Source organism: Heteronotia binoei, chromosome 2 (genome assembly GCF_032191835.1).
Source record: "Heteronotia binoei isolate CCM8104 ecotype False Entrance Well chromosome 2, APGP_CSIRO_Hbin_v1, whole genome shotgun sequence".
Taxonomy (NCBI): Eukaryota; Metazoa; Chordata; class Lepidosauria; order Squamata; family Gekkonidae; genus Heteronotia; species Heteronotia binoei.
In genome coordinates this window covers 48,056,781-48,200,959 of record NC_083224.1, presented here as the reverse complement: position 1 = coordinate 48,200,959, position 144,179 = coordinate 48,056,781, and the positions used below count along the sequence as shown (strand labels likewise).

Here is a 144,179-nt window from a genome sequence, read left to right as displayed (position 1 = left end):
CATTTTATCTTTTTCCCTGGAGATCTGTGTGGTGTGTGGGGGCTGTACCTTTTTTCTGGTGTGAGCCTTGGTAGTTTGGGGGCTGTTTTTGTTTTTCCCCCCTTGGGAGCCATGTTTTGTGAGGTTTGAGGCTCTTGCAGCCTCATAAGGTGGCAGCCATTTTTTGATAAGTTCCCTCCTAGTTGTAAGCAGCCATTTTGGGTCTCCTTCCTCCCTCAGGGGAAGGCGGCCATTTTAAGTAGGCCCTCTGGGGTGGCCATTTTGTGGGTCTGTCTTATTAGGATTAGGGGCCCGTTAAGTGGTGTAGTTATTTTTGGGGCAGGATGGCAGGTAAAAAAGGGGCAGGTAAGTCAAAAGGCAAGCAGCCTGCACCAAAGACCCCTAAGGCCCCTGCCAAGAGGCCTCCACCCCCCTCTCATTGTCTGACGAGGAAGGCGACAAGGTGGTTAATGCAAATATTGTTCAGAAGCTTAGAGCACTGGAGGAAGCATCTGGTTTGCCTCCTGTTGAAGGGGTTGTGGGAGAAAGGGCAACCAAAAGGGCTATCCAGGCTAACATACTGACCAGATTGTCTTTGCTTGAGGGCATGTCTGGAGCGCTCTTTCCTGGTCTTGGTGGTTCGGATGGTGAAGCGGGCCCGTTGCCAGGAGCAGCTGGATCTTTGGTGCCTGCAGGATTTACTGGTTAGGCTGGTGAGTTTCCACAGGCCTTTACAGGGTCTGCTTGGCCTTGGGGGCCATGGGGGCAGGCTTCGAGCGATGTTCTCTGCAGCTGAGAACGAAATGTCTGGAAGAAAAACTTTCTCCAGTAGAACACGGCACTTGAGCCCGAAAGATTCTATAAACCCCAATAAAATTAGGAAGGCTTTTGAGGGTGGGTTAGGCCACTTTTTGCCCCATCCGGATATCTCTACTGAGTTTCCTCACCTTTATTGGGGGGATGGGGTACATCTCTCAGAAAAGGGTAATATGCTTTTCTTGAGAGATTTATAGCAAGGGTTGCGGGTGGCTTTGGGCCTCCCGGTGGGTGCTAAAACCTAAGTAGAGCCTTGGCCTTAGTGGTGGAAGGTTTTACTGGGTTTGGTGACTTTGCAGCTAGGGGAGGACCATGAAGCAACCCCCCCTCTTGGGGAGTTTTTGGGGTCTGGCATAGGCAACCTTGGGTTGGGTGACCCGGGTTGGGGAAAATGCAGACCGTCCAGGAGGCTCGACTAAAGGGTGCCTTCCTTAGAGACGTGCGTCTGGTGGTTGGGCCTTCTGGTGTGGGCCTCCCTGCTAGGCTGGCCTGGCAGGAGCTGTGTCTCACAGCTCCGGCTGGGGGCTGGGTCTCTCACCCATTAATGGCAGGGGAGCGGTCTGCTGAGACCCCTAGCTTTGACCAGGCTGCGCTTTTGGGTGCCCTTGCTGTTGGGATTATTATGATGAATAAAGTAGCCCATAATTATACCAAAAACTTTGTGTCCAACTCTTCATTCCGATCTAGGGAGGCAATGGATTGCATGCAGCATGCAGCATAGCTGCTAGGCTGCAATAGCAACGTTTCCTTCCCTAGTGAGGGAAGAGAGGATTTCTTTCGGCCTGTTTGGGCGCGAAATGGAGGGGGCGGGGCTTGGCGCTGTTAACAGCCAAGCCTTCGCTCCTCTCGGCAGTCCTTTTGTTTTGTCGGCCCTCCTGCCCGCCCTGTTTGTTATGTAAGCATTTGCTGGTCATCTCTATTGAGGGGCCGGATAGGAATTTTTGACTCTCCAGCTGATTGGCTTTTGCTGGGGTGTGTTTTACGCCTACCCTACATAGCAAAGCAGTGGATTGTGGAATTGGCTATCGGGAGGCGCGTTTTAGGTACTGGTCACTTGAGTTTGGCAGGTTTTACTGGGTTTGGGTACTTTGCGACTAGGGGAGGACCACGAAGCAACCCCCCTTTTGGGGAGTTTTTGGGTTCTTGCATAGGCAACCTTGGGTTGGGTGACCCGGGTTAGGGAAAATGCAGACTGTTCAGGAGGCTCAACTAAAGGGTACCTTCTTTCAAGACGTGCGTCTGGTGGTTGGGCCCTCTGGTGTGGACCTCCCTGCTGAGCTGGCTTGGAGGGAGCAGTGTCTCACAGCTCCGGGGGGGGGGGGGGGCTGGGCCTCTCGCCCGTTAATGGCAGGGGAACGGTCTGCTGAGACCCCTAGCCCTGACCAGGCTGCACTTTTGGGTGCCCTTGCCATTGGGATTATTATGATGACTAAAGTGCCCCATAATTATACCAAAAACTTTGTGTCCGACTCTTCATTCCAATCTAGGGGGGCAAATCAGTGTTGTGGCTTGGTTATCTAGTCTCAACTTTGAATATGACTTATGTTTTTGAAAACTGAAGACACCTGAGCATCTTCCATAGAGTGACTAATGAGCCTTACTGGACTGTGGGAACTTATGGGTTTTTTTCCCTATGATTTCATAGAATCACAAAATCACAAAGTTGGAAGGGACCTCCAAGGTCATGTAGTTCAGGGGTGGTCAATGGTAGCTCTCCAGATGTTTTTTGCCTACAACTCCCATCAGCCCCAGCCAGCATGGCCAATGGTTGTGGCTGACGGAAGTTGTAGGCAAAAACATCTAGAGAGCTATCGTTGGCCACCCCTGATCTAGTCCAACCCCCTGCACAATGCAGGAAACTCACAGGAAACTCACAAATACCTCCCCTTAAATTCAAAGGATCTTCATTGCTGTCAAATGGCCATCTAGCCTCTGTTTAAAAACCTCCAAGGAAGGAGAGCCCACCACCTCCCGAGGAAGCCTGTTCCACTGAGGAACCGCTCTAACGGTCAGGAAGTTCTTCCTAATGTTGAGCCGGAAACTCTTTTGATTTAATTTCAACCCACTGGTTCTGGTCCTACCTTCTGGGGCCACAAAAAACAATTCCACACCATCCTCTATATGACAACCCTTCAAGTACTTGAAGATGGTGATCATATCATCTCTCAGCCACTTCCTCTCTAGGCTAAACATGTCCAGCTCCTTCAACCTTTCTTCATAGGACTTGTTCTCCAGACCCCTCACCATCTTCGTTGCCTTACTCTGGACCCATTCCAGCTTTTCTATATCCTTCTTAAAATGTGGTGCCCAAAATTTGACAATTTCTGTTCTGATATTGTTGGTATATGAATAGCTTTGGAATTTGTATTTATCTGTTGTGTAAAGAATACAAAATTAACTTTCATAGAATAATTTGAGTCCTTTCTAAGTATTTTTTTTAATGCAGATGTTTTTTTTGTTACATTCTTACTGTGCATCTCACTGTTTTCTGTATTATGCGTTCTCTCCAGATGGGGGCTGAAGTTATCTTAGAATTACCCCTAATCTCTAGACTACAGAGATCAGTTCTCTTGGGGGAAATGGCAACTTTGGAGTGTGGACTCTGTGGAATTGCACCTCTGATAAGCTACGTCCCCTTAAAAACTCTGCCCTCCACAAGCTCCGCCTCCAAATCTCCAAGAATTTTCCAAGCTAGAGTTGGCAACTCTATTTCTTTCTCTGCTTACCAACATTCCACCCAGCTCAAGGTTCTGACCTTTAGGCTAAGAGCCAAAGAACAAGAGCCCTTCAGCTTGTGACTCTAGGTACCCCCTGGCTGTGAATACCCACATAACCAACAGAAAAACAAACTCACCAAGATGTTATTCAGCTGCTGCTCACTAACAGAATCTTTCCCACTTTGTCTCCTGCCAGAATTGAGTAAGACTGAGTGAAAAAGCTAGACAGATCCCATCCATAAAACAAACCAATAGCAATGATAAATCTGCTAGAACAGCTGCATTAAAATACATCTACATTAAAATAACACTGAAGTCGCCAATAATTAAACATTAGAATCAGCATTAAAACCAGTAAATAGGATAGGGTTGCCAGATACGACTCAAAATATATCTGGAGACTTTGGGGGTGAAGCCACGAGACTTTGGGGTCAGAGCCAGGAGCAAGGGTGTGGCAAGCGTGACTGAACTCTGAAGGGAGTTCTGGCCATCACATTTGGAAATAATGAAGGATAGGGGTACCTTCTTTTGGGGCTCATAGAATTAGACCCTCTGGTCCTCTGGGGGGAGGGTGTTTTGAAGAGAGGCACTGGGTGCTATGTTGAAAATTTGGTACCTCTACATAAAAAAAACAGCCCCCACAGAGCTCCAGATACCCTCAGATAGATTCTCCATTATACCCTATGGGAATTGGTCTTCATAGGAAACAATGGAATGCCCAGCAGACATTTCCCTCTCCGCCCCGCTTTCTGATAACCCTGAAGCAGGGGGAGGGCCTTCAAACTGGGGGATCCGCTGTCCCCAACTGGGGATTGGCATGGGATGGGTGGGATGAAAATTGGTTGACCCAACCTGAAACAAAAATCAAAATCAGATAAAACTAGAATTCAGAAGGGAGAAAGGAAAATGGTCAACAAAAAGCCTGACAGAAAATAAATATTTTGAATTTGTGCTGGAGACTTAAGAGATACTACACCAATTTAATAGTTTCAAGGTGGAAGGTTAAGAGCTGCAGTGCCACCAACAGAAAAGGCCCTGTCCCTAATCCACTTTACCTTAGAAAGTGGGGTCATATATATCTAAGGTTAATGACCTACAGTTGAATCCTGGAGTTCTTCCAGTATTACAATTGATATACAGACTACACTGATCTCTACTCTGCAGAAAATGGTAGGGTAGACTTTATGCCATAACACCCCTACTGAGCCCTCACCCTGGACAGGTAAAGTATTATCCACCAATTATATTTCTGCTAATGCAAGCATCCCTATCTTTTTCCTACGTACTTTTCCTAGTTTTTCCTAGTTTTGAACTGTGTGCTGAGGATGTGATTTTCACCTTGTATGTGTGAGTTTCTCTAAATAAAATTAATTTACTTTAGATACAACATCTCATTTTTGACTCTGGGGCTCCTGGGAAATACTGATTCTGGTATACACAGTTTATTGACCCCACACTATTTTTGCCATCTTGCCCACCTAACTTAAATTCCCCAAAAATTCATTTAAAAGGCAATTCGACTAGCAGTTCAATCCAAAACACACTGAGCAGCCCAATCTTGGACGCACCTCATTACCCATTTATACACATTCTGAGGCCCTGTTCTTGTCTTTTATGCAGAGCCTCAAAAGCACTAAGACTCCCCTGCACGGGTTATCTCAACTTGTAGGCAGGCTCAAATGAAAATAGGAAGCCATTTAAATACTTGAACCAAGGCTGTTTAGATGTTTAAAGGTTTAACAACCAGGCTAAGCAGGGTTAGCCATGGCTAGTACTTGGATGGAAGACCACCAGTGTTCCCTCTAAGCTAAGTTAGTTTGAGCTAGCTCAGTTTTTTAGTCTCCAGCTCACACTTTTTTGTCAACTCAGGAAAAATGGACACAGAGCAAACTAAATTATGCAACAGCTCACAACTTTAATGTCAGTAAGCTCATGAAGTAGAATTTTTGCTCACAAGACTCCACAGCTTAGAGGGAACATTGAAGACCACCCAGGAAGACCAGGGTTGCTATGCACAGGCAGACAGTAGCTAGCTCTGCTTATCTTTTGCCTTGAAAAACCAAAAGTTGGTTGTGACTTGAGGGCATATTATTATTATTATTATTATTATTATTATTATTATTATTATTATTATTATTATTATTATTATTATTATTTCTAGTAGTAGTAGTAGTAGTAACATCATCAATAACAACAACCAGCAATTATTTTTGTTCAAAAACTGATTAAGCCAGTTTAGTACTTTTAATACTAGAGAGATCTGTCCCCTAAGGGAGTCAGCATCTTGCAGCTAAATTCTGCACCAATTAAAACTTCCAAATAATTTTTAAAGATAGCCTTATATGGGACATATCAGAATCCCCAGTGCTCTTCATTTGTAAGACTAGCATGTATTGATTAAACAAGAGTAGCCGCTGGTCTAGTAGATAGAGAAGTTCTCTTAGTGCTGTTTAAAGAGCTCACAAGGTATCAAACAGATGTTCAAACAAACCAACAGCTTGTCTGATAGGTTCCTAATTTGTTTTTCCATTTAAAAGGATAATGAAATAAAGCTGTTTCAAGCCAGCTTTGGAAAATATAACTATATTTTTGGGAACATTGGGACATGACGCAATCTGGAAACCTGAAGAACCACAAAAGAAAGCAAAGGAAAGAGTTTAGACAAAATTACTTTGTAAAGAAAAGTTAGTGATCAAAGCAAACCGCCCCCCCCACACACACACACACACAAATTTGTTATTTAGCATAAACTTGTGGAAGAGCTTAATTCAGGGGAAGGGTTGTTTGTGAGTTGGAGGAGGTGGTTGGGAGAGATTGATAGCATGTTAAATTGCAGTAGCTGATAGGATAATTAAGTAATAAAACTCTCCAAGTAGTAATTATAGGACATGTCAAATGGAATTATAAGGCATGAGGCCAAAGGCCAAGTGATTAACCATCAATGAATTACAGCAGTTCCCTAGAAATGCTCTGCTTGGAGTGTATTATAGCTACAATGAAATAGAATTTTATAAATAACAAGATGAAACAGGTCCCTGCATGTACATCTCCAGTAAGGTGCATAATTGGAACAAGAGGATAAATGCAGAGGTGATGTAATACTATTTTTATACTGGCATTTTATAAGGTCACTCATTGCTGTAGTCCTGATTAGCTGTGCTATGTTCGCTGCCTTTTTCTTAAAATTAAGGTAATAAACGACACCATCTGAAATTCTGGAGCATCTTTTTGTTTTTATAACTTTCCCATCAGATTATAACCAATATTTATATTCTAAATCCTTTTTTGAATAGTGCTGCTGGTTTTTTCCCCTTTACTTTTTTCATCTCATATGCACAGAACATTTCCGCAAATTTTATTTCTCTTAGTTTTGGCTTTAGCTTAGAAAAGTTTATTTAAGAACATAAGAAGGGCCCTGCTGGATCAGACCAGTGACCCACTTAGGCCAGCATCCTGTCTCACACAGTGGCCAATTAGTTTCTCTGGACAGCCAACAATAGGGCATAGATGGCCAAGGCCTTCCCCTGATGTTGCTTCCTGGCACTGGGATTCAGAGGATGATTGCCTCTGAACATGGAGGTTCCCCTCCATCACTATGGCTAGTAGTCACTAATAGACCTATCCACTGTGAATCTAATTCCCTTTTAAAGCTGTTATTCCTGCAGCCATCACTACATCTTCTGGCAATGAATTCCACATTTCAATAACTCTCTGTGTAAAGAGTTGTTTCCTTTTGTCCGTTCTGAATCTACTACCCATCAGTTCACTGGATGCCCTCAAGTTCTAGTATATTGAGAGAGGGAGATAAATTGGGTTTTTTTCCAACTCTCTCTACCGAATGCATAATTTTATAAACCTCTATCATGTACCCTTTTAATTGCCTCTTTTTCTAAACTAAAAGTCCCAGACTCTTCAGCCTTTCTTCATAGGGAAGCTGCTCCAACCCCCTAATCATCTTGATTGCCCTCTTCTGTACTTTTTCCAGCTCTGCAATGTTCTTTTTGAGATACAGTGAGCACAACTTTACACAGTATCCCAAATGTGACTGCAAAGCAGATTTATACAGGATCTGTACAATACTGGCCATTTTATATGCAATATCTTTCTGAGTAATCCGTAATATAGAGTTTGCTCTTTTCACTGCTGTAGCACACTGAAAGTATCAAGCAGCAGGACAGTGAGTTTCTGATGAGCGAATACAACCTCATGTCAGTACCTCTGGATGTAGTTCTCCATTGATTGCCCCTAGAAATGCAATTCTCAATTTGGCCTCACCAGAGCTCTTGAATATTAGAAGGATATGTATCACTCTAATCTGAGAAGCACAAAGGGAATCTCAGTGCACCTGAACATCTCTACTTCAAAAGGAAGAAGGGTAATTCACAATTTGCTTTGGAACAGACACATCTACTTGCATTCACTCCCCACCCCCCATCCTTCTAAAATAATGTCAGTATCTCTGTTAACTGATTCTTGTACTGCATGAACAAGCAGGATTTGTCAAATATTTAGAAGTTACATATAAGCCCATCCATCTTTCAGGTTGATATTTTTATTCCCTTTGCTATGTTTTGCTGGAATGTGTCTCCCTGAGTGGCAACAATGTAACTCAGGATGTTATTCTGGTTGGGCTGTATAGTACCTTAGCAGGCTATAATGCTGTATAGCCCACCCTACAAAGCAGCCATTTTCTCTGGGAGATCAGTTGTAATTCTGGGAGATCCCCAGGACCCACCTGGAGGTTGGCAGGCCTACGTCAGGAACTAAAGGGTGTTTTTATATTTGTAGAAACCACAATACCTATGACCCATCTTGGCCACTTGACTGCATCATACAAAATTGTATCATAATACTGTCTTACACAAAGTATTTAACTAAGTGTTCTTTAGAGGATCCTGATATTTCTTGGAAACTTACTAAGGGTTGCTCAATGAGAATATTCTTTCTGTAGGCTAGGCATTCTAGAGCAGGGGTCCCCAACCCCCAGGCCCGGGACTAGTACTGAGCCTATTTTCAATGGGCTGTGCAGCCTCGCTGGGGCCCCCCCATGGCACCTTCTACCCCCCATTTCCTCCTCCCTCCTTCGCCTCCCGTGCAGCCTCCCTGCCTCCTCCCCCTCCTCCCAATTAGCTGATTGGCTGGGAATACCACTGCAGCAGCGTCGCTTGCCACTGCTGCTGGCCGCCAGCCGTCCTTCCTTTCCCTTCCTGACCCTTCGCCTCCCACCCCCCTGCACCTGGGCTCTGCAGCCGCAGCGTGCCTGCCTTCTCCTCCATCACCTCCTCCTCTTTCCTTCCCGTCACCTCCCCCCCTGGGCCCTGCCAGCTGCAGCGTCCCCCCATCCTACCGGCTCTGGGGCCGCAGTCGGCGAGCTGGCCCTGGAGCCGGTCCTTGGGGCCAAAAAGGTTGGGGAACACTGTTCTAGAGCCTCTGCACCTTGTGTCTTGTTTGTTCAGTGAATTATTTACTCTTTGATCCAGCCTTTCTGTTAAGAATTTTGTGCACAAAGCATCCACTACAGGCAGATTGGATTTCACTCTAGTTCCCAAGCCCCTGCTTATTTTTGGCTCACTCCAGTTCCTTGATCCAAACAGTCCCATTACTCTATTTCTTTCTTTTATCTTTGGGGTGCGGTCACATGCACCTTTAGATCCATCTTTCCCGTGTTTCCCATTTGCATTTTATGAGCACATCCAGACAACCACATCTGTCCCTCGAACGTAACTCATCAACATCCGGACTTGCCCCAGTTTGATGTCGGGGTTATTTGACATTGGAGAAAATCCGACCCTTTTCCCCAGAAGTGGCACACATTCGGATTATTCCTGTTTGGACAGCTCATGTGTGATACTGCTTCTTGGGATGTTTGGTGCCTGCCAAAAAGCCCCATCAGACATGCGCAGGACCAGATCATCAGGAATCTGAGGTAAGGCCTCTGCTTCTCCAATCAACACAGGATCCACAGGAGCATTATCCCACTCTTCAGAAGAACAGAAAAAAAATCATTTTTCAATGTGGAGGATTTCCGGATATCATCATCACTGCCCGTTTCCAGAAAAGTAGTTCCTGGCAGTCCCCTAGTTGGAATAGGCAATGTTAATTCCTGGAACCCCTCCCCTCCACCCCCACAAAGCAACATTTGATTCCCCACCTCCCAATGTTTGGGCTCGTGTTCAGGGAAAACACCATGGCAGGAATCACAGTATGATTGCTCAGCAACAGAATGAGGGTGAGATGACTTTGGATCTGCTTGATCGGTTGTGCACATGCTCCAAGAAAAGAGCATGATAGCATTCAATATGTCTGATCATTCAACAACAGGATAATATCAGGACAAGTCACATTCTTGGATGCTCATCTGATTGGCCCCGCATCAAATCAATATTCAGCAGTTCAAATTTGAGCACTGCACGCCCACTTTTAATGGGACGTGTGACTGCACCCTTGGACTGCCTTTTGGAGCTAATCATTGCTTGCTTCTCTGATTTATGTCTTGTCTTATGCCTTAATCAAAGTGGCTCAGTCATCTCACTGTAAAGGATAAAGTCTGTAAAGGCACAGATTCACTTTAACTACACCTGAAAGTCCCTGACCCCTCCAGTGGATATCACCAATTCGACATCCTATGGGTTTCCATTTATGTATTTATTATTCATTTTTAGTCTTAGTGTAGCATATGTCCAAAGCAGAAAGGGTGAAGTTTTGTCTGTTGAAGTTTCCAGGTTCAGTCCATAACATTCCCAGTTAAAGCATTTCTCGGTAACAAGTGCTAAGAAAGATCCAGTGCTGCATTAGACTCTGTAGAACTGCTACTAGTCAGAGCAGACACACTAAGCAAGATGGGTTGATGATCTGAATTGGTATAAAGTACCATCGTATAATCATGGAATCTGCTCAAGAACAGAATCTAAAATATTGTGAGTTAAGCCTCTAATATTGCAAATTAAGCCACTAAGCTAGCCATCATATCTCAAATTCCATTCGAAAATTCAGCCCCCAGCTTTATTAAGCCTTCCTGGGAAACACAACTTGAAGTGGTCATAGACTCCCTCCATTTACCACAGCAGCTCTAATATATTGTACAGGAAGCATTGATAAAATGGGAGCCGGTCTTCAGAGTCACAAAGAGAAGAAGGCAGACATTTATATGAGGCTCAAGTAAGTCTGTCAATGCCCAGTTGGGGACAGAGGATCCCCTGGTTTGGAGGTCCTCCTTCCACTTCAGGGTTTTCAGAAAACTGGGGTGGAGGGGTGGAGAGGGAAATGTCTGCTGAGCACTCCATTATACCCTATAGAGACCGATTCCCATAGGGTATAATGGAGAATGGATCCATGGGTATCTGGGGCTATGGGGGGCTGTTTTTTGAGGTAGATGCACCAAATTTTCAGCATTCCATCTGCTGCCTGTCCTCAAAATACTTGCCATGTTTCAAAAAGATTTGTCAAGGGGGTCCAATTTTAAGAGCTCCAAAAGAAGGTGCCCCTATCCTTCATTATTTCCAAATGGAAGGAACACTTTTAAAAGGCATGTGGTCCCTTTAAATGTGATGACTAGAACTCCCTTACTCCTGGCTTCACCACCCCCCCCCCCTCTACTCCAAATCTCCAGATATTTCTTGAGTCAGATCTGGCAACCCTAGACTCGAGCAATGTAGGTCTTTAGAGACCTAAATACTTCACATGCTGTGGAAGTCAACAAGAAGCCAGTACAGACCCCTGTTTCATATTACCTTGCCTGCTTGGGATCCACTACAGTGAAGCTTCTCAAGTACTGTGGGAAACCCTGGGACCTATGGGCTGAACATACATTGAAATTCCTCCCCATGCCAGCATTCTCCCTGAAAACTGGCACAATACAGAAAAATGTCCCCAGATTCTATAAGCCAAATGATTAGGAGAGAGCTGTGGATCAGTGGTGCAGCATCCGCTTTGTATGCAGAAAATCTTGGGTTGTATCCCTGGTATCTTCAGTTAAAGGATCAGGTAGCAGATGTGAAAGACCTTGACCTTATACCCTGGAGAACCAATGCCAGTCTGACCTTGATGGGCCAGTGGGTGGCTTCATGTGTTCACCATTCTGCATGATGTATACCCATGAGGATTATTTGGAATCTGAAGATGATCTTCATTAGTAATTAAACTTCAAAGTTGCTATACCCTTGGTCACTTATGCCACCTCTTTATCTAAGAGGAGGCCCAGATCCAGCATAGGGAACAAAATAGAACCTTGTGGACATCCATCAGTCAGAGGCCAAGGGACTGAAAAGCAGTTACCCAGCTCTACCTTTAGAAGCCTACCTTCCAGGTAGGATTGAAACAACTGCAAAATGGTGTCTTCCAGTCCCAACCCTGAGAGACAGCCCAGAAGGATACCATGGTGTCAAAAGTCAGAAGAGGTACAAGAGCTCAATGGAGTTGCATTCCTTCTGTCTATCTCCCAGTGCAGGTCATCTACCAAGGCAACCAAGGCTTTTTAAGCCCCAAAGGCCAGACTGGAAAGGACCTAAACAGTCCAGCAATCCTTGAAGTAGTCTGACCACCATTTGGTTAATAACCTTGTTCAAGAATAGTACATTTGAGACTAGATAGTAGCTATTCAAATATCCTGAGTCCAGATTAGATTTCTTTAGGAGTGGATGCGCCATAGCCAGCTGCAAGGCTGGAAGAAATTCTCTCTCTCTCTCTTTCTCTCTCTCTTTACTGCCTCTTAGACTCAGTCAACCACCATCACCCTGGCAAATTTAAGCAACCAAGAGAGAGAGACAATAGTAATAGGAGCATATGGTAGGTTTTTAAATATAAATCCTGTTTACATGCTCAAATCACATAAACTGAAAATTATCCCATACAGCTGTGCAAGCCAGTACCCCATCATCATTTAGTCCTAACACTGCTATCCAGAGTTAAAATCAGTATAGATATGAGAGATTTTTATTTATTTATTTATTTTATCTGCAAAGTATCAAGCATATTGGTGAGAGCCGGGCATCAAGCACCTTCTCCTACAGGCCAGATCCCAATAGGCCTCTCACCACCCATAACACCTCTGTTGGCCTATTCTGCATGGTCACAAGGGTGGCATAGAATTATTATTTCTTCACCACCATCATCACTATAGAGCAAGCAAAATGAACTTCAGCAGGGCTTTTTTGTAGAAAAAGCCTAGCAGGAACTCATTTGCATATTAGTCCACACCCCTGTGAAAGCAAAACTCACTCTGATTGGCTAAGTTGCTTCCATGGATACAAATATATTGAGTGGAAGGAGGCTGGTTGAGGGGGGGAAATCTCTTCAGTGCAGTTCAGCTGGAGATCGACTGATGAAATGAGCTGAAAGCAGCCTGTCAGCTCACTTCCTTGAGACAGAACTGGTTTGGTAGTTTCTGTCTGAGAGAGAGTTCATTTGTAAGAAGAGACAAATCAAAGGCTCTTTCTGAGGGAAAACTCTCTGAGTTGTGGTACACTGTGTCACTATAGCAGAGGAAAACTGGAAGGCTCTGCTGAGGAGTCCTGTCAGTGCTAAAGGACAGACATCTGGTTCTACCAAAGAACACAACACACACTGGGAGAGAGGCTAAAGTTCTTGTGGCTGTGTAGAAATCTCAGAAGTCAGACAGGGATGCTAGCTGTGTGGGACTTAACACAAGGAATTGAGGTGCTTGTTTGATAGCATTCAAGGGTTAGTTTCTAGGTAATACTTAACATAGAGTGTACCTGTGTGCTAGTGGAGAGTATCTGTGTGGGGATATTTCTGTCACACATTCAGACAGTCCTCTGAGTGAATGACAAAGAGTGTGTGGATTTTATACCCAAAAAGCCTGAAACTATTTTATATATCTTTCTCTGATTTAGAGTGTTTTCCAGTACTAAGGAACACTGTTTGTTTGTTTATTTTATTACTTCAGCCTGCCAACATCTCTAGTATTCAGAGATCATTTGTTTATTTGAACTTCCACCTGCCAATTGATTTTATACCAGCCAATAGTTATTATTTTCCTCTCTTCCTTGCCTTCTATATTCAATAAACATATTTGGTTTTAAATTTTAAAATGCTTTGGTGCTTCATTATTTCTGACAAGATTTTATTATGTGTGCCTGAGGTACTGGGTAAAGGTGACAAGAGGTCCCTTTCCCCACACTGACTGTTCCTCACAACCCACTTATGCCAAGTGAGTTGGAGCTATGTTCCTGTGTGTTCCTGCTAAAAAAAAAAAAAGCCCTAAACTTCAGTCTGTGTCTTGCCAGATTTATCATACGTCTCCTTCCATTGTTGTTCCAGCTGCCTTCCTTGTGCACAACCCCTCAATAAACCAAGAATATGCCTGAGCTCTAAGACTTGAGCAAATTAGGAGCAATACAGAAATCATACAGAATTTATACATTAAAAGTATGTCATTTACACATACATACAGAGGTATGTAGATAGTATTGATGAATATGTACATTTAAAGAGGGGAAACAGTATGAGAAAATGGTGTCAAAGGGTGACTAAATCAAAGGGTGACTAACACAAAGTGAGATCAAAGGGTGACTAACACAAGCAATTTTTTTTCTGCAAAACCAGAATTGAGATTTTCAGGTCAATGAGAAAATCAGAATCTTCTCTAACTGTGAAGATGGGTGGATGTTTTGAATGTTGAGTATTCAGGACTAAATTAAGAACTACAGCTAAGTGCTCTAGAAAAAAAATCTTGCAAGAAGCCCATGGTTTTAGGAAATCACTTTCATTTCCCAAAGTTTCCTAATACCTGGGGCGAAAACCTTCATACTCTTTTATTGATCCTGTGTTTCAAACAGCCCTTGTTTTTCAGCATTTTAGTGGTCTCTTAAAACTAAAACAAACCAAGCAGTATCATCAACTTTGCTTCTTGGTGCTACACTTGTTATGGTGAAGAAGCATGGACACCAATATAACTAGCTCCCTAAGGGGCTTTGTTTATTGGAAATCCTTATAGGATGTAGCTTTGTCATGCCAGTTCTGCAACCATTAAAGGACAGACATTTCTCTAGGGAAAAACAGGTATTGCTCTGAGTTACAACATCATCCTTAAATCCTTTTGCCATGTAATAGAATAAAAGCCATTTGGTTGCTTTGGAGAAAACCTTGATACTCGCCAACTGGTGTAAATCTTGAGTATACTGTTATACCCACAGATGGGATCCAAGCCCCTAATTTCCAGCACAAGCATTAAAATGACAGTTTTGGTATGCTGCATTTCTAAAATATCTCAACAATAGCATAACTCTTCTGTACTGTCAATGCAGAAGAAGCGAATTCACAGTAGACCTAATGGCATATTCTATCTTTATTTAATTAATTAGTTTTCTTGCATTGAGATAAAAATTGTTGCTATTCAGTTAATGGCAATAAAGTAGCCATTAGGGTAGAAAATACAACTAAACCTCTTTTAAATAGGATAGAGCAGTTATTATCTGGATCCATGGATATATGTCAGATATTTTGTCATACAGAATTTCCCCCTTCAACTTTACTTTGGAAAGGTGAGATTCTCTCTCACACCCTCCAAATCTTCCACATGCTGCTAAAATGGAGAGAAGAACCATGTGACCAGCACAGGCGATAGGAAGAAATTTGACATTCATAGAAACAGTGAAGAAAACAAGCAACCATGCCATAACTTCTTTGGGAAACAACAGCTATCTTTCTTTTCCTCACCACTTCTGTTTCTTTCAGCTTCATCTCAATATTATTTTTGTGACAAATCTCCATCCTGTTCCGTTTTCAGTATGGTGAGACTCTCAGTGTAGTCTTCCCTTTGAGCTTTGTTAAATGAGGCAGAGAAACTGGCTAATAACATGTTGTGGACAGCTAGGGGTGGCAAGATCAACATTTCAAAAAATAAGGGACATCTGGAACTGTGCCTTCTGAAATAGGAAGCATCTGTTATGTTCCATGGAACTGATTTGAAATAAGGAACATCCGTTATGTTCTCCAAGAATCTGAAATTGGGGACATCCATTATATTCTATATATTTCTGCTGTCCTAGAAATAACAGATAACTCCATGGACTGGTGCGATAGGAATAAGTAAACTCTAGCTCTATATAAACATAGATGAGAAACTGCTACTCATACCCAGAATTTGTCACTAACATCAATTGATTGAAAAGGCAACAACATGTTTCAAATCCATAAACAACCATGTTAGTATGGGTAATAATAACAATACTAACAACAGTAATAATATTAAAATGGGACTCACTGGGACTAAAATAGATGTGTGCATTGCTAATAGACATTTATGTAATCCAGTTTAACAGGACACCAGGACTGAAACCAGTCAGGGTTTCAAAATTTCCTGAAAATGTTGTGAAAAATATAGGGTATCTCCTGCCTCCCTGTTGAGAGATTCCTCCCACACACTTCCCATGAATAAGAAACCCCTTTTCTACTCACATAAAATGTGCTCTACAGAATGTTCCACAGAAGGGCTTCCCTCCTTCTTGCTCTTGCTCATGTGATATCTGAACAACAGCCTCTGAACTACATTTTTGAGCAGAACTGTAGAGGAGCTGCTCCAAGGTAACAGGTGGAGGATGTAGGTATGTGGCCATATCCTTTTATCGACCCACTGAGAAAGAGCTGACAATTTTGGGGGTGGAGCCTGTGGAGGAGTGGGGTTTGGGAGGGGAAGGATCTCAGCAGGGTATAATGCCATAGAATCCACCCTCCAAAATGGCTATTTTTCTCCAAGGAAATGATCTCTGTAGTCTGAAGATCAATTGTAGTTCCATGAAATCTCCAGGCCCCACCTGAAGGTAGGAATTACTGTAGATTGATATATGTGTTCATATTTATGAGTGTTAAGTGATTTTTCTAGACATTATTAATAATAAGCAATGTGTAATCAGTACTTCTCGTGAGTAACAGTGATTTAATGTTGGTAATTTTTCGCTTGTAACACCGTTTTTTCCCAGTCTTCTACTTTCCGTGTTCCTTTCCCTTTTTTGCCCCACCTGAAGGTAGGCAAACCTATCTCTTACACAGTCTGACAAACTACAGTGCTCTGGCCTAAACACTTTTTTTTCTTTTAAGTTTAGCTTCAAATTCTAATCCTGCCTTGTCTAGTAACGCTCTGTCTCTGAAATCCCACGATGTCCTAAACCTCCCTTTTTTTTAGTTTACTTAAACCCTACGTCAGTGAACACAGCAGATTAAATAAAGTGGTTTCCAATCCAAACCTTGAGAGCTGTTAATTAGCTTCTGTAAAATACTTTTGAGAACTTCAGTCAGGCCATTGTAAGTGCAAATTAATTATTCAGAAAGTACAAAAGGACTGAGTGTTTTACCTGTTGGCATCAGTTCAGAATCTTCTAGACAGTTTCAGCCTCAGTTTTTATTAGGGTTCTACTTGATTTTTTAAAAAAAGCAAAATCATCCATTTTACTCAGCAGTTAGAGAGTATTCAGTTTCTTTTTCTACAGGTTGTCTATCTGCAACATTTTATTGCTAGATAGAGCCATTCACCCCTCCCAGCAATAACCACATAGTGATGGCTGATGACAGAATATTATGCAGGTATCATTTGTGTCTACTGAACAGGGAAGATGGATGGTGTACACCTAGTAGGGTTAACCAACAGGCCTGGACAAGTCAGTCCCATTAACAGAGGACATATTTGGACAGTTGGAAGGTTTCATAGTACTCAGGTAAATAACATCACCTGGTAAATAACATCCCATTAAACCTCTGTTAAAGGGGAAGGGCATTTTTCTCCAGTCCAGTTGACAAACTTATGCATAAAAACACAGAAGTAAATTAGGCTAAATTCAACAGCATTTACTGCATTGTGAGCATACATGTGTTAACACAGATTCAAAAGATCAGCTATTTTCCTGATGATTTTAGAGCTGCCAGCTTAATATCAGTCTAATCCACAACAAATACTAAGTGATGATATTTTACCCACATGCCATGAAAAGTTTCAAGTGCCCATTTCCAAAAATTAAGCCTTTAATAAAGGGATGACGTTTTTGTCCCAACTAGTTGACAACTCTACTGGTGATGACTACTGGTCATAAATGCACATGCTAAAAAAAGATAATCATGTGAGATATGGTGTAAAACCATAAACCTGACCCTCACGGACAAACTAGATATGACATGAAGAGATCCATTAATAGAATTTTGCATTGTGTTTCAGGGAAGTAGCAGCCACAATTCGGCCCACACCCAGCCGTGCCGCAACAGCAGCCGTTGGTGGGGGGGTTGCCTCTCTGTCAGAGGAGAAGGCGCGTTCGTTCCGGCATCTGGGGCTTGTCAGAGGGCAGAGCGCCGGGACTATAAGAGTCCCGGCCCCATCCTAAGCACGCAGTTGCTTCTGGCTCTCGGCCCACCCACCCGCCCTTCAGCAGTACAGGTTTAACCAGGGGCCAGGTAGGAATTTTTATTAGGGGCCAGGTAGGAATTTTTTCACGCTCACCTGATTGGCTTGTGGTGAGGTGTTTTTTGCCTACCTTGTACTGCTTGTTAGAGAGGGACAGTTGGTAGTAGTTGGTTAAGTGTTGGAAGAATGAGCAAGGGGTTACGGAAGCCCAGGGGAGCACCCAGGGCACCACACCAGTTGAGTGCAAGCGATGGGCAGGAGTGGCAGATGGGCTCCACGGCTCAATGTTGCAGAATGCCGATTGTGTGATCCCTCCCCACAAGACTGGCTCTTCCTGGGTGATTATGCCAGTGTAGGGTAGGATGATCTGGCCTGGCCGGCCTGCCATGAGCCAAATCTGTGGCTCTTGTCAGGGGCAGGGTGGCTCACTCATACATGGACAAGGAAGGGTCAGGGGATGACCCCGGGGCTTGTCCGGTTTCTGGTAACCCTTGCCGTGCTAGTTACAGTTTGGTTATGTTCAATAAAAAGGCCCATTTTACCAAAGTTATGTTGTCAGTCTCTTCATTCCAACCTTGGGGGGCAAAGGCCAAGATTTGGATCTGGGCTTCAGTGTTCAAGCAAGAAATGGAACTTCTCCTCATGTCATATCACCATTCATAAATGGCCATGTACTTTCCTGGGCTGTCTTTTCATACTTCCCAAGCTAACAACAATATGGGATGGGAGGGTTGGTTTTAATTCCACAAACCCATGTGTGGGAAAGAAGGTTTAAACTTCCTCTCTCCAGGCACCACAACCCTGATCTGAACTGGGATCATGTGTGGCTTTTATTTCTGTTTTTAAAAATCTGGGAAGATCCATTCACAGGTCTCCAACATCTCATCTAGTTATCTTCTTACTCTTTGTTAAGTGTGAGTATGGCTGCAGGCTTAATTTTAATTGGAACTTTAGTTCACCAGAGTATCACATAATAAATGGAGAAGAACCACACCTCGGTACTGGAGCATCCATTAAGCATGAGGGTCCCAGGTTGAATCCTTGGCATTTCCAGTAGGAAGCAGGTTGCAGGTGATGTGAAGAACCCCAGCCAGAGACTCTGGAAAGCCATTGCCAGTGTGAGTAGACAATAGTGACTTTGGTCCAGGGTCTAATTCAATATAAGACAGCTTCATGTGTTCATATGAAATTGTAGTAAGTGCAAAGAGGTGGTTAGATGAATATGCCCTTAGAGTATGGCCCAGGGCTTTTTTTGTAGCAGGAACGCCTTTGCATAATAGGCTACACCTCCTGAGATAGCCAATCCTCCAAGAGCCTCCAAGGGCTGTTAGTACAGGCCCTACTGTAAACTCCAGGAGGATTGGCTACAGCAGGGGTGTTTAGCCTATTATGGAAAGGAGTTCTTGCTACAAAAAAAGCCCTGGTATGGCCCTATACATGTTTGCTAAAAAAAAATGTCAGTGACTTCTGTTGGAATAACTCCCTAGCAAATATGTGTAGGGTTGGAATTTGGATCTCATAAACCTCAAGCTGCTGCCTAGTTTACAGCCATAAACAGAATTATTCCATCCTAAACCCATTCCATGGATTCAGAAGAGTGTTAGCTCTGTTTAGGACTGTATGGTTATGATCTTCTGCCAGATAAATTCATTTGTGTACAAAAGAACCTCAGCCTTCTTTAAAAGTTGCATTCCATGATTATTTTGACTGTGCTGATCACCATTTTGCAGGCAACAGGAATATCTCCCCCAGTATCCTGTGAGGTTTCAGACAAAACTTGTTGAGGTGGTCCAAAGTGCTTGTAGGCAAGAAGATGCAATTTGTTCTTTCTTGCTATATGGAAAGGACATGGAGGCAAATTAAACTAACTGGGTTTTGATCAGCATTTCCCATTTGCACCAGGCGCTCTCTGAATTGAAATGTAAAAGGTCAAAGCTCCAAAAGCATTTTTCATTTCTAAAAAGGTTTGTTCACTACTATAATTTAATAGCCATGCCAAAGCTGATAAGATTTTGGAATCGGTCCATGGCGTGTATTGATGTCACAGGTCAAAAATAAAGGCTTCAATGTAATTTATTTCTCCAAGCACAGTGGAGATAATAACTCAAGCACAGAGCAATATGTTAAAACGAAATTATATTCAATAAAGATGACTTCAGCTATTCTTCTAAAACTAAGTATACTTGGCTAAATTCTTAGATAATCATTATTGCGTTGGGATAGTCTCCACGGGACATTTCCATGTCAGACAATTCCTGATGTGTTCATTTGATCTATTTTTGTGTGCACTGACTACATTTCTCAGACTTTTTCCTCCTTTTTCAGTTCAGAAAAATAATTATATTGTGCTTTCTTCTGAGGTGGCCCCATATTCTGCCTTTAGAGCAGATTGTGTGATACAGCTGAATAAAAATTCTTTTCATAAGGCCAACTCTGTTCCTACCCATTCATCAAGAATATCATCAGCTGAAATTGAGCAACTGGATTCAGAGATGGTAAAATTGGCCTTCAGCATCCACAAGCCCAATATAAACCCTTGCTGTAAGTGGTCTGCTGCATAGGAAATGGCCTGAATTACCTATCTGTTTCATCACAGATAATGACAGCACGTGTGTCTTCTTGCTGATCACAGAAACTGCTGTCAACTGCAAAAAAAACCCCCAAAACCCTCATGGGTACTTCTTCAATATGATAGCATAAACTAGGTACTGTAGTATACTGGCTATGGGCCAAACTATACATGACATTGGAGTTCCACAACTGGAAATCCAGATGTATTCTTTGGCTGTAAAAGACTTTCAGTGGATGTAATATAGACTCTGGAGAAAGGGGGAGAGAACTCTTTCCTCTCCTGCACCATTTCCACAGTACCCCCACAGATGCTTTTAAGATGCAGAAGAGGGGGACACAATATCCATATTGTAATTTTTCCTTCGTATTAGATCTTGAAGCACCCAGGAGTTAATTGGCTAAAAGTGAACAGATTGAAACTAAACTTTGACTGTCTTGAAGGACATTGTTCTCCCCTCTTTTGATGACATACAACTGACCCCTGCTGACTTTGTTAAAAGTCTTGGGGTTATCCTGGATCCAACTTTATTAATAGAGAAGCAAGTTAATGCAGCTGTAAAAAAACAACAACACTCTATCAACTCAACCTAGCCCATAAGATGCCCTCTTACCTAGATATGGCTGATTCGTCAATCTGGATCCATGCCACAGGAACATTGAGACTGGATAACTGTAATGCACCTGTACATTGGTCTCTCATCAAAATCAGTTGAAAAACTTCAGTTGGTGCAGAATGCCAGAGTTCAGCTATTATTGGGAGCTAGATGGGACATGCATATTACTCCCATTCCGCAGATACTCCTTTGGCTGCCCATGTGTCACCAGGCTATCACCTACAAAGCCCTTCATGGCCTTGGTCCTTCTTGTTTGGGGAATTGCCTTTCCCCCATGTTTCACCATGGCAGCTTCTCTCAGGTACCACTGCAGGAGCAGACCAGCAAATGGGTTAAATCAGCAATGGCTCTTACATGTGCTTTTTCTTTTGTGGCTTCCACTTTGTGGAATGTCCTGCCTGAGAAGGTCAGGGAGGCTCCCACTCTCCCGGCTCTCTGCAAATTATGCAAGACTGAATTATGCAAGAGGGCTTTTCCAAACAGGTAATAGGGTTGCACTGTACAAAACAGTTCTCAAGCTTACTTGGATAAATGATTAGAAATTAATCTATACAGTTGTGTATAGCTTATTTTAAGTAGGATCCTATTATTTCATACCATTTACTGTGTCATGTTAATATTTTTACTGTGCTTCTGTTCTTTTTGGTTGGTTCCAGACTTCTAAAATCCTAATGCATGTCCTGTCTTCTTGCTTGTATTGAGCAACTCTGTGTAATCCACCTTGAGCCCCTGTGAGAAAGGTGGACTACAAATAACAAAACTAAATGAATAAGCAGTGCTTTACAAAGTGATGTTAGAAGGAGAGGTCTCTGATTTGAGGAAAATGGAACTGAAATTTTGGCAGAAATTTTGACAGCAAGCAAGCAACTGATATGAGCAAATGCTTAAGCTTTGTTTCAGATAAGGACTAGTATGACATTTTTATACCTTCTAAATCCATTGAAATCAATGGGCTTAGAAATGTGTAACTCCATTTAGGATTCCACTGTAAATACTATAGACTTCGACTTGGTTGGCAATTGCAGGATTTAGGTTATTTAGCTGTAATTCTATACTTCATTGTTTGGAAGTAAATTGTTGTACAAACTATTTGATTATACAAATAGATTGATCATCTCAGTTGTATGTTCATAATCATAATAACTGCATTAGCAAAATGTCTCTGATATTGTACCAGCTATCCTGTTACTCATGGTCTATGTGTACTATTCAAAGTCTCACATATACAGGAAATTCCCTTCTACTGAGTGAAATAAAATAGTTTCTATACATGCACAGAAATGATCATACTCTGTATGTAGCACACAGTGCAGTCCTAAGCAGAGTTACACCCTTTTAAGACCATTAACTTTAATAGACTTAGAAGGGTTTGCTTCAGATTGCACAGCTGCTGCCCCAAGAACAAATTTTTTTGGTTCCGTGTCACTATTATAGCCTACATATTTATATAGCATTGAACTTTCACATGCAAAATGCCTCTCACCCCTTTGTTACCATTCTGCTGGTCCATGAATTCTAGTGTTCATAAGTAGACATGTTTGAACACCCACTGGTTCAGCTCACACCCTGTTCAGCAATCATGAATAAGGAGCCCTTTTTAAAATTAGTTTGACTGTTCATTGACTGGTTCATGGCTGTTTGACAGGCTGTTTCACAGTGCAGTATAATGCAACTGGCTTTTCCTACAGCCACAGCTGTCTTTGCTGTGCCAGTAAAAGGCTATTTAAGGGAGGTTTCAATCAGCCCTGTGCTATTGTGATCTGAAATTCCACAAATATATTTCTACAATTGCTGAAGTCCCAGCTTTCATTTTGTAAAATAAGTCTCTTGTCCTTTCTATTGAAGTTATAAAGTGAAAGGTATAGATAGTTGCTTTTCCTCATATTCAAAAAATGCTAAAGATGTAGGGCTAGAGATGTAGGGGTTTTTAACGGAAAAATATGAAAGCTGGAACTTCAGCGATTGTGGCAATACGTTTGAAGAATTTTTGATCGCAATTGCCATGAAAAGAGAAAACAAATTAGAAGCTTTCTGATAGCACAGCAGACCGAAAATGCAGGGAACTGGTGGTTCACTCTGTATATGCCCCCATAGATAGATAAAAATCTCCTAATAAATTAAAAAAAACCCTACATATTTAAATTAGTCATATGTTGTTTTAAAACAAATCTTACTTTTTGATGTTCATCCTACTTTAATGACTGTCAGTCAGCTTGGGTCATCAGGGTTGGGAGGGAGGGCGTGGTTTGGGAGGGAGAGAATGCAAACCTGTTGGAAGTTGTTCACCGCCAGTCAGACAGGGTAGGGTGATTGCCTTCCATCTTAGTCAAACATGCTAAGTTCAATTGTTGAACACATTTGACATGAAATTCATGGTATCTATGCTCCTAAGCAGAATTATATCCTTCTAAGCTCATTAACTTAGAAGGCTGTAACTTTGCTCAGAACTGCAATTTTTTTTTTTTGGTCATATCCTTCGTCCAAAGAAGTCACGACATCACCTTATCTTCATCCCCTCCCCCTTTATGTTCTCACAGAAAATATGCTTGAAAATAAAGACTCACAACATGGTTTGCCAAGGAAAAGGGGGATAACAAAATGGAATTTTTTTAGTCAAAGGCTGAAAAAATTGGTGTCATTTGAATTTATGCTGAGATGTTGGACTGGATCTGGAAAGAAAAATGCAGGCCTGCTGACAGTAGGAATCTTCTAAACTTTTGGGGGAGCATTTTGAACAGAATCCACAGGGGCTGTCAAAATTCTGTTGGAAAGCTTTTTTTTAATGAATGTGTTAGCTGGGCAGATATATTGGAGCCAGCCTTCATGGAACTTCCAGGAGAAGAAGGAAACAGTGCATGAAGTAAACATATGGATGGGTATAAAGGAAAGAATGAAGTGATATATATCTGAAAAGAAAAAGAGCCCCAAGGGGTAGGGGAAATGTTGAGAGAAACAAGCCAATAAACAAAGCTGGGGGTGGGGGGGATAACTGGGTAGAAAGTAGGTCAGCTGAGAAGTTTCAAAGGCGTTTGTATGCAAATAGAAGGGAAGCAGGACAAGGTGGAATGAAAATGAATGATACTATATGGGCAAAGCACACAAAGAGGATCACAATATGTGGAGTCAACAAGCCCTGCTGTGGCAGCAGTGTACTGTTGGGACTCATACAGTGAGCTGTAGGCAGATGTGAGGATCAAATGTGCAACTGGGCATACTAAATCCCAGTGTTCTGGGAGTCATAGAAATAACAAACACCAAGCATAAGTACTTAAAAGCATGAGCAGAAGGCCAAAATTTCCCAGATCACAACATAGAACAACGGTCCATTCTCTAGTTCATGGGAGCATAATGATCTCTGTCCCTCAGGCTAATATAAGCTAGCATAGTGTATATTGTACTGCAGAAATATTGCAATTAATTTAAATTAGTTTTGTAATTTTTGCTTCTGATTAGGGTTCCCATGTCCATTTGAGACACCAGTGAGGTGGAAGGGGGGGATGTTCCGGGAGCCAGAAGCATCGCCCCTGAAATGCTAGTGTCACCAGAAGTGATATCATGCACTGTGCCTACATCACCCAAAAGTGTCATGAGCATATCAAGGGCACACTCTGGGGTTTGTTTTGGGGGGGGGGGGGGCTTGTGGGTTTTTTTTTTTGCAAAAGTCAATGGTAAAATCACCCTCAAATCATAGAGTTTTGCCCCAAAACCAGAGAATTGTCCCTGTCGTGCCCACATCACTTTTGGGTGCCATAGGCATGGCACACAACATTGCTGTTGGGGAGAATTCCCTCTGTGAGGCCAGCTGGATGGTGGTGGGCAGGAGTCCACAAAACCAGGAGATCCCCCACCCCCAACTGAGGAATGGCAAGCCTACTCCTCATTAAGCCCATAGCCAGAGTTTATATTGGCACAATAGAAATAGGAAGTTGATCCTGATCTGGGTATCCCAGTCAGAGGACACAGTGATGTGGTTGATAAGATGACAGGAGAGTCATTGACCAAGATCCAAAAAGTTTAGCAAGGAGGTGATGTTAGACAAATTGCCCTCAAAAGAGGTATGGAGAAATTTAATTCAGTGGGCAAAAATGGCCAATTAGTATGGGGTTGATAACTTGTGTATACAGGAGCCAGTCCTACAAAGGAGTTCCCTTAAATAATGAGATTTTTAAAGCTAAAATAGACTTTTCGTAGAAAACACTCACGTGCACAAGGAAACACAAGTATTCAACACACATACAGATCTAGGAAAAGTAGGTAGGAGATCGATAGGGATGTTTGCATGAGCAGGAAAATGATGAGGGGCAATACTTTACCTCTTGATGACAAAAGAAGGATGATTCTTCAATGAAGACAGGAAGGGAAGGGGGAGCAAGAGATGACCAGCATCACTTACAATAGTGGACACAAAACTGATCAGGAATTGGGGATGGCTCTGGCAGCAAGGTAGGGGTACCATCAGAGACACACCTGAATGGCCAAAAAGCTGGCCTTTTATAGCCAATTTCGTATTCCAATGCAGGGTCTCGTGATGAGCTACACCTACCCAGAAATGGCTCCCAGGAAATAGGGGGGGGGGGAGAATTTGATGAGCAATGATGGGCCATGAGGTGCAGACCATCTTTTGTTTTTACTCAAATTTTATTATAGACTCATTACCATTACTACCTGTTCCAACAGGTAGGTGTACCATAATAACAAATCAAAAACAACACAATTTAAAGATATTTCAAGTGTTACCATTCCACACCACTTAATATATATATATATTTATGTCTATTTATATTTTCTATATTTTTATAGCAGAGGAATAATAAAGCTTAGCAATGCTAATTTCCCTAACTGCTTTTTTAAAAAAAAAAACTTAATGCCACGCGCATTCAATATAGCTTCTTATCTTCCTTCTCTTGATTATTCCTTCTACTCTCAAAAAAAATCCATAAAGAATAAATTGTAACAATATATCTCAGTCCCTGGAGACCTTAAAGTTTAAGGTCAAAAAGAAAAAAAGAAAAGAAACTCCTTCTTCTTCTTCTTCTTCACCTGGACTGAATTAAACAAGGAGGGAAATTACCCAGGTGCTCTCACCATCTGTCCCCACCCAGCTCTTAGTTCTGAAAGAAAAATCAATACTTATAAATTATAAGTTTCTTCAGCTTTTCCCTTTTCTTGTTTCTTCAATTTCTTTTAAATAGAGTCCATATTTTCTTCCAAATTAACATAGACTTCCTCAGTACATTCACGGGTTGTCCTTGGAGGGATGAGAGGAGAGCATTCCTTTCCCTTATTAACTCTTGATATAGGAGAGGAGGGAGTTAACTTGGATATTAGTATCTCACCAGAGGCTGCGTCATATGCTGTAAACGAAGTGGAGCCTTTTTGGACACATAGTTTGCCTGATTGTAGCCATTTATATTTAATTTTTAAGTCCCGCAATTTGGCAGTTGTGTCCTTAAGGTCTCTTCTGATTCTTAAAAATTCAGGAGGGAGATCCGGAAACACCTGAATCTTTAACCCCTGGTAGTCCAGGCCTCCTCTCTCCCTAGCCTCTGCAAAGACTCTTTGCCTCATTCAATAATCCTTAAACTGCACCACAATATCTCTGGTATAAGACAAACTGTCTTCACATACCTTGCCTACACGATATGCTTTTTGGATGAGTGGAAGAACCTTGATCTCCAGGTGGATTACTTCAGCAAGCCAATTTGCCATGAATATATATAAGTCCATTTCTGCTTCCACATCCGATTTAAAGCCTCTAAATTTTAGGCACAGCTCCCGGCTACGAAAATCCACTGTTAAAACCCGTTCCCTCATCCATACATCTGCTGTTATCTCTTGAGCTTTTTTTAACGCTTCTTGCGCCGTTTGGGTTGCTTGCTTACAAGAATTCTCTAATTCATCCAGACGCTGACACATTGGTTGAAGCATAGAAGTTATGTCCTCTCGTATTTCTTCTCTTAGTTTAGACATTGCCTGAAACAATAAATTCACCGTGAGAGGACTTTCTGCAGGTGGTTCCTCACATCTCTCCAAGCTTGCGTGGGAGGTGGAAGGCAGTTCCAAGAAATTAGTTAAAGGCTGAAAGCTTTCTTCCTTCTGCTTGGTCTTTTTCACCCCTTTCGGAGGCATCTTTCAAAAGTTCAAAAATATAATTTAAAGAGGTAAAAAAAAAATATAACTTTGGAGGCAGCTGGGAGAGCGTTAGTCAAAGGCTCCTGTCCGGATATTGGTCAAAGCCACTCCCCCCGCAGACCATCTTTTACATAAAGAAATTGGAATAGTCAGTCTGGGGCTGACTGTTCACTATTGTAACACCTTTGGAGGGGACAATGAGAAACAAAAGAGGGTAGATGGGTTGCATGATGTAGCTGATGACCCACAATCTTTTCCAATGATGTTCTATTGAGCTGGAAGTTAGTCTTGATGACTAACTTGTCCAGAGAAGATGATGTTACAGCAGTCCATTGTTGACAGCTATGCTTTCGCATCTACATTTCCAAAGTGTTGGTAGGACTCTGGAATGCAGTGTGTGCAGAAGAAACCTCTGCATGGCGGTTTGCAGGGAGAGTGTTGTCTTCTAAGAACATCTTGGGAACATGGCTTCTGTCAGGGCTGCTTCTGGCTAGAATTGTCAGCCCATGACTGTCAACCACTGGGAGATTCAGGATTGGGGTGGGGGCAACATCCTGAGCATAGCTACTTCACTTATGGGGAAAACCCAGAAGCTTGGAGTAGGATAGCTCTCAGAATCACTAGAATTTTTCTATTAAATATTAGTGTCATCTGTGCAACCACAATACTTCTGGGGGAAACCTGGATGTGATGTAAGGTGGTTTTGGAATTGCTGAAAATGCTGTGATAAAAGAGGGGGGGCAGTGGCAGTCCTAATATTGGGCTCATATAAATTATACAATTCTGACCTGAGCTTTGTCTAAAATTACCTGCTTATTCAATGTGGAGTTTTAATCCCAGTCTTTCTGTCCCAAATACAGCATTGTTTGCTCAGAGAACACTAGTGTGGATTGAATTTACAAAAAAAAAAATGTCACTCTGTGATTTTGAAAATCTTCACCTTTAGGATTCCTCATCCCAGCACTAGATTTTAAAAAACAATTAGCTTCCTTTTCTTCTTTCCTTTTTTCGAAATCAAAATAAAGCTATTGAATCTCCACAGGGCACAAAATGAAAATGTTTATTTGCTTCATAAACCCTCTCTAAGAGAGACAGAATCTGGAAACATACTAATTCTGTGGCAATTTAAAAATACCCAAGGTGCCTTGCACTGTGACCAAGATGTGGCCAATAAACTTTCTATTGTTAAATGTTCTCGTTTAGCCAGTATATTTTGATAACCCCCCTTCCTAATGCCACAGGTATGTGGATCTGAAAAACTAAAGCTTTGCTTTATCTTTTATAAAAGTATACTTAATGAAAGTTTAATGTAGAAACTGTAAATTCGCAAGCAGCTGGATGTGGTTTTAAGTTCCCTTGACATCTTTTGTTTAATACATGGACATATAAAAGTTGTTCCTCAGCCCACTAATGAGCAATAGGGGACACAAAACCATTTTAAAAACCACGAACAAGGCACCATGACAAGAGAAAGCCATAAAGACTGCTGGAGCAGGAAACACTCTCCGTATCAGGTAGCAGTTTATAGCGCAGAATGTTGGATCACTTTAAGGCAGGATTTGCTATTAGTGTCTTATGATTTTGATAAAACAGGGAAGCTCCATGACTAGAGTGGCCAAGGCTGTAACAGAAACAAAACTTTTAGGAATCAGTTGCACTGGTGCTAGGAAATGGAATAAAAACTGTCCTCTCTATGAGATATTATGATGTGAGACAGCTAGGCTGGGCAATATGTGATGGCATGGTAATCTAAGTGCTGTTGAGTTATCTGCTTATAGAATGTTTTAATTGTATTTTATTGTTTTATCATATGTTGTACTCTGCCCTGAGCCCTATGGGGAATGGGTGGATTAGAAATATACTAAAATAAATAAATAAATAAATAATTGTGAAAATAGATCCAATTTTTCTTGTTTGTGTGTAGCCAGTGAAACTAAGTCCCAAATGTTTCTATACTAATCAATAGATGGATTGTTGTGGGTTAGGGATGGGAAGGGTTGTAAGTCTGTTTTTGAAGTTTATTTGCTGGCTTATTTTGCAACTCTAACACAAATTTTTGCTGATAAAAATATAGTGAGAGCCTTAATTATAAAAAAGGCCAAAAATAATTAATGGCCATCAAGCTGCCAAGAAAGTGGCTACAGACTGCCCCATTTACACTTTTGGGCCACAGGAAATTTTATTTCAATATTTTTACCCTTCCTTTCTTCCCAATTGGATCCCAAACCAGCTTACAGAGTACAAAACGTTAAAATATAATTTATTAAGGTACATTTAAATGAACAAACAGAAAACACACAAAAACAAACAATACACAACACTATACAATAGAAGTCTCAGGCTATGAGACATTGACAAAGAGCTAAGAGCCCTTTGTGTCAATCAAATAGTTCTACATCTGTCAAGGCTCTCTCTGTCTCTGTCTGTCTCTGTCTCTCTTTCTATATATATATCCCTGACAGGTGTAGAACTATTTAGAACTATAAGATTTTATATATATATATATATATATATATATATATATATATATATATATATATATATATATATACACACACACACACACGCACACACACCATGTATATATGAGGTACTTTAGTATATGGGATCTTTAGCCTATACCAAGGTCCAGAATAAGATTAGCATTCAGAAAAACAAGGGTGAAAAGACTCTTAAGCAGAAGGGGGTTTATTTAAAAGTCAAATTGAACTAAGGAAAAATGTCAAGTATATGCAACACAAAATCTTTCCATAGCAAAACTGCCCACCTACTGGGAAATAAAACTAAAATTGCAGGGAGAGACATTCAGGCTTGCTCTTGGAGAAATGTGGGGTTGTCTTCAGCAGCCATTGAGCAGCCTCATGAGCTGAAATAGACTAGGCAGGGGAAGGAGATTGGGAGAAAGGTCTGTGAAGCAGAGAAGTGAGAGATAACCAAGAGGCTGGAGTAAATAGATAAATCTCAAACTGGCTATAAAATGTGTGGCTGCTTTATACCATTTTGCTGAGACTTAGAAGGGGGACAGGCATTGGATTGTGGGAACAATAAGAATGTAATCTTTCAAAGATGAGTCAGTCTGAAAAGAAGTCCTGTGTCTATATGGTAGTGTGGAGTTTTCTCCTTTTTCATGGAAACTGTCAAAGTGTTCCCTTGAGGGGAACTGGAAGTTAGATATGGCTAGATATTTGTCATGATTAAAGAAGAACAGGAATCTTTCTGTCCAATTGTTGAGATATGAAGGAAATAGCTATAATGGGCCTGTGTGCTATTGTTTTGGAAATCTGAGTCATTAGGATCAAATTATCTGGAAAAAGAGCTTTGAGGTCCTTGGTACAAATGACCCTCAACAGAATTCTTCTTAGAATGGGTATTTGAATGATTGATAGAATAGCTGCCCTGCATGTCTTTCCACATGAGTCATGAAGCAGGGCTGGAATAAAAAGATATTAAATAAGGTAAATTGAAAGCCATCAATTAGGCACAAGGGCAAGAAAACAAAAGGTCAAAGAGATTTTAAAAGTGCTTGCTAGATGCCTCTGTGAAATAATCCTTCTAGATTGCGAAAGGGAGGAAATGAGAGATAGCAGTGTGTCCACCTTGTAGAAGCATAAGGCAGCAACAGAAGAAGTTAATCCTTCACCCACCGACTCTGCCGCAGCTGCCTAAAAGAGCAACTAGAAACTGGCTGGAATGAGCACTAAAATAAGCATTGAACAAATGTACCTTGGAAAATGTCTCAGGAGCAAGTCAAAGGTGCAAATGTGCTTTTGATGAAGGATATTGCTGCAAGAGTGTTAGCAACATCAATGCCATGTATGGAAAGACCCTCCCTGTCTCCTCCTTGTTCCTTTAGTAATATGACACTTGTAATGATGTATGGGATATGGGGTGGTCCTTTCCTGTAATTGTGCGATTGTCTACTGGAAATGATTGTCTGTGACTATAAAACTGTAGACCTTCCTGATGTGTTTAGACATGAGTCTGATCTGGGTTCCGTGTACACGTTAAATAAACAACTGTTTCTTCCTGATTTCGCCTGTGGCCTTGTTTCTGCCTGACCACCAATGGCTAAGGTTGCTGCTACAGTCACTGCCTTTGATATCACCTTAGTTTACACTCTGTCATTTCTGGGCCCATATTGAGGTGTTCATGCATACAGAAAAGGGGAACACATTAGAAAAATGGGGGTCCCCAAAGGTGAGGGCCTAGGAGACATCATTGGTTCCTGCTCTTTAGCTCTCATCAAAGGCTCATGCTTCTAGCATTGCCTAGGCTAAATACCTGCAAACAAGAGGAACAGACACTTGGCCCAAATCACAGTCAGCTGCCATGAAGAACTTCTCATTTTCCTTCCCTGAGATTTGCTGAAACATATCTACTGCCAATTGCCCACACATGTGCTTAAAAAATACTGATTAGGTGAGAAAAGATTACAGGCAATAACCAAAATGAGTCAAGTGTGGAGTTGCCTTGTCTAAGAATTTTTGAAGAAATAGTTTTGTAAAGTGACATTTCTATTTAAATATGAGATTTTCTTTCTAGAACAGGAAATACTGATTAAAGACCAATAGCCATTTACTCCCTTTCAAAAGTAGTAATGCTCCAAATTCCATCCATTTCACCATCCCTGCTCTGTACACCCCAAATTCCAGTGGGATTTTCAAGGTCTCTCTAGCCATTATTCTTTTATCAATTTTCATTTAGATGCTATAGCTTTGAACATGACAGGGTGCTTAAAGGGGGAAAGAGTTAACATAAGGAAGTTATTATTTATTTAAGAAAGATGCTCATTAGGCAAAGACAAATTCCAGATTTGAACTTTAAAACAATTGTATTCAGTATGCATATTTCTGATGCTAATATTTCATAGATGCTAAAATGTGTGTAGACATTTGGACTTGGCAAGAGGGTTATAGAAGTTCCTGTTGACTGTGAAGAAATCACCAATATTCTATTCATGTCTTTGAATCTCCATCTGGAAATATGAAAATCCCAACTCCCACCTACTAAAGAAGGCTAGCTTTTGGTCCTTCACTGTCCTTAAAAAAATGCTATTTGAATACTGCTGCTTCATAATTCAGTAGTTTTCAGACAACTCAGAGGGCTAGTTTTACATCACCCTATAAATCTTCAGATTCTAACCTGGCACTTTAATCTGAACAATTTATCTTTATAGACAATACTGAGATTCTGTCTACAGTGCAATCCTAAAGAGTGTTATAGTATTGATTTCAGTGGACTAAAAGGGGTGTAACTCTACCCACATGTGTCTCTGCTCCTCCTCAGCAGTGTCCTATACACATGCAGAGGACAAAGGATGTGGCATGGTTGTAGTACTTAGACATTTACCAAAACCCAGAATTCCAGTTTGGCAGTAATTGATAGAGAAGCACGCTTAAGAATGATCAGTTCTTTATTTTTAATAGCCTAGACAAAATGAGTAACTGAAAGTAACATCATCTCATCAGTGTACAACTGAACTGGCAAACTGAACAGAAGACAGAAAATTGGGATTAGAAACTTCTTTAAGTACATAGCTGTCATAGATGTTAAAAAGAAGGCCAATCAACGATCAGTCTTGTTTAACAGCTCTAGGAAATCAATATAATTACTTCTAAAGTCAAAGGCAGATGGTAAATCTTTTAGATAACATCCTATCAGAACCTGAGAGTAGTGTATCTGGGTCCAGCAAATTTTATTCACATTCCCCATCCTACCCTAATCTCATTGCATACATACAATTTTATGAATCATGAACAAAACATTCTGTTTTACGTCTGATATGGGTTAAACAGAACATATTATAGCAGTGGACTCACAGTATGGGCTAGGGCTCCATGAGCCACCAGACCCTGATAAAGCGTGTCCATTCCTTCATGCGTGTACTCTGATTGAAGAGAGAAAATGCAGTGGGAAATTAGAGTATGCAACAATGACCTATAAAATAGTGAATTTCCCAATCCAAACATTAAATACATTCTACTACTGCTGCTGCTACTACTGCTGCTGTTATTTCTACTACTGGTACAAAGATCTGAGGTAAAAGCAAACTTTAATATATCCATAATTACTGGTCATCCAAGGGTTGGTTTTCAGTTAATTGAAATGAGGCCTCTCTTGACATTGGCTCAGTTTCTGAAGTGTTATAGAATGTTTATAAGCATATTACGATTTTTTTAAAAATCATGTCAGCACACAAGGCCTAAGGACACAGGCAAATGGATTCGGATCCAGCACGGCATTTCTGTGGGCAGAAGGATCTTCTCCTATGGAGTGTTACTTTATTACCTCCCCACTGCAGCCCCAAATGCCCTACAAACTGCTGGTCCTAGGGGTTCCCCAATCCTGTAGAGCAGAATTTGGGGGGACATGTAGGGTCATAGGAGGTGAGAAAAAAAACACTACATTGGCAGAAATCATTCCACTTTTGGAAATACTGTGATGGATCTAAGCTGTGAGACTGAGTACTATTGATAGGAAGGGCTCAGCAGAGTAGAGAGTACCACCACTGAAATGTTGGTCAGCAGTTAGACATTGTGTGAATGTTTTGTGTGACATGAGAATAGTGTGCACAGCTGTTTGTCTGAGTATTGGGATTGGGTATATATGTAAATGAATGAGACACAGAAGTGGGAACAGAGAAAGGGCTACACAAGCACACACAAAGACTGCAAATTTATGCGGTCTCTTATTTGTGCACCATACTCATACTGAAATAAGTGACAGCCCTTTCCTGCAAGACTTAAGAGATTCTGTCTGCAAATGACTACAGTTTAAGTGTATCTCACCTTAGAAATTCCAGATGGTACAATGTGTCAGTATTTAGCTAATCCCAACTTGCAGCAAAACTGTCAAACAGCTTACATTGATAGCCAAGAAGAGGCAATCCATCCTTGATCAAGCAATAAATATTTGATTGTTTTTTGTCAATAATTCAGCACTTGCTCAACACTCTGAATATGAACTATGGGGGAAAAAATCCCAACAGATGAGAAATACAAATAAACATACAGTCTCAGCTAAAAGCTGCACTGCCATGCTCGCTGCTGCCACTGCCATGTTTACTAATAAACAAGGGTCAGGTAAAATACAAGATGAGCTGATGCATTTAATGATTTCTTCAAGACAAACTGGGAGGGCAAATATCATTACCATCTCAATAATCCAACAGAAACAAAGTTACAATGAAATGCACACAAAAGATTCCATCTTGACAGAATGGAAGGAAAACCTATTGGGTGAAAATAGTCGTTATTCTGAAGTAGCTGTTCCTTTTCAGAGACTGTTTTCCTCTTCCCGTAAGGAAAATTCTTTCCAACCTCATATATTTCAGTTTGAGAATAGTTTTTGTTCGTTCGTTTGTTTTGTTTTGCCAGATTTGCTTATTGGTTTCTGGGGTGGGCAGTCCTCTCCTTTCCATCTCACTGGACTGTGGAAGCAAATACTGGCAAGTAACAGAACATTAACCACTAGGTTTACCCCATTTAATTAATTTACTTGTGATCATCAAACCAATATAAAGACTGGAAAGGATAAAGATTATTGAGGTGCATTTGTTCTCTCAAAAGGGACATCATGAGATGGCACTCAGGGCTTTGCACTTAATTGGTTTGTCAAAGCTTCTTTGTCTTAGCAAAGTTGATTCTTCTAATTATCATTGTTACACAGAAGCAGCATTAGGTTGAAAGCTACACAAAGCTGGGTTTAGCTTCAGCATTAAGGAGGTACCCAGAGAGCTAGCTTCTTTGGAAGTGTTCCAGTAAGCGCTGAAGGCCACTCTTAGGAATTCTGAAATAGCACACTGTGTCAGGACAGAGATGGCTCCACAGAAATTAGGCCAGTGTTTTTAAAACTGTGACACAAGGGTAGGGTTGCCTGCCAACTAGCAGAAGGTGGGGGGGGTTTGGAGGAGCAGCCATCAGTGATGGTGTGACATGTCCAGGAAAACCTATAAGTGATATCGTGTCATACCTCTCTAGAAATTGTTGAAACCATGGAGTTTTTGGCAATTCCTAGAGAGGCACAACATAACTTCTGGAGAAAACCTGGACAGTGTTTTAATTCCTCCCCCCTTTTGCCTGCTGGCCACTGGAGTGCTAGCAGGCAAGGCCTACTGCAAGTGGGAGACCTTTTGCCCCCCAGCAGGGATATGGCAGTCCTATGTATGGGCCACCAATCCCCAAGACCCAGGTACCCAAGAATATGATGACATTTATAGAGGAAAATAATGAAAATGAAAAAAGAGTCTTGCTAGTTTCCCACTAGCTAATTTCCCATCACATGCCAAAGAGAAAATCCATTTTTCCAGTTTCAGTTTTAAATGTAAAACAGAAAAGCAGCTTGGCACTTCAGCACAAGGAGAACTTCATGAAATTTAAGAGATTCAGACATTAAGCCTTGACATAGTAAGGACCCTGTTAGATTGGACTGAGATTCTATCTAGCCCAGCATTCTTACTCCAGGTGACGCTGGATTTCCGAAACAAAATATGGTGATATGTTGTTTGTCTCCAGATTTTGGTATTCAGAGGCATAATGTATGTGAACATAGAAATTCACAGCCAAAGGCACAGTTCTCTGTCTTACTAGGACAGAGATTTGTTTTTATTTTGAGTCATGGCACAAATGCTCCTCCAGGTGGTGGTTATCAATTAAGAAAATATGATAATCTACAAAGAACAATCACTGTCCTTGATTAGAGGAATCATTGGGGTTTTCAAGGTCATTTTCATCAGACAATTTACTAATTCAAACCATATGTACTGTTGAAATCATGAAGCTTTATTGCAAATTTGTATATTTAAGGTTGGAGTTCCAGATTTAAACACATGTTGAACACAGACCAGTTCCTGACTAGCAGTTGCTCTGCCCCTGGATTTCTACTTTCCTCAGCTCAAGTGATCAATTCCCCACCAGCTGCTGTGCAGGCAGATTTTGATCTGTGGCTCCTTCCAATTTCCCTCATAGCTTCCTGCTCTTGTTTTATAGAGATCAGGAAGCCACGAGGTAAACTGGAGGGAGCCGTGGGTCAAAATGCACCCACACAGCAACTGATGGGGAATTGATCACTTGAGCCAGGGAAAGCAGAGGCCCCGGGGGGCAGAGCAACTGCTAGTGAAGAATTGTCACAGTGACTGAAGCATCAAGTGTTGGCTTGGATCTGTGAATGCTTTGTTGCGGGCACCTTTAAATAGCCTTACATCACTTCAGCTATTAATCTACTAATGGACGGCCGGCCTGACTCCGTCCCAGGGAATCTGGATCAGGCTTTGCAGGCTGTTGCAACGTGGCTTAGGCTGAGTGGGCTGAAGCTGAATCCGACGAAGACAGAGGTCCTTTATGTGGGTCGCGGCGCTCTGGGAAAGGAAATATCTCTCCCGGCCTTCGACGGCGCACCATTGAAAGCAGCACGCCAGGTAAAGAGCTTGGGTGTTTTACTGGAGCCTTCATTATCAATGGAGGCCCAGATAGCAGCCACTGCCAAGTCAGCATTCTTCCATCTGAGGCGGGCGAGGCAGTTGGCCCCTTTCCTAGAGCGTTGGGACCTTGCAACAGTGATCCACGCGACAGTCACCTCAAGATTGGACTACTGTAATGCCCTCTACTTGGGGCTGCCTTTGTGCCGAACCCGGAGGCTGCAGCTAGTGCAGAACGCGGCGGCCAGGCTGTTGTTAGGACTCCCGAGGTGGGAGCATATACAGCCGGGGCTACGCGAACTGCACTGGCTGCCGATTACATACCGGGTCCAGTACAAAGTGCTGGTCATTACCTTTAAAGCCCTATATGGCCGAGGACCGGCCTACCTGAGGGACCGTCTTTCCCCGTATGAGCCCCAGAGAGCACTGAGGTCAGCCGGGAAAAATAAACTGACTATCCCTGGGCCGAAAGAGGCTAAACTTCAGAACACTCGTGCACGGGCCTTTTCAATCGCGGCCCCTTCCCTATGGAATTAGCTCCCGGAGGAGGTGCGGGCCCTGCGGAGCCTTGATCAGTTCCGCAGGGCCTGCAAGACCAACCTCTTCAAGCTAGCATATACGGACTGCTGAATTATGGTTGTTTAACAAAGGGACCCGCCAATATGGTTTGTTTAAAGACCTGTGTTACTATGTAAACTGACAGAAATTAGCGTCGGAAATACCACCATCACTGTCAGCTTAAGTTAAATTTTAATTGTATACTGACTGGTTTTTAAATAATGTTAATTTTAAAATCTTATATTTATTGTACTGTATGTTTATAAATGTTGTTAGCCGCCCTGAGCCTGCCTAGGCGGGGAGGGCAGGATATAAATAAAATATTATTATTATTATTATTATTATTATTATTATTATTATTATTATTATTATTATTATTATTATGCTATTCAAAGGGGGGAAATGCTGTCAAAAGTGGTCAACATTTATTCTCTGCATGTTGACAGAACCTATTGAGCAGGAGAGTAGGTATGAGCTAGTTTGCCCCACTCACACATGATCACCAACTCCTGAGCATAGAAACTATACACAGATGCAGGGTGTATGGATACACTCCCTTCCTGTGGTCAACAGTGTTCAGAAAGCAACATCACTGAGAGGGGACATACATATGAGCACTTCCTCCACATATTCACACTGTGTAAATGATCCATTGGTCACACATAGGTGCAGACAGAGCCAGTGTGCTTGTGCCTGCTCTCCCTCTCTGCAAAGCACAGAGAAGTTTTGTGCAAGAGGGCTTCAACATATGACAGTCAAATGCAGGCAAATCAAATGAGGTTCAGTTGTATTAACCAGTCCCTAGATGCCAATTGCCTCATGGTAAAAGCTACATTTGGTTGGTCCAAGATGAGCTCTTGATATTCTCCATTTTCTTGTTCCTTTCCCACATTCTTTCTCTCATCCCATAATGAACACACCTAAGTTTTATGGCAACAGGGCTGGAAGGTAGCATATAAACTGAATAAGGCTGTGGTCCTAAGGACACCTCCCTGGAAGAAAGCTCCACTGAAAACCATAGTACTTACTTCTGAGTAGATCATCTTGAGATTGTTCCCTAAATGGAATACTGCCATCTGCTGCTGCATGTTTCATCTTTGGCCATTAGGTGTGACCTGAGGGTATATGATGCAGTATTTTTGCCAAAACTAAGAACACCTGGATTTGGTACATGCCTAGGTGGGAGACCCCCCTCTTCAAACCTCTACAAATGCCACCTTGTGTTCTGTATATAAATTAGTAAATCCATGTAAAAATATTTAGAAGATTAATCCAATGATTGCCTATAACAGGCCTTCTTTGATTACTGTACTGATTTTATGGGATTTGGAGGAGGAGGAGATTGGATTTATACCCTCCACCCTTCACTCAAGAGTCCCAGAGTGATTTACAATCTCCTTCCCCTCCCCACAATAGATGCTCTGTGAGGTAGACAGGGCTAAGAGAGCTCCTTCACGAACTACTCTTGAGAGAACAGCTCTGAGAGAACTTGTCAAAGTCACACCAGCAGCTGCATGTGAAAGACTGGGGAATCAAACCTGGTTCTCCAAGATTAGAATCCAAACTGCCTCACATTAGTACCTCAAGCATCCAGTTTTCTTTGGGTTTCAGAGGGAAAACATTTATAACTTCAGGTATTTATCATTGAACAGAGAAAGAAACTTGAAGGTCTACTTTGAGTTCCAGCTGTTGTTTATTTATATATATATATATATATATATATATATATATATATATATATATATATATATATATATATATATATATATATATATATATATATATATATATATATATATAAAAGATTTTTAAATCATACCGTGATTGTTTTTATTGTGTTGTTTTTAATATTTTTTTTAAAAAATCTTAAGGTTATACATTTGAACATAAAGACAGAAATCTGCGGAACTGTATCAAAGTATGGATTCTGTCCCTGCTAAGCATTCTGAGAATCTTGGGTTCATGTTGCTCAAAGCAGAAAGTTTCTTTATCTTCTGTTTCAAGATGCTTGCTTTTTTCATGCTCCAACATTCTGCAGGATGAAGAATTAGCGGATGCTCCTCAACTTTTCCACCCAATAGTGTATTTAAATGCAGGCACTACAATCTGTTGCCACTTAGACTGAAGAAATAATGTATTAGTGTAGTTATTTTGCTACAAATTTAAACAGATGTATAATTTATTATTGATATGGTTGGCAAAAGATATCAGTGCTGGACTGTAATCATAAGCATATTGGAGAATGGCCTAATGGTAAGTGAACTGGCATTTTCCATATCACAGATGTAAAATTAATGCAAAGTGTGTAAATGAAATATGTTTTTCCTTCAACATGCATGCTCACATAAGTCATACTCTCATAGTGGAGGGGGGGAAATTACCAATATGTACTGTTTCATCATAAAGTCTAAAGATGCTAAGTGATATCTTTATAAAAGAAAAAAAGCAGAACAAGGAGAAGGCATCTGGTATCTGTTTCTTATCCCATTGTATTTCTAGTTTAAAACTGGTTCATCTTGCAAAATTTGGCAGAATTCTTTGGACATACATTGGAACAGAATATATTTGTTATCTGAAATGTAGGTGTCCATAACCAGGGCTTTTTTTGAGCAGGAAGACGCAGGAACACAGTTCTGGCTGGCTTAGCATCAGGGGGTGTGGCCTAATATGCAGATGAGTTCATGTAGGGCTTTTTCTACAAAGAAGCCCTGTGTGAAAAACAATGCTGACATCAGGGGATGTGATCTAATATGCAAATGAGTCCCTGCAGGACTTTTTCTACAAAAAAGGTCCTGCCCATAAGCTCAATGTTATAAAGCAGGGCTCCCCAGTGTGTTGCCCACTAACACCTTTCCTGGCACCCAACAAGTCTTTTTAGAAAGTGGGCAAAGACCAATGGAGCCTTTGTCTAGCTGGGGTAATAATGTGCAGATTTTTTTAAAGTTGCTTTCGCAGTAGCAGTCATCATAGCACAAGGATTTTCACTGTATTACTAGATGCAAACTGTGTTTCTGCAAGAATTTTTTTAAAAAACAATATGTTCATTTAAAAAGCATCCTGTTAAACCAAGCTTCTGCCATGAGATTTCTTCTATAAGATTTCTATGAAATTTATGCCTAACCTGACATTTTCTGGTTGACTCTGCCTCCTTTGGCAGCCATTTTTATTTGTCTACCACCCTGTATCAGCATTCCAAAGGTGCCCACAGGCTCAAAAGAAGGTTGGGGAACTCTGGTATAGTGCATATTTTTATAGTTCCCAGGTTCAATTTCTGGCATTTTAAGTTAAAGATGGTGCTTAAGATTTATAATTATAGAGTTAAAAGCAACTTTTTAGGAAGTCTAGTCCATGTATTTTCTCAGTACAGGAAAAGCAAAGCTATAATAGATGGCTGTCCATCAGATGGAGACCTCCAGATAAGGAGAATCTACCATCTCACCAGGTAATTGTTCAGCTGCCAAAACAGCTCTTATCATTATAAATGTCCCCTCCCCAATGTTCAACTGAAATTAACCCTTCTGTGACTTGAGCCTATCAGATCTAACCTTTGGCTCTAGAGCAGCAAGGAAGAACTTTACATCCTCTCCTTTGTGAAAGCCAAGTGTTTGAAGAGTATCATGCTCCCACCCACAGTCCTGGGTCTTCTAAGTTTCAGACTAAAGCTACCCAGTTCCTTCCACTTTTCTTCATAGAATTTGTCTTCCAGACCCCTAACCCATCTTCACTGCCTTCTGCTGGAAGACTCACATAAGGCAGCTAGCATTCTTTATCGAACTCCTTTTCAATCCTGAGCTGAATTTTTCTCCTGCTGCTTTTGTGAGGTTGCACAGAAGAGTTCTCACTTTGGGAGAAGCCAGAGGCAAAATAGGAGTTGAGCAACTCTGCATTCTCTTTGTCACCCATTATCATTTCACCATAATCACTGATCAGAGTACCTCCTATTTCATTCTTCTTCCTCTTCCTTTCAGCATATCTGAAATCTCTGGCAATAAATCTATATCTTTCTTTGCCTGAAATCCTGGAAAGCTGCTACTAGACAAGGTGATACTGAACAATGTGGAGTGTTCAGACTCCTCAGCCAAAATCAGATGTCTTGATGATAAGAGCTGCCTATGGAGAGCATTTTGGGTAGAAGGAGAAGTACCACAAATGTATTCATTAAATTTTTGGCTGAATCCTGCTCTGCTTATGGAGTACTCAGGGTCAATCAGAGGGAAGGCTACAAGACAAGACCTTGGTATTGGCCTAGGTTTGCCAACCTCCAAGTGGGACTTGTAGATCTTCCAGAATTATAACAGTTTCCCTGGACAAAATGGCTGCTTTGGACTGTAAACTCTGTGGCATTATACCCTGCAGAGGTACCTCCCTTCCCTAAAACCAGCCTTCCCCAGGCTCCACCCTGAAAAATCTCCAGGTTTTTCTTCAGCTGCCAATCCACAGGTGGGAGCAGAGGATCCCCCAATTTGGAGGCCCTCCCCCTGCTTCAGGGTTATCAGAAAGCGGGGCAGGGAGGAAAAATCTCTGCTGGCACTCCATTATTCCCTATGGAGACCGATTCCCATAGAGTATAATGGATAACAGATCTGCCAGTATCTGGGGTTGGGGGGGTTGTTTTTTAAGGTATAGGCACCAAATTTACAACATAGCATCCAAAGCCTCTCCTCAAAACACCCTCCAGGTTTCAAAAGGATTGGACCAGGGAGTCCAATTCTACGAGCCCCCCCAAAAGGTTCCCCTATCCTTCATTATTCCCAGTAGAGGGAAGACGTTTAAAAGGTGTGCAGTCCCTTTAAATGTGATGGCCAGAACTCCCATTCGAGTTGAATTATGCTTGTCACAACCTTGCTTCTGGCTCCACTCCACTGGCTCCTGGCTCCACCTCCAAAGTCCCCAGATATTTATTGAATTGGATCGGACAACCCTAGGTATTTCCCAGCCTAGTGTTGGCAACCTTATACCGGGTCTCAGGTTCAAAGGTGGCCTCAGATGTAGACACCAGTTAATCTTTTGATGCTTGATAAGTTTTGCAATTTGTTTGTGTGTTCATTATGTGATGTAATTGTATTTATTTTTTATTATGGCTGGAAGCCTTAGAACCTGGAAGTGTGTCAGACCTCTTTGGACCTCTGAAAGAGCCTGTAAGTAATTATTGTAGCCTCAGCTATATGTTTGTTAACTTGCATTTTCCCTCTACCTCCTCTCTTTCTCCCCTTCCTTTCTGTCATTTCTCTCTTCATTTCTTTTTCCTGTTCAATTGCTTCTTCTATCCATAGATGAGACAGGAAATAATACAGGAAGTGGGAGGGGGGTTGGAAGCTTACAGTGCAGGGCGTTATTCATTCTTTCTAAAAATCCTATTCATAAGCAGTTAATTTAAAAAGAATTAAGAAGTTTCTTAATAAAACTGTTTAAAAAGTAGTTCAGGGTGTTAAAAATGGATTGTGTATGTCATTTAAATTAAATAAGTGATTTTAGCACTTAGAAAAAGCACTATATATACTGAGCAAGTAACTGTTCACTTGATGTAATAACCTATATTTATATGTCAGGCGTTGCTGGAGGAAGGGGGGAATGTCATGTTGTTCACACTTAATCTAGTTGAACACAAGACACCCGATTTATACAAAGAACTCTGGCTCTGAGTGAAGCTGTTCTTCCTCTTCTTTACTCCTCTACTGGCACCATCTTTTGTCTTGGGTTCTGTTGGACAAAAGCTTAGGCAGTCTGGCAGGATCCATGCCTAAGATAAGCTTGATTGCCTTATGCAGAAGTGACAGCTGAAATTAAGGGTTTTTTGCTCACAAAGCAATCCTACCATCCATAACAACTGAAATTATTTACAACAAATATTTAAGTAGACTTCAATCCATGATCCTGGGTTTCTATAATTAATGAACCCTTAATCAAGTACATTCTAGAATGTTCTGTTTTACCCTTACATTTGGATTTATTTCTATTCCAGTATATAATGAAGGGGTGCCACTTTCTCAGGAAATTTGTCCTGTACCCTGTTTTTTCCCTGTCACAGTTTCTTGTATGGGGAGATTTTGTCCATTAATACAATGTACCATATTTTGTGGGACCATATGTTCATCTCTGTCTAAGTTCTAACAGAGACCTACGGGGGTGGGGTTACTGCTATGAGTTTTTACTGACAAGTGAAGAAAGTGACATTGAGGGTAGTCAGAATATTAGACTGATTTAGCCTCTTCCTTTCTGCCTCTTTCTTACATTCTACACAAGAAGATGCTATATTATTGTCTGAGAGCCAGCATGGTGTAATGGCTAGACCAGGGATGTCAAACACATTTGTTATGAGGGCTGGATCTGACATAAATCCAGGCCAGGCCGGGCCGTGTCAGGCCATTTGTGTACCTATTTAAGATTAGGTAGCAGAGATATAATTTTTTCCCTGATTCACCCCCCAGTCTGCATGATTGACACCCCTGGGCTAGACTGTCAGACTAGGAAGCCCAGGTTTGACTTGAGCCAATTCTATTCTCTGAGCCTAACCTACCTCACAGGTTGTTATTGTGAGGATTAAAATGAGGAGGGGAGAACAATGGGAGTCAGTTTGATGTAGTGGTTAAGTGTGCTTACTCTTATCTGGGAGAACCAGGTTTGATTCCCCACTCCTCCACTTACAGCTGCTGGAATGGACTTGGGTTAGCCATAGCTATCGCAGGAGTTGTCCTTGAAAGGATAGCTGCTGTAAGAGCCCTCTCAACCCCACTCACCTCACAGGGTGTCTGTTGTGGAGGAAGAAGGTATAGGAAATTTTAAGCCACTCTGAGTCTCTGATTCAGAGAGAAGGGCAGGGTATAAATCTGCAGTCGTCTTCTTTGTTTTAAGCCACTTTGGAACCCCATTGGGGAGAAAAGATAGCTATAAATAAACAATACATAAATAAACAATACTTTGTACACTGCAGAGAGACTAAAATGGTGGTGGTGGAGGTGGAAAGAATTATCAAGTTGCAGCTGACTTACAGTAACCCTGTTGGGTTTTCAAGGCAAAAGAGATTCAGCGGTGGTTTGGCATTGCCTGCTTCTGCATAGCAACTCTATGCTTCCTTGGTGGCCTCCCAGCCAAGTACTAGCTAAGGCCAGCCCTGCTTAGCTCCTATATATGATGAGACTGGGCTAGCCTGGACTATCCAGGTCAGGGAAATGGTACCTGTGCGGTGCTAATGCAAAAACTGAACCAAAACCACTTTGTCAGAATCCTAAATTCTTAAATGTTCAAATGAAACAACTGCAGACTGACCCTATCCCTTCTATTCTATACAGTATTGACCCAAAGTCTAGTGGCTTTGCAGTGCAGGTGATAGTACACTAAGTTCAGAAGCCATGCAGGATGACCAGGCAACACACAGGGGACCCCTAGTATAGGCACAGCTTCATTCCATTGGACACCTTCATCTGTCTGAACTAGGGCCGCCAAACTCAAGGCAGTAGCTGGAGATCTTCTGGGATTACAATTGATCTCCAGGTGACAGATCAGTTCACCTGAAGAAAATGGCCACTTTGGAAGGTGGACTCTGTGGCATTATACCACATTGAAGTCCCTCTCCAAGCCTCACCCTCCTACTCCCAAATCTCCAGGTATTTCCCAACTCTCAGCTGATAACTCTAGGCTGGACCCTCCTTAATATCACAGTTCACTCAATGCTATTTCTTCCACGAGGCAGGGGGGAAACTCATTTTTATGACAGTTCTTAAATTACTCTACAGCTGTGCACTGTGCTCAAATTGACCCAATGCTGACGACCAGAAATGAGTTAGATAACCCTGTGCATCCTTACTACCTCCAGCTTCCAGAGTTCCATGATAAAAATCAAACATGCTGTATAACAAAAGCAGATGTAGCAAAGTAATGACAAGTGCAGGCTGAATTATTCATTGCGAATAAGGTCCTTCTGCTCTCCTGCAAGAATCTAATCTGTTTGCGTAATATAAATCCTGGAATGTAATTATTACCATTTAATAATTGTTGTTTAGTGTCAGCAACAAACTAGGTAGTGATTCTGGGTCCTGATCCCCCCCCCCACACACACACACCTTCCAAACTGCACACATTAGAGTAAATGAAGATCCAGTTAAATCTGTTAAATTGTTCTTGCCCTTCCCCACCACAAGTATGTGAAACAATTAATTGACTGAAGTACTCTCTCCCCACCAATACTCTCTCTAAGCTCTACTCTGTGAGCTATTCATACACACCTTTCCTATAACCAAAAGCATTAAACACTCTTTAACCAAAAGCATTTAAGTTGTGAGCTACTGCATAAATTAGTTTGCTCTGGGGCCATTTTTCCTGAGCTAAGACAAAAATGTGTGTGTTCAGAGGCTTAAAAACTGTGAGCTAGCTCACACTAACTCAGCTTAGAGGGAACACTGTTCGCCATCCTTCTCTGCCTAGGTTGGTGCTAAATGCAGTCAATTGGATCATCCAACTTTATCTGCCTGAACTCATTGTCAACATTTATTTATTTATTTGTAATTTATATCCCGCCCTTCCCACCAGGTGGCTCATTGTCATAGTCAGAGCAGGAGAGATAATAGGCTAGTTATACCAGTATTATGGGATGACATAGGCAGAGCCAGCAGCTGTGTAATTGAGGTCATCCTTCAGTTTGTTTGACTTGATGATATCGGGGTCTGGCCATTCTGTCTCACAGCCATGAAAAGCAACAGAAAGAGGTTACTACCATCACCCAACTTCCCAGCTGTTCCATGTAGCAGTGTATATTTTTAATTCCCATTTTTATGGGACTAGCTCTATGCAATCAAAGAAACAAACAAGCCCAAGGATAGTAACAGGAAATGAATTTCAAGGCAGCACCATGTTAGAAGACTCCATATAGCCTCAACAGGACCATAGGTGGGCACTTCCACTGATCCACCAGCTACTGTTTTCTTTTGATGTTGTGGCATGAAGCTGGTATAAAAAGGGATGGGTGAATGGACCAAGGGAGGCATTTAATGCAAGGGTTGCCAGGAGATAGCCTTACCTGTAGTCTATGACTGGCCTCTTTTTAAGCATTCAGGACAAAAGTAAAGAAAAAGGAAATAATACTGAAAAGTAAGCACAACTGGGCTCCCATGGAGGTTGCAAGCCTGTCTCACAATCCTATTCCTATATGAATTAGGGTAGGAAACTTGACTTCACCTTTAATGGCTGTAAGGATGCACCCTTCACAAGAGAGCCTTCCAGCTGCACAGGCCAGGCAGTGCCTATGTTTATAGCAATCACGTGGAGCTGTTAACTATTTTTTTCCTGACAAAAAAAATGCCTTCCATAGCTTCAGAGCAGGCTCCAGCAGGCAAATTTATTTATTTATTTCTGAACATTTTTATCCTGCTCCTCCAAAAACAGCTCGGAGAGGCTTCCAACAATATTAAAATCAGTACAATAAATACAATAAAATAGTTACAAAGCAATAAAGTCATATCATACTATAAAACAGGCATCGTATACAGCAGACTACAGTCAATAATAATGATAATGGCCGTGTGGCCTGTTGATCTTATGTTAAGCAAAAGTATTCTTATTGCAAAGAACCCACAGGGAGACCAAGCAAAGCTTTTCTCATCACTCCATTCCCATGCTGGAGAAGGTTCAGCTATTGAATTTCCATCAGTTAGGCACAGGTATCCAATTAGAAACAATGTTGACCACCCTATACACACCCTTCCTTTTAGTCAGGGAAAAAGACAGTCTGTGCTTTGTTTCTTGCTTACAACTGGGATGCTGAATCGGGATGAAACCACTCTTTAAATTCTGGGTTAGCTGCAACCAACAAACCATAGGTTGCAGTTTTGCCTAATTCAGATATCGTGACTAAATATGGTCTGTATCAAACCAGAAAGTCTTCCATCTATGTCCCATTTAAGATAGCAGGAGGGAATGGGAAGGCACACAGGAGCCTAAAGACTTCAGAGACTCTTCTCATGAATTAACCGAAAATTATTTGTGAGCATTACAAAAGCACTAATATTATTCCCATGCTGCAAATGGAAACTGAAGCTGAGAGAAGACTATCACCTCACATACCAGTAGTTATCCTTTCTCTGCCACATCAGTATGTTGATAGGCCTTCATAATTTGCAGCCTTTGTTTTAGATCCTTCAGCAATAGGTATGGGGGGGGGGGTGGAAACCAGGCACATGAGGAATTAACTCCAACAAAATTGTTGTCACACACGCATGTTTTCACCATGTTTTCACAGTTGAGAACTTGTACCTTATGTGGGTTATTGATACTTGAGAGCATCACGCAATGTGTGCCAGGCACCAACATACATTCTGTTTTCTGGTTTACAGTGCAGTGATATGGTGGGGCAGAAAAATTATTTGCATTTTCCAGTGTGTATTCTTAAAACAAGAACATCTTGTCTCCAAGAATGAAGGTAGAAAGAAGAGAAGGCCTGAGATATTCTCCCCCCCCCCGCCCCCTCTTTTCCTCCTGGGCCAGATTAATCATTTCTACCTCTATGAATCACCAGATTCTTTAAAAAAGTAGTTGAGAGCTCAGTTGGTTGGCTGATGCCATCCTATAACCATCCAGATAGTACAACAGGAGTGTGTTTTGATCATTGTAACCAGAGCATTTTTTTTTTAGCAGGAATGCACAGGAACACAGTTCCAGCTGGCTTGGTGCCAGGGGGTGTGGCTTAATATGCAAATGAGTTCCTGCTGAGCTTTTTCTACAAAGAGCCCTGTGTGAAACAATAGTGATGTCAGGGGGTGTGGCCTAATATGCAAAGGAGTTTTTTTAAAAAGCCCTGATTGCAATTTTCCCTTTCCTTATTATGGCATTCACGGGCACTGGGGAAAATGCATACAAGGAAGAAATGTAGCAAAATAACCACAATTAGGTGGCCAACTAACAAAACTTGAATCACCCTATAGCACAGTGTTATTCACTCAGTGGCTCAGGGACCACATATGGTTTTTCAATATGCCACTTGTGGCTCTTCTGAATCCTGTTCCCTAACAAAGTACCTGCATCATGTTTCAGAAAAGTGGGAAAGGCCCTTGCCCAGCTGGGCTTGTGGTTAACAGGTGGTTTGTTAAGTAACCTAAAATTCTCTTTATGGAAGCTGATGTTGCTTTACCACTTGAATTCCATTAGGTAGAGCTGTCAGAGATTGGATCAACAATCTTCAGCATGTAATGTGGTTGCAATACCATGACCCTTTATTGAAACTTGCCAAAGGGGATCCAAATTCCCAAGGATATTCCATTTTCCCTATCTGTGGCATGTTGTCAGAAACAACACATTCAGACATGTATCTCCATGCCTGTATGGGGCCATTCATAATGTATGCTGCACTTTTAAAGGACTTTTTAAACCTTGTCCCTCTTTGCACTGTTATGGTCAACCAAGCCAATGATCAGTCCTTTCTTTGTTGCAATTTTATTATTTATTATTTATTTATTTTATCAGATTTATATCCCGCCCTCCCTTGAGAGGCTCAGGGCTGCTAAGAACAGTTAAAAACATTAACAATTAACAAACATAGAATATTAAAAGTAAAATATATAATAAAACATTTCCATACATATCAACAATCATCAATCCATTCATTAAAAGTCCAAGATGGCAGATTTCTGATTTCCATTATATTCAGTGAGATTGTCAATGCTGTAAGGTAATAGCCACCTCCCCCTAACCGTTGAAGTTTGAATAATTCAGTCTTACAGGCCCTGTGGAACTGTGGCAAGTCCCGCAGGGCCCTGATGTTTTCAAGGAGGGCATTCCACAAAGTGGAGCTATTACCAAGAGCGCTCTGGCTCTGGTGGTAGACAATTGAGCTTCTTTCAGTTCAGGGATCTTAAGGAGATTTTGAGACCTTGTACATACTGCTCTCTGGGGTACATATGAGGAACTTTTTATGAGCCCTTCCCCTCTTGGTGTGTGACATACTTTATGGACCATCTTCATTTTCGTATATAGGGGGGAAACTGATTAGCATGGTATGATAAAATGAGAAGCATCTATGCAGGACTTTTTAGGAAACCCACTTGTGGTGGTACAGCTAGCTGAAACTCCAGTTTTTTTAAGAGGCTTGAGAGCCTTCTGTGCAGCTGTGATGGCTGATTGATTTTAGTGCTTTGGAATGGAAAGCCTGCTCTCCTTGTCTTTCAGGGGTTGTCTTTAGTCCTTTACCAGTTGCCAGCTGTCATTTTACTGAAGGCCTGCCAAGTAGTTTCAGTCATTTAAAGCTCTCTTTGTGCTTTGCATGGTCAAATGAAGTTGCTTTAATTCCATTTTGCCACTGAATTGACAGAACCATCCTTCAGTCCAACTATGTTAACAAGCCACCGTTGGAGACAAATATTCACCCTGTAAATCGAGATGTTTCATTCCAAACTGAAAATTCCTCTCTTGCATTGCTATTTTTGTGCTCCTTCAGGTCAGAGTGGGATACGTTGCAACTCCTACTCAACCTTTTAGGATTTATGTTATCAACCAACCAAAACTGTTACATATGTCAAGTCTACTGACTACAGATGACTCCATGGCTTCTTCTAAAGCTCCATTCTGTTTATTCTTCTTAGAACACTCAGGGCCAAACTACAAGTGACTTCAAATGTGAGTTTGGTCAAGTGCATGGGTTTCCACATGTTTCTCACCCCCCTCAGCTGTGTTCTTGCTGTTGCACTCACATGAGCTAGTGTTCCTGTGCACATCTGCAGGTTTACAACTTTTGGCATGTGCATAATTTGCTCAAGAAGATCTTTTAAAATAATTCACTGGTGTTAAAATCATTCAGTGGTGTACCAGGTGGTGTTCACATTGCAAGTCCTCTTTTCAGCTTATCTGTCCTCTTTCCATTCTGTGTTATATTTACAGTACTATATTTTTTTACAGTACTATATTTTCTCAGTATCTTCTTTTTATTTGTGGATTACAAACTCACCAGCCCACCAACAGGCAACTTGGGAGCTGTATACACTCCCCACCCTTTGAGCTGGGGAGGGTAACCTATGGTCATGGTTTGCCAGGTGGCCATTATTGCCAAGACTAATGCTGGCATAATGTAGTCTAACCTGCAGCATGGTCAAAAGCATAGCTGTAGAAATATAAACCAGTGTTGCAATACTTGATAACCGTGCTCATAGCATTGGTGGAAACTCTGCCCCCAGTCATGAAGAATAACCCGCACAGAACTCAGCAATTAGGGCAGGGATCTCCAGCATGAGATCTACTGACACCTTTGCTGACCCTTGCCAGATGTTTTTAGAAAGTGGGTGCAGCCAAGTGGAGGCTTTTGCTGACCCTGGCTTCTAATTGGCCATTGGAGATCAATCTGCAAGTTTTTTAAAAGTTGTTTTGGCAACAGCTGCCACCAAAGCACAAGGATCTGAATCTCAGTCATACATTAAAATTGTGTGTGTTCAAGAGAACACAATGTGTTCATTTAAATAATGTGTTCATTTTACTAGCTATTCTGTTAAACAGAATTTCTGCTTAAATGCTGAAGAGTTATTAGAGTTATGCATGACCTCACTCCCTGACATTTTGTGGTTGGCTCTGCCTTTTGTGACACTATAAGAACATGAGAAGCCATGTTGGATCAGGCCAATGGTCCATCCGGTCCAACACTCTGTGTCACATAGTGGCCAAAAAATCCAGGTGCCATCAGGAGGTCCATCAGTGGGGCCAGGATGCTAGAAGCCCTCCTGCTGTTGCCCTCCCAAGCACCAAGAATACAGAGCACCACTTGCCCCAGATGGAGAATTTCAATAATATGCTGTGGCTAATAGCCACTGATGGACCTCTGCTCCATATGTTTATCCAATCCCCTCTTGAAGCTTGCCATGCTTGTAGCCGCCACCACCTCCTGTGGCAGTGAATTCCATGTGTTAATCACCCTTTGGGTGATTTTGTCATTGATTCTACCTCCTGCAGTGGCCATTTTGTAATTGTATCCACCACCCTGTGTCAGAATTCCAAAGGTGCCCACATGTTCAAAACAGTTGGAAACCCCTGATTTACAATATGGAAATAGCCAGTGCTACCATGATATGACAGACTATCCAATAACTTAATTGGATCCTCCAAAACTCTAGTTTTAAAGGAGAAAGAGCAAATGTTCTTCCCACTTTCTCCATAGTTTACATTTTTTAAACCTCAGTCACCATCCCCATTCCCATTTTGTTGTGTTTTTCCTTCAGCTGAAAAGCTTAATTTTTTTTTCTCTTTCTTAATAAAGAAGGCCCTCTAAGCCTCTTTTCTACATCTTCTCTAACTCTGTGATACCCATTTTGAGATGAAGTAATCAGAACTGTTCTTGGTATCCTAAACACGTTATAGATCGAGGCATTATGTAACTGGTCATTTTATTTTCAGATGCTAAACTTCAAATACTTTGGCCACCAAATGAGAAGGGAGCACTCACTGGAGAAGACCCTGATGCTGGGAAAGACAGAAGGCAAAAGAAGAAGGGGATGGCAAAAGATGAGATGGCTGGACAGCATTACTGATGTAACTAACGCAAATTTGAGCAGACTTCGGAGGATGGTGGAAGATAGGAGGGCCTGGCATGACTTGGTCCATAGGGTCGCAAAGAGTTGGACTCGACTGTGCGACTGAACAACATTTTATTTTCCAATATAATTCTTAATTCATATAAATATTTCATCCTTATGTATAACATATACTAAAAAAACACATATTGATAGTCTCACTTCGTGTGTTACTTATTGTAGTAAAAGATGGGCTCCTCCCATACTGCCCAGCCTAACAGTTAAGATCATTTCAAGTGGAGGTAACATGGGTAGTGACTAGAGACAGGATATTTTCAGGTGTGGCACTTCACTTTGGGAATGCTCCCCCTTTTGAGACCTACTTCAGGTGCCTTTAAATTTCCTTTAGATGGTAGGCTATAACATTTCTTTTTATCCAGTTAAAAAACTATCCTCTTTTTTTAGCTGTTTTATAGCTCATTCCTATCCTGAGGATGGTTTTATTATAATTTTAGCCCGCTCTGTTTTGTATAATTTCTTTTTAAATTATTTTTATTTCTGTTTGCTTGCTTTTTATTTTACTGTTTTCTATATGAACTGTCTAGAGTTGTTTCAGAGAGCCAGCATACAAATTTTCTAAATAAATAAATACTGTTCACCCATACTCTTAAAGAATTTACACACCAATGTACACACCATTGTCTAAACTTTTGAGAAGTCTGCTTTGGGAATACCAGAATTTAGCTGATAAAGGAACACTTCAAGTAGAGGAGAACTAGCCTGGGAAGTTTCACTAGGACATATTACAATTTAGCTTAGAGTAACTCTGGACCAATGCTCCTTCTAAACTTGTGAGTGAAAATTCTGTTTCTGAGCTACTGGCATTACAGTTGTGAGCAAGCAATTTGGTCATTGCATGCATTAGTTTTGTCTGGGCTATCCTTCCTGAGCTAAGACAAAAATGTGTGAGCTGGAAGATTAAAAACCTGTTAGCTAGCTCATTAACTCTGTTTAAAGGGAACACTGCTCTGGACTTAGAACATCAATTGAAATCTCCAGTAATATAAGTACTGACTACTATGCTTTTTTCCTTTGCTCTTGGCCTTCTGGGAGACCTCTGTGTTTCATTTGGCAACAAGAAACATATAGTGAACTAATTGGTTGCTATATTTTCAGTTGGATGGCTTCCATTTTGTTTGCATCTTCTTCCCAGCATGCCATGCATGCATCCTGATACTAAGCACATCCTATGCCCACTTATCTCAACAAAGCATTATACACAGGATGCTAACAAGACCATTACCTAAGATATCTTTTTCACTTATGCACACTTTTTAAAAACCCATAACTTGATCTGGCTATAAGGAGGGGGTCCCCTTTGACCACCAAAAAGTTGAACTGGGAATCAGAGGACCTGCAAAGACAAAAACTGTGTGAGACTGGGACAATAATAAGATTGTCCAAGACTGAACAAAAAAGCTGGCTGGATTCAAGCTGCAGTCATTGCTTATATGTCTAACATTGTTTTCATTGTATTGTTTTCTAATTTTGTAATCTCCCATGAGTCACAGTAAGAAAGGGTGGGCTGTAACTAAATAAAATAAATCACCATAAAGGGGTTTTTTGGGGGGGGGGGGGGTTATCAATGTAAACATTGTGCTTTGTTGGTGCAATGTGGTTTAGAAGCAATGCTAAAACAGATGAAATTGGAGACACTATCCATCTATAAACTGTATATTTTGTGCGAAGCAATATGTTTTTGCCATTGAAATCACTATGTATGCCAACCAAGTTGAAGGAAACCTCTCAGCTCTTTCATTTCCGACCGTGATCAATTCTGCAGGGATAATTGAGGGGTTCTTTATCTCTCTTTTCTGTGTGAAGTAAATAAAACACCCCTCCAATAAACATTTATATAGTCAAATGAATCAGTGGCAGAGGATGAGGAAATTTCTCAGCCAAAGAGGTCATGTTAGCAAACGTTGTGGTGTTCTCATTGTTTTTCATTGGTAGAAATGGGAGTCAGAAACAATATTTGGTTTTTCTTGGACACTTTTATTCTAGAGCTCTTTGTGTACTGGGCATAATAATTCAGGCACTAACAAAAGATTTATTCTGAACTCCCATAAAATGATACAATAGAGTTTTAAAACAGAGAGAGAGAGAGATCTCAAGCAGAAGAAAAGAGAAGGTAATTATGAAATCTCTCTTACTGTCAGTAAATGTTATGAATTGAAATGCAATTAATGTAAGGCAAAACTATAGAAGTTTTATTTCATATATATATATATATATATATATATATATATATATATATATATATATATATATATATATATATATATATTCCCATCATCATTGAAATGCCCAAAGAACTGGGTGCACTACAAAGGCACCGGGGTTGCTCACATGTGACATTCTCTATAGAATATATTTTTAGCCAGCAAGCTTTTTCTCAGAAAAATGTACGAATTTGGTTCTGAGTAGCAACGGCTTGATTTAATGAATGCCATTCATGCCCGGGTCATTTGGGCATTAGTCAAGATGAGCTATTGTACAAAGGACTCTTTCAATTCCAATATAAAAAAGACCTTGAAGGACAGAGTTCCTAATAAGTTTCTTTGTTCCTTAGAAAAGAGACCGCTCACATGGCACAGTCCTGGAAGGAGCTTGACGCATCCTAGAGATGCAAGGAGGAAGTGGACTCCCTGCTCCTTGTAGAATGACTTCTAAACTTTTCAAAGAGCTCCTGTCATAGTGAAGCAGTTAGGCTTTATTATCTATGCAGAGTTACCCTTTTCGAAGTCCACTGGAAACAATACATAAGATTACACTGTAAATTGGTTTACTTACTGTTCTCTGCCATGAGCCTTGTAAACTATTATAATCTGAAGATTGGCAATACTGCAGGAAACAAGACTGGCAAAGGGGCATGACCAATAATGCTTATAAGACCATTGTCTTATTTTGTAAGCCACCTTGGACAGGTTCCCAGAGAGGCGGTATAATTTCCCCCCCCCCCTAAACTTATTTCCCCGTGCTATTAGGCAGATCACTGCTTCATTAGAATAAGAGATCTTGAATCCCCAAGACTGATTTCTCACTAGCATTGCTCCACCCCCAGGCATTTTGATGCACAGCTCTGTCCAGTTCCCCTTGCAGCTTTGTGATGCTATCTTTTAAGGATTAAGAAACCACGAGGGGAACTGGAGAAAGCTGCACTTCAAAATGCACCCGCAGAGCACCAGGTGGGAAATCCAGGGCTTTTTTTGAGCAGGAACGCAGTTGTGGCTGGCTTGGTGTCAGGTGGTGTGGCCTAATATGCAAATGAGTTCCTGCTGGGCTTTTTCTACAAAAAGGCCCTGTGTGAAACAATAGTGATATTGGGGTGTGCAAATGAGTTCCTACTGGGGAAATCAATTGCATGCACTGGTGGAAGACAGAAGTCTGGGGGCAGAGCAACACTAGTGAGAAATAGGTGCAAGACTGTTTGCTGGAACTTTTTGTCTCTGCAGTTGAGGACCAGAGCTTCTGGATTCTAAAAAGGACAAACTAGGCCCATTTTAGAACTAGAAGTACACTGGCTGTACAAGCTACCACAAAACACAAAAGGGAAACTATGTGAAGGTAGAATATCTCTGAATAGCAGCCTCCAAATAGGGTTGCCAACCTCCAGGTCATGGTTGGAGATCTCCTGGGATTTCAACAGATGTCCAGGCAACAGAGATCAGTTCCCTTGAAGAAAATGTCTTCTTTGGAAGGTGGACTTTATGGCATTATACTTTGCTGGTGTGATACCAGCATTGTTCTTTATTACTATTTGGATTTTCTAAAATGTTTCATAGTACAAGCTGCTGATGGGAATGAAAATATTATGTTTCATTTAAAATACATTTCATCTAAAACATTTAAAAATACATCACAATCCGGAGGAAAGTGTTCCAAATGTTCTTTTAAATAGAATGTTCTAATATTTATGTGAAGTACACCTGTATCGTTTTGGAAATATGGGCTGACTGCCTTTATTCAGTCCTAGTGCTGGAGCAACATGTGCAGCCTGATTACAGCAAATCAGCACAAAACAGCAGCTCCATCTAGCGGCCCACAGACAAAATGCTCTTGTAGACGTGTGCCATGAAATTGTTGAAGTGATGGTATCATTAACAATTTCTGATCTGCTCGTTCTGATGCACCCAGACCTGCTAATGTAGGCAGAGCTTTAGGGGATCAATATATTACTTAGATTTACATCCCAACCTTTCATAGAGGTTCAGGGCAGATTGCTATATTACACAATAATAAGAGATTTCCCTTACCTTATGGTATTCTTCATAGCTGCATTGCCATGCTTAAGGATTGCACCTATTGAATTCCTGCCTGTTATATAACTGGTAAAGGCACCTGAGCCAAAAACAGCCAGTTCTATTTGCTTTTACTGAAATCATATTTCTGTCAATTCCACTGTGGGATTACTGGATGAGATCCTGGTTTTGAGGGACCCTGGGCAAGATGTTTCCCAGGGTCCTCCCCATTAAGCAACCCACCTGCTCAAGCATGGACACCATCCTGGTGGAGAGCAAAGCTGAACACAAATGAAGTTGCCTTTTACTGAATCAAAGCATTGGTTCATCAAGGCCAGTATTGTCTACTCTGACTGGAAGGAGCTCTCCAGAGTACTGAGGTCTTTCACAACACCTATTAGCCAGTTCTCTTTTTTAGCTGGAGATGCTAAGGACTGAACCCAGGAGCTTCTTCCTGAAAAGCAGAGACTTTTCCACTGAGCCACAGCTCTCACTGGCAGCAAAAGCTAATGAAAACCAAAGGAATCACATCTGCTCCCTCCAGCTGTCTCTCATCGTATGAAACAAGAGATTGTCCCTGACCCCTGTGGCTTTGCATGAGCTTCTGGGTATAGTAAATCCAGTTCCTGGTTGGCAATGCTCTTTCTGTTGGGCCATTCCCAAAAGCTTATTTAATGCCTTACATAAAGCATGTACAGCAGATTCTCTTGTACATGCTTTATGTAAGGTATTAAATATGCTCATTTAGCACATTAGGGTGCATAAATCACCTATACCCTGAACTGATCTTGTGAGATTAACATCATCCTCATTAACCACATGGGGTGTCTGACATCAGGGTGAAGTACTTCTATGGCACATCATAAATTCTTTGAGGGAAGAATTCTTGGAAGATTACAAAGCCAACTATGAATGAAAGATCCTAGGAGATCTTAGGAAAACTATGGAAGAAAGATCCTAGGGTGAAGTTCTTCGATGGCACATCATATATACACTGAGAGAATAACTCTTGGAAGACTACAAAGCCAACAATGGAAGAAAGATTCTAGGAGATCTCACTTAGTTTCCAAACACTTCTGTTTGCAATTGATCAGCCTAAGAAACAAATTGATCCCATTGATCAGCCTAAGAAACAAATGTAAAACCATGTTCTACTTTGACATCAACTCAAGAATGAGCACTGACATGGTGCGGAAGTGTTTTCTGTTGTTTCAAAAAGTTGGACCAGAACCAATAGGCTGGAATTAAATCAAAAGAGTTTCCATTCTGCTGAGCAAAGCCTGAAGCTTTCCTCCATCCACAGGTGCTTTTCTCTCAATCAAAATGGCTGTTCCTCCAATGGAGGAATCACCTCTGTTGTGTATTTGATACTGTGTTTGAATGTGGGTGGCTGGTTCCTGCTTGCTCATTGGAGCCTTTTAGGACTGAGCTTGGAGACACTGAAACAATGGGAAGCAGGATCCAGATCTCTGCTTCCCCAGATCAATAGCTAGCCCGCTGCTGGTTCAAATGATCCAATGATGTTCAAGCATGGGAACTTTTGAGTGTATATAGTTGGCCCCACTGGCCTTGTTCTCCAGTCTTAGTTTAACTGTTGCCATTCTATAATCACAAATAAAGAGCTGTGATAAACTCCACCCTCATGCATCAAACCCAGTACTTTTCAACTTCCATCAGAAGAAGGCTTTTTAGGATGGAGAAAGGATTCACACCATTAAAGACCAACAGAGGCATAAACAATTATGGCATATGCTAGTACTAAAATATGCTATTTATTCAATGAGGAAAGAACTTCAAAACATTTTGATGAGACTGGGTGATTAACTTTGAAAACTCTTTATTGATTTTTCTGGTCACCCTCTCAATAGATGTCATTGAGCTGGAAAAGGTGCAGAAAAAGGACAAACCAGGAGGATCAAGAATTGGAGCACCTTTCCTAACAAGAAATGTTAACATACATTTAGATTTTTAGAACAAGACAGTTAAGAAAAGACAGAAGATGTGAGAAGAGTTTATAAAATTATGCAAGGGGTGGAGAGGAAGAACTTTTTCTCCCTTCCCAATAATACTAGAACTGGTATTATAAAAACTGAGCCCATTCAGGGAATTTGAAGGACAGTAAATTCAAGCCAGGCAAAAGAAAATATTTCCCCGTAAGATGCATAATCACAGAAATCATTGTTGCAGTGATGAGCATTAACTTTAGATGGCCTGAGAAAGAGTGGTAGATGCACTCATGAAGGATAAATCCAATTATTTTTGTTATACCACGATGACTAAATAGAGCTTTCAGATATGCAATATGTCCCAGAAGCAACATTGCCCCCAGTTGCCAAGGAGATAACAGCAGAAAAGGACTACTGCCTTCTTGCCTTGCTTCTAAGTCATGCAGCCACTGAGGGAAACAGTATGCTGGTCTAGGTGGACTTTTGGTCTGAGCCAGTAGAGCTCTTCTTATATATTTTTAATGTTACTATATCTTTATTTAGAAGGAAGGCCCACTGAATTCAATGAGATTTATTCCTAATTATAGATTTGATTGCAGCCATCCTCTTATTGGCGGGTTCTGGTGCCATGACTTTCTCCTTTGCACTCAGAAAGTCCCAGGTTCAATCACCTGGATCTCCAGTTAAAATACTAGGTGAACAGTGAGGTAAAATACCTCCTCCTAAGTCCTTGGGGAGTCACTGCCAATCTTAGCAGACTTTACTGACCTTGATAGATCATTGTTCTGACTCAGTACAAGGCAGTTTCATGTGTCCTCTGTCAAAACTGTGGAAATCTCATTTTGATTCCTGGGCTTGTGATAAATGTAGAATTGGAATATGAAGTGGCAAAGTTGTTTGCTTTTGTTCTTTTCTCCATTCTTTTGTAACATTTCTTTTCAAATGCAGTGAGGTTTAGCTCCCCTAACAGCCATTTTTCAAGTGATGACAAGAGATAGGATTGTGTGAGCTTCCCCCGCATATTTCTGCTCACACGTTTTGATTTTGACTCACAAATGCATCCCTTCTGCTATTCTAATCCTAGTCCCTTTTACAAAACAATTAACCAGGAATGATGGTAATGTTCTTGTTGAGGGTGAATGGTCACAAGAGACTGGGCTAGAATCATTCAGCTCACCTGATTTGTGACCTACACCTGAAACTCAGTTAAATCCTGTAAAAAGGCAATCATTTCTCTTTTTATTTGTTCCTAGGAAACAATTACTAGGAAAGCAATGAGTGTACTGCTAATTACATCATCACCCGCTTATCATGCTCTGCTCATAGAAAGCTTTAATAATATAAGGTATTAGTGAAATAATTGTTCCACTCAGATACAAATGGGTAAACAAAAGGTGCAGGTCTCACCTCTTGATTAATTTCACAGCTAACATAAAATGATTAGAACGTTGTACAAAAGATTGCAAATGAAACACCAGAGCATTTTGTCAATAGCTGGATGTTTAGGTGATAAGGATTCAAATTCTAACCAAGAACTCATTGGGCAGCCCTAGAAAAGGCATTACAGCTGTCGAATTGCTATGAGTTTTCCTCATAGCCTTGATAGTTATGCTTTTCATAACGCAAAGGTCTATCAGTGGCCATTAGCCACAGCTTATTGTTGGAACTCTCTGTCTGGGGCAGTGATGCTCTGTATTCTTGGTGCTTGTGGGGGGCACAGTGGGGAACTTCTAGTGTCCTGGGGACCACTGGTGGACCTCCTGATGGCACTTGGTTTTTTTGGCCACTGTGTGACAGAGTGTTGGACTGGATGGGCCATTGGCCTGATCCAACATGGCTTCTCTTATGTTCTTAGTAGTTCGGTCTGTAGATGTTATCAGAAGGATTTATTTAAGTGGTAGCTTAAAGCACATTACAAAAATACTTTCAGGATGGTAGCTGTGTTGGTCTTCAGTAGAACAGCTAAATTTCAGTCCAGTAGCATCTTAGAGACAAACTAGATTTTCAGAGGATAAGCTTTTGAGAGCCAGCATGACATAGTAGTTAAGAGTGGCAGACTCTAATCTGGAGAACCAGGTTGAATTCCCCATTCCTCCTCCACATGAAGTCTGCTGGATGACCTTGGACCACTCACAGCTGTGTCAGAACTCTCTCAGCCCCACCTACCTGCAGAGAGGAAGTAAAGGTGATTGTAAGCCTCTTTGTGACTCCTACAGTTAGAGAAAAGCAGAGTATAAAAAACAACTCTTCTTCACTTCTTCAAAGCTCCCTTTGTCAAAATCCTTCATTAGGAAGCTTTGACTCTCAAAAGGTGATACTCCAAAAATCTTTGAGACCAGTGGCACCTTTAAGACCAACGAAGTTTAATTCTGGGTAAAAGCATTTGTGTGCACAAAGTGTAAATGCACACAGAAGCTTATACCCAGAATTAAACTTTGTTGGTCTTAAAGGTGCCACTGGACTCAAACTTTGTCTATTGCTTCAGACCAACACGGCTATCCAACTGAATCCAAAAATCTTGTTGGTCTATAAGGTGCTACTAGACTTGAATCTAGCACTTACATAAATCAGTATGCACCAACACTTTGATGAATGTTAACCTCCATGCAACAAAAAGATTTACCAACAGATCAAGCTGCCATTAAAGGCAGAAGAGTTGGCCAGGCTATTTTCTTGAGCAATTTGCAACCCCCCCAAAATCATTATCATACTGAGGGACCACTCCTCTATGAATTTTATCGCACTTGCATGACAATATTGATTCAAAATAAGTGCTGCTGTGCCCAATTGGACATGTTCCTAAGTGAACTTGCAACCCTACCACTGATTTGCACACTCAACATCCAATGCCCTTCAGCCATGATTAATAATATTCATGGGAAGTATTGTATGTGATATGACAGAAGAGAAAGCTTAGAGGCAGAACTTCTGCTGTATATGCAGAAGGTTCCAGGTTCAACCATTGGCACTTACAGTTAAAAGATCTAGTGAAAGACTGCTACCTGAGAGATTGGAGAGCTGCTGCCAGTGAGAGTGGACAATACTGATCTTGATAGACTAGTGGTATGACTTGCTATAAAGCAGCTTTGTGTGACATGATAAAACTTCACTCAGTGGAAGCTGGTTTATATGGGAACATGTGGTTGAGGTCCCATTTCAGCAGAATCCTCAAGGATACTATGGCTGCAATCCCAAGGACCCTTCCCCAAGGGCATTACATGATCTGGCACTTGTTTCTGGATAGGTCCTGCTTCTCCCTGCCTCAGGTTATCAGTTCTGACAGCTGGTATAACTACTGAAAAGAGTCCCCAACACCAGGATACAGCTTCTGCTAGTTTGGTGTAGTGGTGTAATGAACTCTTATCTGGGAGAACTGGGTTTGATTCCCTACTCCTCCACTTGCAGCTGCTGGAATGGCCTTGAGTCAGCCGTAGTTCTTGCAGTTGTCCTTGAATAGGCAGCTTCTGTGAGAGCTCTCTCAGCCCCACCAACCTCACAGGGTGTCTGTTGTAGGGGAGGAAGATAAGGGAGATTGTAAGCCACTCTGAGATTCAGAGTGGAGGGCAGGATATAAATCCAACATAATCAACAACGTAACGTTGTAGTTCATATATTTATTAACACAAGTAGCCACGAGAAGGGGAAGGGAGAGCAGCTAGTACTGATGTTGCTAAGAGAGCTAGAAAGAAGCTTATGGTAAATGGCAATAGGATGCCAACCTCAAGGTGGGGCTTGAGATCTCTGAGAATTCTAACTGATCTCCAGACTACATAGACCAGTTCTCATGGAGAAAATCTAAGGAACTGAACCCTGCTGAGGTTCCTCCCTTCTCCAAACCCTGACTTTCCTAGGCTCCACCCCAAAATATCCAGGAATTTCTGAATCTAGAGTTGGCAACCCTACAATACTGTCACTGTCAGTACCAGTGTTTGCAGAAGGGTTTTCTGACCACATGGAATTTCACTCAATATTTTGATTAATTCATGATGGTGGTGAAATTACCATTGTGCCGCCCTCTGTTGTACTGAAGACACACACACACACAAGGGCTTCCTAAGTGAGTCCTCCAAAAATAGCTCCTGTTTCCCCCTCAAGGGATGTGTTAGTAAAGGCCTCACTTGGACCTCATGTTTGGTAATAAGGTTGCAGTCTCATTATGTGTATTCATGTTCTCCATGAATGTGTTCCCTCCCAGCTGAAAGCAAGGAACACATGAAGCTGCATGATACCAAATCAGACCATCAGTCCACCAAAGTCAGTATCGTCTACTTGGACTGGCAGTGACCAGGCAGAGGTCTTTCACACACCCCACAACTTAGTCCTCTTAAATGGAGATGCCAGGGATTGAACCTAGCACCTTCTACATTCCAAGCAGGTGTTCTACCATTGAGCCACAGTCCATCCCCAAGAAAGATAGTTGTTGCTGAAGCTATCAGAGTCTCCTATGTGACAGGGTGGGTCTGAAGGATGGATTGAAAGCAGGACACATGAGCTGACCCTTACCCACCACAACTCAGCAGATATTGCAAAATCACATTATGTGTCCTTATATGTAAAAATATGTATTAATTTTTGAATTAGAAACAGAGTAGCAATTAAACCTATGAATATTTCTGAAGATATGACCCATTTCTCTACTCACAGTAAATAGGGAATGCATATTTCAATCTTCTTGCAAGTGGCTGCAGCCACTACTCTCAGTAATCAGTGACATGTATGAAAACACGGACACCAACCTTCCTGATCAAATCTTTGCAACCTCCAAAAAGTTCTAGAGGAGAAAAACATATGTTCCAGCAAGGTCAAATACAGTTCAGTTCAGGCCGCCTTCTGATGGCCTACAAAAACTTTCATTTCCCCCCCCTATCAGCTCAAACTCGGTCATAACTCCTTTCAATTAGACCTTTTTTTGTCATATCATCCCCCAAATGTTTGCATTTTATAAAATCTTCATAGAGAGAGTTTTGCTTGCATTGCAAAACTGTTATACAAGATTAAGGTTGCGATATCTGACTATTGATTTAGCAGGGTATTATCTCAAGGCAGTGCTCCCCCACCCTGCCTGAAGTCTTTGAGAGACATATCGTTCCCTCTTTTAAAACAGCTCATCACAGATGTATCACCCGAGGATCTATTTTGGAGTGAGATTTCACACTGAATGAGCATTATCCTTGATAGAATTTTTAATACATAGCTAGCAACTAGGCATTGATCGAGGAGAGTTAAGGTGGAACTGAAGGCTACATAAATATAAATGTGTCATAATTGTTTACAATAACTAGTTATATGCTTGGAAACACTGGCTCTTATCTCCCAGTGTGTCTCCTTCTCTATTTTTCTAGTGGTGTTTGTAGTCTTAGGAGAGAAATTGTTCCAGCTATGTTTGCCAGCTCCAAAGACCAAAAGATGCTTTGGGGAAAAGATAGGTCATGCAGAAGCATGCTAGACTCTATCAATCACTAACTGACAGGTGGCTCCTGGGAGGCTAGCATAGACTCCAAGAACTACCCTATCATCTCATTTGCTGAAATGTTTAGCAAGCAAGGCTGCTGTTGAGACAAGATCAATGAAAATGCAAGCAGATGTCTCAGAATGGAACAGAGTAGACTCTTTATGAAGTCCACTTGGCTGTTGTTGAATTATTGTAGAGTTCCAAAGTGGGGCACAGAAAAAACCTTGAACAATGAGGTCCATGGCAGAGGTTAATTCCTTGCATGGCCAGGTGCCCAGGAGCATGATCACACGAAACAGAAATCCCACCACAGATATCAAAGGTCAAAGTGAAAGCTGTGGGCTGAACCAAAGGTCAAGCACAGTCAAGCTACAAACAAAGACGGATTACACAGACAGAATTAAAAAATGAAATGAAAGCATGAATATCTAAGAAAACGCAGAGAAAACTAGCAGTCAGAATGATCCTGAAATGATCCTTGATAACACAGGGTTATCAAGGTAAAACAAAACAGCTAATCAAAAGGCCACACTAGACTACACATTACGCTACCACAAGTTGCCAATGGGGACTGGCAACCATAGTGCAGCTGCAAGTACCACATTGCAACCCATGTGTAAATATTAGGGTTGCCAACTCCAGTTTGGAAAAGTACTAAAGATTAGGGGGTGAAGCCTGGAGCAGCCAGGGTTTTGTAGCCTGGATTTTTTTTTTAATTCTAGAAGATCATCAGGTCCTACCTGGAAGTGGCAATCCTAAATGCAGAAGGGGCCAGATTGAGCTTCTGCCGTCTCCTTTCTATTTCTGGGGCCAAAACTACCAGAAAGCCATGAGGGTGTTGTTTGCCACATCAGGACAAAGCACACACGCATCCAGTGTCCCACCCCCAGCTGTTTCTGCTCCCCAAAACAGTGTGCAGGGGAACCAGGAGCCCCTGATGGTCCTGATCTGAATCTCCTCCTTTGCTTTTACACACAAGTTAACCAGTGGGGACTTGCATCTGCAGTATGGCTGCAAATCCCCATGGAGAACTCAAGTAAAGTGTAGTTTGACCCAAAGGCAGCAGTCCAAGGAAGTTCTTGTGGACAGAATGTAGAGCTAATCCATCCAGCTCCAAAGCAGCACACAGATGGCTCCCACAGAGCACAATTTGCTTGCTATAAAAAGTAAAGGTAGTCCCTGTGCAAGCATCAATTGTTTCCGACTCTGGGGTGACGTTGCATCACGACGTTTTCACTACAGACTTTTTTAAAGGGGTGGTTTGTCATTGCCTTCGTCAGTCATCTACACTTTCCCCCCAGCAAGCTGGGTACTCATTTTACCAACCTCAGAAGGATGGAAGGCTGAGTCAACCTGGAGCCAGCTACCTGAATCCAGCTTCTGCCAGGATCAAACTCAGGTCGGGAGCAGAGCTTAGGACTGCAATACTGCAGCTTTACCACTCTGTGCCACAGGGCTCTTGCTTGCTATAGTACTCTGTAAAAATACAGTGAAGTAGGACATATGTTACGTGTTAAAGAGTACATGTAATAGGTACAGGCATTCAAAGGCATGGGTTGAGCAGCTTTGCATACAAGTATTTTCAGCTTTCAAACGTGTGCAGCTTCCGTAAAAGACCATCTTTTTCCATACTATCTATCCCATCTGTTAAGATGTCTCTCAAGTCCTGCTCTCTGTGCCCCTACCTTCAGATGTCGGGCAAGTAGCAATTACAGGAGCATTGCCAACCTCCAAGTGGCACCTGGAAATCCCCTGTAATTATGACGGATCTCTAGATGTCAGAGATCAGCTCCCCTGGAGAAAATGGATGCTATGGAGGGTAGACTACATGGCAATGTACCTCACAGAAATCCCTGTCCTCCCCAAACCCTGTCCTCCACAGGTTCCATCCTCAAATTTCCAGTAATTTACCAACCCAAAGCTGGCAATCTTAAACTAGAGACTGGCTTTCCTCAGTAGTGGCACTTCGCTTGTGGAATGCCCTTCCCCTTGAGGCTCACCCAGCACCTACATTGCTTTCTTTTAGATGCCAGGACAAGACCCATCTTTTTAGCCTAGGCTTTTAATGGGGGTGGGGGGTATTTTATCAGGTTTTTAATGGTCTGCTTGTTTTATGGATAGTTTTTATGCCACATATATCCAACTAGGAATAAGACCTGTTGTGAGAATAAATACAACTGGCTCTAGACAGAGGCTCTGGGTGAGTGCCCTGGTCTTGGGCACTAAGGGTCAATTTGCTGTGGTATCATTCCTTTTGTCTGGAGTGCATTGTTGCACCCTTTTCCTGTTGTATTCAGCCTTGTGGTGTTTAGCATCAGTGTGTGCTTGTGGCATGATCTGGATTTTTTTTTACCTGGCATGGTTGTGTTATGGTATACCATAGAGTATATGCCTCAAAGAGGGGAATTGATCTGACTTCATCTGGCCGAAGCTGCAGACCCTTCTGAGGCCCTTCAAATTTATAGCAATATAACTTCTGCTATAATAACTTTTATAAACAGCAATTGACCGCTAAATCCAGTCCCCTTGTTCGGAAAACAGACCCATGGTATGATAAGGAATGCCAAAAACTGAAACGCCAGCTGCATGCAGTATATCGCACTTATCGTAACAGCCTCACTGCTAATATCCCCCTGAGCTACTTCGAACTGAAAAATAAGCTTAAAGATACAGTGGCTCATAAGAAAAGACAATTATCTATTAAGAACTGGGATTTACTTATTGGTGCCTCTACTGCCTCTAACAGTAAGCTTTTCTGGTCATTAGTTACTGGTGCTTCTGATGTGAAGAGCCACTGTTCTAGACATTCCATTCCTGCCGAGGTCTGGATAGACCATTTCCATCATTTATTTTTTGAGCCTCTGACCATTGTATCTAATCAGCAAGAACAAATCCCCCCTGATCTACCTGAATGGCCCCCTGTTAGTCCTAATGAGATTAATAATCTAATTAATCATTTGAAGGCAGAGAAGACCCCAGGCCCAGATGGACTCCCACCGGAATTATTTTACAAACAATTCTGACTGGTGGGCTTCCCCTCTGGCGACTCTCTTCACAGTGATCAATAAAACAGGGACCATGCCTGAATCATGGACAAATTCCATAGTTATACCAATTTATAAGAAGGGTGACCCACAAGCACCAGAGAACTATCACCCAATTAGTCTGCTTGACATAGCAGGCAAATTATATGCAAGACACCTCTTGGGAAAACTCACTTCTTGGATGAAAGAGCAAAATCTCCCAAGTAGGGAACAGATCGGATTTTGTCCCGGTAAGTCTACAATGGACCACTGTATAATTCTTAACCATCTGATAGAGAAATTCAGTGGTAGAGGGGGAAGAAGGCTGTTTGCGGCCTTCCTTGATTTAAAAGGGGCATTTAACTCTATTCCCAGGGATCTTCTCTGGAACAAATTGGACACCATGGGTCTGGATAAATGCCTACTTTTTCTTATTCATAAAATGTATTCCCATAATAGCTGTCAAGTGCAATATAACAACCTAGGTGCATTAACTTCAAAGGTCATTTCCAATGAAGTCAAACAGGGCTGTATTCTAGCCCCCTTTTTGTTTCATTTATTCCTGAATGATCTGGCCCCCTCTCTAAATGATATTGATGGTCACTCCCCTAAACTTGGGCCATCCGTTATCCCTTTATTGCTCTACCTGATTATGCAGTTGTACTGTCACATTCGCAGAAGGGCCTCAAGCGTCTGTTACTCACTTTTACTTCATACTGTGAGACAAATTTCCTGTCCATAAACTGTAAAATCCAAAATTTTAGTATTTTCAAAGTCCTGAAAACCACAAAGCTGGTGCCTCAAGGGAAATAATATTGAACAAGTGAAATCTTTCAAATAGTTGGGGGTCTTTTTCCAGTATAATCATAACTGGACAGTACAATGAAAGCAAGCAGTCATCTCAGAAAGGTGTGGTTCATCTGCGGTGGTAAGCTTTTTTTTACAAGAACGGCAACCAATTTGTTCCAGCTGCTATTTGTGTTTTTAATGCTAAAACAGTTTCTCAGTTGTTATATGGGATTCCCATTTGGGTTTGCGCCCTCAATTTCCAACGTGAGCAAATTCAGGCAGCATTTTTACGCCGTATCTTAGGAGTTTCCAACTGTGTCAGCTATGGTGCAATGTGCCTAGAGACTGGAACCCATTTGATGGAGACCAGGGCATGGCTACTAACTATAAAGTTTTGGCTACATCTACACTTTAGGGCAGGCTCTGCTAGTTATATCCATATGATGCTAGCAGATTCCTTCATTTCCATTTGGTATAGTCAGATCCAGAAGAAAATACATTCCATAAATGTACCCCTGGACATCCTCTGTATGCTAAGTGAAACGCAGGCATTCAGAATCCTGAAACAGAGGATCTTAGATATTGAGAAACAGTCCCTTTGTTCTTCTGGACATAAAACTTGTTCCCCTTTAGCATTTGGTATCTTCCCAGATCATGGGCTGCCTGCTGCCTACCTTGCCCAGATTACTTCACCCCAGTTATGCCGTGCTTTTATGTTAGCAAGACTCAATGTTCTACCCTCAGTGGTATGGTCTGGGAGGTTTGCCAACATCCCTTATCAGGATAGAGTCTGTCCATGAAATGGAAGGCACCTTGAAACGGTCGCCCATGTCTTACTTCATTGTGATTTTTATGGGGAAGTGCAGGACTGTATAATCAAACCTATTCTGTCTAATTTTTATGGATTACCTGAAGCGAAGTTAGTTTTTTTTCTACTATCTGACCAATGTTCCCATTTCACAAGCCTGGTTGCAAAGTACCTTTTGGCTGCCATAACAATCAGGGAGCAAAAGACTAGCTCCCCTTCTTGATGTTTGACTGGTTTTTATAGCTGAAACTCCATGTAAATTTGCTATGCTGTACTTTTAATTTCTATACCAATAAAAGTATTTGGAATTGGAATTGACTTCAGCTTTTCATCTCCTTCCCACTCCCTGCATCCTTCACCCAGTAAAAGTACAGTCTCTCCAGAGTGTGGACCAAAGCAACCTCAGAAGGCTATGACACAGAGTCCACCCTACAAAGTGGCCATTTTCCCCAGGGGAAATTATCTCTGCCATCTGGAGAGCAGTTGTAATTCTGAGTGATCTCCAGCCTTCACTTGGAGATTGGCAACATTGGTTCCCCAGGAGGAAGTGGCTGGTCCTAGTGCTCCTCAAACCCATTCTCTCCAGGCACCAACCCTCAAATCTCCAGGAATTTCCCAACCTGGAGTTGGCAACTCTATCTCTTCAACCAACCATCAACCTACCTTTATCTTCCCCTCTGACTTCAGTTTTCCATCTCCTTCCCTTTCCCTGCAGCCTCTACCTAGGAAAAGGACAGTCTTTCTCTGCAGTGAGGAGAAAGGAGCTTACATCATTCTCCTCTCCTTCCCCTTTTATCTGCACAGCAACCTTGTGAGGGAGGTTAGGCTGGAAGTCTGTGACTAGTCCAAAATCACCCAGTCAGCTCCCACAGCAAGAACCTGGCTCCAGCAGACTCTGCTCTGAAGTGCTAATTCTGTACCACACTGGCTGTCATAGGGGGGCTGCTGCTGAACAGGAGCAAGCAGCCAGGCCTAGTTACGTCATGCCAGTCAGGTGGCATCAAGTCACCCAGAGGATGCTGCCAGGCTCAGCCAAAGGGAAGGTAGGTGAGTCATCACCAGTACAGTTTGGCTTTTATATTTTTGGGTTGGCTTGTTTTTAGTCAGTTGTTTTATACTGTGTTTTTTAAATGTAAGCCACCTTGAGCAGGACTCCAAAGCAGCAGCAAAGAATATTCTAAATAATAAATATGAAATTGCTATTTTGCAAGCTGAGCAAATCAAAAAGGGATTGTACGTATGATTGCTGTAAATGTTGTCAAAAGTTGTCAAAACCTAACAATAATCTCCTGGAAGCAAGTCTGATTGGTGGGGAGGGGGGGGGGAGGATGGGATTGACGTCTGAGTATACCTACTTTTGATTGCTCCCAAAGTCTTCTCCATGGCTGTGCTTCATTCCTTGACTTGCAGTATGCTCCTTGAGTTCTGAATTCTTTCCTGCCTCATCCCTTTTGAAGCTATTCATTTATAATGCTCTGACTGTAATATGAGTTGAGCAGTTTGGCATGCAAGCCATTGGGAGTTTAGGAGTGGGACTACCCAGTCCCTCTCCAAAGACTCCCCTTGTATCTTTAAATCCATCACAAAATTGCCTTTCATACACCATATCTGGAGTGCTGCTTGTTTTAAGATATGGGGAGGAGGCAAATTAAAGCACCTGGGAAATCTTTAACTGAAAGTCAGCATTCCACAAGATACTCATTCCTGTTCAGGTGAATTTTTGAGAGTTAGTCTATACAAGTACACATGCTAACATCTGATCAAAAACACGGGAGACATTGTACTACTGCAATAGTCAGGAATCATCCACTACTTCCATATCTTTCCCAATTAGATTTTTTAAAAGCCCTGTCTCAGGCCTTCAGAACATATGGCAAAGGAAACTGGGATCACACCTACTGGTTCCACACTCCATCTTCTCTGACACTTTCATTGTGTCACTTGCACAGAATCCCATTAACATGTTGTTATGCACTCCTCACTTCTCTCAGCAGTGAGAATCTCCGGGAGGTGCACTTACCAAAGTTGTTTTCCTTTAGAGGAAACAGTGCAAGAGGCTTATAGCATCTCTTACTATTTGCTTTATTTACAAATATTCAGGTATTGAAAGCTGTACTCTAAAGAGATAAAATTGACCCCACATTAGATCCCAGAGAAAGAGAGAGATCGTGCTCCCTCTAGGTATTTCAGCCAATTCATACCAATGTCTGGCTTCCATCTTCTCTCTGGCTTCCAGAATCAAAACTGCTCTATCTTCACATGTAGACATGACCCTTTATTCTCCCTTCCTTCAGCTTTAAGGCCCATTAAGGAGTTATCTGTGGGAGGGAAACTGGCATGGCATAGTTTGGTCTCATCAGATCACAGAAGATAAGTAAGGTCAGTACTTGGAAGGGAGACTGCAAAGGAAGATTCTGCAGAGGAAGGCAATAGCAAACCACTTCTGCTTCTCACTTGCTTTGATAGGCCCTTGCTGGATCACCATAAGGTGGCTGTGATTTGATGGCACTTTACAGACACAAGGAGATATCTACATTTGTCAAGAAATGTTACCATTCCATGGACTCTGGCTTCTTCTAGGCATGCCACTTTTGTTCAAGTCCACAGAATAGAACCCAGCAGCCAGCACGCAAACACACAAAAACTCTCTGCTCTTTCTGTCTTACAGAAATGGATGAAGATTTATCAGATGGACACTACTAAGGGAGCTTTTACTCATGACTGCTTATACTCCCCCAAATTTTGTAAATCTATAAGATGCTACTAGACTCAGATCTACCTGAACTACTCATGTGTAGTGTAATGTATACAACAGCCTATAAACGGACTTCATCTATGATGAAAAGCATATATCAAACCAAAGGCAAGTATATTGTGCCACCCATTCTGAAACCAGGTCATCAACTCTCCCATGCAAGAGTGTCCTAGCACACACATCTCACAAGTACACACATCTCCAATCAATAGTGCACTAAGGAAATTGCATCAACCCTATTGATCCTATCAGCACTTTTGGAATTTTGGGGAAAGATAGTAGATGCCATCATAAAATGGCTGACATGGGAGGCAGGACAAATCACAAAAGACTGTCATGGGGTTCTGAAGCCAATCACAAAATATTGGGTGCTTGTAAGGCAAGTGTTTTTCTCTAATATATACAAAACAGTAGCTCCCTGAAGACTCTTTTGAACACCTCTTGCTCCAATGAAGAGAAGGAAAGCCAAGACTGGCTCTTTCCTTTGAGTGCCAAGAAATACATCAGTGGTGAGGTGGACTTGATTATTCTGAGGCCTGGGCAAAAGTGCAAAAGGAGACCCCAGCCAAACTGCCCCCAACTGGGGCTACCCTGGCTCCAAGTAAGGGGCAGTCAAGCACCTTGTGAGGTGGATGTGAGCTGCCACAATGAGTAGGCTGCCCAAGTCCTAAACTGGACACTTGCCACCAGTGTGGCAAGCATGTAGAGTACTCACAGATAGGGTTGCCAGGTCCAACTCAAGAAATATCTGGAGACTTTGGGGGTGGAGTCAGGAGATTTTTGGGAGTGAAGCCAGGAGCAAGGGTGTGACAAGCATGATTGAACTCCAGAGGGAGTTCTGGCAATCACATTTAAAACAACCACACTCCTTTTAAATGCCTTCCGTTCATTGGAAATAATGAAAGATAGGGGCATCTTCTTTGGGGGCTCACAGAATTGGACACCTTGGTTCAATCTTTTTGAAACTTTGAGAGTTTTTTTAGGAGAGGCACCAGATGCTATACTGAAAATTTGGTGCCTCTACCTCAAAACACCACCCTCGTAGAGCCCCAGATGCCCACAGATCTATTCTCCATTATACCCAATGGGAATCGACCTCTGTGGGTACAATGGAGTGCCCAGCAGACATCCCCCCCTGCTTTCTGATAACCCTGAAGTGGGAGGAGGGCCTCCAAACCAGGGGATCCCCTGCCCCCACCTGGGAATTGGCAACCCTACTCACAGACATGGTGGGTGAGCATGCAAACATGGTGAGCAAGTAGGCAGGCAGGGTACTTGCCAGCCCACCACCAGAGTGGGTAAGTGGATTGGCAGAACATTTGCCACCAGCACAGCAAGCAGACAAAGAACTAACAGGTGAAGTAAGGCATATGCTAGTGGTGCAGTGAGTAGGCAGGAGGATGGGTGAGGCTTGCCACCAGTGCAGTAGACAAGCAGGCAGTCTGTGTGCTCACCAACAGCATAACAAGTGAGCCACCCCAACCTTGTAGGCACCTGCTCACCTCTTTTTCCTTTCCCTCCTGAGTTGAGGGCTGGACTATGGCAGGCCAAGGGTCAGAATCCTTTTAAGGGTCATCCTGCCTGCCCCTAATTGAATGCAGGCCTGGCTGCCCTGAAGCCATCACCACTCACCACAACTCCTGAAAGGCCAGCAGACAAGGCAGCTTGCTGGTTGGGAGCCAAGGGCAGCTGCCCCTAATTAATAGATGCTGTCTGGGCAAATTGGGGAATCTGAACTAGGGAGGGAAAAGTGGGAATTTCTTTTGTTGTTCTTACGATGAGGTAAGAAACTAACAAGGATGAGCTATGAAAAGCCAAAATCTCTTCACTGTCTTGGTTACAGAATAAATGAAATAAGTATTTTAAATGAGCAGCTATTCAGATATCTAAACTTGAGTATCTACAGAGTTAAGAAATCTTCCGAGGATCACAATAATGAATGTTTTCCTGTCTGGCATATATATTCAGAGTGCTATTTTTCACTGTATGGATTTCTCCTGTCCTCCACGCATACATAACTATAGAAAGAATTGTGCATTTTTCAAGGCAACCTCAATGGTCATTAAAGCTCCAGTCTTTTATTTGGGTATGCTTGAGTACATTTTTTCAGTTCGAACGTTGGTATTTATAAACAGTACTACACAAGCTAATGCTAATGTAAACAGAAAGATACAGGTTTAACTTAAAGATACATTGCTGTCCTTTTTAGAGGTAAAATTAGCAGACATAAAAAATACCTCATGCTTTGTTTGCCTCGGCTATAATGCATGTAAAGTATAAATAGTCTGAAAGATATAAAAAAAGCCAGATTCAGAATGCAGCATGGTGGTATGCTGGAGGAAAATATTTCATTGAAGAGAGCACATTTAAATACTGAATTGGGAAAAATGATACTGCAGCATCTCTACAGCAGCACAAACATCCCTTTTAAGCCCTATATGGCCTAGGACCTGCCTACCTTAGGGACCGTCACTCCCCACATGTTCCCCAGAGAGTACTGAGATCGGGATCTCAAAATCTGCTGGTTATCCCCGGGCCAAAGGAGGCCCGCCTGCAATCCACCAGGGACAGGGCCTTCTCCATAATGGCTCCTTTCTGGTGGAACCAACTGCCGGAAGAGGTGAGGGCCCTGCACGACCTTGGTCAGTTCTGCAGGGCCTGTAAGACAGCCCTCTTCCGGCTGGCTTATAATTAACTGGCATTGGAAGCTGAGTGTAGTTGAATGTAGATAGACCGCCGTTATATGTTTTATATGTTTTATTATTCTACTGTTTAACTGTGTAAGATGTTTTAAATTCAAATTATGTTAGATTTTAATGTGTTGTGAGCCACCCTGAGCCACTTTGGTGGGAAGGGCGGGATATAAATAAACTTGAACTTGAACTTGAACCTTTTGTATTTTTTGTTGTTGAGAATTGACATTGTAGCTATTTTGTGGCATGTTTTTTTTTTAAAAAAAAAAGCAGATTCGTATTTTTCATATCTGTCACTGCCAGAGCAGCTTACTGTAATGATTCCAGCATGAGGTTCTCTTGGAAAGCCATTTTGAAACATTCCTTGGAATGTTTTAATTTCCTGTTAATAGGCAGTTAGTAGGCAGAGGTTCATTTGGACCAACGCTCACCAGAACATAGCCCTGATCTTTTTTCAATGCCCTACATAAGGGGTCCTAGAATAGAATAATAGAATTACAGAGTTAGAAGGGGCCATACAGGCCATCTAGTCCAACTCCCTGCTCTAGAGCATCCTTGATAAGTGTTTGTCCAACTGCTGCTTAAAAACTGCCAGTGAGGGGGAACTCACCACCTCCCTCAATAGGGTACAATGCTACAAAGTCCACCCTCCAAAGCATCCGTTTTCTTCAGGGGAACTGAAGGTGAGCTGTAAGTCTGGAGGTGAGCTGCAATTCTGGGGGATGCCCAGGCCCCACCTAGAGGCTGGCATCTCTAACTTTGGAGAGGAGTACGGAAACAGAGGTTGTTTTTGCTCTTGCTCCCCTGTCAGGTAACCCACACCAATCAGTTGAGTTCTGTTTTCCTATTTATTCCTATGCCATGAAGTAGATACGATGATCTCTAAAGAAAGAAGGGCACCGCTGGTCCCAAACTCAGTTGCTCCTGTATTTCACAGGATGTGCTTGAAGCCTTCCTGAGCTTCAGGATGGTCTGATCATGTTTTGCTTGAAGTAATCATGGCTGTTATTGTGACATTTACATCTCTTTTGTCTTATCCTGCAGGCATGCCTGGGGTTGGGCAACTTAATTGCATTTAGCTTATGCTTGCAGAACTTTATAATTAGATTATACTAGCTAATAAGCTATGAGTATTCTTCAGGGATGATCATGCATCAGTGCAGGGTTTGAACTTAAAGCCATAAATCAAGACTATGCCTAGCAGACTTGATGCAGGGCAGCCCACCAGCCCCGTGTTGGTGCTGACCAAAGATAAGTCTCCCATTTTTGAAGACCCAGGCAGGCAGCCAAAGCAGGAGATTTATTGTGCCCTGAACCATATTCAGCTTGGAAGTTCCTAAATTCTGCAAATAGAATCGAAGAGGTATTTTTTACCTCCACTTTTGTACCTCCACTCTTTCTCCAATGTGCTTAGAGCACTGTGCCTTGAGTTATAGCTTTTTCTCTCTCCCTTTGCAATGGTCATCTCCAGGTTAGATTACTACAATTTGCTCTACGCAGACTTGCCCTTGAATCTGCTCTGGAAACTCCAGCTGGTGCAAAACATGGCAACATGCCTGCTAGCTGTCAGTGCATCTCCAGCTGCTCTGGCTGCCAGTTGAGTATTGGATCTGATTCAAGGTAACAGTGCTAACATTTAAAGCCCTTAATGGCCTGGGACCAGCATATCTAAGGGACCGCCTCACCCCATATACCCCCTGGAGAACTTTATGCTCTGCTATGCAATGCCTCCTGGTTGTTCCTGGCCCAAAGGATGTCCATCTAGCCTCAACTAGAACCAGGGCTTTTTCTGTCCTGGCCGCTGCCTGGTAGAACAAGCTCCACTAGAGATCCAGACCCTGCGGAATCTGTTGCAATTCTACAGGGCCTGTAAAACTGAGCCATTCCACCAGACCTTTAGCTGAAGTGGTGGGCATCACCAACCATCAGTATGGCTTCCCTACCACATACTGGCCTAATCAGGACTGTTTTGATTATCATCATCTATTAATCTATTTATTGCTCAGCCAGGGACCAGGTTTTTTAAATGGATGCCATCTGAAACTGTAACTGTTGAATTTTAATGGTGAATTGGCTTATTTGATTCTATGCTTTTTGTTTTATCTTTGCAATTATTTTATCTCTGATGTGACCCGCCCTGAGCCCATTTGGAAGGGTGGGATAGAAACATGAATGAATGAATGGGGTTGAGTGAATGAATGAATGGGGCTGAGCTGAGAGCTGATTATTTGGCTAAAACTCACTTGTGTGTGTTGTGCCTGATTAGAGATATGAATGCAGCTTCTTCTACTCAAACCTTGCATATGTGCATTCCTCTTTCACTACTATATCAACAAGGCGAAAAAGGACAATGGCCATTTAAAGCCAATCTACTGAGTCCGATTGTCCATTAATTTCATTGTATCCCTCAAGAATGTCCTTGTAGCCACAGAGAAGTCACTGGCCTTTCCCATGCTGTGCCCAGTCCTTTGGAACAGACTGCCAGAGCAAGTGAAGAGGGTCCCATCGCTTCCTACAATTAGGAATGTGTGCATTCCACATATGCCCTTCCAGACAGTATTTTGGATGGTGACATTTTCCAGCAGCTCTGTCTGAGTTTGCTGATCCTGTGAGTTTTAACTCTTAGGCATGCTAAATCTGCAAGCTTTTAAATTGGTAAACTGAGTATTTTAACCTGTTTATTTTATTAATTTATGCCTTTGCAACTTGGTTGCTGCATTAGGTGCTACCTTGATTTCAAGGAGACAAAACAGGATGCAAATGTTTAAACATATAAATAATTATATTGACACTTATTGCAAAAAAAGAAAAGAAAGAATAGAAGATGGACAGAAGTGCATGGTCTGTATTTTTTTAAGTCGAGCTGAAAATTCCAGATATCTCTATACCTGTTTTCGCACACTGCTCACCTTGGAGTCACGTCCCTCTTCACTTCTGCTCGGATTTCCCACCATCTGCTCCGGAGGAGCAGGAAGAGCTGCGGCTTCTGCGTCGCAAACGGAAACTGGGTTTTAGCGATTTCCGTTTGTGACGCAGAAGCCGTGACTCTTCCTGCTCCTCCAGCGCAGATGGTGGGAAATCCAAGCTGCAAGACTCCAGAAGAACTAGTGTCCCTTGAATTTGAGACTCTCAGTAGGCTTGTTTTGATATATGGAACACAGAAGGTCCTGGGTTATGTCATGAAGGATTATCTGAGTCAGCACATAACAAGGCACATAACACAGCAGAGTCTATCCAGTTTGTCTGTGCTGACAAGAATATTGGCATGACAATATCTCAATCAGAATTGACTGGTATATTAGCCCAATCTTCCTTGCTTGATACTGCTGGTTCCAGAGTAGGTACAAAACACACAGAGCCTCATTATCTTTACAAAGCTAATATGAGTCCTTTATTGTAAGGAACTCTGTTCCAGGTTTCTAATCTAATCTAACTAACTAGAATGGATAGAGATGCAAGATGCATGTCCTGCCCTCATGGTGGCAAGAAGGAGAACGCTAGCATACTGGGGAGAGAAGGTGTCAAGAATGGAAGTAAGGAAGTTTCCCTAAGAATCAACACATCAAAGGGATAGTATCAAAGCAATAGAAAAGGAAGGATGATCAGTGCCCTGCCTATCTATCTCTTTGCCTCTCTAGTGCAAAGTTCTTCACTTCCAACACATCAGAGGTACAATACAACCAGACATCTCAGGCTGATCAAGAAGAAGGGTCCTCTATTGGCATGACAATATCTCAATCAGAATTGACTGGTATATTAGCCCAATCTTCCTTGCTTGATACCGCTGGTTCCGGGGTAGGTACAAAAAAAATTAGCCCATCTCTGCCTCTAATTTGCCTTTGCCCTTTTCAGATGTCCTATCACACGTATAGCTAAAGCATACAGAAGACAATGGAATATTGCACATTGATCCCACTATTCCAAGTCTTGTTTCTTTGTCAGTTTACCTATAGAGTGAAGAGCTTACTTGACTACATATGCATATAGGGCCCTGGTTAGACTTCCCACTGAGTGTGTGGTCAGAGGGCAGGGCTAGTGGTTTCAAAAGCCTGCTCCCCACTCTGAGTGACGGAAGGTCAGGACTTTCAGCCAGGATGCTATAGACTAGAGTTGAGATTGCTGTCTTGTTAAAGTTTTGGTCCAGCTGTCTGAATCTTGTCTCTAAGGGCAGGCTTTTGACATCTACATGCACCACCATGCCCACCACACTAAGGTTAATAAGAATATTACATCGTGTTGTAAAGTTGCCTGTTTTCTCACTAATTCAGCAATAGCTTAAAATTGAAAGTCTACAGGCCCTATTGACTGAAATAACAAATGAGGTCCTTTAAGCTCCCAGCTGAGTTATGCCTGAAAAGCCACCTGGGTGAAAACTGGAGAACAAAACTAATTCTCAAGCTAAAGAATGTAAAGTTCGTATTGCACTACCCTGTGCTGGAGATAGGTCAATGGAAAGTTTTAATAACATACAGAATGTCTATGCAGATCTTGCAAATAAAACCCTTGCAGAAGCCCTAAAGGCATTTAGTGATTATTGCAAACGCGGGGGGGGGGGGGGGAGGGAGAGAGAATTTTGAGAAGTGCCAGTTTTGGCAGCCAGAGTATGATGAAGCAGCAGAAATAGATAACTTTATAATAGAGCTAATCCAAGAAAGCAAGAGACTGTGAATTTGGAGTTTTGAAAGACCTCATGCTGAAAGACAAGGCTGTGCTTAGTTTCAGAGATGTCAAGAAAGCCTCCATAAACTCTCAACAACGCACTTCCTTAAGCTGTTGGGGTTTGCAGTGCAAAAGCACTGATAAGAGCTCTCATCCAAGCAATTGCTAAAGAAATACATCAGTCAAAAATGCACACATCCCCCTGACCTGGATAGCCCAGGCAAGCCTGATCTTGTCAAGGACTTGGATGGGAGACCTCCTTGAAATACCAGCAGTCAGGAGGACAGAGGCAGGCTTGATTCAGCCACCTCTCTGAATATTCACCAGGCCTTCAGTAGGGATCAGTCATCAGAAGTCACCATGACTTCCAGATGGGTGCACATACACACACACACACAATACAAAATTACAAAAATAAAAAATACACACATCACTAGAAAAAGCACCAGCAACTCACAGAGAGACAACACATAGGAATCCTTGCAGAAAGGGCAGACATATTCACACACCTGGAAGATGTCTTTTGTTTAGTGCTGACTTCACCAGAAACATGGAGTGTATGTCCCTGGCATTTGTTTATACCTTGAGCCAACCATGACTTCCCGGTGTGTGCATACGCACACACAAAATACAAAAATACCAAAAAATATATGTATATACACATCCCTGTGCAGTAGAAAAAGCGCAAGGAACACACAAATCATCCCTACAAATCATCCCTGCAGAAAGGGCAGACATAGTCACACACCTGGATGATATTTTTGTATAATTCTGACTTCACCAGAAACATGAAGTGTATGTCCCCGGCATTTATTTATACTCTGGCCGTTTTCCCACTTAGCGTTTGCTCCCCTTATTCCCCGGCGCAATTATCTCCGGATCATTTTTTTCGTTTTCCCACTAGTGACTCTTTGCGGAGTCGCCTTCCCTGAAGCCCCGGCTCAAATCGTTTTCCCACTGGCATCGGCTTGAGTTCGATGCCCTGTCAATCATTTTTTTTTTAAGCGCAAGTCTGGTTGCGTAATGACGTACTAACGTACTAACGTAACATCGAGCTGTTCCCTCCCCTTCATTTCGTGGACAAACCGCATCACGTGTGCTGCTGTTGCTCATGGATTGGCTGCAGCTGTAGAGTCCTCCACAGTCCTTTATGTATTAACAGAAGCATTCCTAGCACTATATCCCCCCCCCCAAATTCTGAATTTGCGAAATATCGCAATAACGAAGAGAGAGAAATCGAGGGGTTTGTGTGTGTGTGTGTGTGTGTGGCAGCTTCTTCCCTTCGCTCCCTCCCGGGTGGCGAAGCTGGGATTTCCTCCGCTCTCTTTCTTTCCCCTCCCCGGCTGGCGCTTGCAACGGGGGACCTGACTGATTCCTGCTGCCAGAGCTCCCCCCCCCCCCGCCCCATTCTCTCCTTCCCCTTCTGTGGCGGGTGTGAAGAGCGAGCTCCGTCTATTTTCTAACCGAGCGGAATGTAGCCAGGGAGAAGAATGCAGGACTCCAACTTCCCATTTTATACATGGCGATTTTGTGCAGGTCCAGAAATCCTGGTGGCACAGCTGAGGGAGGCATTCCGTTTTTAACACACACACATGAACGCTTTGGCCCGCACCGGCACTAGATTCCCCCCCCCCAACAATGGAGAAGCGCCGCCGCCGCCAAATGTCTCTGGGCGGCTGGGCTCCCTTTGCCAAGGCGGCGGCGGCAGCGGGAAGCCGGCGGGGTCAAGCGGGGCGCAAATGGAAGTGAAGTGGGGGGGTTTGAGCTGGGGAGAGTCGAAGCTGCCGGGGCCCCTCCGCCGGCCCGCTGAAACCGCCTCCTTCCCGCTCGCCCTCCCCAAACTAGACCCGAAACGAACTGGCTGGAAAAGGCCTGCTGGGGGGGCTGCCGCGGTCCCCCCACCGGGGCCCCTAAAGGGAGAAGAGGCGGGGGATAACGCAACAGCGAAATAACGCAACTATTCCAGGAGGGTTTTTTTTTTTCCCCTTTGTTAATTTCGAAATATCGCTATTACGCAAAACTGTGAAGTTTTAAAAAAAAAATGGCCGCGCCGGCACTTCGGGGAAGCGCCGCGAAAGGCTGATGATTGGCCAAGGGGGTGGATGGGGTGGGAGGACGGAAAGGGAGAGGGTGCCACCCACAAAGCAGTCGATCCGGCGTGGATGGATTTCCCACAGCAAACTCCGCTGAGTGGATCCGGAGGTTTTCGGAAACTCCGGCAACATGCTGAAAAACATACTCCGGCGTAAAATCCCTGTAGCGCCGGAGCAAACCGCAGCGCCGGAGCAAGATGTGCGAAATCCAAGAGAAGATCCGGAGGTAAATGGGGCGCTACGACGGAGCAAACGCTAGTGCGAAAACGGCCTTTGAGTCAACAGAGAATCAGTTATAAGGAGATGTTACAAAGAGAATCCGCTTTGAAGCAATAATAACCACTCCTCACTGCAGAAGAGGATATACTGGATGGAGAAGCTTTTCAGCCAGGTACAGTCAGCGTTAATAAATGCTTTGAACCATCACTTATACTTGAGGCAAGATCAGGATTCAAAAGAGCCATAAGGGGAGCAGTGAAGTCCTCCCATCAGGTGAGGGAGCTACAGAGGGTTGGGAAATTCATTTTCAATTATCATCAGGAACCACACAGAGAAGGACTCAGGCTGGTTGAAGACATTTGGCTGCCCCAAGCAGACAGACTTCCCTGGTACCCCAGAGAGGTGCAGGGCAGCAGTAGTGGCACAGCTAATATAAGGAAGATCCTCCACTCATCCTTGTCGCCCTAGACTCTGCATTGAAGATATTGATGACAGAATTATCTCCCCCTATCCACACTGCACTTTGAGTGCCATGGATACCTGCCAGTTCAGTGACCTTTGACTGTGCTTTTGGTTTTGATAACATTTGCCTTGCAAAGAGCACCGTGACTTTTCAGGAATTTTATTACCATTCCCTGCTGCCTCTAGGTAGCTTCTGTTTTGCTCATGAATTTCCCAGCATAAGTCAGAGTTAGAAGTGTTTGATTGTTATGGAATCCCATGGAAGAATTGAAACTCCACATTTACACACTACAGAGTGCAGAGGTAAGGTCTGGGTCCCACTCTCTGTCCTGTGTAACACTCAGACATAATTTGATAGTTCTTCTCAATTCCCACAGGTATGATGCTCAATTTGGATTGTGACAGAAGTGTGGATGGAGGAGAAACTTCAGCTGCTTCCCTCCACATACTATTTTCCTGATCTGAGATAGTTCAGGAGGGAACTATTTGCCAGGTTAGGAAAACCTATGTTTACACTTGACACAATATATGGGTTGGGATCCTGGACCCAACCTGTGTTCATTGTAAAGTGTAAATCTGAAAGATTTTAAGTAAAAGAGCATATACACAATGATGGTCTGAAAGAAAGAGGGAATATAAATCAGGAGTAAGCAAATTTAGAGAGAAAGAGAAGCATGGGCTACCAAACTCACTTGTTACAAGGGCTGGATCTGACATAAATGACACCTTGTCGGGGCAGGCCATGTTTGTCATAAAATGTAATGTCAGGAGGCAGAGATATAAACTTTATAAAGGACACAAACACAATTAAAGATTTTTTAAAAACTTAAAACATTAGCACTCGGTCTTAAAAGTACTTTCTTTGTATCTCTCCCAAGGGATCCAGGGAACTGGCAAAGGAAGCTCTGGCTCTTTCCTTCCTTCTCCAGAGGACCAGGAGGGAGAAGAGCCTCAACCAGTAGAAGAAAGAGAGGCTTTGCTCAGTTGCTCTGCTGTGCAATTGAGAGAGCCTGGCAAAGCAAACTATCCCTCCCCTCCTTCCTCCCAAGGGAAGAGCCTCAGCAAATGGGGGAAACAGAGGCTTTTCTCTGAAGCTCCTGTGTGTTGAACAAGCCTGGCAAAGCAAGCTGTGATGCAGAAGGAAGCAAGGGGGGAGGGAGCAGATGACAGTCGGTTGCTTGGGGGCCTGATAGCCCTTCAGGGCCCCGATTCAGACCCTGAGCCTCATGTTTGATGCCCCTGGGCTAGACTTCTGGGGCTAGTATGGGCTACTATGACAGTGGCTGCTATGGATTACCATAACAATGTTTGGGTTACTATGACACTGTTTCTTTGTGTATATGCTGACACTTCCTATCAATAAGTATTTCAAAGATACATCTTTACTGAACCTAATTTTTAAATGTTGAAACAGACATTTAATTCAGTATAGTACCTTTTTCTGCACTGAAGTTGAAATAAACATGATCAAGGTAAGCAAGCCTTCTCCAAGAAGGCCAGGTACACAGTTCCGGATGGCCTTTTTCTTCAAAAAAAAAACCCTGAAGAAGGCTAATGTGTGTGACATCTACTCTTCCTGTGACAAGGGCTGCCTTCTGCAGGATCTGACTCTTCTTATGAAGCTGAGATCAGAGACAACTGGTGCCCTCTAATTCTGCTTATGAAGCTAAAATCAGGGACTCCTTGAGATTTCAGAATCTACAATTCCATCAACACCGATCACTGCTCTTGGCAGAGAAGATGGAGCATGTCTGGAGCACTTCTAATGATGCTGAAGTGAATATCTCTGGGTTCTGCTTTAAATCCCCATAAAGTAAGTGGAGCTTCATGGAAATAAGCAGGCCGTTTTTCTGGGCATAAACCTTATTGAATAACATGAGATTTTCTTTTGAGCAGACATACTTAGGATTGATTCCATTCCCATACATGTGTAATTCCATCTGATGCCCAGCCTGTGCTTTATGTGGTCAGCAACAACAAAATCATATCTTGTGAAATGACCCTGCGTGGGCATAAATATTACTACAAAGTAGCAATTTCACAGTAGGCCAATTCCATTTATTTCTGGCTTTATTAATTGCACTACATTCATCCATAAGTTCAAAAACATATACATCAAGTATATGTTAGCAATACTTAAGATGGATTTCAGTTTCAGCTGTGACAAGGCAGCTAATAAGTAAACACCAAACATAAATCACATTATTTAAAAAATTAAAACTTAAAGAAAAATGCATATATAAAACCACAAAACCAATGGTTAAAACAGAGAGCAGAAAGGAAAAGTCATGGGGGCGATAAGGTTGTTGGTACTCTCATTCAGGGCGGAGCCACTGAATAAATCACCTCTTTGGAGCATAGATCTATGCTATCCAAGAATTTTGTTTGTTTGTTTTGTTGGACTTTTAGCACATCCTCCCTGCATAGCAGGTTCAGGGCGGGTTACAGCACACACACACACAACACAACACAAAATGTGGTTGTGAGGGAGCCAGGGTCAGCGGGCAAAGGGGACCACTTTGAATCCTGTCACGCCTTGTCCAGTACCTCAGAAGAACCAAAATTAACCTTGTCGGAAATAAATGATGGCATAGATAGTATTTTTAAGATCAAAACAATAATAGGTTTTATTGTATACAGAAAGGCTGCGAAGGAAGGAAATAATATCAGAGGCTTGTAATGTTAAAATTGTTGGCAAGCAGAAAATCAAACTAGAAAACTCACAAGAATACTCGTTACGTTGGCAGACTGTTATTATTATATAAAACAACCAATGTTTCCTTAACTGGATAACACTCATAAATAAACAGACTTTTGAGATGGATTTGGCTTTTCAAATATCTCCACACACTATCTCTTCCTCAGAGATGACTGACTGAACTTGTGTAAGAACTTAACCACCACAGACCCTTTCCCCTAGCAAACTAGGTATCCTCTTGTTTGAAGAGCTATACTCTAGACTCTGACACCCTTGAGAAACTTCACACTGAAACCTTATATACTTGTGCCAAGTCCCCTTCCAATCCTAGGAACTCTGTCTGACTTCACACAGACACAAGAAGCTTTTGTCCCTCTCACAGTGTGTGTGTTTGTGTTCTTTCTTAGAACCAGGAGTCTGCCCTTTGGCTCTGACAGAACTCCTCAGCAATGTTTTTAACCTTGCTCTGCCTTATGACACTGTGCCACAACTCTGAGAGTCTTCCCAGAAAGAGCAACTGTGAGCCCCGTATCATAAACAAGGGGCGTTTTTGCACTGACCTTACTCCGGAGCGACGTCCCTCTTCACCGCGCAGCGTCTGCGCGGATTTTGCACCAATTGCTCCACAGAACCCGGAAGAGCCGCAAAGTCCCGCGGCTTTTGCGTCGCAAATGTAAACCGCCAAAAACCCGTTTACATTTGTGACGCAAAAGCCACGGGACTTTGCGGCTCTTCCAGGTTCTGCGGAGCAATTGGTGCGAAATCCGCGCAGACGCTGTGCGGCGAAGAGGGACGTCGCTCCGGAGTAAGGTCAGTGCGAAAATGCCCAAACTCTCCACAGACTAGAGCTCTAATCAATCACCAGCTCTGTCTCAGACTACCCAGTCTGCAATCTCACTCAGGCTTCTCAGTCTGATCTCCACTGGAACTAAACTGGAATTCAACTAAACTGAGGAGATTTTTCTCTCCCAGCCTCTTTTAACTTGTTACATTGTTTACCATGGAGGAGGTTAGCCAATCACATATGGACATATGAAGCTGCCTTATACTGAATCAGACCCTTGGTCCATCAAAGTCAGTATTGTCTAATCAGACTGGCAGTGGCTCTCCAGGGTCTCAAGCTGAGGTTTTTCACACCTATTTTCCTGGACCCTTTTTTGGTGATGCCAGGGATTGAACCTGGGACCTTCTGCTTCCCAAGCAGATGCTCTACCACTGAGCCACCGTCCCTCCCCTAATCACAGTCAGTGTCTAAACTGTCACTCACACAGACTGCTTCCAGACCATCACAGTGAAATGTAATATTTCCACTAAGGAATAAAGGTTTCTTTTTAAATGAGGTAAAATCCAGTTTGAGAACTTGGTAGTAGCTGTGGCTTCCCCAAAATGGCAGTGTTCTTAATTCTTCTATCCATCTAGCTCACCCAGTTCCACCAACCCAAGATTTCCCTGGGATGATTTTTCAAGACAAGAGTCATTTGTATAGTTTAAATGATCTTGGAAATTTCTTTCTCTGTCTGCTATGACTGGATGTATGGCAGGGCACTTAAAGGATTCAAGGAATAAACAAAGTGAAAGCAAATACTGGAGAAAGTACCATGAATGGTTAGAGTATCAGGGTGATTCCGCACTCACATTGGTCCAGGGTGGGCTTCCATTTTGGGGTGGAGCAAGCTGGCAATTTTGCACCAGTTGCTCCACACCGGCATTTTGCGCAGGGCAAACCCGTGCAACAGGTTTACACTGTGGCAGGGCAAATCATGGGTTTGCCCTGTACAAAATGCCAGCGCGGAGCAATTTGTGCAAAATTGCCAGCTTGCTCCGCCTCAAAATGGAAGCCCGCCCCGGACCAACGTGAGTGTAGAATCACCCTCAGACTAGAATCTGGAGCAGCTACAGCTGAGCCCCCACTCTGTCATGACAGCTTTGCTGGGTGATCTTGGGCCAGTCACACACACTGTCAGCCCAACCCTCCTCTCAAGGTCAATGCAGGAATACAGTGGAGGAGAACAGAACAATATAAGTTGTGTTAGGTCCACAATGGGGAGAAAGGTAAAGTATAAATAAATGAAATTATGATGTTTCAGACTCAATTCACAGACACTGCAATACCCACAGATGCTGAGGCTTACATAATTTTCCATTGGTTACAAGAACATTATTGATTTTACATTCATTAATTTGAAGCCCTTGCCTGAGAATATGGCAGCTCTGATATGTTCAGCAACCCTCCATCCCACAATAACAAGCACAGAAAAGCACTGGGCTCAGATAAGGATTTGTTCTCTGCATTATAACTCCAGACCTCTTCACAGCTCAGGATTACAGCTTCCCAAAGCCTGGCAGAAAAAATATTCTCTCCTTTTAAATCTTTAACTTGTGGCTGACCAAGGAAGGTTAAAATGAAGAAGAATGCATGTAAGGGCATTATCAGGCCCAGTGTGTGGGAGTAGACCAGGTAAGTGGCTGCTTAGAGTGCTACCTGGCCTACAGGGGCACTGCTGGGTGCCCCTTCCCCCTGCCCCACCATTCTTGGCTTCCCGGGTCTGCGCAGACTCAGGAGGCTGAGAGCAGTGGGATGGCACATTGGTGTGTGGCGTCCTCTCCTCCAAGCCTGCCTTCCCTTGCAAGGGAAGGCAGGCTTGGAGGAGAGCATGCTCCACCCTGCCGCCCTTGGTTTCCCTGGTCTGTGTAGACAATAACTCTATTAAAGGTGCAGGAGATTTTTTTCTCCAGGTTGTTGGCACTCTTACAAAAGAGTGGGGTTATCAACAATATACCGTATTTTTTGCACCATAAGGCGCTCCGGACGATAGGACGCACCTTCCTCCTGGGGGGCGATCCGCTGCCTCTGCCTTTGATCCGGCGCTTCCCCCACGCCTCCCTGCCTGGCTCCATCTTCTTGCAGCAAGCGCTGGGATTGCTCCACGTGGCCCCACCACAAACCCAGCGCTTCGCGAGCGCCGGCTGTGGAGGGGGCAGCGTGCTTCCTCCTTGCCTGTGTGCCTGGCTCCACCTCTGATGCTTAAAGCAAGCGCTGGGATCACTCCCTCCGCCCTCCGATCCCAGCGCTTGCTTTAAGCATCACAGATGAAGCCAGGCACACAGGCAAGGAAGAAGCACCCGCCCCCTCCGCAAACCCAGCACTTCGCAAGCGCCAGCTGCGGAGGGGGCAGCGTGCTTCCTCCTTGTCTGTCTGCCTGGCTCCACCTCTGATGTTTAAAGCAAGCGCTGGGATCGGAGGGTGGAGGGAGCGATCCCAGTGCTTGGTTTGCGGTGGGGCCACGTGGAGCGATCCCAGCGCTTGCTGCAAGAAGATGGAGCCAGGCAGGGAGGTGCGGGGGAAGCGCTAGATCGGAGGCAGAGGCAGCAGATCGCCCCCCAGGAAGGTACGTATCTTCGCTCCATAAGACGCACACACTTTCCCCCCCACTTTTTTTTGGGGGGGGGAGTGCGTCTTATGGTCCAAAAATATGGTATATCCTATATAAGGTTTCAGTTGAGCTCCCTTCCCTGCATCAGCAGCTGTCTAACCTAGTTTGTTCTCAGCCCTGGGCAGTTCCTGGCAGCAGAGTTCTTGCTGTCCATTTCCTGCCCCACCACTGACTAACAGCTCCAGCTTCCAAGCTGGGCCTGGTGCCAGGGGCCCCAGGCCTCCACCCCTGACATACTAGGTGGAGAATAGGACAACAACACACAATTTCTGATGAATATTTATTTATTTATTTATTTGAGATTTATATCCCGCCCTTCCCACGAATGGCTCAGGGCGGCTTACAACAATTAATCAAACATAAAATTTAAACAATTTCAAGTATAAAACAATTAAATATTTAAACAGTTAAAACCTTAAAAACAGAATATTTCAATTTCCTGTAAACAGATGGCTGGCCAGTTACATCGAGTTGTCTTCCTAGCTAGGTATAGGCTAGCCGGAAGAGGGTCGTCTTACAGGCCCTGCGGAACTGCGCCAAGTCCCGCAGGGCCCTCACCTCTTCCGGCAGCTGATTCCACCATGTGGGGGCCATAACGGAGAAAGCCCTTTCTCTGGTGACTTTCAAGCGGGCTTCTTTTGGCCCGGGGATAGTGAGGAGATTTTGTGTTCCTGACCTCAGTGCTCTCTGGGGAACATGTGGGGAGAGACGGTCCTTCAGGTAGGCAGGTCCCAGGCCATATAGGGCTTTAAAGGTAATAACCAGCACCTTGTACTGGACTCGGTATATCACTGGAAGCCAGTGCAGAGTCCGGAGACCCGGCCGGATGTATTGGCAGGAACAAACTAAGAAAGATGGTTGTCTACAATCAGAGCTCTCTCCTGATGACCAATTCAGGAACATTACTCTAGGGAGGAATAGCCAGGTATCCTTAAAATGTCCTGTTTTAGAGGTTATAAGGTTCTGACTGAATTTAGATGGAAGTACGATTCTGCTTTCCCTAAACCTGGGTGGCACAGACTAGCTCAGTCTGATAAGATCTCAGAAACAAAGCAGGGTTGGCCCTAGTCAGTATTTGGATAGAAAACCACAAGGAAGTCCAGGGTTGCTACACTGAAGCAGGCAATGGCAAACCAACTCTGAACATCTATTACCTTGAAAACCCTAAGGGTCACCATAAATTCGCTGTGACTCACTTTCCACCACCAACTCTATATAGTATTGTACAGTTTTCATGGATGGACACAACTCTCAGAAGTGCATCTACACAAATGCTTCACAAGAGTTTGAAAAGCAGCTGTAAGTCTGACTCAGCTAAGTTTGGTCTTGGTGCTGCTGGCATCCTAAGTGTTTCTCAGCTTTCTTTACATCAGTTCTTAGCTTCTGTTCCAAAACTCGGCAGTTTCACATAGATTAGCAAGCTGGGTCTGCTTCTGCTCTCAGCTTGAGCATTCTTGCTTCCTGGGAGTTTGAGCATTTGTACTTTTTTTAATGCTGTGAACTTAATAGCATTGATATTTCTTACCGCCAGGCTTGTAAGTATGAGGATATTAATGTCAAAATGCTAAATGTCATGGATTTCTATGTGGTATGTTCTACAGAGCCCTGAAATAGTGTGTGATGCTCAGTTGGTAAAGTGATGTCTGTTTGCCACAGGAGTGCTGATATAAACCTTTCATCATACCTCCTGAGGATTAAATATCCCCTCTAAAAATACAGGCCTATGTCATATGCATTTCACACAGCAGAAAAGATAACAAATACAGCAACAACACACAGGAAAAAAAAAATAACACCAAGGATCTTCCTGCCTGGGTAAACAGGCAATTACAAAGCTATTTCTGGCCATGTTAAACTTCCAGTGGATTTAGTGGCATTCTCTGTTCCTTGCTTTATGATGAGGCTGAATTCTTGTAGAAATAAAGAAAAATTGACCCATAAGATCCCTCCCCTTTCTAGTGCATTTCTGTCTCAGTTGGGATTATATTCCCAGTGCAACATTTAGAATCCCCTCTGACCTTTGCAGGCTATTATACTTCACAGTTTGCCCTTGAACACATCTTGATTTTACTCCAGGCATAAAAGCAACTAACTTTTCCAGAGTTAAGAAGCTGCTCTGTCCAGCTAAAGTCCACACAAAACCTTTAATAGCCTGTGACATTAAGGGTGAGATAAAAGATCAGAATTTTTTTTTTATAAAAAAGTGTGATCTAAACTGACACAGAATAGGACTGTGAGTTTAGAATTTCTAATATCTTCTTTCTAAGGCAGTCTTTGTAGATTGCTAAAACCCTATAAACCCTAACTGCAGGTGTCTATGTTTCAATTTTTTAAAGGCTGTCACTTAATACATAAGTAACTGTAGAAAACAGTAGATTTTGTCAAAATGTTCAGTTTAAGTCCAGTGAATATGTCATTTATCACTCCATTTCTTGACAATTTCACAATTGTTAAAGAATCATGCCCTCATTCTTAGAAGAAAAGAAAGGGCAACAAAGAAGATGATTTTAAAGAAAGACAGGGATATTTGACAGGAATTCAGTGTATCTAGAAGGATGTTGGGGTTTTATCTGTCCTCAGCAATTCTGGGGCATTTTAGGGGTCATGTTTTAACTGTATCGGAATTGACTTGGAAGCACCAACCCATCATTATGGGTATTTTGTTTAAAGTGGAAAGTAATTTGCAGCTAGCAGTGGTGGTCAGATCTCAGAATGGTTAGCGGTTTAGATTCATTTCTTTACAAGTGTGCAATTCGACTAAAATGTAGCCTAAACTTTTCTTCCAGAGAAGAAACTTAACCCTTTCTATGCCACATGCCTTGAAGCCCACAATCTGCTTATGGATACACATGTTCTTTCTAAAGCAGGGGTGCAAACATATAATGTCAGGCCCATTCTCAACAATGCTTTTGGCATGCAGTTCTTAGGGTTTTGAGTTAGCATAGACATCCAGCTGCTTGTGCCATCCTGTGAGATTCTCATGTACATGCTGAAATAGAAAAACAGACCACTGCGTTCTGATTGGCTTTTTGCATGCCTGTGCAAAAGCAGCTTGTTTTTGAGTCCTTGTAGTTGCACACAAACCATCATTCTTCATTGAGTTCTGCAAGTGGCATACAGAGTCACATGGTACCTGCAGTGAAATCAGCACAATTCAAAACTATGGGTGCTATGCAACAAAAAAGGGCCTTAAAAGGGGCATGATAAGAGCCTAAGTATGTCACCTTAAAAGTCCCCTTCTTCCTTAGAAGCCACTCATATTGTGAGGACCTAAGCTGCAGCTTACCTAGCTTATCCTTAAATCCGGCTCTGGTCCTAAGAAGGGATGAATGAAAGCAGTAGCCACCCATGGGGGTATGTTTCCAGCTTTTTCTATTTCAAAGTGTGTCATCATTCTTAGTACCTGACATGTCATTTCTGATGATTATTTTTTTTAAAGCTGCCTGAAATGAATATTCAAAATGAAATCTGAAGAAGACATCTGAAGAAGCAGGCACTTGCCAATGAAAGCATATGCTGCAATTAATGTATTAGTCACTGAGGTGCCACAGGGTATTTTGTGGTTTTTAATTAAATTTAGCACACTTGACACAGGACAAATCTGGATCTAAAATCTTCATACAACATTATAAGTTTGGCAGTTACTTCATTTCATTTTATCCTACTTTTTGGGGAGGAGGGTTTGGCTTCCAAAGCAACTTACAGAAAGTTGGAGATTCAGATTCCCTGCTATCTTATCTGGTTTGGCTCTAAGATGAGATCAATATGCTAAGTCAAGATCATGCTGAAAAGGTTTTAGAAAGGGGAGAGGTTTTGATCATGATGCAAAGATTTTGGAATGGGAAGGAGCTAAAGATTAATGCACAAATGTATGTGCATGACTGGCACAGTTATTTTAAAGGATTTTTCCCCCATCCTCAGAGTTGAACAGCGGTATACTGGGACTAGGAATGGACTTGAACTGGAAAAATGCAGTTCAGCTCAGTTCATAGTGTGCTCAGTTTGCGAACCATAGATTGTCACAAACTATTACCTGCCAAATGAACTGGTTCAATTTGTGAGGTTTGTGACTCAGTAGAACAGCCCCTCTCAGCATGCTAGAGACACCAAACTCACCAGAGATCTCCAGCTGACTTTCCTCTATCTGCCTTCCAAGTTTGGTGAGGATTGGATTTATGGGGTCCAAGTTATGCCGCCCCCCCCCCAAAGAAGGTGTCCCCACCAAAGTGCTTTCTGAGGAAATGTCAGGTGCAGAAGTTCATAGAATTGATCCTGTGCAAACTAAAGACATCAAAGTAAAAGGGGACTTAACCTGGATGCTCCTCTACATGCCCTCCAAGTTCTGTTTCCCCCATCCGCTGCTTTGAAGTTTGGTAAACATTTAGATTGAGTGGAGACGGTCTGTCTGGAAATGTATCCATTCATGAGCCACCATGCAGCTTGAAAGTTCATGGAAAGTTTTTGCTGGTTGACCTGCCATGAACCTCAGTTCACAAATCATGAACCAGCCAAAATTCATGGTCTGTATGATTTACTCCCTTCTAACCATTCTAGACAAGTACAGAATACTGCATTGGTTAGACAGGACCTGCCCCTCAACCTGGAGGTTAAGTCAGAAGAACAGAAGTGCTGGAGACTGGCCCACCAGCACAGGAGAAGATTGAACAAGAAAACTCCTTTTAAGAACAGATTCTGAATGAAATCAGAAAATGTGCTCATGTGGCTGGGACAAAAAGAGTTGGTTGTGCATGAGAAAAACAGATTTTTCCATAGGTGAAAGCTGAAGGGTGTCATGAGCCCTGATGAGGAGGAGCTGGAAGAGTTAACAGATGTGGAAGAGTTGCCAGCCAGTTCCTCAGCTGAACAAACAGCAGCTGACCCATCAATCACTCTCCAGGCACCAGTGTCAGCTGTTGACAATCAATCTCCTCCAAGCTCTCCTCCTCCCATCTCAAGAGTTCGAAGTAGGCTTCGGAAAGAACTTTCAGAGTGAAGACATGAGGCACGTCAATGCTTCAGATCTTTCAGCCCTGAGTTTTGGCAGAGTCACTGCCACCAAGGGAGCAGGCTGATTGAGACTTCCACCCAGGACCTGATAGCCTTGTGGAAGCAACAAGTCTATTCTCTGGCTTGCATCCATGCTCCTTCCTGATTCCTGATCCTGACCTGCTTGATTTCCTTGGCACCCTGACCTTTAGCTTTTGGACATTGACTTCTGACTCCGGTTTGTGAGTCTGCATTGGTGACTTGGCTCCTGCTTGACTTCCTGGACCTTGACCTTGGACTGGCTTTGGACTCCTGCCTGCCTGCACCCTGAGAACTTGACAAAGAGATAATTTATTGGGAAGATCTGAGGAAATTAATTTTGGGATGGTATCTGGGAAGGAAGCTAACCTGTGGTTTGCATTTAGCACCTGATATCAAAAGTATACTGCTTCTGTACACAGAGGTTGTACTTAGCTATCATTAGTAACAATTGTTGATAGTTCTGTACTCCATGAATCTGCCAAGGTTTTTTTTCTTAATGTCATGTAACTGGAGTTGTCACTACTGTGAATGCAGAGGCAACCCTGCCATTAGGCAAATTAGGCATTTGCCTAGGGCGCTGGGCTGGCAGTGCTGAATTGGGCCCTCCCCCCCTCCTGATGCTCTAGGCAAATGCCCTGGCCCCCATTCCACTGCCCTCCTCCATGACACCACAACCCGCTGCCCACACCCTTCCACCCATGTATGCCTGGGCAGCTCCTGGCCTCTGTTCTGTGGCACTCACCGCAGAAAGCTTGCACACTGGCCTACTGGCTTCCCTCTGACTCCCTTCTGGAAATGGAAGGGAGGCAAAGCAAAGCCAGCCAGCCAGCATGCAGCTTCTCTGTGACGAGCTCCACAGAACAGAGGCCAGGAGCTACCTGATGCTCTCCCCGTCCCCATGTGTACCCCAGGAGGGCTGAAGGCTGTGGCGGGTGGTGCCGCAGAGAGGGGCAATGGGCTTGCCTGGGATGCTGCGCAGCCTAGGGTTACCACTGAGTGAATGGCACTGAATTGCCTCTATTGATTATGCTACATATGAAGAAATAACACATGCATAAGTATAGGGGAAGATGAGAGAAAGAATTTAGGGCATGGACATTATAGCAAATATTGACTCAGATGTGATAAACTTTGGACAGGGGAATTATTTATTGGTTTGGCATATAGGCCGAACACCTCACCTTGCATCCATTTTGCAGTTTCAGCCAAGTCTGTCTCTAGTCCTGTAATCTGTTTCCAAGACGCACCAGCCAGATAACTTGGCAAAATAATGTAAGATGCACCAGAGACCCTGGAGAGGCACTGCCAGTCTGAATAGACAATACTGTTTTTGATGGACCAAGGGTCTGATTCAGTCTAAGACAGCCTCATTTGTTCAAATTTCGCCAGTACACAGCTCAAGGTAAGCAAGAGTAAGTCAACCAATTAATACTTCTTAAAAAGGCTGAGTATGCACCTGAAATGGAAGGGACCTCTAGAGTCATCTAAAACCTGTTTCTATTGTTCAGAACCTGCACTGTGGTATCATTTTCTGCTCTTGGCTGAAAAGCCACATAATCAGTTCCTCCAAATGAAACAGTCGCCCTTTTCAGACATTACATTTGAGAATATCAAGCCTTATGTATCAGGAGCGCACACTGCAGTCTTCCTCATGAGCATAGTTGCTGTTTTATCTCAATAGGGCATTGCATGCATTTTCAGCTTCAGAACATGCAACATACCAAAAAATGCATAAGATCCTACTCAAATGAAATTGCAACTAGTATATCAGTAGAATTGTAGGTAGCATGTACTCCCAGTATACACAGCTGGATTCCCTAACAAGTGAAAAAGGCTAGTCAGAATGAGATTTTCATAAACCGAAACTTTATATCTGATCTGTTGGATACTTGTAATTTGGCAGGGAGAAACTTAAAGTTTTCTCTTTTACTGAAAACAACTTTAGATGGAATGACTGGCAAATACACTAATCACTATGCGAAATGATTCCAGGGCACTCTGCTGCAACTCTGAAAGTGAGCATTCTTCAGCTGAGGAACTTCAACAGGAAATGCCAATGGGAAACTGCTAAATTAGAATTCATCATTAGGTTTGGTCAGTCACTAGGCTTAGTCAGGGACTCAACTGTTCCAATCATTTTTTCAGTCTCTATCTCATTGCTGAACATAACTAAGGAGTCTGTTACCACCAAAATAAAATGGTAATCCAATTGCAAAACATATTCCAGCATAAGCATGGCTTATCATTGTACTTATTGGTATACTTTTGAATGTTGCAAATAAAATTGTAAAACCAAACCTTTTAAAAATTTTAAAAACTACTGTTTCTGTATAACAATCACTCTTTCTGACAATTCACTTTATTCATCTAAGGAAACAGACTCAGGACCACAAAAACTTATGCTACAATACATTTATTTCAGTGCACTCTTAAGCAGAAGTTCAATAAGCTTAGAAGGGTAAAAGTCTGTTCTTAAGATGCTACAAGATTCTTCTTTTATTTTTGAATTTCTCTTACATAGTTGCTGCTTGTATCCTGTGCAGAAGTCAGGCATACCTTTAGCATTTTGGCTAAAGGAACATTTGTCTTTGCACAGGAAAACTTCAGACTGCAGTTATCACCAGTCTAATATTCTTTCCTGGGCAGGTTTTTGCTAATGCTGCATTTTGTGTCAGCGTGAAGGTGACATTCATTGTCAGATATTTTAGATGGAGAAAAGATTAAAGGCTGATAAAGGGAGAAAAATGAATCCTTCCAAAATTAATGTCAACAGTAGCAACTCCTGTGTGGCTGCCATTGTACGGTTTGCAACCCCCCACCCCTGAAAAAAAAAGTGATCCCTTGAACTCAACCAAAGTAGGTGTTACTTTTAGCCTATTTCCATCTTGAAGGAGCCTGAAACACCAGGAGAACACATGATCTAACACACTGTATGCCCTGATAGGAAAGTTGCCTGGGTATAGAACATCCAGATGGTGGGTAGTAAAAGGTAAGATATAAGGGAGAAAATGCAAGAAGAAAAGAAACAACGTCACAGCAGCACCAATCCACAGAGCTTGAATCCAACAAAGTAATTACACAGAGTAATTATGTATTTGCAAAGCGTGATAGAAAATGCTGATCTTGGCTATTAGTCAGAGAATCATAGAGTTGGAACAGACCTCCAGGGCCATCGAGTCCATCCCCTTGTCATGGTAACTAAAGAGAAGCTCCACATTTGCAAGCAGTAAACCTCTGAATCCCAGAGCCAGGAAATAACATCAGTTAAGCCCTGGGCCTCTATGCCTGTTGTTGGCTCTTCAGAAGAACTGGTGGCCACTGTGTGAGACAAGATGCTAGACTTGATAGTCCACTGGTCTGATCCAGCAGGGCAATCTTAGGTTCTTATGATCTTGTGGGAAAATGGACCATCCATGTGTTTTCTGGTGTTCCCTTGCTTCATCACCAAAGTTTCTCTTCCCCCAAGAGAAGAGCGTACTCCTGATTTAATAAACTTCATCGGAACAAGGACTGCTTCAGAAAAACATGGAAGGCTTCTGCAGGAAGCACCTATCTAGAAACAGCTGCCTCCATTATAGGGGGGGTGCTTGGCTTAAAACCTTTTAATATTTGTGCCTTTCCCTTCCCCTGGTGTTACTTTCTAGCTCTGGTATTCAGAGATTTCAAAGACCTACATGTCTTTATGCCAACCACATATCTTCTCTTTTGCTGCCTTTTCTCATTTCTTTCAATGGGTCAAATTATCATGGAACTTACATTTCTGAAAGAATACTTGGAAAACGCCTCATAAATGTGTCTCCTATTCTCATAAAACTAGACCTTGGGAAATGTGCCAAAGAAATTAATTAGCAGTAAGTTCAGGACAGACAAAAGAAAGTCCTTCATACAATGTGTAACTAACTGGCCAATAACTCTGTCAGAAGATGTACTGATAACCACAGACTGAGGTGCTTGAAAAAGGACTAGATAGATTCACAGACAAAGGTATCAGTCACTAGCAGCAGTGAAACAGTTTGCTAGTTGTTACTATCAGCTACTACTGCAACATGATCAAGGGTAGAGGAGAATTTCCACCCTTAATCCAGCCAATGGTGCATCCAAGGTACTGATAATGCATGGGATGGAGAAAGTAGAGAAAGAAGTACTTTTCTCCCTTTCTCACAATACAAGAACTCGTGGGCATTCGATGAAATTGCTGAGCAGACAGGTTAAAACGGATAAAAGGAAGTACTTCTTCACCCAAAGGGTGATTAACATGTGGAATTCACTGCCACAGGAGGTGGTGGTGGCCACAAGCATGGCCACCTTCAAGAGGGGGTTAGATAAAAATATGGAGCAGAGGTCCATCAGTGGCTATTAGCCACAGTGTGTGTGTGTGTGTATATATATATATATATATTTGGCCGCTGTGTGACACAGAATGTTGGACTGGATGGGCCATTGGCCTGATCTAACATGGCTTCTCTTATGTTCTTATGTTCTCAGTAAGCAACATGCAAATGCATGGTTGCTAACTGGCTAGTTTCCCTTGGTGTGGGCTGATGATGAGGAGGGCTACCCAATCAACAGATATACTCTTAAGTTAGCTGGACTTTCCCTTCTTCCTCCTTTGGGTCAACTAATATCAGCAGCCAATGGATCCACCTAGCACAGCTTTGTTAGCCACCATTGGGAGAGTGCATAACAGAATTTCAGAAAAAGAAATGGTGTTTGTAATGTGCAAGTGCAGAAAATCCAGACCTCCAAAACACCACAGACTGGCAACATTTGCACCTCTAGTACGCTTCAGAAAATCCCATCAAGCATCTCCCAAATCATTGCCCATGTCCAGAAAAGTCATCAAGCTATTATTGGGGTGGAATACATCAGCTTGCCCCAGGGAGCATTTTGCCCTATATCTAGAATACTTAGCCACCAATGTGGTGTGTATGTGCATGGTACCAATATCACACACATACACACGTTTTGTGGTTTCTTCTCTTCTCCCTGTGAAATGTTGGTCATTTTGCTGCTGCTTCTTTTATTTATTTGTTTGTTTTGGGGATTTATATTCCACCTTTTCCTGTAAATAGGCTCAGGGTGGATCACAGCATATGTGCATCATGGGCAACAGTAACAGTGATGATCATGCTGGGTCCTCGCCTGAGTTAACAGCAGAGCCTGCAGCCGGCCCCTCTGATGCTCCAGGAGCTGATAGCTCGTCACCACCACCTGAGTCAGCATTTCACACATCTGGCCCAGCAGCAGTTGAGGAGATGCAGCTGCAGATGGAAAGCCCACCAAACTCAACCCAGTGGGTAGCTCAGCTGAGGGAGTGACTCTGCTGGGACTTAACAACCCATAGGAGAGACACATGCCTCCAGGGAAGACAGTCACTGAGCCCTGAGTTCTGACAGAAGCTTTGCTGTGTACTAATTGGAACATTGCTGGAGGCCCATTTAGCCCCCTGCTTGGGGTTGGGCTCTTCATGGAAGCAACAAATTGGTTCCACGATGATCTCACATCCACCCTGGCTCTCACACTCCTGATCAGATTCCTCAGATTCCTGACTCGCGGCTCCAGACAACCTCACTCTCCAACCCCCAACTTGACTACCTGGCTTGGCTTTGGTTCAGACTCCCCTAGCTCAACCCAGGACCAGACTTGGATTTTGCTCCCAACAGCACCCAGCCTGTGACACTGTGGACCTCTGCAAGATCTGGTAATTATAGCTCTTTTCCCCCTCAACTATTCCTGTAGTTCCTTGAGTTTCTCTTGTATGTGTTTTAAGTATGTTTGTGTGTTTTTTTCTCTTTCAATCAAAAGCTTTTCTGCTTGAACATCTGTCTGGTTTGTTTATTTATTTATTATTTAAATGTATATTCTGCCCTCCCTGCAAGTGGGCTTAGGGTATCCTGGTATACATTGGTGGAGCTCCCAGTTACCTGCCTTTTGCTCTGTCTCCTTGAGCTAATTCCTCCAATTAAAAAAGAGACTGCCTCTTTGGGTAATACTTTCCACAAGCATCAGGATGGCCATTGTTAAAAAGAGAATTCTGGATCAGATGGACTTTTAGCCTCATCCACCCATGCTCTTTTTATATCCCCAGCCTAAATGTCAGCTCTCTGTTGTAGCTCTAGATAACCCAGTATCAACAAGAAGCAATTTGCCAATCATGAATAACATGCCTGGTCCTTTGCTTGCATTTGTTATGCAAACTAACGTTGTATGCTAAGCTGCCAGAATCTAAAGACAGCGGAATTAAATTGCAACATCTTTCTGCTACTGTGCTTTTTAATTTTTTAAAAAATTCTTTAGCGGTAGCCTTTGTTAAGAACTATGATCCTCCTCAGCATGAGTGAAGCCAAATCACTATTTAAGACCTTTTCAGCATTTTCACCTTTTGGGGGAAATTAATTATGCGCCAGACATAACTCATTCTGCAAAATGAAATTGTAATCTTTCCAGCAGAGAGGGAAAAAAGCTCAGCAGAGATGTTATTGTCTCAGCTAGCTAGGAGATCCCACAATGGATGTGCAGAAAAAGAGTAGTTCTCAAGCCTTAAACTTTCATTAAAGGAGCTACCCTAATACATGGCTCTGTGCCTTCCAATTAATGATCAGCTATTAAAGCAGATGGGCTAAACTTTTGCTACATAGTCAAAATCTCAGAACTTAAATATAATAGAGACTTGTATTAAAATAGTAAGGGCCATAATTATCTTTTTAATATGTAGCCAGTTTGAGAAACTGGAGTCCTCTTCATATCGGGAAAAGAGACTATATGTGAATGGTCACAGCAAGCACAAACACTTGAAAATGTGTAAGGAAATGCCCCTAATTTCCTGAACATCATAGTCACCCATCTGGTTGCCAGAGTGCCTGGAAACAGAGCTCTCACACATCTGCCAGAGGACGTGGGTTTGTCTACCAGACTGGAAAGGACGTATGAATACAAGCAGCCACAACGCTAAAGCAGCTCTCCATGTCCCTGGAAGAGTGCCAGCAAGGAGAACGGATGGTTTCCAGTCGCGTCCGGGCGAATGCCATCTCTATCCTGGAGCGGAAGAAAGCACGCCATTAGGAGCTATCCAGGGCATGCGGTTTTCAGCCTTGACCATAGAATCCACTTTGGGAGGCTAATACCAACTATCTTCCAGCAGTGCCCAGACTCCATTTCAGCACAGAGGGAAGCACACATACGCAACAGATGTTACCCACCCATGGAACCATCAAGCTTATCTGGGTGTGGATCCTGCCAGACCACCCAAGCATTTGTCCAACAGAACCCAGGACAAAGACTGGTAGCAAGAAGAACACAGAAGAAGAGGAAGACCATCTTCAGCCAGAGCCAAGTTCTTTTGTGTAAACCGGGTGTTACCTAGGCAATAATTTGGCCATCTATTGTCACCCTTTTAGATAAGTTTAATAATCTTAAGCACCCCTCCACCCAGTAATTTCTCCCATTCTTCTCCCCAACTGTCATTTTGGAGCCTCCCCCTTGGCCCATGGTTACTTGCACGGCCAATCAGGTAACCCGGGCTCAAGCTTGTCCATTGGTCAGTTATGGTTACCCAATTAGGTACCACCAATCAACTTGCTATTGGCTACTGCAGAAGTCCAGCCCTTATGGTCACTGCAGAGCCTCCCCTTCTCTCCTCCCTCATACCTCCCATCTCCTGAGGGTCTAAAGTAGTCTATTTAACCTCTGACCCAGCTCCACTCATGTGTGCATCTAGCAGTACCCTATATCTGCTATCTAAATCCATCCCCGATTCTTGGCCAGTTAAGGGTCCCATTTCCCATCCTCTTTCATCGCCATTGGAGCCTTCCTTGAAGACTACGATCGGTAATTATCACCCTGTTTGTCTACCCATGTGTTGTCTCTATATCTCTCTCTATTTTTCCTAGGACTGTATGTATGATTTTATGAGTATTTTATCTTGTGTGTAAGCCTATATTTTTCTGGAATAAATTTTAATTGTTTTACTTAATTAGAGTCCCTAATATTTTAAGTATTAATTTCTGGAAGTGGAATCCTGTATACACAGGTAAAAGATCCTGATTAAGCCAGGTGCCCACCTGACAATTCTCCATCCTCGTTTTGAGGGCATTTTGGCTTACAAATGCTTACAGAAATAAATAAAGGGAAAATATATTGCAGAGGGACCATGGCTCATTGGTAGAGCATTTGTTTGCCCTGCATAAGGTTCAGGCTTCAATCCCCAGCATCTCTAATTTAAAAGAACAAGGCAGTAGGCGATATGAAAGACCTCTCCCTGAGATCTTGGAGAGTCACTAAATAGACAAAATTGACCTTGATGGACTATTGCTCTGATTCAGTAAAAGGCAGCTTATGTGTTCATATACCTAACTTCTAAATCAATGCCAATTTGGCATAATCTTGTAGGGCACTTAAAATAGTTGTACAATGATGGATGAGGTATCTGATCAACATCTTGAAACAACTAATTTGAAGGTGGGTTTGCCAGACTGCCTCTCATACCAGATAATTTCAACAAATGAATAAAAGAAGTAAATGCTGATCAGTTCTGAAGATTTCCTCACTGCTGGCTGTGATAGCTTTAGCTTCAGTATACTGATATGAGATCTCCCTAGTCACTGGCTCAGCTTCTGAGGTGTTATGGAATGTTTGTGAACACTCCAATTGCTCAGACATTTAAACATCCCGTGATGTTGCCTCCTGGCACTCAGATTCAGAGATTTACTGCCTCTGAATGTGGAGGTTCCTTTTAATGACCAGGGCTACGGGCCACTGATAGATTGTCCTACACAAGACACTGAAAGACCACTTTGATTATTGGTATCACAGTATTGTTAATATTCCACAATGCAATTTTATTCTTGTTTGAATTCTGTAGGATTTACTGTTCAACATAACTTATGCCCAGTATCACAGGATTGCAGCCACTGGCATACAACTCCATTTATGGCCTAATGCCACTCCAGGAAATTTTTATTGCCATATCTCTGCTCTCAATTTCTTCAATGCCAAATTGAAACCCTGCCTAGTGCTGTGTCCTGACTTGGAAGCCTAAGGAGCAGTTATAAGATTGCTAGCCTCCAAGTAGGGCCTGGAGTTCTCCCAAAATTACAATTTATCTCCAGACTACATAGATCAGTTCCCCTGGAGAAAATAGCTGCTTTGGAGAGTAGACAATATAGTATCACATCCCTGCTCAGCAACTTCCCCTCCCCAAAATACCACCCTCAGATTCCACCTTGACCCCAGTATTCAATGGGGTTTAAAGCCCCAGAAAGCATCCAGATTGCAGTCCTGAAGGCTGTCTTGGATTACTACTGAAGGAAAGACACTCTGGATATAATAACTTAATACTACTTTACAAGTTCCACAAGTTTCTGGCAAGTGAAATCAACTCCAAGGATGAGCTTGTATTGTCTTCCTTAAGTTTGCTAGTATTCTTTACTTACCATGCAGGTCCACTTACCACTCAGGGCAACAAAGGATTCAGTTTCCTCAGGCTACGCACATGGTGAAGCCACATTAACATGTATATATTTAAGCTTTTTATTGTACCTTTTTTGTGGGGGGGGAAAGAACTTGCCCAAGCAGTGAACAGCAAAATCCATAAAAACCAAAATCAATAAAACAGAGCAAAAGAGAAGTCAAGACCCCAAGGAACAACCATTTAATAGAACTCAGAAAACAAAAAGAATTAATTAATGTAGACTCGTAGAATCATAGAGCTGGAAGGGATCTCCAGAGTCATCCAGCCAATCCCTTGCACAATGAAGGAAATTCACAAATACCTCCCCACACACACACACACACACACACACCCAGTGACCCCTGCTCCATGCCCAGAAGATGGCAAAAATCTCCAGAATCCCTGGCCAAACTGGCCTGGAGAAAAATTGCTGACTGACCTCAAAGTGGTGATCAGCATTTTCCTGGACAAGTCAGAAAAGGTCACGAGAACTTAAAACTGATACAGCCTTTCCTGATCCTGCCCATTATCTGCCTGAGTTCACAGAATCAGCATTGCTGTCAGATGGCCATCTAACCTCTGTTTAAATATCTCCAAAGAAGATATTTAACAGGAAGCCTGTTCTACTGAGGAACCACTCTGTCAAGAAGTTCTTCCTAATCTTTAGCCAAAAACTCTTTGGATTTGATTTCAACCCAATGGTTCTGGTTCAATTTTCCAATGCAACAGAAAACAATTCTGCACCATCCTCTATGAATGAAATGCCTTCCAAAACAGCCAATTTTATACAGTACAAAATAAAAACAATAGGGGGACACGTGGACCTCCCTTGGAGGGTATTGCAGAACCTATGTACCACAGAAGAAAAATCAATTTCCTGCATTAACTCAGATAGAAGAGAGGAATGGAAGGAAACCTTGGCCCATGATCTACGAATCTGGGTAAGTTCATAGCACAGGAGGCAGTACTTCAGATAGCATGAGCTTTAAAGTCCTTCTAGCATTGCCAGGTCCATCCTGGCAACCAACGGGGGATGGGGAGGACTTACCAGGAGCAGGAGGGAGGCCCAGAGGAAGTTGCAGTGACGTGTCTACATTGGGTCCTGCCAGAAGTGACATCATCACACAGTGACATCAGGGCAACACTCTTGTATTTGGACAAAACCTCTATGGTCAATTTGGCCTCTACCACAGAGTTTTTGCCCAAATACCAGAGCATCACCCTGATGTCACTGACATGATGGAATCACTTCCAAGTCACACCAGAAGTGACATAGACATGTAAGCTGGGCCTCACTCTTTCTAAGGGTAAGTCACCTCCACTGGCCAGCTGATTGGTGGCAGGGAGGTGGAGCCTGGTGGCAGGGGACTCCCACCTCCACTGGGTGGGGTCTGGCAACCCTAAATCCTTCAGATAATTTGGAGCCACAACACGTAGAGCTCTAAAGATAAAAACCAGTACCTTGCTTTGTGCTCACAGCAATATAATAATAATAATAATAATAAATTTTATTTCTATCCCGCCCTCCCCACCTTAGCGGGCTCAGGGCGGCTAACAGCATATTACAAAACATACAGTGATATAATAAAAACATTTAAATCCAACAATATAAAACATCAACAATGAAACTACTAACATTAAAAACCAGTTCAATGATATAATTATTCTGCGGTGTGAATCTTCAGACCGCATTGGCGGCTCCTTAATTCTTGATCTTCCTAACAGTCCGGATGTGCCAGTTTAAAAGGACGGTCTTGCAGGCCCTGCGGAACTGCTCAAGGTTCCGCAGGGCCCGCACCTCCTCGGGGAGTCGGTTCCACAGAGTAGGAGCCGCACTCGAGAATGCCCGTACTCTGGTGCTCTGATGTTTAATCTCCTTCGGCCCGGGGATGGTCATCAGATTTTTCCCGACTGACCTCAGTGCTCTCTGGGGTTCGTATGGGGAAAGACGGTCCCTCAGGTAGGTGGGTCCTCGGCCATATAAGGCTTTAAAGGTAACGACCAACACTTTGTACTGGACTCGGTATATAATCGGCAGCCAGTGCAGTTCACGTAGCCCCGGCTGTATATGCTCCCGTTTTGGAAGTCCCAACAACAGCCTGGCCGCCGCGTTCTGCACTAGCTGCAGCTTCCGAGTCCGGCACAGAGGTAGCCCCAAGTAGAGGGCATTACAGTAGTCTAGTCTTGATGTGACCGTTGCGTGGATCACCGTTGCGAGGTCCCGGCGCTCGAGGAAAGGGGCCAACTGCCTTGCCCGCTTCAGATGGAAGAATGCTGACTTGGCAGTGGCTGCTATCTGGGCCTCCATTGATAGTGAAGGCTCCAGTAAAACACCTAGGCTCTTTACCTGGCGCGCTGCTTTCAATAGCGCACCGTCGAAGGCCGGGAGAGCTATTTCCCTTCCCAGGGCGCCGCGGCCCACGCACAGGACCTCTGTCTTCGCTGGGTTCAGTTTCAGCCCGCTCAGCCTGAGCCATGTCGCGACAGCCTGTAAAGCCCGGTCGAGATTCCCTGGTGCGGAGTTGGGCCAGCCGTCCATTAGCAGATAGAGCTGGGTGTCGTCTGCATATTGATGGCAACCCAGCCCAAACCGCCGGGCAATCTGGGCGAGGGGGCGCATATAGATGTTGAACAACATCGGGGAGAGAACTGCTCCCTGAGGCACCCCACAATCCAGTGTGCGCCTCCGGGATCGTTCTCCCCCAATAGCCACCCTCTGTCCCCGACCTAGGAGAAAGGAGGAAAGCCATTGCAGGGCCGACCCCTCAACCCCAATGTCGGCGAGGCGGCGCGTCAGTAGCCGATGGTCGACTGTATCAAATGCAGCCGACAGATCTAACAGCATCAGCACTGCAACGCCGCCTCGATCCAGTTGCCGTTGGAGGTCATCCACTAAGGCGACCAGCACCGTCTCCGTCCCATGGCCCGGCCGGAAGCCTGACTGACATGGGTCCAGGACAGAAGCGTCATCCAGAAACCTCTGAAGCTGCTGCGCCACAGCCCTCTCAATAATTTTACCTAAAAACGGTAAATTAGACACCGGTCGATAGTTCGCCAATTCGGCCGGGTCTGCTGTAGCTTTTTTCAAGAGAGGGCGGACCAAGGCCTCTTTTAGGGGTGTTGGAAATTGCCCCTCTAAGAGGGACCTATTTATGATGTCCCGTAAAGGACATCTAAGCTCCCCCTGGCAAGATTTAATCAGCCAAGAGGGGCAGGGGTCCAGATCGCATGTTGTCGGGCGAGCAGCGGAGAGGATTCTGTCGACTTCCTCCAGGCTGAGCGGGTCGAAGTGGTCCAGCACTAAACCTGAAGACAGGCACGGAGCCTCAATTTCACTCACTGTATCCAAGGTGGTAGGCAGGTCTTGGCGGAGCAACGAGATTTTATCTGCAAAATATCTCGCAAATGCCTCACAGCCTATTTCCAATTCTCTAACATTTGGTTTGCCTTGAGGCAACGTTATAAGATCCCCAATTATTCTAAATAATTGTGCTGGGCGCGAGTTTGCAGATGCAATCTTGGTAGCAAAGTATTCTTTCTTTGCAGCCTTGACTGCCATCTCATAAGACTTCATAAACGTTCTATAGGATGTTCTCGTTGCTTCGTCCCGAGTATGCCTCCACTGCCTCTCTAGTCGTCTAAGCCCTTGTTTCAGCCGGCGCAACCCCAGGGTGTACCATGGGGCCAGCTTCGTGCGAGGGCGTAGAGGACGCCGGGGTGCAATTTCGTCGATAGCCCTGGATAGCTGGTCCTGCCAGATCTCCACCAGGTCATCGAGGGAATTGCCAGTGGGCCAAGGATCCCTCAGGGCCGTTTGGAACCGTTCCGGGTCCATCAGGCCCCGAGGGCGAGCCAAAATAGGCTCTCCGCCCATACAGGGTTGGGGTAGCATCCCCATACGGGCCTTAAGGGCTAGGTGATCCGACCATGGTACCGCTTCTACGGCGATATCGTTCACCAAAATCCCGGACGCAAAGATCAGGTCTAATGTGTGCCCGGCCTGATGCGTGGGAGTCGTGACAAGTTGAGAGAGTCCCAGTGTTGCCATGGACGACACTAGGTCCATCGCCTGAGTGGAGGCCGTGTCGTCGGCATGGACGTTGAAGTCACCCAGGACCATAAGCCTCGGGTACTCCAACGCCCAGCCCGCCACTGCCTCCAATAGTGATGGTAAGGCATTGGCCGGTGCGTTAGGCGGACGGTACACCAGCCAAATTGCCAACCCCTCTCCAACATCCCACGCCAGACCGGCGCATTCAATCCCATCAATCTTTGGGCCCGGGAGAGCCCGAAAGGAGTAATCCTCCCGTATGAGTAATGCTACGCCTCCCCCCCGCCCGCTACTCCGTGATTGGTGGAAGACCGAGTATCCCGGGGGGGACATCTGGGAGAGAGCTACTGTCTCCCCGTCCCTCACCCAGGTCTCGGTCACGCAAGCCAGGTCCATGTTCTGCTGTAGCAGAAACTCCTTAAGGGTCGCGGTCTTATTATTTATGGACCTGGCGTTACATAACACCAATGACAGAGGCGAGCAATTCTTCTTAGACCCACTACCCGCCACCATTGGGATGGGAAGTAGACTGGAAGGTGGCCGAGCACCGCTTTGTCTCTGTCTCCTTCCATTATATTTCTGTCTATTCCCACCGTCGTATCTTCCCCTCCCCAATATTTGAGTGATGCTCTGTGGCAGGGAAGGCAGTCTTTGGCATTCTTGCCGGACGGTGCTACACCAGAGAACTTTGCTTGATAGAGTTGCTGGAAATACCCAGGAGGCTTTGGAGAGTGGGGCTTGGGAAAAAATACCTTGTTAACACATCAACATCACTTCCAGCTATATCCCAAAAGTGATGTTACCAATGCTCTAGGATGTTGCTGATCTCAGTGCAATCCTACAGTGTTGATGAAGTCACTTTGAGGTTTTTACCAAAAGTGATATCAAGACACTGATGATTACATCTTCCCCCTTTCCCCATTCTCCCCCCTCCCACTGTTCATTGTGGTGGGGACCAGGATGCATAATGGGAGTTCACCTGCCAATAAGGTTGCCAACTCTGGGTTGGGATATTCCTGCAGATATGGGGATAGAGGCTGAGGACAGCAGGTTTCAGGAAGGAGAGGACAAAACACAGACAAAAACAATTTCAAGAAACACAATGAAGAAAATCCCCAAATGCAGTTTGAGGGAAACTGGACCTCGAAGGAACTTTCAACTCTCACCAGCACCACCCCACAGCCCTCTTGCAGAGCAATCTTAAATAAAGTTAACCCTTCTGAGTCCATTGACTTCACCTAGAAGGGGTAACACTAAGATTGCCATGTTAAGGGTCTTTAAAACTGCCAGTTGCTAAAGACATCACATTCTTTAGTCCTGTCTCAGTGAATCCACTGATAATCTAATGCAACATTGCCACCTTGTGAGGTAACTGAAAAATGACTGGAATGCTGGCCATTTAAAGAATATTGAGCCAAATTGCTAAACACAAAGAAAAAGTATACCTATCTGTAGACAAAAACAAAATCCAAGCAGGAGGACTATCTTCATATTCTGAATCCTTCTGCTGTGTTGTCATAAATATATCTTCAGATTTACAATACAGATTAAAAAGGTAAAAGTAGTCACCTGTGCAAGCTCTGATAGCTGAGACAGCTGGAGAAATTGCTGAGAATTTCTGAGTTTTGAAGGACTTCATTCTAAGGTTTGTGGGGCTGCCTAAAATTCTAAGGTGTGATAGCTGGGGAACTGCTCTTTGTTTGGTTGACTGCTCTTTGTTTGGTTGACTGGCCTAAGGGTGAAAGAGATTGAGAGTGATTGCTGCTGATTGCTGAGGAGTGCCTCTGCTCCACCTCTTTGCATTTTAAGCTGCGCCTTGCCAAAGGCGCGAGCCTTTGGCGCAAGCCGAAGGGCTCTTGGCCTGTGGCTCTTCGCCTAGGGGCTCTCTAAGGACCAGGAACCCAGATCCCTGATTTCCTTGTTCTCCAAATAAGGTAAGTTCCCAATAAGGTAAGTTGAGGTAAGGTAAGTTGACCCTCCAGAAGGGGAGCCACTTAAACAAACAGCATTTAAAGAGGACTGTATATTTTAATATATATATTATCATGAAGATAGAATGCCAGCAGAGGGTTGGGGGCTTTCCAGTGTTTTGCACTGAGTGTCACATGTATGACTATCTGCCCAAAGGACAGAAGTCTTGGGTGTGTGCTCGATGCAAGGAGCTCCTGGTCCTCAGGGAACGAGTTCGTACCCTTGAGGCCGAGGTGACTGTCCTGGAGAAGCAGAGACGGTCAGTTAAGCACTTGGGGAAGACTCTCGGGGGCGTATTAGATGAGCCCCGCTCTGAATGTAGCAGCCCCGTTGCTGCCAGAGAGCGTGAGGGTCGAGAGGGAACAGGGCACCGGGCTGAGGACAAGGGGAATGCGCCCTTAGAAGGGACCTCTTCTTCGGTTGGTGAGCGGGTATCCTTTCGCGCCAAGGAACCATCCCTGAGCAGGGGGAGAGGGGGGGGTTGGTAGTTGGTGATTCGATCCTTAGTCAAGTAAACAGCTGGGTGGCGAAACCGCGTACTGACAGTATGGTGACTTGCCTGCCTGGTGCGAAGGTAGCGGACATTACGCGTGTAGTAGATAGACTGATAGACAGTGCTGGGGAGGAGCCTGTGGTCGTGGTGCATGTTGGCAGCAACGATGTGGGGAAATGCATTTGTGAGGTCCTGGAGGAAAAATTTAGGCTGCTAGGTGGGAGACTTAAGGCCAGGACCTCCAAGGTAGCCTTCTCAGAAGTGCTACCTGTTCCACGTGCAGGGCTGGAGAGACAGGCACAAATTAGAAGTCTCAATGTGTGGATGAGACGATGGTGTAAGGAGGAAGGGTTTAAGTTTGTTAGGCACTGGGATGCTTTCTGGAACAAGCGAGAGCTGTACAAAAGAGACGGTCTCCACTTGTCCCCGGATGGAACCAGGCTGCTGGCGCTTAAAATCAAAAAGGTGGCAGAGCAGATTTTAAACTAAATCTTGGGGGAAAGCCGACAGGAGATGAAATGTCTCTGGTTCGGGAGGACTCGTCTCAAAGAGATGAAGGGTTAGCTGCTATTTTTCTACCGGGTAACAGACCAGAGTTGTCCACTGTGAAGGTGACAAACAATATGGACTGTCTGCCAGAGTCTCGAGGCGGCAGGAGGAAGGTGGCGGGCCTAGCTCGCCTAGGAAATTATAGATGTTTGTATGCAAATGCTAGAAGTGTTCGAAGTAAAATTGGTGAATTGGAATGTTTAGTGTTGGGAGAAAACATAGACATGGTGGGAATTTCAGAAACTTGGTGGAATGAGGAGAATCAGTGGGACACGGTGATTCCTGGATATAAGCTATATCGGAAGGATAGGGAGGGAAGGGTTGGAGGTGGGGTGGCTCTGTATGTCAGAGAGGATATACGGTCCAGTAAGACTGAGATCAGAGAATTAGATTCACTTTTAGAAATGCTTTGGGTTGAAATAGAGGGCCCAAAAGGAAATTTAACTATGGGAGTTTGTTATCGCCCACCAAATCAAAAGAGAGAGGACGATTATAATATGATGGAAGGCTTAAAGATAGCAGCTAAATGTAAAAACTGTGTCGTAATAGGTGATTTTAACTCCCCACAGATTGATTGGGTCAATATGTGTTCTGGTCGAGAGAAAGAGATTGAGTTTCTTGATGCTCTCAATGACTGTGCTATGGAGCAGATGGTCTCAGAACCTACCAGGGGTGGGGCAATCCTGGATTTGGTCCTAAGTAATGCCCAAGACTTGGTGAGAGATGTAAAAGTGATTGCGCCACTTGGGAGCAGTGACCATAATGTTTTTTTTTTTTATATATATGAATATAACCATAATGTTATTGATTTCACCGTTTGTATAAATAGGGAGTTGTCCAAAAAGACCGCCACAACCACGTTTAACTTTAAAAGGGGTAAATACACTGAGATGAGGAGGCATGTGAGGAGGAAACTGAAAGGAAAGGTACATACGGTCAAAACCCTTGGGGAAGCTTGGATGCTATTTAAAACTATAATCCTAGAAGCTCAGATAAAATACATACCACAAGTTAGGAAAGGCACAAACAGGCATAAGAAAAGGCCTGCGTGGTTAACAAACAAAGTAATGGAAGCTGTAAAAGGTAAGAAGGACTCCTTTAAGCGGTGGAAAATCAGTCCAAGTGAGATTAGTAAAAGGGAGCACAGGCTGTGGCAAATCAAATGCAAGACTGTGATCAAGCAGGCAAAAAGGGACTATGAGGATCATATTGCAAAAAACATAAAGACCAACAATAAAACTTTCTTCAAATATATTAGAAGTAGGAAACCAGCCAGGGAGGCAGTGGGGCCCTTGGATGACCATGGGGTAAAAGGATTACTGAAGGAGGATAGGGAAATGGCTGAGAAGCTAAATGAATTTTTTGCCTCCGTCTTCACTGTGGAAGATGAGAACTTTTTACCCGCCCCAGAACCACTAATTTTGGAAGGGGTATTGAAAGACCTGAGTCAGATTGAGGTGGCAAAAGAGGAGGTCCTACAACTGATAGACAAATTAAAAACTAATAAGTCACCGGGTCCGGATGGCATACATCCGAGAGTTCTGAAAGAACTCAAAGTTGAACTTGTGGATCTTCTAACAAAAATCTGTAATCTTTCATTGAAATCTGCCTCCGTTCCTGAGGACTGGAAGGTAGCAAATGTCACCCCCATCTTTAAAAAGGGTTCCAGAGGAGACCCAGGAAATTACAGGCCAGTCAGTCTGACTTCAATACCAGGAAAGTTGGTAGAAACCATTATCAAGGACAGAATGAGTAGGCACATTGATGAACACGGGTTATTGAGGAAGACTCAGCATGGGTTCTGCAAGGGAAGATCTTGCCTCACTAACCTGTTGCATTTCTTTGAGGGGGTGAACAAACATGTGGACAAAGGAGACCCAATAGATGTTGTTTACCTTGACTTCCAGAAAGCTTTTGATAAAGTTCCTCATCAAAGGCTCCTTAGAAAGCTTGAGAGTCATGGAGTAAAAGGACAGGTCCTCTTGTGGATCAAAAACTGGCTGAGTAATAGGAAGCAGAGAGTGAGTATAAATGGGCAGTCTTCGCAGTGGAGGACGGTAAGCAGTTGGGTGCCGCAGGGCTTGGTACTGCGTCCCATGCTCTTTAACTTGTTCATAAATGATTTAGAGTTGGGAGTGAGCAGTGAAGTGGCCAAGTTTGCGGATGACACTAAATTGTTCAGGGTGGTGAGAACCAGAGAGGATTGTGAGGAACTCCAAAGGGATCTGTTGAGGCTGGGTGAGTGGGCGTCAACGTGGCAGATGCGGTTCAATGTGGCCAAGTGCAAAGTAATGCACATTGGGGCCAAGAATCCCAGCTACAAATACAAGTTGATGGGGTGTGAACTGGCAGAGACTGACCAAGAGAGAGATCTTGGGGTCGTGGTAGATAACTCACTGAAAATGTCAAGACAGTGTGCGTTTGCAATAAAAAAGGCCAACGCCATGCTGGGAATTATTAGGAAGGGAATTGAAAACAAATCAGCCAGTATCATAATGCCCCTGTATAAATCAATGGTGTGGTCTCATTTGGAGTGCTGTGTGCAGTTCTGGTCACCGCACCTCAAAAAGGATATTATAGCATTGGAGAAAGTCCAGAGAAGGGCAACTAGAATGATTAAAGGGCTGGAGCACTTTCCCTATGAAGAAAGGTTGAAACGCTTGGGACTCTTTAGCTTGGAGAAACGTCGACTGCGGGGTGACATGATAGAGGTTTACAAGATAATGCATGGGATGGAGAAAGTAGAGAAAGAAGTACTTTTCTCCCTTTCTCACAATACAAGAACTCGTGGGCATTCGATGAAATTGCTAAGCAGACAGGTTAAAACGGATAAAAGGAAGTACTTCTTCACCCAAAGGGTGATTAACATGTGGAATTCACTACCACAGGAGGTGGTGGCGGCCACAAGTATAGCCACCTTCAAGAACGGTTTAGATAAAAATATGGAGCACAGGTCCATCAGTGGCTATTAGCCACAGTGTATGTCTGTATATAAAATTTTTTGCCACTGTGTGACACAGAGTGTTGGCCTTGATGGGCCGTTGGCCTGATCCAACATGGCTTCTCTTATGTTCTTATGTTCTTAAGCACCAGTCGTTTCTGACTGGGGTGACATCGCATCATGACTTTTTCACAGCAGACTTTTTACGGTGTGGTTTGCCATTGCCTTCCTCAGTCATCTACACTTTCCCCCCAGCAAGCTGGGTACTCATTTTACTGACCTCAGAAGGATGGAAGGCTGAATCAACCTTGAGCCAGCTACTTGAACCCAGCTTCCACCGGGATCAAACTCAGGTCACAAGCAGACCCCTCCCTCCCAGTATTCATTGATTTGGCCATTCACAGTGATTCCTAGAACAGATCCACAAGAAATGGCAAAGGTCTACCATTCCAATTATGCAACAATACAGATTAATGATACATAATTGGAATAGTAGACTTTTGCCATTGTTGTGGATTTGTTCTAGGAATCACTGTGAATGGCCAAATCAATGAATACTGGGAGGCAGGGGTCTGCTGCCTCCAAGTAACAAAAGCACAACATGCAAAAATATAATTATTACAATGGTGGTGTATTGGGACTAAAAATGGCCTGGAGACTATGTTGTGTGGTCAGACCATGAATATCTGAAATTATAAGTCATGACTCCAACAATGGCAAGGGCCTACTATACTCAAAAAGAGACTTTTATTTTTAGCCAAGAACAATTTTTCAAAATTCGTCACTCCCTGTACCAAAAAAAAAAAAGTATTTTGCTTATTAGGGCATATAAGTAATTTTTCATATATAGATATTGGTACAGTGATACTTGATAACCGCTTTTTACTGGTGCTACTATTAGTGATGTGTGAACCCCCCCCCCCCCCCCAATCTGTGGATACCTAAATCCACAGATCAGGGCCACATGGATGGTAAACAGATTTTCCAGCAAACAGGAGGTGTTGCAGAAAAATCTGAAATACAAAATTAAAATATATGGGGGGTTAAATCTCCCCAAATACATATGCATTTTCTGTGCATACCAGACAATGCTAAATGAGGAGCCGCTTCAGCCCAGCCCAGTGGCGAATCCTGGCAGCCACTCTGGACCTGTCCTCAGAGTCAAAGGAGGAGGACACTGGCAGCCAGGCCTGGCAGTAGAGGAGGATGCCAACAGCCATGCCAGATCCAGCTGTGGAGGATGCTGCAGCCATGCCTGGCTACTGTGGATGCCAGCAGCCATGCTGAGCTCAGCAGCTGTAGAGAAGGACACTGGAAACCATGTAGGGCCTGGCAGTGGTGGCTGGAGGTATCAGGTTCATTAGTAGCCACATCAGGCTTGGCACTGGGAAGGGATTTGAAACTCCCTCTCATGAGCCTCCCCGCCACTGAGCCATGTGCAAGATCAGCAGTGATGGAGGTAGAGATCCCCCTTGTGAGTTTTGCAGGTACCCTTCCCGCTTGTAATCTCATATTAGACAACTTTTTAATTAATAACAACGCTATGGAATCTAGCACTCAGCAACAGAGCAGGGGGTTCCATTTTTCAGGACAATGATTATAGTCAGAAGTGGAACAAATTAATCCAAGAAACATCAATCCCACTGTAATGAGACCTCACATCAATGGTAGGGGAGCTTTTTTGTAGGAAAAGTGATTTCTTAGGCTGTATTTTCCATGCAAAATTCCTAATAAAGGCAGGACAAATCTCCAGACTCCTGTCAGCACTTCAGATGGTTAGAACTCTTGCAAGTGCGTCTCCAGATGAATGGTAATCAGGCACTAAAAGTATTTAAAAGTTCACAAAATAGCATAGCCAGGGGCAACCATGTCATTCATCGCTAGATACATCACAAACTAATAGCCCAGAGAAGCCCATCAACACTTATGCGATCACATTTAATACATACAATCAAAACTGTAAGGAATGTCATATCCTGAAGTTGCTGGTAATCTTGTTCATCCAAATCAAAATCCAAAAACAAACTTTTTTTTAAGATTATCCAAAGTAACACAAAACTATGAGTAAGCTTTTGACATCTTTAGATCTCTTTATCAGGCTGGATGTTCAAAGCTTGCTACCAACATCTTAAGGCCTCTTAACTCTATTTTGTGTAAAATACCAAGTAGATCTGAGTAGATAACAAAGCTAAGTGCAGCCAGGATCAAGTTGAGCCTGTCGCCTTCTGGGAAGTGTTATAATTGAAACTTGGTACTTCAGGTTTTCCATAGAACTGTTCCAACCTGCTCGTGAAGGAACCGATTATATTTATTTACATTATTCAATGTTCCCTCTAAGTTGCAGAGTCTTGTGAGCAAAAATTCTACTTTGTGAGCTACTGGCATTAAAGTTGTGAGCTACTACATAGATTATTGTGCTCTGGGGTCATCTTTCCTGAGCTAAGACAAAAATGTGGGAGCTGCAGGCTAAAAATCTGTGAGCTAGCTCACGCTAACTTGGTTTAGAGGGAACACTGATGGTGTGTAATTTGGGCCTAGGATCCCTAACTGCAACAACTCCAGCAGCTATCTTGAAAACAACACAGCTTCAGAGATGCCCAGAGATGCCATCAAGAGGCAGATGGCCTTTCTTCTAAATTTTGTTTCTTTTTACAACAGGAAGAAATGGGGATGAGGGTGGCATTCTCCAACAGCAAATATGAAAAACAGTTGCTAATTGAATCAACGGTTGATTAGTATTTAACTGGGAGAACATGTCCTTAAGAGCAACACTGGAATTCAATAGCTTGTGAAATGTAATATCACCACAGCAGAAGCTGAACCTGGTAGAGGTAAGAAGAAAAAGATTGTGGAGAGGGGCAGACCATACAAGAAACAAATCACAAATAAATTTTAAATCATCTCCAGACTACTGAGATTAGAGTTACTAACTGTGGTTTGGGAAATTCCCAGAGATTCAGGGAGTGGAACCTGGGAAAGGTGGGGTTTGTGGGGGGGCACCTTAGTCAGTTTGGTGCAGTGGTTAAGAGAAAGCCAGTTTGGTGTGGTGGTTAAGTACACGGACTTTAACCTGGGAGAACCAGGTTTGATTCCCAGTTCTACATGCAGCTGCTGCTGTAACCTTGGGTCGGGCTCAAGTTCTCAGCAGAGCTGTTGCTCCTGGAACCTGGGAACATCATTTTACCTCTGTCTTTGCAGAGGCACCAGATCGGACCATGAATGGGTTCTAGTTGAACCCCACCCCGACTGACTTATGTCACCCAGTTCTCCCTGAGACAGCAAGCTCTCTAATGAAGCAAATGGGAGCAGGCAAATCCTCTGGGCTTGATTTAATGCCAGCTGATCTGTTGAAAGCCAATCACTGGCCCCTCTTTTGACCCAAAGTAATGTTTCAGGAATTATCTCTGCCTCTTAGAAGCAAGCAATAATAGTTCCTATATACATAAAAAAAGGGGTCAAGAATGATCCTACAGAGATCGGCCCATTAGCTTGCTATCAGCAATAGACAAAATATATTTGACCATTCAATTCACTGAGAGCTCTCTCAGCCCCACCTATTTCACAGGGTGTCTGTTGTGGAGAGGGGAAGGGAAAGGCGATTGTAAACCACTCTGAGACTCCATGTGAAGGGTGCAGTAGAAATCCAATCTCTTCTTTTTCTAGTAGGTAGGGCAGGATTTGGAGAGGAATGGGAGCTCAGCAGGGTATTATACAAGAGAGGGCACCCTCCAAAGCACTTATTTGCTCCAGGGGAGCTGATCTCTGTCAGCCGGGGATCAGCTGTAATTCTGGGAGATCTTCAGGCCCAATCTGGAGGCTGGCAACCCTAGCTGAAATCAGTTCCCTAGAGAAAATGGCAGCATTAGAGGGTAGATTGTAAGGTAGCCCATCCCTGTTGAGTTTCCTCTGCTCCCCAGACTCTGCCCTTTCCAGGCATTCCCTGCCCATTCTTCAGGAATGTCCAAAACCAGTATTAGCAACCTCTTCAGGAACCTTTTGGTTAATTTTTTCATTAATTCACTGAAAATGTATTTTCATAGCAAGAGAACCCACCTGAGTATGTAGAAAGCTCTGCCTTGTCTGTAGGTGACCTGATCTAGCCTTTTGCAATTGGCACATGCCACCCACATTACTATTAAATATAGTAAATAATGGTAGGCCTTTCTCAGCACTGAGGGAACTAGATTTTTACCTAATGAGAAATGCCTTTGAAAAACACAGAGGTATAGTGGGAAGATAAAAAGTAAAGCAGTAAATAGAGGGCACCCTGGAAGCAGGGTGAAAGGCACTTAATTGAAGACTTTTCCCCTCCTGGTGTGAGCTGATTTTAAATGAAAAGATTTAAGCTAGATTCCCTTTAGTTAGCATTTGTACTTTTTTGCCAGTCTTTTGAATATAGTTTCTCTTCCCCAACATAGGCTGCTTTGTACAATGAGAAACAGAAGACTTTCAAAGCCCCCACAGACATTGTAGCCAATCTTTCCTAGATTATGAAAATAGTGACTGACACCATTTTGTTTCAAAGCTTTGGGAACAGACTTTTCACTCTAGCAAAAACTGGAAAAACAGTTGGTTTGGTCTGACATGAAACCAGAAGTAGAAACCACCTTTTCCTGTAATCCCAGCTATGTGCATGAGAGGCAGGACCTATGGTTGCCAGCCTTCAGGTGGGACCTGATGTAAGGTTGTTCCCTGGCCACCAGCAGGGAATGGAAATTAGAGTTGCCAGATTGAGGCTGGGACACTCCCAGAGATTTTGGGATGGAGCCTAGGGAGGACAGGGATCTTAGTAAACTCTATGGTGTTATACCCCACTGAGGTCCCTCTCCTCTTCACACCCCTCCTCTTCAAACTCCCCTGATTCCACCTTCAAATCTCCAGGAATTTCCCAAGCCAGAGCAGGCAATCCTAGCCCACACCCAGAAATTTTATGATGAGAGGCATGAAAACACTGAGTGCTAGCAGGTCCCCATCATCCCAAACTCTGAAACTTATCAGATATAGCATCCAGTAACATCATAGGATGGGACCTGATTATGTCACATTGAATATCAGTATTAATAGTAGTACTTTTCTTACTGAGATTTAATTTACATCGTGTAAATCAATAAGATTAACAGGATGGGACATTCAATAAGCAATGCAAAAGGATTAAGATTGTGGAAGTCAAAAAACCAAGCAGAAGTGCTACTTGTTCTACCCACAGGGCCAGTTATACAGGCACAGTTGGGGAGTCTCAATGTGGAGATGAGATGATGGCGCAGAAAGGAGAGCTTTAAATTTATTAGGAATTAGGGGACATGTTGGGACAAGCCAGGCATCTACAAAGGCATCTACATTTGAACCAGAATGGAGCCAGACTGGTACACACAATATTTAAAATATGGCAGAGAAGCTTTTAAATTGAACGGTGGGGGGCAGGGGAGCCAACAGGAGCTGAGAAGCATCAAGTTCAGGTAGACTTGTCCCAAAGGTGAATGATGGGATTGCCCACAGTTTAGATGATATTGGACACAAATTTGGAAGGAAACAGAAAGCATCATAAGGCATGATGTGCCTCTTACAATAGAATCTGCATTATGGAAATTTGAGAACTATGCTAAAAGAACAAATTAGATATTGACTAATATAAGTTGCTAGAACTTCACTAGCCTTTCTATGGAAAAATAAAACAATCCCATCTTTACAACAATGGCATTGTGGGATCATTTTATTCTAGGGAAAAATTGTGGGATCATTTTATTCTAGGGAAAATAGCAGAAAACCCTTACATGATCCAATTAGTAAAACCAACAATAAAACAGAATCAAACAATTAAAAACAGATTAAAATTTAAACTAAAATTTAAACAGGTTAAGCCATTTAACTTAATGTTGATTTCAGTGCGGCATGGAATGGTGTGGACACATCAGTTAAATACCGCTTTGGTGTCAAAAATATCAGTTGTATTGGCCCAACTTATGTAACAGTGCAGGGAGGTCAATTTGATGGTATAATAAGGTAAGGACGTCTGCCTGCCTCAGCCATAGGCCTGGCAGAACAGCTCTGTCTTACAGGCCCTCCAGAATAGCAACAGATCCAGCAGGGCTCGAACGCTATATGGGTTAGTAGATAAATCTCACATCTGATTTCCTTAAGAACTCTTCCTGCAAACCCTGTTGAAAGGAACTGTGGTCCCTTTCAGTGTGGCTTGCAGAGCCACAAACTACATAAAACAGTTTGGTTCATGATCAAGCCTCCCAGTTTGGTTTGTTGTTTGGAACGATGGTGGCTGGGCGATAGCAGCCAGGCAGCCGGGTGGCAGCATGCTCTGAGATGCACTGTCAGACGCGCCTATTTCCCTAACTACAGAGGTGAGAGTGGGTGGGAAGGCCTGACCCGGAACCCCCCTTCCCAGGCTGCACCCCAGGCAGCTGCCTAGGGCTGCCTAATGGACATGCTGGCCCTGGAAAAACCCATATCCTGGCTCCATTCATGGAGCAAACTGAGAACATTACATTTTTGTGTTCAGCACCTGGGAAACATTCAGCTTACCCTCACCACACAATGGGAATCCCAGTAAACTATTGTTTAAACCACTTAACATACCCAACCATACCTTCAGAATACCTTTTTGGAGTACAAATATACCCAGCTTTGCCCATGCTCAGTGTGTTGTGTGCTCCTGAATCCAACCACACACCCAGGATGCTGGCCAACTTCTCCCTTCCCTCATGCACATCTGCACATCTGGAAAGGTAGTATCACCTCTGTAACTATTCCTTAGAGTTGCTATTTTCCCTCATAATTTTCTAGTTCTTGATGGTATTGTCATAAGGGCCTCCTGAGATTTCAGCCAAACTGTTACTTTTGCTCTCTGCTTAGCCAGCTCCTATCTCTGCGTAACCCTCGAAGCATTTTTTCAGCCGGATCTCAGAGACAGTCAAGGCTGTCTCTGCCTGATTATTTGTGCACCTGCAAGGGGCCTGGAAATAGAACAACGGAGGGAGGGACAGCTTACTTCGCACCTCAGATTTGAGTGTGTAACGGCTTATGCATTTGGTATAAGTAGAGAATATTTGCCCGCCAAAGTTAGTTTTTGCAAGACCCATCTTGCTCTGAAGCTGTCAGTGTCATAATAAAGTCTATTCTCTGAATGCCTGGTGTTGATCACTGAACTGTTGGGAACTTGACAGGTATATATTTTGATTGCTTTAAGTGTGATTGTATTCATACATATTTTTCTAAGTAAACAATTTAAACTATTTTAAATCTGGAATCTTCTTTCTGAAACTGGACCTTAGTATAGAAACCACTCCAAATCAGCTCTACCTCCACTAATTTCCCCATAAAAAGAGACCCCAACAATTCTATTAATGTGTTTCCCTGTCCAGTAATCCTTACCTTCCTCAGTCCCTTAGTGACCACACATGGCCCCCTCAGTTGCCATTGTGCCCTCACTCTAAAGTTCTATTGTGCCCCTATCAATATTGCCTTGAGTGTTTATGCAACCATCCCTTTGGACCAACTTGTCCTAAACCAGAGGCTCCCCAGCTCCAGTCAGCTTTCCTCCTGGGATTAGTTTAAAAGCTGCTCTGCCACATTTTTAATATCAGTCAACAGCAGCCTGGTTCCTTTTTTATTCTCTTTTGTACAAGTTCAGCTTGTCCCAGAAAGTTCCTCAGTACCTAATAAATCTAACCCCTTCCTCCAGGCACCACTTTCTCATCCATGCATTGACACCCCTGGTCTGTGTGTGTCTAGCAGGCCCTGCATATGGAACTGGCAGCACTTCTGAGAATGTTACCAGAGTATGACTGTATTTTCCAATGTCATTGCTGCTAACATGCACCATGACTGCTATCTCCTTCCCAGCACAATAATAATAATAATAAATAAATAAAATTTATATCCCGCCCTCCCCCAAGGCAGGCTCAGGGCGGCTCACAGGACATGGTATATACCATGATTACAATAAAATACAATCATTACTATAAAAACAGTTAAAATATAGTTAAATTACATTCATAATTAAGTTAAATAAACAGTTAAAACCATTATAGATTATCAATTAAGGTGCTACAGTTCGATATATGTATAGGATGGCTAGATGTCATTACCCGGGTTCCATCTTAAAAGCAAGTTGAAAGAGGATGGTTTTGCAAGCCCTGCGAAACTGATTTAGATCTCGCAGGGCTCGCACCTCCTCTGGTAGTTGATTCCACCATTGGGGAGCCATTGTTGAGAAGGCTTGCTCCCTCGTTGTTTTCAGTCTGGCCTCCCTTGGTCCAGGGATTTTTAAAAGATTTTGAGAACTAGATCTCAGTGCTCTCTGAGGAACATATGGAGAGAGGCGGTCCCTAAGGTAGGCAGGTCCTCGGCCATATAGGGCTGTATCAATGTATCTTAACAGCACGTGACGACCGCACCCTGCACAGCAGACAGGCAAGTCATCATGCTGTCAAAATGCCTGTCACATACCCCACTCTCTAAATTTCTAATGATCAAATCACCCACTACCAGAAACTCACCTCCTCCAGCCCTCCAGGAGTATCCTCAGTACAAGAGGATATTGGTCCATCACCCAAGAAAGGGGTCCCATCTCAAGGATCACATCCCTCCTCCTCAGACTGATGCCTTCCAACCTCAAGACTTTCACTCTCCACAACAGCAGAAAAGCTATCAGCAGAGGAGTGGAACTGCTCTGGTACGTCCCTGAGGTTCTTTCTCCCAGCCCAGCTGGCTCAGTTCTGACTTCATCAGGCAGGCAATTCCAAAAGATGGAAGCTACAACAGAGAAAGCATGTGTACAGGAAGCTGTGGAGCTGTTAGGGACTAGATGACGCTGGAGGTCTTTTCCAACTCTATGATTCTTTGATTTTATTATTGCTCTCCATATCCAATGTATTGGTTACCATGAGATCACATTAGGAGTCCTCTGTTGATTTAATTGGTGTTCCTGTATTCTTCCCTCAGGAGTCAGTGTACTGTGGAGTACAATTAAAAAGTGAAAACTGAAGATGGGAGGGGGATTCTAATATAAACCTACCTGTAAATCATTCCCTCCAACCTGTAAATGAATCCTTTATAACAGGAAGGCAGATGTTTGTGATTGCTGGGTAATGACAGAAAACCACTCCATATAAGCACAGAATGCTTGCGGCCACAGCATTCAGAAAAGGGGTTATTCTTGCCTCAAATTTATTTAGATGCTTCCAAGGAACTTATTTTTCTGCACTGAGACATTGTGGGGGTTAAGACTCCTTGGACAATAGCCCCCTTCAGCCCTTTTCTGAAGTTTAAACCTGTCAGAACATTATTCCTCATCATCTTTTAACCTTAACACCAGATTTTTTGAGGGGAATGAGGACAGGCACTTGTCAGTAGTTATCCAACAGTAGTAAAAAGCATTCTATGGGTGCTCAGAAATATACTTTTACTCAAGCAACTATGGCTCACAATTAATGATGGCTTGCAATTAATGATTAAAACAGATGGAATAAAATAACATTTGTTTTTCTGCTCTGGCCCCCTTTCCATGGCCCCATCTATTTGTGAGGCAAATTTCCCACTTCAAACAGAGGAGGCAACCCCAAAATAGTGCTGCAGGTGAAAGTTCCAACATTTAGCCCATGGTATCTGCCATTTTAAAGGGACATTTCTGGAAAAGGCCTCTGCCCATGACCTTGAAGAGGCACTTTCTGAAAGAAAAAAATGGTTCAGTGCACCAATGGTCTAGCTTTGTATAAGGCAATTTTGTATGTTCCCCATAAATCTGAATTACACCTGGTCTCCTAGTAATTCTTCCAGGTCTTAACAAGAAACCATTCAAACAGGGAGAAGGTTTTGAGAAAAATATTTGATGTCTGTTTATTCAACACCCATTTATGCATATTACCATGCTGATAAGAATGAGACATATGCAAAAATCCAATACTGATACATTTAAATAGAATTTTTCTCTTTTTTCACTAGAGGGCACCAGTGCAATAGGCTTGAATGTAAGATAGATGCTGTTTTAAAGTATAACAAAATGGGGAAAAGACAGTCCAGTTTTTGAGAGTTATGGTTTTTGGCATTTAAAAAAAGAATTTAAGATGCTAGGATCCACCAACCTAAAGGCACCATTGTATTTGCTCTAGTTTCAGGGGACATTCATTCCAAAGGGTTGACAGTCCACATAATAGGGGGACTGCTCTACCTAAGGTAAGGTAGTCCCTGTATACCTAGGCCCACATTTTACATTGGGAAGATAAGGACCATCTTGGTCCAATCATTAAACAATAGTCCTGAATCTGGGATATCCCAACCATGGTTTCAAAGGCTTCAGCAAGTCATTCTGTCTGAACTTCAAGTGCTTATTTATAAAACAGGAATACCTGTGACCTGTCTGATGTTAAGTTAGGCAAGATAAAGGGTTTTAAATGCTTTGTCTATTGCAGACAGGATATGCAGAACAATTTTAGGACTGTGTGCAATTGGTCCATATGAAACGAACAGTTGGCCCATTGTGTGCAATTGGTCCATGCAAAACAGATTGTATAAATAGCTTCTTGCAGAGAAATTGCACAAACCCACATCAGTCTTCTCACTGAGCCTATTTTTATTTTTGCACCCACTTTACCGATGGGACATCATTCAACGTATTTCACTGTTCTAGCACACATGACCAAGAATTAAAACATAAGATTAAATTATGCAGATTAAGGGGCGGAGCTATGGAGAAAGACTTGATTTGTGTAAAACCTGTAAAAAGCCAGATTTGGTTTCTTGGAACGTGTGTTCAGATATAGTTGAGTTGAATATATACCCCCAAAATAACTTTATCTATCTGTCTGTCTGTCTATATGTGGGTGTCTGTATGGCATCCTGGATTTTCCAGAATACTGGGAAATGAATCCTGAAAAATCCTGGAAATATTTGTAATTAACTAGGAGTATTGGGAGCCAGCATTTGAAGGCTCCCATGACTGTTTTTCCTGTTTCCTTCCTTCCTGGAGTAATAGTGTCTTCCTGGGCATGGTATCAACTTGCCAGGTTGATTTCTCTTAGATTACACACATTTAGTTTTTGTTGATTTAGTAAAGTTGTGTTCTTTGCTTGAATTGCTTCACAGCACATTTGATTGTGGATTCTTGGGTTTGACATTGCTGTAGATTCTTGGGTTGTACATTGGTTCAATTCTCTGATGTTACATTTGCTAGGCTTGCAACAGAGTTCTTATTGAGTTCATCATTGGTGATTCTTTGATTGTACATTGGTGTAGATTCTTGGGTTTTCACTTGCTGTAGATTTTGGGGTTGTACTTTTGCTGGATTCTCTGCTTTTACATTTGCTAGGCTTGTAACGGTGTTCCTGGGTTTTACTTGGGAGATATAAAATAGGTTGTACCTGTTTTATAACATGTTTCCCCATAGGAATCAGTAGTGGATGGATGGGGGCACCTTGTTCAGGGTCCCATAGAACTGGACCTCTTGGTCCAGTGCACTTGAAATTTGTAGGTCATTTAAAGGACAGTCAGTGGCAACCATGCTGCAACTTTGGTGCCAGTAGCTTTAAAAGTGGCCCCATCCATCACCCCTGGAAATATTCCACATAGGGAATAATGGAGCCAAAAAAAATCAGAATCACAAAAAAAGAACCCAGATCCCACTACCAAACCAGTCACTGGGAAGCTGGGAAACAGAATACCAATATTTTTCATCTCCCTGATATCCAGATCTGAAAAATAACTATTTTTCATTTTTTTTAACTGCACATATCTATTCACTTCTGTTGCATCTATGCAAGGAAGACATTGGAGGACTAGGCTGCATTCCTTGCCTACACATCATGGGGATGTAACAGGATCCACAGCCACCTGGATCCTAGGGACTGATGCTTTCATTCAAAAGCAAATAAGAATAAAGTCTCTGTTCCAGTCATTTGTAACTGGCTGTGGTTAAAGCACTTTGAAACTTTTCAGGGACTCAAAATCTGCACTATTTTATTTATCCATAAGATGGCACTGCAGAAAAGGATTTATGATAAAACTTTCAATGTTTATGCAATTGTTGGGCCCATTATTTTAATCTAATTTACAAAGGGGCAAAATAGCCAGGCCTCTTTTTACACAATGCTAATACCACCTTTAAATCACCTAAAAGACACCCTTATGCATTGTTTCATTTAATTTATTTTTATTTAAAATGTTGAAATTTTTAATAAAAATATTCATATACTTGCCTTTCTCCCTAACACCTAACACTGAATATAGTAATTAATCATTTTACTGTAGATGGTATCTACTTTTAAATTCAAATTCTCCAGTAGAGGCACATTAGCTAGTTCTTGTGAACTTAAAGATATGTGTTATACATGCACTGTGTAATCTTGACCATAAAAATAGCATTACAGGTTTCCTAAAGGGCATGCCTATTACACCAGAAGAAAGTTCTTCTATTCAAAAAAACACATCCAAAATGTATAATGTGGGCACAATGAAAGACCATGTCCATACATCAATGAGTCTGGAATGCCTTGATAAGTAGGAGAATTGAATGGGAAAAGTTGACTGGAATCAACTCTATGTAACAGTTTTCTGGACCCTGAAAAATGTCATTGATGAAAGTAGTTTCTACACATCCTCTGGCAGTGCCTTATAGAGAGAGAGACTTTATAGATTTTTATTTATACACTGGAGCTGCTACCCCTGCTCTTACCACATATGTTCACACCTGATGAGCAGACAGTCTGTTATGTACCGACTTGTCTAGAGAGACGTGATGCTCCAAATAGCAGCTGTCCTTCTGTTGCACTTGATGACTTGGTTAAGAGTCTAGGGGTCATTCTGGACCCAGGATTACTGCTGGAAACACAAGTTAATGCAGCTGCAAAAAACACTTTCTTCCAACAATCAGACCTGATAGATGGCCTCCTACTAGTTCCTACCGTGACTCAATTGATCTAGCCACCTGAATCCATTCCTTGGTAACATGGAGAGCAGACTAGACTATAATCATGCACTCTGAATGGATCTCGTATGGATGTCCCACCCCAAGCACGTTTAGGCAGTGAGCATATTTTAGCTCGCCTGTGGAGCTAGATGTACCTGGAACTGTTCTAAATGGCTCTATGGGATTCCTGGCCCCCTGGCAATTCCCTGGATGACCTGACTGAGTCTTGGCATGACAGACTCTCCAGAGCCATCGATGAGATTGCACTTTGGTGCCCTCTGCGCCCTTGCTCTAAGCTAGCACCATGGTACAACCTGGAGTTGCAGCAGATGAAACGAGGACTCAGATGGCTAGAGAAGCAATGGCAGCGTACATGAGACAAAGCGACTAGAACATCTTATAGAGAGTTTATGAGGTCCTATGAGATGACAGTCAAAGCCACAAAGAAAACTTACTTTGCGGCCAAGATTGCATCTGCAATTTTGTGCCCGGCACAATTGTTTAACACAATTCAGACCCTTACAACACTGCCACAAGGCAGGTCAAATTCTAGGGAATTGGAGATCGGCTGTGAGGCTTTTGTGAACTTTTTTGCAGATAAGATCTCGTCGCTCCGCCACGACCTCCCTGCCACATTGGAGACAGTATGTGAACTTGAGGCCCCGTGCCTGTCTTCTGGTCCTGTTCTGGATTGCTTCGATACACTCAGCCTAGAGGAAGTTGACAAGATCCTCTCTACAGTATGCCCTACAACTTGTGGTCTGGACCCTTACCCCTCCTGGCTAATTAAAGCTTGCCAGAGGGAGCTCAGTTATCCTATATGGGATATCATAAATAGATCCCTTGTGAAAGGGCGTTTTCCAACACCTCTTAAAGAGGCTGTGGTCCACCCTCTCCTGAAAAAATCGACATTAGACCTGGCCGAATTGGCACATTATCAGCTGGTCTCAAATTTACCTTTTTTGGGTAAAAATATTGAGAGGCCAGTAGCGCTACAGTTACAGAGCTTTCTGGATGACGCTTCTGTCCTAGACTCTCACCAGTCCGACTTCCACCCAGGTCATGGGACGGAGACAGTGCTGGTCACCCTGGTGGATGACCTCCAGTAGCATCTGGATCAAGGCGGCTTGGCAGTACTGATGTTGTTGGACCTATTGGCAGCATTCGATACAGTCAACCATTGGTTGCTGACCTGCCATCTTGCCGACGCTGGGATTCAGGGGTTGGCATTGCAATGGCTTTCCTCTTTCTTTGATGGTTGGGGACAAAGGGTGGTGATTGGGGGTGAACTGTACCGGAGATACACACTTGACTCCGGGGTGCCTCAGGGGGCAGTGCTCTCCCCAATGTTGTTCAACATCTACATGCGCCCCCTTGCCCAGATCGCCCGGAGGTATGGGTTGGGTTGTCACCAGTATGCTAATGACACACAGCTCTATCTACTGATGGACGGACGGCTTGTGTCTCAGAAAATTTGGACCTGGTGCTAAAAGCCGTGGCTGGATGGCTTAGGCTGAGTAGATTGAAGCTCAATCCAGTGAAGTCAGAGGTCCTTTGCTTGAGTCATGGTGGTCCAGGAAGGGAAATCCCCCTACCGGCATTTGATGGTGCGCCACTGGCAATAGCGCACAAGGTCAAGAGCTTGGGGGTGCTACTGGAGCCTGCTTTGACAATGGAGGCGCAGATAGCAGCCACTGCTGAATCTGCGTTTTTTCATCTTAGGCGAGCAAGGTAGTTGGTCCCCTTCCTGGAGCACGGCGACCTGGCAACAGTGATCCATGCAACGGTCACCTCGAGGCTGGACTACTGTAATGCCCTCTACATGGGGCTGCCCTTGTGCCAAACCCAGAAGTTGCAGCTAGTGCAGAACACAGCCACCCGGCTGTTATTGGGGCTTCCCAGGTGGGAACACATTCAGCCGGGACTACAGGAACTGCACTGGCTGCCAATAGTATACCGGATTTGTTACAAGGTGCTGGTTATTACCTTTAAAGTCCTATATGGCGTAGGACCTGCCTACCTTAGGGACTGTCTCTCCCCACATGTTCCCCAGAGAGTACTTAGATTGGGATCACAAAATCTATTAGTAATCCCCAGGCCAAAGGAGGCCCGATTGAAATCAGCTAGAGACAGGGCCTTCTCAATCGTAGCCCTCTACTGGTGGAACCAACTGCCAGATGAAGTGACAGCCTTGCGGAACCTTGTGTAGTTCTGCAAGGCCTGCAAGACTATCCTCTTCCGGCTGGCATTCAATTGACTTAAGAGAAGTGGAAGAAGGCCGTCACCACCAGAATAGCACCAACTCAATATTCTGTTTTTCTGTTTTAACTGTTTTAATCATTGTATATCTATTTTATTACTGAATGTGTAATTTTAATGCTTATTAATTTAATTGTTTGTGGGATTTTATGTTGTGAGCCGCCCTGAGCCTGCTTCGGTGGGGAGGGCAGGCTATAAATAAAATAAAATAAAATAAAATAAAATAAAATAAAATAAAATAAATAAGATCTACCCTTGAAGTGAACTTAGAGACTCCATTTGGTACAGAATGCCACATGTGAGTTATTAACGGGAGCTACATGAAACGTGTATTGGCTGCCCACTGGTTATTGGATTCAGTTCAACTCAGACAACACAGCTTCAATTCAACCCTGCTTAGCTTCCAAGATCTGATGAGATCGGACCAGCCTGGGCCAACCCAGTCAAGGTACCACTGTATATAGGAAGCATTATCTATTGGATGCACATATCCTGCTGTCATTTCACTAGCTTCTCCTGATGTAATATCATTTTCTGCACTTTATCTGAACTCTATCATGTCTAAGATATGGTGCCTATTCTGATTTCTGTAATCCTAGTCCTAGTACATTGCTTATTAGATGTCTCATCATAGCAGTTCTTCAACAGTTCCTTTCTCAAAGCCAGATGTAGAAGTTTCCATAGAGTTATCATATGGTCACAAAGACAAATAAAGAAATCCTGATAACTTTTTACACAGTTTGTATCTATGATTGACTGGGGGGGGGCAGTTGTATGACCACTAAATTTCACAATATGCAGAACAATACGTGGATTAGAATCACTCTCAGCTGTTTGGTGGATGGCTAATAGAAATGGAGGTAGGAATAGGATATTCCCACATGTGAGAATACATAGCTGGTTTCCTGCTATTAGCACAGAAATCCACCTGGTAAAGCATTTCCCCCTTGGATATTAATGACCCAAATGCCTTTTTCCACATCAAAGGTTTGCAAGAAAAATTGCTAATTCTTCACATGAAGACTATTGCTTTTAAAGCTCTGGGATGACAAAAACTTCTAATGCAAGAATGGTACCACACACACACACACATCAGTGCCTCAGTAATTCACTTGTCCACTTTCTTCTAACCACTGTGAACTATTTTACTTACAATTCTGTTGGCAAACTAGGTACTGTATGTAAAATACAAGTCTAAACTCTCAGTACTAAATGTCTCTTAATAGCCACTGATCTTGTAGGAGTTGACCAAGATTACTTGAAAAGGGTTATACTCACAAACAGATCCCATATCTCTCTATGGGAGGGACAGGTCTACATCATGATGGTTAAGAGGGAAGAATGTTTTATTGTTATCACTCTACTAGATAGCTGATGCAGTTAACCTCTCTTTAGCACACACAGGTTAAGAATTTGAGAGTACTCTTGAACCTGGTTGATGAATAAAGATGTCAGAGCTATCAAAGATTTCAGGTTTTCACGGCTGGTAACATCATTAGGGTTTGTAGAATCTTTCGGGATCAAGTGCCGTGTTCTACTGGAGAAAGTTTTCCTTCCAAACACCAGCACAATTTTAACAGAAAGGAAGAAGGCATTTTCATCCACCAATCCTGATACCCAGCTCTACAAACACCCTACAGACTATAAATTGCAGAAAGTCTCAGAACAACCAGCAAATTCCACAGAACAATCAGCACAGTCAACAACCGTCTTCCTCATCTTCAAACCCCTTCCAACCCTCCCAGCAATTAACACAGAACAATGGTCACATTCAACAGCCAGTTTCCTTATCACTACCCTTCCAGGAAGCCCCACCAAACAATGGGCACATCCACAAACCATTTGCCCTTTCATCACACCCCCTCCAGCCTAGAAATAGCAGCTCTCCAGCAGCCCTGGCCCCACTCAATGCACAGCAGCCAAGAAGGTCAGAGCGCCTGCTCCGGCTGCAACACCACTGAGGATGTTCTCCGCAGCTGAGAACGAAACGTCTGGAAGGAAAACTTTCTCCAGTAGAACACGGCACTTGATCCCGAAAGATTCTACAAACCCTAATGATGTCAGAGCTGTTCTTTCAAACATATCTTGCTTTTGAACTGCCTTCTTATTTAGATTGCCAACCTGATCCATGGTGCTGTAACCTTTCTGACTGGACTATTGTAATGGATTCTACCTGGGATCACCTCTGAAGTTATCTCAGAAGCTTCAGTTGGTACAAAATGTGGCAGCAAGACTCCTGCTTTTATAGCTACAGTAGAGTTCCCACCCTTCCCATTGTAAAATGGTAGCATGAGAGAAGAGTCTTGGAGTTGTGGATGTCAAATGGAGTTCTAGAAAATGCAGTAGAAGTTCTACAGGCTTTCTGTAGTCTTGAGAATTCTTCTCCTGAACAAAAAAAAAGAAAGGAAAGTAAGTATTATCAATGGAACCCTAGCATGCTCCCTCTCAGCACTTGCTTCCCACTTAGGATTACAGCCTATTAACACAGGCCTTTTAGGGCCTAGAACTTTTCTGAAGGTCTTATATTGATAGAACAGCCAACTTTCAAGTTATGCAAAATTTTGCCTAGGCAAGCAGAAAGAAGAATGTTGTGGCTTTCCAGTGGCCATAAGCTGCCCTGCCAACACAGTTCAATGGATCAGTTGTGTTTTCTTATCTGTGATCCATGTGTAAATCAGTTTTGTAGCTACTCAGAATGTTTGTATACTTGCTGGTTGCAAACAGAGACCTGATTGTGTGAAACTCAGCTTGATAGTTCAGTGAATTGTTTGTGTTTGTTGGTGTTTGATAGGTGGCTTCACTGTGTTTCTCCATCATATTCCTTCCTGACCATGCAAGGACAATGCAATGGGCATTTTGTGCATGTGCAGTCTCTGAGCCTGATCAAATTCTACTGTTTCCCACCTATCTTTGTGCTTAACGGTTCCTCTCAGCAAACAGTTGTTTAAAACCGACAATTTGATCACTCTCAAATCGTATAAATCAGCCATAAATAAATGCTGTGTTTCAATAAAATCCTGTCCTTCAGTGTTCATCTAAGTAGTCCTCAGCTATATTAATGGGAACCAATTAGTTTCAATTGGCAGCATCTTAACAAATGTGCAGCTATACAAAAATCTGATGAAAACCTTTTGGCAGGCATTCCCAGCTGTTCATCGTGAACCAAACAGATCGGGTGATTGACTCACCTCTGATCAACACCCCCAAATATGCTAAGTTTGACTGTTGAATGCTGTCATGGCAAAATTCACAGCATCCCTAGAAGTTACACTGGCACACTGAGTTCCAGTATAGGGGAGCTGTAGAACAAAGTAGAAGTCTAGTAGCACCTTTAAGACCAACAAGCTTACTGGGACCTTGGTGGGGATGGTCTAGAGCAGTGGTATCTAACTTATTTGTTATGAGGGCTGGATCTGACATGAATGAGATCTTGTTGGGCCAGGCCATGTGTATCATAAAATGTAATGCCAGGTAGTGGAGCTATAAACTTTATAAAGGACACAGGCAAACACAATTGAAGATTATTTAAAAATTTAAAATAAAACATGCTTAAAAGATTAGCACTCTTGCAACATTTATTTAACAGTCTCTGATAACGGACACCTCTTGTTCTGAATTATTGCATCAACATCTGGAGACAATGTCTGTGCTGTAGCAATCTTGAGCATGCTGTTCAGGAGTTGTTCAGCTGTCTATCTGTGAGTTGCAAACCTACGTCTTATTTATTGGCATTCATTACAGAAATCTCATGGTCAATGCTTTGAGCATAAAATCCAGAGGATGACATGAAATGGCTGAACATTGTGAGCTTTTGTATATGCATTGCTTCATGTGCTGGTCAGCCAATGGGGAAAATAGAGGCTTTGCTCTGTAGCTTATATACAAGCAAACTGTGACACAGAAGGAAGTAAGAGAGGGAGAAGGAAGTAGACAACAGTGAGTTGCTCGCTCAAGGGCTCACCCATGGGCCGCACATTTGACATCCTTGGTCTAGAGCGTCTGGCCCAGCCTGCAACCCCATTATCATGATAGAGTCTATTGATGATATTCCAGAAATAAAACAAATATTTTCTTCATGGGGTAGTTCAAATGGGATAGGATATAAGAGTGTGTTATTGTTTTGTAATAAGCCCATATAAATGATGTTTGGGCCTTGGTTGCAAACATAAATCCATTGTGTAGTTTCACTATTGGCCACCTTGAATCCAAATAAATAAGGCAGGATAGAATTATTTCAGATAAACAAATATAAATAAACCAAAGCTACAAATCATGGTCTGGAGGGGGGGGGGGATTAGGCTCATCCTTTGTTTTCCAGGATGCAACTCTCCTCATTTCCTTGGAAATGGACATTACCTTGCCTCACAATTGTACAAGCACTTGCTGCTCCATTATCTATAAAGTTTATTCCTTGCATCAGTGTTCTAAAGAGGTGGGGGAGATTCCTCAAGTGATCATTAGTTAATTTCTATGTAGCAGTTTATTTGCTTTACTTAAAGCCTAATATTCTCACTGATGCTTAGGAGGGATTACAAAGTATTTAAAAAACAAACAGTGTTCCATCAGACAGCAGTGTCCTCTAATAATAATATAATAATAATAATAAATTTATTCTTATATCCCGCCCTCCCCCGCCAAAGGCGGGCTCAGGGCGGCTCACAGGCATGGAATTCCATGGTTCAATAAAACAATACAATACAACAACAATTTTAAATAATCAATTACATAATAAATAAGTTAGTTAAAATAGATAAAATAGGTGCTAAATTACTATGGGTCATAATATCCACAAGATGGCTAGGTGGCTACACATCAGTTTAGCCAGGTTCTGTTTCGAAGGCAAGCTGGAAAAGAAATGTTTTGCAAGCCCTGCGGAATTGATTCAAGTCCCGCAGGGCTCGTACCATCTCTGGTAGATGATTCCACCATCGAGGGGCCATTGCTGAGAAGGCTTGCTCCCTGGTTGTCTTCAATCGAGCCTCTCTTGGCCCAGGGATTATTAAAAGATTTTGAGAGCTAGATCTCAGTGCTCTCTGGGGAACATATGGGGAGAGGCGGTCCCTTAGGTAGGCAGGTCCTCGGCCATATAGGGCTTTAAAGGTAATGAATAATACAGAACTAGGAATACCTTACCTAAATAGCCCAAGTATAATATAGTGGGTTCTATGCATGCCAGAGTCTCAGAGTAAGTGATTACAAGCTCTTTAATAGGAGTGACAGTGTAGGGTCACATTACAAGACTGGCATTGGGGCCCACGGGCCAAACTTATATAAATCTCTGGGTTCCCGCACAAGCATGTTATTGGGTCATTCAAACCGGTGGGGGCTTGTGATTGGTCCTGGGCTGCAAGGATTTTAAGCCTGCAGCCCTTTGTTCCCAAGTCCCCAAGCTCAGTCCATATGGCTCCAATGAGCCCAGCGGAAACATCCAAAGTCTTCCCTTGAGTCCACATACATAACATCCCTCCCCCCTTAGTTTGCAAGCCCCTAGTGAACATAGTCTTTAAAGTACTCAGGCTTGCGGTGCTTTCGTGTCAACCGCCTGAGCACTGGAGTTGGTGGCACGGATTCTGCTTCAGGCATTACTGGTGGAGGCCCTGGTGCCAAGGGGGAATCCGCCGGCTGGACTGGGTCCTCTGGAGTTTCTGGCGCTGATGGTGGTCCCATCTGTTCCACTGGTTCTGGCACGGGTGTAGCTGCTGGCTCTTCTGCTTCCTCCAGCTCAGGGGTTGTTTAGCCTAGAGCAGGCACCAGGGTGGTTGCAATCTCATCTCCCCCCCCCCCCCCGGGTGCCTCTCACACATGTAATTGGACAATGTGTCACCTTATTGTGAATCCCCCCTCTGAGATGACTTCATACATGACTGCCCCTAGTACACGGGATACTCGTGCTGGTATCCATGCTGGGGCCCCCCCCCGAAGCTTTTGGCAAACACTAGGTCCCCTGTGCTGAACCCCCGGGGGGCCCGGACCACCTCTGACACCTCTTGTAGGTCAGGCACGGTCTGGGTGCATGCAATCCAGGAGGGTTGTCAGCCGCCGGCCCATGAGAAGCTCTGCTGGGCTGTGGCCGGTGACCGTACTGGGGGTGGAATGTTGCACTCGGCGAGGCGCATTTCCCCTCCCCACACATGATGCAACGGAGCATTTCCTTCGTAGCCCGCACCATTCTTTCCACTTGGCTGTTTGTGGCTGGGTGAAAGGCGGCCGACCTTATGTGTTTTATTAAATTCCGGCCACAGAAATCCTGAAACTCAGCCGAGGTGAAGGCTGTCCCATTATCAGATACCAACGTATTTAGGAGGCCATGTGTGGCAAAAACCCTGCAGAGTGCCCCTAATGCTGCCCGAGAAGAGGTGGAGGCTACTGGCACTACCTCTAACCATTTGGAGTAGAAGTCCACAATGAGGAAGAACATATGCCCCTGGAAAGGCCCCACGAAGTTGAGGTGCAGGCAGGACCAGGGGTTGTGAGTGGACTCCCACTATTGGGCCGGGGCATGGGGTAGCACCGGAGGGTCTCTTGGCATGGCTGACATCGGGCCACCCAGGATTCAATGGCGTCAATTCCTCACCACCATACATAGCTGCGGGCCAGCGCTTTCATGCGTACAATCCCCAGATGGGTTTTGTGCAGCGCTGTTAGGACTCACTGCCACAGTACTGGGGGCACCACCACCCTACTTCCCCACAACAGGCACTTTTTATGCACAGACAGTTCATCCCAGTGGGACGCAAATGCCAAAAATTCTGAGCCCACCCATCCCTCTGGCCACCCCCTCCACACCCAGTCCAGAACTCGGGAGAGGGTTTTGTCCTTGGAAGAGCAGCGGGCAATGTCCTTTGCATGCACCAGGCAGTCTGGGAGGGCTTCCAGTGACATGATCTGGAACGCCGGGGCCAGGTCTGGGTCCTTGGAGGGCAGCGGCAGGCGGCTCAGAGCATCAGCGTGACCCACCGCTTTCCCTGAGCGGTACTTAAGGTCATACTGGTAACCCGCCAGGAAGATGGACCACCTCAACACCCACGGTGAAAGCATTTGAGGCGTTTGTTGGTCGGGGGCGAACAGGCCCAGCAGGGGCTTGTGATCTGTCAAGATAATAAAGGGCCGGCTGTATAGGTAATCATGGATTTTTTTTACCTCTGCCACGATAGCCAGGTGCTCTTTGTCTATCTAAGCATAGTTTCGCTCTGGTTTCTATAATGTTCTAGAATAATATGCTACCAGAACCTCGCAACCATCTGGCAGTTTGTGGGCCAACACGGCGCCAACCCCGTAAGGCGAGGCGTCGTACACGAGCATGACGGGTAGCCGCTCATCGAAGTTTGCTGTTTGAAGTTAAAATGTCTTTTACTGCCTGGAAAGCAGCAGCTTGCCGACAACCCCAAACCCACAGTGCCCTTTTGTCCAGCAGTCTGTGTAAGGTCTCTGTTACCGCTGCCTTGTGGGGAAGGAAGGCATGGTAGAAATTAAGAATTCCCAAGAATGATTGTAGTTCTGCCTTGTTGGTGAGAGCCGGCGCATCACAAATGGCCTTTATTTTGTCCTGGGCCAGATGAATGCCACTCGCGTCCACCGTATACCCCAGAAAGTCTATGGTGGGCACCCCCAATACACATTTCTCCCATTTTACCTTTAACCCTGCTCCCTCGAAATGCTGCAACACCATTCGGAGGTGGTCGGCAAATTCGTCCTTGGTGGCTGCCTCAATCAGCACATCATCGAAGAACGGCTGGACCCCTGGAATGTATTTAAGAAGGGAGTCCATCAAGTTCTGAAACAGTCCCGGAGCCATGCTGACCCCAAACTGCAAGCATCTAACTCTGAAGGCCCCCCAGTGTATAACAATGGGAGCTGTTGGTACGCCTGCACCAAATCTAGTTTCCCAAAAAAATTTGCTTCCACTAAGGATGCTAATACATGGCTCACCACCGGGATAGGGTATGCATGGCCTTGCAATGCCTTATTAATTTATTTATAGTCATTTATATATTTATAGTACATTGCAGATGCATACACTGCCATTGGGTTTGATCGGGGTTACTATGGGAGTCTTCCACTTCACATTAGCGACTGGTTCCAGAACCCCTTGGGCCACGAGGCAGTCAAGCTCCACTTTGATCTTGGGCCTAGGAGCTAGTGGCATGCACCTGGTCTTCAGCCGTATTGGCTGCAAGTTGGGGTCCAGTTGTAATGCTACGAGAGCCCCGGTGTACGTCCCCAGAGTCCTGTCGAAAACTGCGGGAAACTCTTTGCACACCTTTTGAAAATCTCTTTGAATTGGGGTATAATGGATCCCCGTCACTTGGATGCCCAGGGCCTGGAACCAGGACCGACCTAGAAGGCTGCACAGATTGCCCTCCACCACGATGAGGGGGAGCTTGCCCTTGAACTTTCCGTACCTAATATGCACCAGACCCACTCCCAGGACTGCAACCTCCCGCTTCTGAAAGTCCTGGACTATGAATGAGGTTGGTTGTAACTTGGCTTCCCCCCGCCCCAGGGCACATCTCCCTGAACATGCGGGCCGAAATGACCGTCTGGCCACCCTGGAGTCTACCTCCATTTTACAGGGCTTGCCTTCCATGAACACAGTCACATAATATTTATCCGGGGAAGGAAGAGGCAACTGGCATACCTGGGTCCTTGAAGTGGTGAGTGCCTGGAGGTCATCCACTAGTGCGACCTCGTGGCAGCGACCATTCTGTCAGCGAGGAAGTTTTCCTTGGTGCAGCGCCACCGACCGGCACACCCAAGCTATGTGCCCGGCCTTCCCACATGTATGAAAGGTCGTGCTCCTGAACTTGCACATGCTCGCAGGGGGTGGTTGAATCCATCACTCATGGCCTTGGCTTTTGTTGGCCCGCATGGTGCAGCTTGCGGGCATAATCCCCGTCTGAGCTGTCCGATTCTGCAGCCGGTCGCAGCTGGTGAGCACTTGTTCCCAGGCGGTGGGCCTTCTCCCTGTGCACATTCTCAGTGGCAGTGAATATTTGTAGGGCCTTCTCCAAGGTCGGCTTTGATTCCACTGTGATTTTCCGACAGGCCTTCGCATCCCTGAGGCTGTGAGTGAACTTCACGAGCAGGGTCTCTTCCAGTTGTGTACTGTACTCCACCTTCCTGCCCAGGTTTCACAGGCGAGCTACGAAGGTTGCAACGATCTCATTCGGCTTCTGGAAGCTTTCGAGAAACTGTAGCTTCTGGGTAAGGAGAGTAGGCTTCAGGACGAAATGGCCGGTCAGTGCCTCGATGATCTTGCCAAAGGAAGACACCTCAAGTGTCTCCGGCGCGACCAGGCCCTCCGCTAGCTGTAGCGTGGCGATGCCACAGTTGCTCAGCAGGATGGCCTTCTTGATTTCAGGTTCATCATCCTTGATTCACAGTGCCACGAGGTGGTACTTGAGTCTTTTGAGCCAGGCTTCCCAGGCCTCAGGCTGTGCCATGTTGAACTCTGGAATGGAGTTTTGCGATCCGGACACAACGGACATGATCGGGTAAGGTGGTGGTGCCTGTTGCATGGCGGCGCTGGAACTCAATGCGCTTGATGGTGCCAGGGTGCCCTGGACCTCGTTCATTCAGATCCCACCTTCATCACCACTATAATACACTGGGTTCTATGCATAGCAGAGTCTCAGAGTAAGTGATTACAAGCTCTTTAATAGGAGTGACATAGTATAAGGTCACATTACAAGACTGGCATTGGGGCCCACAGGCCAAATTTATATACATCTCTGAGTTCCCACACAAGCACATTATTGGGTCATTCAAACCGGTGGGGGCTTGTGATTGGTCCTGGTCTGAAGGGATTTGAATCCTGCAGCCCTTTGTTCCCAAGTTCCCAAGCTCAGTCCGTATGGCTCCAATGAGCCCGGTGGAAACATCCAAAGTCTTCCCTTGAGTCCACATACATAACACCAAGCTAGCCCAAACTCATCAGTTCTCAGAAGCTAAGTAGAGTCAGCCCCTTAAGATTTGTACAGGAGACCTCCAAGGAATATCGGGGTATGACATGAAGGCAGGCAATGGCCAATCACCTCTGAACGTCTCCAATCTTGCCTTGGAAACCCCATGCTCTTGTGATAAGCTTAACACAACATTTTACCTCCTCTTCCTATAGTTTGTCAGCCTCCCTGGCAAAATGAAGACAGCAAAAGGAGGTCTTCTTAAGAATCTCCTCCTAGTTTTGAGCATTCCACCAAAGTGTCACCAAGCAACATCTGTTGGGTTCTTCTTTGCAGAGTTCTACAAATGCCAGGAATCAACAATTACTCTCTCCCTCCCTCAAAAATTCACTCCATTGATGACCCTAATGTTCATTTTACAACCAACAGGTTAAAAAAAACACTTTTGAAGCAGATCTTTGGTCACGGGGAGAAGCCAGAAGGCCCTTTCTCTCACATCTGCCATTCCTGGGCAAATGTCAGTTTAGCAGAAAGCTCATTCTAGAAGGGAGCAGAGATGACTCTGAAGCTGAACACAAGGAGGTGAAAGTGATGGGCTCTCTTTTACAACAGAGTGAGCAAGGGGTCATTCCAGACTAAAGGACCAGTGTGGAAGTTACCATAGATATCCTCACTCCCTGGCTATGCAAGTGCAAGAAACGTACTGAATACATAAATGCCTTCTTGTGCAATCCTGTACAGATATTCCACTCTAATTCCATGGAAGTCAATGGTCTTAGACTGAAGTAGCTATGCTGAGGATTGCACTTCAAGAGTGGACGCTTGCTACCAACACAGAGAGTTATCATTACTGCACTTTGTATTGAGGTATGCAGGGATCTTTTCATATTGCTGCTGTTCTTGTTCATGCTGGATCCATCAGCATTGATCTGTCTCGGTCCTGATAGGAAGACATGAGGAGCAGAAGCACTGGTTGTTCTGTAAATTTAAATCAAGAAATAAAACCCATTCCACCTTAGGAATTTAGGTAGAATGGGTTTTATTTCTTGATTTAAATCACTCTTTCTCATACTTCCATCCTTCGGTTTACAGATAAAAATCACAACCAAACATTAAATCCAGAATGGGGGGGGCAATAAAACAATAAGCAGCAAGAAAAATGCAACCCTTCACCTATATAAAAGGTCAGGCAAATAAAAGCATTTTGACCTGGCACCTGAAATGGAGGAGAGGAGAAAATGTCCCCACTGTAGATCAATAAGTAAGTAAAATTCAAGGGAAAATGCCAGGAAAGTATATTTGAGGCAGGCATTTAATAGCTAGGGCTCCATTGGGGGGGGGGGGAGATAACTTTCTCCTAATTTCTAGAGGCACCCAGAGAAGGTCTGGTGATCTTCAAGTCCAGGCAGGTTCATATAGGAGCAGGAATTCCCAGAAATTGTCACAGTCTCTGGGCTTGCATGTCAAATAGGGCTGCCAACCTTCAGATGGGGCCTGAGGAATGGAGACCCTCCCCCAGAACTACAACTTATCTCCAGATTACAGAGATTAGTTCCCCTGGAGAAAACGGCTGCTCTGGAGGGTGGGCTCTATAGCATTATACCCATCTAAAGTCCATCTCTTTTCCAAACTCCACCCTCCCCAGGCTCCACCACCAAATATCCAGGAATTCCCCAGTTTGAAGTAGGCACTATGCATCTGTCATCCCTTCCTCACCCTTCCTATGGCCACCCCCCCTAGAAGGTTTAATTTCCCACTCTACAAAGGAAAGTTATTTCATTCATTTTAGTTGTGGTCTACAAACAAAATTGGCATAGTTCATAAATACTCTATTTAAATGACAAAAATGTGACCCTTGTAAACAACGAATCACCTTTAAAGCTGAAAATGCAGTGAATTCCTCTGGGCATTCAAATAGATTCAAGATCTGCACTTAATAATCATCCACACTCTAATTCCAGATCAGAAGAATGGCTAAAAATGGAAAGCAACACCCTTTGGCTGCATGTTATTAATACAATGAGAAAGACGACAGGAGCTGTCCTGATGTTATATGGTAAAGGTAGTCCCCTGTGCAAGCATCAAGTCATTACCAACCCATGGGGTGACATCACATCACAATGTTTACTTGGCAGACTTTTGTTATGAGGTGGTTTTGCCATTGCCTTCCCCAGTCATCTACGCTTTACCCCCAGCAATCTGAGAACTCATTTTACCAAACTTGGGAGATTGGAAGGCTGAATCAACCTTGAGCTGGCTACCTGAACCCAGCTTCCCTCAGGATCGAACTCAGGACGTGAGAAGAGCTTGTACTGTAGTACTGCAGCTTACAACTCTATGCCACAGGGCGCCTATGATGTTATATAAAGATTTAAAAAAAAAAAAAAAGTAAGGATAGTCCCCTGTGCAAGCACATCATTACCAACCCATGGTGGTTTGTGATCTCCGAATGATGGAAGACTGAGTCAACCTTGAGCCAGCTACCTAAACCCAGCTTCCACTGAGCCAGCTACCTAAACCCAGCTTCCACAGGGATCGAACTCAGGTCATGAGCAGAGCTTGGACTGCAGTACTGCAGTTTGCCACTCTGCACCACAGGGCTCCTTATATAAAGAGGAGTGGGTGGGTAAAGGGAATGCTTATTCAGTGGGTGCACAATTGTTTGCATTGCCTACAGCGGTGCTTATTACTTCATCAGGATATTCAGCAATGATTGATTCCTCGATATTCTTTAGAATGACTGAGAGGAGAAAGATTTGTAATTGATGGTGGATAGGTGGCTTCCCCCCCCCCCCTTCAGGACCACCAATCATAATTTCAGACATTCATGTACCTCTTGTTCTTAGTGGGATGATTCCAGAAATCATTCTTATGATTAACCTGAGGTTAACACTTAGGACCCATCCACTGCTGGGAAGACTGGCACAATGCAAATGCCTGGCCATTTTCCCCAGTGCAGACATCACAGGATCTCACAGCACCAGCAAACAGGGATGCTCTTTTTCAAAAATATATGCAGACCCTTAGCTAGGCCTAGGTTGCCTTAAACTGCAGCTCATCTTTCCTCATCAAAGTGGTGCACTTTAAAAAGTGGAGGATCTAGCATGCAAATCTTCTGATCTAGTTGTCTGCTGGAGATTATCTGATGGGAGGGATTATCTAATAGAGATTGGACCACAAGCAAAGGGGTGTGTGGTGGGAATGCCCTTGCAGGTCTTTGGCCCCAGGTTTCTCGCTTTCCTCCTTCATCTCCTCATTCTTCTGCTCCGTCTGGGAACCGTTATCCCCTCCCTAAAAACGACCGACCAATGGCATGGCGTCTCTCGCCGGGTCTTACTCTCTTTCCTTCTGCATTGCAGAGCTATCCGGGCACGCAATCCTACAGCAGCAACATCCTTCCAGTTTTTTGCTAAACCTATTCGAAGAAACGCACCGGGGGTGAGGGGTGGCCTTGATTCTATCGAGAGCGTTTCTTGTTACACCCTGCGGCATGACTCCCCCCAGTCCTTACCTTTAGATTGTTTTAATTGCTTTTTTTTAAAAAAAAACACTCTTCGACTAACAATCACTTGTGTGTGCCCTAAAATCGTCGAAGAGAAAGAGCATCGTCGCCCAAAAGCTTCGAATTTGCTTTTTTGCAAATCTATGCGCGGGGGGGATGTACATGTTTCCTCTCCGCGCGCCCTCGCTCCCGCCCCCCCGCCCCAATCGCTTCTTCCAGGGGCAAGACCGTCTATGGCAGCCACTGCCACACAGCTATTCTCGGAAGCAGCGTTTAGAATGCAATCGACGAGGGCTGGGGATCGATAAGGACGATAATCTGCTGTTAACTGCACTGATAAACGCGCTGGTTTCCCGGCCGGCGGTGGCTGGAGCGCGTCACGGAATCGTCGAAACAAAGACATCCCGCTTGCCTCTCCTCGGCCGCCAGTTCTCCTCCTCTCTCCTGCTTCAAACCAGACGTCTCCAAGCCACAAGCACCGCCCGCCCGCCCGCCCGCCAGACCCGACTGAAGGCAACAAACCGATTTCGAAAAGACGTCATCGACGCGGGGACTGGCTTTCAAAGGGGCCCGCGATGCTTTTTTAGCAGAACGTGGCGTTTTTACCTGTCGGCGGCCATGAACTTCTAGCTTCGTCTCGGGCCTGCAAGACGTCACGCTGCTCAGAGAGACCCATTCCTGGTTTTCAGGAGGGCAGTTGTTGGTTGTCGAACCCGTCGAATATGAGGACGTCGCCGGCTGAGAGGGATGTTAACGGTATCATTATTAGCAGCGGGCGGAGAACAAACTTAACGCCGCACTGATATTTTAATTGGCATGTGCGGCGGGACTGCGGACAGAGCAGGAATGCTTCTCGTTGCCCTTCATATGACCTAAGGGTCATGCAAAACTATAAGGGTGTCATGTCAAACAAATCAAGTGGGACTGGATGAAGCTACTTCGGGAATGAGATGGTGGGAGAGATATTCCTGCGCCTCTCTGCTTTCAAGGAGGAAAGTCCGCCTTGATTCCCTGCAAACCTGAGCGCTATTTTAGTCCTCCACAAAACATTGCAGGAATAGTTGAGCTACTTAAGACTGCTTTTCATTCTATTTTCTTGAAGTGGATTGTTTTGAGTCTTCCCAAAAATCTAAAGTGAAAGGAAAGACAGTGGTGATTCCCTCCCGACTGTTAGACGTATTCTTAAAATATTAATATCTAGAACGCTTTATAAAGGACTATTTGATTTCAACGACATTCTATTACCCAAGGCTGCTGAAATATTCTGGGAGCTCCAGAAACGTTTCCTTTGCTTGGCATACTGGGGAAACCTTAGATGTCCACAAGGAGGCGCTATTTGGAATGTCCCTAATTCCAAAATTAAGATTTGCGAAATCAGAGTAAAGAATAAAGTAAAGCAGAGTAAAGAATGCTATGAAATAAATACATAGCCAGAAAAGGGTCTGTGTATGTATGTGTTTGATTCTGACATTTTTGCTTCCATGAATAGAGAGCCATCTCAGAGTAGTTCTATTGTGCCTGGATCTGAAACCATCTGTAGGGCAAAATTCTTGCCTGTAGCTCTGGAGCTAATGTGACTTGCAATTACATACCAGAAACTAATCATGAGCAGTCAAAAGAATGGAATTAAATCAAGAATGGAATTTGTTTAAATTTGTTTAAACTTGGGGAATGTATGTGAAGCATAATGTATGTGAAGCATTTTCAGCACGTCAAAGGACTACATAAATGCTAACAATAATATATGGCCAAGTTCAGTACAGTATCAGACTCAAAAGATGTGCACTAGTTCAAATATTCAAAAAGTCTTGTAAACCATGCAAAAATCATTGATGTTTCTCTTCCTCATCAAATACATGACACAAATCTAATTTTTAAGAATGTTTGATTGTTGAGCCAATGAAAGAGAACCCATCTCTTATATCTTTTTAAATGGCGTTTTGGGCACCAAAAGTTATAGTAAAAACTGAAACTGAAAATTCACTCAGAACTCAAAATTGCAAATTACAAACTGAGAAAACAAACCATGAGAAGAGATTTTTCCATATAACCCTATGGAAATCTGAGTGGGCTCTTCAAGAGGCAGATACAAAATGTTAAATCTGTATGACCATTTCATTTCAGCCTGGCATGACAGTCCAATGGACAGAGCTTTGGGCCAAGAGCTGAACTTCACTGTTATAAATAGTAAATTCCTTAGGGCAGGAGGCTGCATTTTGGTTCTCTGCAAAAAGCCATGCATATGGGTTGAACAGCACTGTATAATAACACACATTCTGAACCATCACACACTCCTTTCTGGACAGTATCTTGAACATAGGAGGTGTAGCACATGCTGAAATACCTCCTTTAAAAATAAACTCTTCTCTGAACATGAAAAAAATAGCATATTAAGGAAAATGCTATATGAGAACCCTTAATTCTGAGATGCTAGCTTCTCAAAGACAGGAATTGCCCCATCCATGAAATCATATGATTTCCACACTTTCCATCTAAACTGGCACTGTTGAAGAAAAGCTGCACTAGACAATGTTTTGAACATGTAGTTTGGCTGGCTATGGGTTCAATTACCAACTCAATCAGAGGTTTACTGGATGGCTTTGGGCAAGTCACACCTTCTGAACCTTTAGTATCCAACTGTAAGTTACTACATATCTTCCTGATGTCTTTCTTGTAAGGATAAACTATGTAAGAGGTTGTCAAAAAACTGCACCTTAAACACATTGTATGCACTGAATTAATGTAAGAATGAAGGATGAACAGAAGAACTGAAAACAAAGAAGAGCAAGGAAGATGTCCTGTTTCTCTACTTTTGATCAGTCACCAAGATCTTGACAGTGGCAGCTACATTTACTCTCTATAATGTGTGCATGTAAAGTGCCATCATGTTGTAGTTGACTTACAGTAACTCTGCGAGGTTTTCAAAGGAAGAAACTAACAGAGGTGGTTTGCCATTGCCTGCCTGTGTGTAGAGATCCTTGTATTCCTTGGTGGTTTCCCATCCAAATACTAACTAGGGCTGGCCCTGCTTAGCTTCCAAGAACTGACAAGAATAGCCCCAACCTGGGCCATCCAGGTTAGGGCCCTCTCTGTAATAAGGGTCCTCAATTTGTGCTGGAGTCTCCTTGCTCTAAAAATGCTTGCTCTTCTAGGCCTTAGGAGAGGCAGCTCCATGAAAAAAGGGATATAAGGAACGCCTTGCAGTTATTACAAACCATAGTGGGGGACAGAGGCCAAGGGCTTGTAAGATAAAGAATTATTGCTCCCTGGTTAACCAAACAAATATAAGGAGACTCATAAGAAGCATCTCTCTTGTGTTTCGCCTACCTGCTCTATCAAAACATTCACAATAATTAGGACAAGAAAGCAGCTAGAGAAGAGCCCAAAAATACCTTCGAGACCAACTGCTTCTGGGTTCTCTACATGTTCTACTGTAGACCAACATGGCTACTCTTTGAAACTAGGATAAGACAGGGAAGGAAGGAATGTCCTTTCAGAAAAGACTTGATGCAGGAACATATGTGCTTTCTTTATTTTCCTCCTTCATTGAGCTTTGACCCAATCACACATGAAAGTCTTGGTTATGGGTCTGATATAAATATGTCACTGGCAGGACAAATACAAACGGTGTGCCCAGTGCATCATTTAAACTGGGCTGAAACATCTAATGTTAGTGCATAGAACTGCATAGATGTGCTGAGACTGTACTAGTAGGAGTTTTGTGTTTGTACCTATAGTGGCTGACTGAAGGCCAGACATTGGACACATACAAGATTGCTTGGATAATTTATTCTAATCTGCCATCATCATGTTTCCAAGAAGGCCTTGATTCGATCTAAAGTTACATGGTGGCCAAGAGACCAAACTGTAAGCCAAGAAGACTCCAATTCAAATCTTACCATCTCTACTAGGACAATAATTCTGACCTATCATAAAGGGTTGTTGTGTGAGACAAATATGTGAATATGCACAAAAGCACCAGCTAAACGCTATAAATTATGATCCCTCCAACAAACTATGCCAGTCATTGTTAATATGGTTTCTCTTTATTGTTTGATATATTTATGTACCACATTATATGTTTAAAGATAGTTTTTTTTCTGATATACATTTGTCATCTTAGTTTTTACCACAATTACACCACACATACATTTGAAACAGCTC

At 43.3% G+C, this 144,179-nt stretch overlaps 1 protein-coding gene across 1 annotated transcript in view; it reads right to left on the bottom strand.

Annotated features, from left to right (window-relative positions):
* Nucleotides 1-144,042: 144,042 nt before the first annotated feature.
* Nucleotides 144,043-144,179, bottom strand: part of SLC32A1 (solute carrier family 32 member 1) — a 4,596-nt gene continuing 4,459 nt past the window's right edge. The window contains exon 2 of the mRNA XM_060230933.1: nucleotides 144,043-144,179. This exon is cut by the window's right edge and continues 2,003 nt beyond it. The gene's annotated coding sequence lies outside the window, so the exon portion shown is untranslated.